This window comes from Triturus cristatus, chromosome 3_2 (genome assembly GCF_964204655.1).
Source record: "Triturus cristatus chromosome 3_2, aTriCri1.1, whole genome shotgun sequence".
Taxonomy (NCBI): Eukaryota; Metazoa; Chordata; class Amphibia; order Caudata; family Salamandridae; genus Triturus; species Triturus cristatus.
In genome coordinates, this window is record NC_140584.1 from 545,914,693 (window position 1) to 546,058,871 (window position 144,179).

The window sequence follows — 144,179 nt, forward strand, 5'->3', positions numbered from 1 at the left end:
TGAAGGTCAGACAAGTGACGAAATAGTGCAATAGTCACGTTCTTGCAAATATCCTCTGAATCAGCAGCAATCAATAAATCATCCACATATTGAATAAGGGTAGCACCTGGCGGCAAAGGAAAAGCATCAAGCTGGCACTTCAGAGCTTGGCTATAGATGGAGGGACTTTCACAATAGCCTTGGGGTGCGCGCTTGAACCGGAAGCTTCGGCCTCCTAAAGAGAAGCCAAAAATATCCCTACTCTCTTCAGCAATGGGGATGCTGAAGAAAGCATTTTTCAGATCAATAACAGAAAACGAAGCTGCTGAGGCAGGTATCATAGTTAACAGGGCAGTGATATCTGGAACAACAGGAAACTGCGGTACAACAATTTTATTAACCTCCCGGAGATCAATAACAAAGCGATAAACAGGAGGCTGAGAAGGATCAGTGCGTTTAAGAACCAGGAGAACAGGACTATTGCATACATTTCCTCTCGTCTCCTCAACCACACCCTTCTGAACCAAATCATAAATAATAGCAAAAAGCGTTCTTTCACCATCATTGGGAATTTTGTATTGAGGGATGCGTGGCAATTTAGCATTGGGCTTGAGGGTAACGACATAGGGTGGGATTTCAAGACAACCAACATCATTTGGACCCGTAGCCCAAAGTGTTGCAGGGAGAGAGAGCAATTCAGGTGGAAATTGATCTTTAGACAAATACATTGGAGAAGTCAGTTTCTGCCCCAAAACGAGATGTACACCAGAAGGAGAACAATATATCGTTGCATACAATCTTTTCAATAAATCCAACCCCACCAGATTTTCGCCGCAACCAGTCGTTAAAAGAAGCGGAGCTTCCAAATCATAAGAACCAATTGAAATAGGCAGAGGACAAGAGACCGGGCTATGAACTGGGGCGCCAGAAAATCCCACGGATACGTTTGTTAAGCCAGACAAAGGTGCCCCAGGGAGTTTGGAGTGAATAATAGAACTTCTCATCGCACCAGTATCTAAAAGAAATGGCTCTGAAACACCCATTGTAGTGACATTAACATAAGGCCCATTCTGATCTACTGGAATTGATACAACTCCCTCACTTTGTCTATGGCTGTCCTAGTTAGCATGAAGACCGTCATTCTCACCTTCAACATAGTAATCATCATTGTAATACTGTGTAGACTGAGTATTGTGCTGATCAAAGTAGTTCATAGAATGTGGAGGTGGAAGGGAATGCTGTGTCTGGGGCGACATACCTCGACCTCTACCCCTGGGCGCTAACTGGGAACCACCACGACCTCGTGGAGTAGATAGTCTTCCATTGCGCTGTAATAAAACTGGGCAGCCATTCTTAAAATGACCTTCCTCCCTACAATAGGCGCATTGGTTAGGACCTAACAAAGGCCGCGGAATATAGGGCTCAGGCTTTTGAAACACCCTCTGAAACTGGGGAGGCTGTTGAAACTGGCGCTGAGCAGAGCGAGGAGGATACGCTTGTTGCTTGAAGAACCTTCGTTTTTAATTCTTTAGTCTTATTCACTTGCTTGTCTTTTTCCTCTTTGTCCCTGTTTTCGTAATATTGAGCAGTAGCCAATATCTGAGCAGAAGAAGAAACAGCCCATGAACTTTCAGAGTCTTTTAATTTATGTGACAACTCGGGGAGCAAATTAAATACGAATTTATCTACAAATAATTGCTGTCCACCCTCCGTAGTCATATCCTGACCATTGTGATCAATAAACGTCTCCTCAAAACGAGTGAAGAAATCGGAAACACTCTCATCTTGCTTTGGTCTACATGCAGCTAATTTATCCCAATTAACTCGTAAGGCTGGCATCATTGTTTTCATTAAAGTAATAATCCTACCAGGGAGTTCTGTGATCAAAACATCAGGCTTAGCACCACCCACTTGTGCTCTATCCGAGGCAGTTCTAGCATCCCATGTACCACCCAATTCTTGAACGTGATCCTCTCTACAAATCCGAGCCCATAACGCTTGTGGGACTACATTTCCCATCAACATGTCAATATCGGCTAAATTCATAATACAGGCATCAGCAGTCTGGGACAATTCTTTATAGTAACCAGCAGGGTTTTTACGGGGATCCGGTAAAGATTGTTTGAGGGCCAAAACATCAGATCTCTTCCAGGGCACATGTACCCATATACGCTGGAAATGAGCGGCAATAGCTAGATTATTACCTGCTTGTGCAACATCTTCCCTCCATATCAGAGGAACCTCTCTCATTGGGAAATGTTTCAATGTCTGCCGAACAGCAGGATCAGAATCAAGAAAAGTTTGTGAAGAAAATAAGGACCTAAAAGTAACAAGTGTCCTTACGGCGTCCTCAACCTTGGAACCCCCAATGAGTCCTTTATCGAAATTAGCCTGAACATCCAACAGACCCTGGGGAGGTAAACCCAAATCCATATCCTCTCATCCTTTAGCGAGAGTGTCACACATAACATTAAATACATATCTCTGCGTGGGCGCATCCCACTGATGAAAGGTGATCATGATATCTTTCACACTATACTGGGGACCCTTCTCGATCCATTTGCGAGCGAGAGAGTCCAACACCACCCGTTCGTCGGAACCTGGAAGTTGACTACGAGACTGTCTTCGAGAAAAAGCCGGAGACATGTTCAGAGTCCCAAAGAAAGGGGACAAAAAACCAAAGACAGTATCTGTTATTCGTTTGCGCACAGTAGGAGAATTAGACATAAGGACAGGGGACAAGGTATTAGGCAATACAGGAGAGGAACTGGCAGTTATAAGGGGAGCCGAAGGCAAAGAAGATTGATGTTCAGGAGATGGAGACAAAGGAATCGGTGGCACGAAAGGTGGGAGTGGCAATACCGGAAGGGGCAAATGTGGAAGAACCGGAACAGGCGGGGGGACAACAGGCAACTGAACAGGTTGTAACAACGGGGTGCATTAGCACCTTGTACATAGGGTGGAGGCAATCTCAATAGGTGAGACATCAAAGGGTCTTCCTCCAGATCCTTACTTTTATCAGAAGGGGAATTAGGCAACACTGAATAGCATCTATCTATTGCCATACGATGCTGTCTCTCTGAAATTGCCATTGCATTATCAATCTCATTATCTTTAAACTGCTGGGCAGCCTGTATAATCATCATATTTTGTGCTTTCTTATCTCGTTTTGCCTGCTTAATTTCTTTCTGTTTGGCTTCCTTACGCCAGAGGCGGAAAGAGTCAAACATTGCCGGCCGGGCTTGTCTTTTGAACAATATCGCTTCCAAATTGTCTAATATGTCAGGCTCAAAACTACCATTTTGTGGCCACTGTAGAACGCCATCGTTCTTCGTATATCGGATCCATGCCTTATTAAAGGCAATGGGGCCGACACCATGTTTTGAATAAAGCTCATAGGTGGGAGTTCCAACCGGAGGAATCGGACAAGAGTCCTCCAGCCGGGAATCCCTATTACAACCAAGGCAACAGAACTTCCTAAACTTACTCAGACCAGGCATCATTATTTCAATGGACTGTTCACAAACATCAAGGGGTTAAATCAAATAATACAGTACAAATGTACTCACCCCTCGGCTTCGGCTTTTGCAATAGCCGAATCAAAGACCCAAATCAAAACAAAATAGTTGGAGCTACCCACCAATACTTAACTAAGTGTCTTCTTACGCCAACAGAGGCCCGTCTAATGTCTTGCAATACCAAACATCATCAAAGGGACCAAAGCAGGGCGGCAGTCAAGGCAGCAGTCGACAGCAGCCGTCAGAAAGTAGAAACCGCGCTGCAAAAGACCTTCGGACCACTTCGACATACAGGGGTCGCTTGACGTGGTTCGCGATTCCTCCAGAATTTTCTTGCGGGGCTCCTCACGATCCTCGGGCAGAACTGCTACCTCTGAAGCCAGCCCACGTTCGGGCGCCAATTTGAAGAACCGGGACCTTATGGGCCTGGCGGCGCAGGGTACGCCTTAATCTCCTGAGTTCACCTGCTTTGTCGAACATAGACACGAGACACTCCGTTAAGCGTAGAAGGTTTGGTTTATTAGCTGCAGCTAAGTACAGTTGTCCCAGAAGTACACTCGGTATGTTCTTAGGAGACTGCCACTTTACTTCGTGGCGCACAATCTTTTATAACACACATATTCACAAAGAACACTCCCAATGCATACAGGGTTAACCAATGAGAAGAATGTGAAAACAAGATATTAAGTAAATCAAATAAGCCTCTCTTCCAACTGTGTTTGTCACCCTTCCCCACAAGTTAATCAGTGGTAGTGTTTATAATTCGACTTGCAGGTGGCAGGACACATTTGTATGCCCCGGAGGACAGTTGTGAAATTAGAGAATAAGAGTAAAGAATAGCGAAGGCCAGAGGATAAGATAAAGTCAGGAAAGAATGGTGCGAACCAACAGATAGTCGAGACAGGGATCAGTCAAACCAGACGAGGATTAGTGGAGTTGGCCGGACCCTGACACCAGCTTTAAACAGAGGCAGGAGGTTATTTGACACGTTGCAGTAGGAAGAGGGAAAACAACACCTGGTTCACCGTGCTGCCTGAGTGAGGGCAACACAAAATGGCGGTGGGGCACAAAATGGTGGCTAAATACGAACGGGATCGGAAAACTGAATTACCTCAGGAGAAATATTGAGAAAGGTCTGTATCAAAAGGTGTGACCTCTGGTGTGTAAAGGGACTTGTAAAAGTGTACAAATTTATGAAGTATTTCAAAGTCTTTAATCTTCGATGTTTGGTTGTCATCTATTATGGAATCAATATGGAGTTTGTGTTGTTTAATCTTTACATAATTGGCTAAATGTTTGCCTATTTTATTTTGTCCACCATAGTATTTCGCTGATGATTTTAGTAGATATAGGGAGGCCTGTTCAGTAGTGGATTTGTTAAAGGCAATTTTTGCGTTAATAAGGTCCTTAAGGGATTCTTTCGATTTGGAGGTATGAAAAGAGTGTTCAAGTTGTTTAATTTTAGTAATTAATGCGTAATGTGAGATACGAGAGGCTTTACGCTTATTTGACACAAATCGTATAATGAAATCTCGGGCAGTGGCCTTAAATGTATCCCATACTGTGTGAAAGGAAATATCCTTTGTTAGATTAATGGAAAAAAATTCCTGAAAGAAAGATACAAAGGATGAAATAAAGCCAGGATCGAGAAGTAAGGAGTTGTTGAAGCACCATTTTTTTGGTGATGTAGATTGGTTCAGAATGTCCAATTGCATCAAAACAGGTGCATGATCTGAGATGAGAATAGGGCCTATGTCAGCAGAACGTAGGGATTTGGAAATGTTTTGTGAAATTAAAATATGATCTATTTGGGATTGTGTTTGATGTGGAGGGGAATAAAAGGAATATTCTCTAATGGATGGTTTGCATAGTCGCCAAGAGTCCAATAGATTCCTTTGGTGAATAGTTTGAGTGAAAGCTTTGTGTGACGCATTTACAGTAAAGGGAGATTATCAGGTACATGCTTCAACCATTTTTGCGAGCGGAAACTGTGCGATTCGCAAAAATCGGCCATTTGCGCCCTCAAAAAGGGCATTTGAGATGCATTCAATGCACTCGCAATTTGAGAATTTGCAATTATTTGTGATTTCTCAAATTGCGATTGCATTTAAGGAATCGCAATTTATGATTCATTAAAGGCAATGCAAGAACCACTTTAGAATAGCGATTTTGCTAATAGGGGGCGCAAATTACCATGAAGTTTCATGTTGGGCACACACATGCACTAGGGGCATGTGTGTGCCAACATGGGTGCACATCACTATTTCAGGGGTGCAACAGGGTGTCATTTTGACACCCTTGCACCCTTGAAATTGCATGCACAATTTGCGAGTACCTATCGCATGCAATCTCCCATTCATTCCTTAATTGCGAGTCGCAATTTGCGAGTCGCAATTAAGGAATTTGTAGGAATCGCTATTTTCTCCGCGATTCCTACATGCATAGGCATTTGCGCTTCCTTATTAGCAAATCCTTATTTTTCACTAATAAAGAATCCGAATGGCATGTTTGATGCATGTGCCTGTTAGAGTTTCTGTCCATAAACGGGTCCATCACTTGGTTACAGTCACCTGCGAGAATTGTGGGTATTTAGGCAATAACTGAGAAATACGAGACCAAAACAAATTGTTACCATAAGTGGGGGCATAAATGTTAAGCAGGGATAGGGGAGTCTTCCCCAACAAGAGATTAGTGAAAATCCATCTACCCCCTGTGTTTGATTCCTGAGAAACAAGGTTGACATTCAGTGCTTTATGGCAAAGAGTTACAACCCCATTTCTCTTTCCGTCTCCTGGTGAAAAAAAACTTCACCAACCCAATTATGTTTGAGTTTAAGTGATTCACTTTCGGTGAGATGGAATTCTTGTATGAACGCAATATTAGCATTTAGTTTGAAGAGGTGGGATAAGACTCTCTGTCGTTTGATGGGGGAATTTAATCCTCTGACATTCCATGTGACAATATTTAAAGACATGTATGAAATGGGAATAATAAAGAAAAACGTGGATCGGCAAAATACTGTAAATTGTGAACAATAATACTTATGAAAAATTCAACGGTAACAATACAAAACATTGGAGAAAACCATATATTAGGAATGAAAATATTAATAATTAAAACCAACTGAGAGAAGTGGGAAGGATATGACAGGAAAAGAAAGAGAAATAGAAAGAAATAGACATTGAGAAGTGATGTATAAGAAAAGGATTCAGGATACAATAGTACACAAGGAGAGGAAGTAAGAAAGAGTGTGAAGGAGGTGATGAGTACAATGAGAAATAATAGGGGCAAATGGGACATACCTACAAGAAGTTCAAAACAATGAAGGGGTGGGGGGGTGAGACCACATGGAATGATGACACGTCCAGACTCTATGAGGTAGGGCAAGGGAGACACCAGGATGTAGACAACATATAGGACAAACTCGTTGGATAAATTGAGACAACCCTGTGAAGAAAAGGGGAATGATTAGTAATGATGAACAAATTGCAATACAACGTACTTTAAGTCAGAAATATAAAATTAACAGCCTGAAATGAGAAAGTGAATGGAGACAGGCAAAACTAAATAATTCTTAAGAAAGTAACTCTATTAGCTGCAATAAAAGTGATGCAATACGATAAGAAACCACAAAATTGTGAATAACAAAAGCAAGATCATTTAGAACGTGTATTAGAAGTGTCCATCTGATCTGGGCAGTGAACATTGAGGAAACTTCTCAGCTTAATTGGATCATTATAAGTCGTCGTTTTATTGTTGCGTGTGACCTTGAACACGCAGGGGTGAAAAAGACCAAATCGAGCTCCAATAGAACATAGTTCCGGTCTCATGGTAAGAAATTCTCTGTGCCGATCCACCGTTGACTTAGCGTAGTCTTTTGAAAAGAAAAGTTGAGTACCTGAGAATGATATCCGTTTCATAATCTTGGCTGCTTGCAAGACTTTAAGGAGGTCTGTGTATTTGAGAAAGTAGAGTATGCATCCTCTTGGTTTTTTCGTGCGCGAAGTTGATAGATGCAGCGGGCCGAGACGATTAGGTCTTTGAATGTTGAGGATGGTGCCTTCAGGTAAGTTGAGGAGTGATGGTAGGAATTTTTGAAGGAAAGAAATAGGGTCAGGACCTTCTGATCCTTCGGCCAAACCGTAAATGCGGAGATTATTTTTCCTATTTCTATTCTCTAAATTTTCAACTTTCTTTTGGAGAGTTGTAACTTGAGTCTGAAGAGCCATTGTTGCGGTAGCAGAAGCATGTAGCGTCTCGACACTATGCTCAATTTTAGTGACCCTTTCTTCTAATTTTTCCCATCCGTCTGTAAGAATTTGGATTTTAGAGTTCGTTTCCTCTACAAATGGTCTCAAAGTGCGTATTTCTTCTAGAAGAAGATCGATGGACACTGAGGAAGACTGTTTCGGCGGTGAAGGAGGGTCTTTTTTCAACCACTTTGTTGTAACTTTATTGCCTGCTGATGAACCATTAGCAACAATTGGAGCTGCCATTTTAGGGGATGAGCTCAATGTTGGCTCCATTTGGGCAGAGTAGGAGCGAGATGTGATGCTTACCAAAAAATGCGCACTTTGAAGCTGCTTGTGAATAAAAAACTTTTTTCAACCTGCTCATAAAAAGAGGTAAGTTCAATGTCAATCGTAATGTTATTGTTAATAAAGATATAACAGGTCACCTCAATCAATAATATGTAGGCTGAGAAGTGGCGTCAAAATACTGAAGTGACATATCTTAGAGTAATAGTGGAGATTGCATGCATTTAGGGAATCACAAAACACACCAAAATATCAGTTAAAAGCCGTTTGAGTAGGCTAAATGGGAGCACCAAAGTCCTGAGAGAAGTAAAGAGCACTGAACTTGTGAAGAAACACATGAGGTGAGGCGTGGTGACATTTTGTTATTTCCTTAACTGAGGCAACGCGCAACCCAAAAAGTGCCTGAGGAATCAAAATAATTCAGAAAGCAATATTCCTTTCCTTAAGTGTCTTTGTAGCATGAAGCACTAAATGTTCAGCGGCTTTTGAGCGCAGTGCGCGAAGACAAATCTCTTCATGTTGCGCACTGCGTGAAGCACCAAAATGGCGGCTGCCAAAGCGGCCGAAACGAAGATGTCAAAAAAAGGGTTCAAAACGCCTATACATAGAATAATCTCATTGTGTCTGATGGAGGACAGGTTCCGATGACCATTTGTCCTGCAGGAGACAATTCACACCAGAAATTGCATAGAAAAGACCGTCCGTCTCCCTGCCGTCCTCAGCCGAGTCACGGAGGCGACGCCATCATCTTCGGGTGCTAGCCACGCCCCCTCTCCTTTTGAGTCCTAACACTTCTGTGTCACCATAGCTGGAGCCGTGGAACCTCCGGGCTCCCACTGTATTTCAAGCAATTCTTTTGCACAGTCCCTGTTCTGCTTCTTATGAGCTTACTCCCAGTTACAATGGTTGGAGGAATGAATCCCATGTTGTTCACTTGAATTGACCCTGAGCCAGGGGGGCAGATACCCAGGGGAAGACAGGGCCTCAGGTGAACAGAGACCGCAGACTGAGAACCTCCTACCCCAAAAAAAGTTTAAAGCCGTGGTACTCATAGGACGGCCCAGCATGCCTTTCCTTGGCGGCCCGCGGACCTTGCAGGTAATATACCCATGGCCCCCCAGCTTTTGTTTAGAGAGAGAAAGTGGAGAGAGAGAGAGTGTGGGGAGAGAATGGAGAGAAGGGGAGAGAGAGAGGGGAGAGAGATAGTGGAGAGAGAGAGTGAGAGAGAGTGGAGAGAGAGAGTGAGAGTGTGGAGAGAGAGAGTGTGGAGAGAGAGCAAGAGAGAGAGAGAGGGGAGAGAGAGAGTGGAAAGAGTGACTGACTGACAGAGAGAGAGACTGATAGAGACTGACTGACTGACAGAGGGACTGACTGACAGAGAGACTGACTGACTGACAGAGAAAGAGACTGAGAGAGAGACTGACTGAGAGAGACTAACTGGCTTATAGAGAGAGTGACTGGCTGAGAGAGAGACTGACAGAGAGAGAGAGAGACTGGCTGACAGAGAAAGAGAGAGAGACTGACTGACAGAGAGAGACTGACTGACTGACAGAGAGAGAGACTGACTGACACAGAGAGAGACTGACTGAGAGAGAGACTGACAGAGAGAGAGACTGAATGACCGAGAGAGACTGACTCAGAGGGAAACAGACTGACTGACAGAGGCTGACTGACAGAGAGACTGACTGACAGAGAGAGTGACTGACAGAGAGAGACTGAGAGAGAGACAGACTGACTGAGAGGGACTGACAGAGAGAGAGAGACTGACAGAGAGAGAAACTGACTGAGAGAGACTGACTCGCTGAGAGAGAGACTGACAGAGAGAGAGACTGACAGAGAGAGAGAGAGAGAGACTGACTGACAGAGATAGAAAGAGAGACTGACTGACAGAGAGAGAGAGACTGACTGACTGTCAGTCAGTCTCTCTCTGTCAGTCAGGCTCTAGAGAGAGATTGACTCAGAGAGAGAGAGAGAGAGAGTGACTGAGAGAGAGTGTGAGAGAGACTGACTGAAAAATCCTGACTGGCTCAGAGATACTGACTCGCTGCGAGAGAGACTGACTGAAAGAGAGAGAGACTGAGAGACAGAGACTAACAGAGAGACTGACTGACAGAAAGAGAGAGAGACTGACTGACAGAGAGGGACTGACTGACTGACACCCTGTGATGGAATTGGGGTCAAAGTGTGTATGAAGCTAAGCAATGCCTCTTAAGATTGCTATTGTCTGCTAAAAAAAATGTATTATTAAAATGTGTTTGAAATACAGCATTGTCTAATGTTTTGAAACGGGGTTGGTTTATTTTTAAACTCTAGCTCCGCCCCCTCAATGACCCCCGCCCTCCACTGACCCCACCCCTACCGTGCGGCCCTCGGTCACAAACCACACTGGAATTTTGGCCCCCACAGAAAGTTTGTGAGTACCCATGGTTTAAAGCATGCTGGGAGTCAAGAGTAGAGAAGTCTGTTTTGTCTCAGAAGTGGAGTCAACATCATAAAGAAAGGACTGCAGACTTTATAAGTGATGAAAGAATTAGTTGAGAGACGAGGCTCCCTAAAAATCCTTATAATTCACGGGTATTTTAATTTGTTGATAGAAGGGAACCAGTGCTATTGGATTAAACCTCCACCACTGACTGGGGGTGTGGTGGAAGAGAGTGTTTTTGATCATGTTGAACATTTCTTGTCAGAGGTGCCAGCGAGCAGAGGTCACGATGAGGTCGCGCCACCATCTATCTATATGGAAACTCACACCACTGTGATTTTCGTCCGGGCCTCCCTTCTGTTTTATGCGGCTGCCCACTTGCCCAACTCATTACACGCGCTGAATTGCGTCGCGGGTATTGGAGAGCCACTTCAAATCCTTTTCTGCTGCGGCCGGATTGTTCCGCGAGGTCACTCCACTTGATTATTTGCGTTCAAGTTTGATGCTTGTTCACAGGCGCCCGTAGCCTCCTCTTTCATTACCGCCCCCGTCTTTATGCCTCGTACTGCCTGCATCTAACAAAACACACGTTTGCCCCGCACTCAGCAGTACTTGGCAGCCATTTTGTGACTGTGACAAACAGAGACCCTTAATGGGCCACTCTGTATGCCATGGGGGAATCACGTAAAAATAAGTTGAATAAAAAGCACCGAAGCCAGCAGCGCTGCTTGAGCAGACAGACGCTAGACTCAAAGGATTAGCAGTGTGGCGAATATCAGATGTGTGTGATTACGCTTCTGCTTAACCTGGTGAAGTCATAATTATATTCCCTAAATATGAAGGGGAAAATAAGTGTGATCTATTGAAAAGAGGCGACACCACTGAGACAGTTTTGTTTTTGTTTTCTGACCCATTAAGTGACAATTATGGGCCTGGTGTTTGTTAACATCTTCGGTGCAGGGTGAACTTGCCAGAACTCTTTCCACGTTCGGTTTGAAGCGCGGATAATGGAAGATGCTCACTGTTCAGCTTTGTTTTAATGGGGGTTTCCAACAACATTTGCAGTTCAAAGAAATATATCACGGCACCAACAATTTATTCTATCCACCAACGAAAAAAGAGCTGGCTGTTTGTTAATTTGTAGCTTGCCGTGCCAGACGTTGTCTGCTGCGGTGTGTGCCAAATTTCTATCGGGAATTTTTGTGCTGCTAATTTCAGCAACAAAAATGACAGCAGAATAAAAATGTTTTATTCTCAATTTTCTATCAGAATGTTTCTCTACTAGCTCATGCTTTTTATTTCATATTTAGAATATGTCTGAGGGAGTTTTTGCTCCGGTTGACTAAATTCTACACGCATTGTCCCTTTGAGCCTTCTAAAATAAAGAATTTACAACGTAAAGTCCATTTATTTGTTGTGAATGAGTGCAATATTCTGATCAAAGACCAGAACTGAAAAATACTGCTGAGGTGCCGAGGCTGCCATTCAATCGAGCTTGTCTGTGAAATCTTTTCTCTATTTCAAAGCTTCCCAATGAATAATTATTGCGAACTCGAGCAGGGTCTCTTTTTCTGTGATTCCAAAAACCCATTAAATTATATTGTTCGGAGAAAACAATACTTGTGCTAATCGTGCTGTGTGCATGTGCATCTTAATTTCCCCAAGGGCCTGCATATGAATTTTTACTAACATGTTAATTTTGTGTGTTAATCAGTAGCTGGAGGACGAATGAATGGATTGTCTCTGTAAAACTGTTTGATATTGAAACAACTCCTTTTGACCCCCCTCAAATTGGCTTCATTCCCCTAAAGACAGTTAAAGTTAATTAAGCACTCAATAGGTTTATGGTGTTTAAATTAAAATATATTACTCCTCGTTGTATTGCCATCAAGCGAGAAAGGCATTCTCCTAGCTGGTCGACTGGCTAATGGGCTTATCAAAATTCATGCTGTAATAGGAAGGGTATGTTGTGGCCGACAAGAACAGTAGTGAACCGTATTGTCACTCAAAGCGCTGTGCGAACATAGGCATCGTAGCAGTTCCCCACTAGAGGGCAGAAGAAAGCCATGAATGACAACAACTAACCTTTAACAACAACAACAAAAAATACAACAAAGACCAAGGCAAACAAATTTACATTTTTAAAGGATCTTTCTGGACTTCACTTAGCGCTCTTTTTGTCTTTTTGGTTTGTAAGTATATAATCAACACTATAAAATATTTCTCTCGATTTTGAGGTTTTTGAAATCGCTAATGTTTGTACAAGAAATGCAGCCAAACTTGTAAAGCACACAGACACATTATTTAAATGTATGGCGGTGGTATAGCTAAGGTTACTTTATAATTTCCCTAGGAAATTCTAAAATCAGGTTTTTCGTGTCACCAAAATTCAGGACGTTTTGAGTACGCTCCTGCACATGGAAATGAAATGTTTACACGCCTATAGTAGGTTGTTTATTAATTAAAAAGGGGTAGTCTAACATTGGTATACTGGACGTTTGTTTCACACCGCGTGTAAACAAGGGGTTCTCCACAGAAAACATGAAAAGGGAAATAGCTCAAAAGTGTCTGCCTCAATTTTCAGCAAATGTAATACCCACCCAGAACTTCCTTGTACCATGGGTGTTCTTCAATATAAAAAACGGATGCTGCCGCTCTCCAAAAAAGAGTTTAAAGAAGGAATAGATTAAGCTATGTTTTTCTCATTCGCAGAACAAAGTAATTAATTCTCAGTGAGGATCTGGACAAGGATACATGCACAATAAGCAACAAGGCCGCACAAAGCAACACGTGGATCCCCGAAGTCCTTGCCCTAAGAGCACCTGCAGGAGTGTTGCATTGCTTTTTAGGGGCGTTCATTACATTTCCACTTGTGCATAAGGGAAAGGCAGTAGGCGGCCCCGGCTTTATGAAACAGCTGGGGGTGAACTAACTCAACGACCAATCCAAGTCCTCTCATTGTAACTTTTGAAACACACTTTGTTAATTACGCCGAAATTCAAAATCTCTACATTCAGTGAAAGAGATGCGCTTTGCTTTGTTTTATTAAATGTACATCTGTTGAAGTGAATTTACCCTCCGAATGTATATCCTTGCTAACAAACGTGCATTGGGAAAACAAAGGCAGATGTGGACATACAAATGCACAGAGATCTTCTTCGAAGTGAAACCAGCATAAAAGAAAGTATACAAAAAACTGATGGCATGCTTGAAGTAATCTCGGCCACTGGTGATTACTCTGGCTGCATCCCAGTCCATCGTTATTTCGCACACCAAGTCACCTCAGTTTGGGCCAGCTATATGGTAATCAGTCTCCAATCAGAACATTGCAGCCCGAACTGTCAAGCCAGGTCCTCCCTGAACTGGAACACAAGCAGTCCAGGACAGGTTTCACCCTAGTTATGGGCCCATCTATCCTGGGTTCCTTGTGGACTGTACTGTTCCGATTGGAGCAGGGTCAAGACCGATTTGCCTATGACTAGGTCCAAACTGAGGTGACAAGGTGTGCAATATAACAATGGATTGGAATGCGGTACGACCAGTGGCTGAGATTACTTCAAGCATTCCCTCCATCACTTTTATACTTTATTAGAGCATAAAAAAGGCAAATTCCTTAAAGAAAAATAACGTTACACATCTACATCTTAACCACTTTGAACGCTGAAAAGTTACCTATTTTGACTGTCAGATCTATGATGTACACTACCTGGCACTATTTAAAAAAATAAAATAAAGAATAACATAGCATCGTATCCTGAACCTTCCTCGAGCATTCTACAACACGGAATAAAAAGTTAAACCAGATTGGTCGCACACTGCTACACCTACCAGGCGTGTTCCCCCAATGAAAATGGTCCCTGAAGGTCAGCGTCGGCGGATACACCTATGCTCGAGTGTGAATGCAAATATGCGTGGCGTGTGTCATCCCTGGACACGTGTTTCGAGGTAGTTGCCTCTCGTCAGCAGGGAGTAGGAAAATGTGTGGGGTTGCTGTGTAAGCTGCTAAAATCGTATCAGGTCTAGTACCTCTCGTAGCGTGCAGGTGCGTAACCATGAGTCCGTCGACTCCACCGGCTCAAGGGAGCCTGAATATAAAGTTAAACCAGATTGGTCGCACACTGCTACACCTACCAGGCGTGTTCCCCCAATGAAAATGGTCCCTGAAGGTCAGCGTCGGCGGATACACCTATGCTCGAGTGTGAATGCAAGTATGCATGGCGTGTGCCATCCCTGGACACGTGTTTCGAGGTAGTTGCCTCTCGTCAGCAGGGAGTAGGAAAATGTGTGGGGTTGCTGTGTAAGCTGCTAAAATCGTATCAGGTCTAGTACCTCTCGTAGCGCGCAGGTGCGTAACCATGAGTCCGTCGACTCCACCGGCTCAAGGGAGCCTGAATATAAAGAAAATGGATTGGAATGCAGTACGACCAGTGGCTGAGATTACTTCAAGCATTCCCTCCATCACTTTTATACTTTATTAGAGCATAAAAAAGGCAAATTCCTTAAAGAAAAATAACGTTACACATCTACATCTTAACCACTTTGAACGCTGAAAAATTACCTATTTTGACTGTCAGATCTATGATGTACACTACCTGGCACTACTTAAAAAAATAAAATAAAGAATAACATAGCATCGTATCCTGAACCTTCCTCGAGCATTCTACAACACAGAATAAAAGACAATGGATAAGTCTGGGTGCTGACATTTTATAGTGTCATATTCTTTTTTTAAAGAGGTAACCTAACTGAAGTAAGTCAGTACTTTTGAAACTATCTGTCTGCACCCACTGTAATTGGAAATTCCACTGGTAAATTTGTATATAAATAAATACGGGGCAACATTTTCAGTGGGTGTTACTTTTGCAATAACCTGTAAATGGGTTTTGGAGCTTTTATTGAAAAAAATGAAGTGGTATTAGAACCTGCATTTCACAAGGAACCGTGAAATATGAGACATGACATTTTCTCCCACCATTTCTTTCTGTTCTGCAAACCATAAGTCAGGTTCCTGGAACCAAAGCTCTACGGGTGGCTGACCGCAAATTGGAGAAAGATGTTGCTGCTGCAATTACTGACCCCAAGACCAAAGCACCACATCATGGGAGAAAAAGGAGATATGGGGACAGAGTGATGAATGCATGGGTTAGTGACTAAACTGTGTGAATGTCTGTATCAGTCTGTCAGTTGGGGTGTAAGCGGCTGCATGAGTTGGTGAGTAGATACATGAGTGTCTATATGGGTTATTGATTGGTTGTCTATCTGTATGGGTGCCTGAGTGTCTGTGCGGTGTGTGACTCTGTGCATAGATGTGTGAGTGGGTGATTCACTGGGTGTATGGGTTCAAGAGTGCATCCGTGAAAGGCTGTATGGGTGAGTGAGTGTGTGTACGGGTATGTTGGTGAGTGAATGGATGTATCAGTGGTACATGTGTGAGTAACTACATATGTGAAAGGCAGTATATGTGAGTGTTGGAGTATTTAAATGATTATATGTGAGAGTGAGTGATTGTGAGAGTAGCTGTATGGATGAGTGTGTGCTTGTATCAGTGATTGTATAGGAGTAAGTATGTGTTAGTATCTGTATGAATAAGTGAGGTGGTTTGTGTATAACTGTATAGGTGAGTAAATTGGAGTGTGATTGATTCTTTGCATGACTGACTAGGTGTGTGAGTAACTCTATGGATGAGTGGTGGTGTGTGAGTGTTTGTATAGATGTATGAGTGCAAATGCTGTATTGATGAGTAACTGCATGTATGAGTGACTGTATGGGTGAATGAGTAGATGTGTGTGTAGATCTAGGAATCAGTGAGTGGGTATGTAGTAACTGGTATTGGTGTGTCTCTGGTTTCGAAAATGGTAGTCTGTATTTTAGAGAAGGTCTATGAAAGTTTATATTAGGGTATGTGGAGGTGCATCTGATTATCACGTGGATGATGTAATCAGTGATGTCATTTGAGATGTCATCAGTGATGTCACTGACCATGTCATGAATGATGTAATATGAGACATCATCAGCAGTGCATTGTGGAGGCGAGAGTTATAGTTAGCTCAACTAACTATAACGGCCGAATTTCTCTGGTTTTGAATGAGTGAAATGTCCAACTAACTATGACGTCCCTGAAACCTGTGGTTTTTTCAGTGAATGTCAAAGGTTTTTAAATGCTAATTTCTAACTATAACGTCCCTGAAACCTATGGTTTTTTCAGTGAATTTCAAAGGTTTTTTAAAGGCTAATTTCTAGCAATAACGTCTCTGAAACCTATGTTTTTTTCAGTAAATCTCTAAGGTTTTTTAAATGAAAATTTCTAACTATAACGTCCCTGAAACCTGTGGGTTTTTTCAGTGAATTTCTAAGGTTTTTTAAATGCTAATTTCTAACTATGCCTACAGAGGTAGGACATGTGCAGAAAGAGGAAGAAAGGCACAGAAAGAAGCAAGAGAAATACAGAAAGAGGCAACAGAAGTCCAGAAAGAGGAAGAAAGGTACAGAAAGAAGCAAGAGATATGCAGAAAGAACCAACGGAGGTGCAGAAAGAGACCTTGTTGCAAAGTCATCCTGTGCCCTGGGCACCCCCAACATTTTGCTGACTGGTACTGTTGGTAACTGACCCGACTGACCCTGGACTCTGCCTAACCAGGCACTGAGCCAGTGCTATGCTGAAAGACACTTAGAATACAGTGAAACCACCTACATATACTAGGGTACAATATGGGTTGGGGTACCCCTGTGTTGGCATGACCTCCCCTGTAAGTCCCTAGTACATAATAGGGCAGGGGGATTAAAATTACCTCTAAGTCCCTAGCATATAATAGGGCATGGCAGTTTAGAGACCAGCAGCCCTTTTCTGCACTTGCATGTGTGGCAAGAGAGGTGCAGAAAGAAGCAAGAGAGGTACAGAAAGAAGCAATAGAAGTACAGAAAGAAGCAACAAAGGTGCAGAATGAGGGAGAATGGGTGCAGAAAGAGGCAAGAGAAGTGCAGAAAGAAGCAAGAGAAGTTGAGAAAGAGGCAGCAGAGGTGCAAAAAGCGACAAGAAAAGTGTAGAAAGAGGCAAGAGAGTTGCAGAAACAGGCAAAAGAGGTGCACAAAGAGGGAACAGGGGTGCACACAGAGGCAAGAGAGGTGCAGAAAGAACCAACTGAGGTGCAGAAAGAGGCAATAGGGGTGCAGAAATGTGCAAGAGAGTAGCAAATAGAAGCAAGAGCAGTGTAAAAGAATCAACAGAGGTGCAGAAAGAGGCAAGAGGGGTGCAGAAAGAGGCAAGAGAAGTGCAGCAAAAAGCAAAAGAGATACAGAAAGAGGCAAGAGAGGTGCAGAAAGAGGCAAGAGAGGAGCAGAAAGAAGCAAAAGAGGGGCACACAGAGGCACGAGGGGTGCAGAAATTTGCAAGAGAGGTGCACAAAGAAGCAAGAGAAGTGCAGGAAAAAGCAACAGAGGTGCAGAAAGAGGCAAGAGGGGTGCAGAAAGAAGCAAGAAGTGCAAAAAAGAAGCAACAGAGGTGCAGAAGGAGGTAAGATAAGTGTAGAAAGAGGCAAGAGAGCTGCAGAAACAGGCAAAAGAGGTGCACAAAGAGGTAACAGGGGTGCACACAGAGGCAAGAGAGGTACATAAAGAACCAACTGAGGTGCAGAAAGAGGCAAGAGGGGTGCAGAAATGTGCAAGAGAGTAGCAAATAGAAGCAATAGCAGTGTAGAAAGAACCAACAGAGGGGCAGAAAGAGGCAAGAGGGGTGCAGAAAGAGGCAAGAGAAGTCCAGAAAAAAGCAAAATAGGTACAGAAAGAGGCAAGAGAGGTGCAGAAAGAAGCAAGAGAGCAGCAGAAAGAGGCAAGAGAGGTGCACACAGAGGCACGAGGGGTGCAGAAATTTGCAAGAGAGGTGCACAAAGAAGCAAGAGAAGTGCAGGACGAAGCAATAGAGGTGCAGAAAGTGGCAAGAGGGCTGCAGAAAGAAGGAAGAAGTGCAAAAAAGAAGCAACAGAGGTGCAAAAGGAGGCAAGAGAAATGAAGAAAGAGACACGAGAGTTGCAGAAACAGGCAAAAAAGGTGCAGAAAGAAGTAAGAGCAGTGCAGAAAGACCCAAAAGAGGTGCAGAAGGAGGCAAGAGGGGTGCCGAAAGAGGCAAGAGCAGTGAAGAAATTTGGAAAGCAGGTGCAGAAAGAAGCAAGAGCAATGCAGAAAGAACCAACAAAGGTGCAGAAAGAGGTAGCAGTGGTACACAAAGAGGCAAGAGGGGTACAGAAAGAGACAATAGGGGTGCAGAAAGAAGGAAGAGAAGTGCAGAAAGAAGCAACAGAGGTACAGAAAGAGGCAAGAGTGGTGCAGGAAGAGGGAAGAGAGGTGTAGATAGAGGCAAGAGAGTTGCACAAAGAGGGAAGAGGGTACAGAAACAGGAAAAAGGGGTGCAGAAAGAAGCAAGTGAGGTGCAGAAAGAAGCAAGAGAGGTGCAGAAAGAGGCAAGAGAGGTGCATAAACAGGCAGGAGAAGTGTTGAAAGAGGCAAGAAAGGTATAGAAGGAGGCAAGAGAACTGCAGAAAGAAGCAAGAGAGTTGCAGATAGAGGCGAGTGAAGAGTAGAAGGAGGCAAGAGAACTGCAAAAAGAGGAAAGAGAGTTGCAGAAACAGGCAAAAGGGGTGCAGAAAGAGGGAACAGGTGGGAAGACTTAGGCAAGAGAGGTGCAGAAAGAGGGAAGTGGGTTGCAGAAATAGGTAAGAGCGGTACAAAAAGAAGCAACAGAGGTGCAGAAAGAAGCAAGAGAAGTGCAGAAAGAGACAAGTGAAAGAGGCAAGAGAGGTGCAGAAAGAGGCAAGAGAGGTACAGAAACAAGCAGGAAAAGTGTAGAAAGAGGCAAGAGGATTGCTGAAAAAAGCAACAGAGGTGTAGAAAGAAGCAAGAGAAGTGCTGAAAGAGACAAGTGAGGTGCAGAAAGAGGCAAGAGAGGTGCAGAAAATGACATGAGAACTGCAGAAAGAGGCAAGAGGGATGCAAAAAAGGGAAGAAGGGTGCAGAAAGAAACAAAAAAGTGCAGAAAGAAGAAACAGAGGTGCAAAAAGAGGGAAGAGTGGTGCAGAAAGAGGCAACAGGGGTGCAGAAAGAGGGAAGAGGGGTGGACAAAGAGGCAAGGTGGTGTAGAAAGAAGCAAAAGAGCTGTAGAAAGAAACAAAGGAAGTGCAGAAAGAAGGAACAGAGTGTCAGGCATTAAACATCTGGTAAACACTGACTGCCTGTGCGGAAGAGAAAGCACCTGACGGAAAGAGACTACGTTTCTCGGCAGGCTGAGCGGGAGTCACGTCCCACGTGACCTAGACGCTCACCGGACCCGGATATAGGGGCAGTCAGGAGATGAGAAGCTACCGATTATCCTGTCGGATTTCTCGAAGGTTGCTGTCTCAAGCGACGGAGCATGGTGGGGTAAGAGTGCCTTGGGCACTTTCTGGATTTGTTTTCCCCGCTTGCTTTGTTTCTGTGATTCCGGGCTGGGTTCTCTGGCATAAAGCGCGCTGCTCCTCTGTTGGCTGAGACCGCTGCGTTCAGAGGAGCGTTGGGTTGCCTGATTTGGACAACCCCCCCCCGCACGTGTACTCCCGGTTGGTGAGACTAGCCACCTTTTAGGGTCTCATGCTGTGACTTTGTATTCTCTCTTGATAGCTGCTGCGGTAGCTCTGGATTACCTCTTGGAACCTTGTCAGTTGGTGTGGATTACTGAACAGGGTTGTCTCCACACCTATAGAGTCCAACTCAGTGACCAGAGTAACAACAGAAGGTTACTACAACTGAGGATTGGGATTTTATGCGATGCTTGCTTGTGAATATTGACAGATATTGAACATTAACATAGGGTTTTGTGCGTTCTTAACAAACCTATGTCGGCTCTGCACCGGCATTATACAAGGAAGTGATTGTACCAGTGCCTTCTTTAGTTTCACGTTTGGTTATTTGCCTTGTTTCTTTTCCTAGGAGAGAGACACAGAGGGGGAGCAGGACGACCCTGCTTTGCATACACGGCCATACCGCATGTACCCTAGGGTAGGTAGGGGGAGAAAGTTTACACTCTTGTGACTAATGTGCCTAAATGTCATGCTGCTATAAACTATCAGCTCCTTAATTGTTTATCTTCTTTCCGGTAATTCATTCTGAAAGCTTGCAACCGCCCTCTTCTCTCTTCTGGTATTGCTACATCCTTCTTTTGCTTTACAGGTAGATCATTACTTACAATACATATGTTGATGTAGTGGTATTTCCTTTGCCTGTGTGTTTTTACTAGAGCAGGCTAGTGACGGTGTTCTTTGTTGTGTCATCCACAGATCTCCCTCCTTGCTGTTCCTACCCTTTCCTTCCCTTGCTTGAATGTCTCACTAGTCCGCCAGTATTTTATATTCTGGACTTGGGACAGTCGAGAGGTGGACCCCTTTTGAGCATCAGTACAGTCCAGAGGAGTCTGGAAGGTGAAACCTGACACAGAGGTGCAGAGAGAGGCAAGAAAGGTGCATTAAGAGGGAAAAGGGGTGCAGAAAGAGGCACAAGGGGTGCAGAAAGAAGCAAGAGAAGTGCAGAAAGAAGCAACAGGTGCAGAATGAGGGAAGAGGGGTGCAGAAAGGGGCAAACGAGGTGCAGAAAGAAGCAACTGAGGTGCAGAAAGAGGGAAGAGGGATGGAGAAAGAGGCAAGAGGGCTGCAGAAAGAAGCAAAAAAGTTGGAGAAAGAAACAAAGAAGTGCAGAAAGAAGGAACAGAGGTGCAGAAAGAGCCAACAGGGGACCAGAAAGAGGGAAGAGGGGTACAGAAAGAGGCGTAAGGGTTGCAGAAAGAAGGGACAGAGGTGCAGAAAGAAGCAAGAGAAGTGCAGAAAGAAGCAACAGAGGTGCAGAAAGAGGGATGAGGGGTGGAAAAATAGGCAAGAGAAGTGCAGAAAGAAGCAACAGAGATGCAAAAAGGGGGAACAGGGGTTGAGAAAGTGGCAAGAGGGGTTCAGAAAGAGGCATGAGGGGTGCAGAAAGAAGCAAGATAAGTGCACAAAGAAGCAACAGAGGTGCAGAAAGAGGAAAGGGGGGTGTAGAAAGGGGCAAGAGAGGTGCAGAAAGAAGCAACAGAGGTGCAGGAAGAGGGAAGAGGGATGGAGAAAGAGGCAAGAGGGGTGCAGAAAGAAGCAAGAAAGTTGGAGACAGAAACAAAAGAAGTGGAGAAAGAAGGAACTGAGGTGCAGAAAGAGGCAAGAGGGAAGCAGAAAGAGGGAAGAGGTGAAGAAAGAAGCAAGAGAAGTGCAGAAAGAAGCAACAGAGGTGCAGAAAGAGGAATGAGGGTTGGAACAAAAGGCAAGAGAAGTGCAGAATGAAGCAACAGAGATGGGAAACAGGGGTGGAGAAAGTGGCCCATTTGCAGAGTGGTGGACAAAGGGGGCGTGGCCTGTGTCCATCTATCAGCAATCCCACTATTTGGGGCATACTGGAGGTACCAGGAGGGCTTCTTGGCCCCCAAAGTCCCTCAGGAGTAAAGTGGACTTCATCCCCAACCAGTACTGTGCCAGGAGGTGCGTTTGCAGAGTGGTGGAGAAAGGGGGGGAGGGAATGGTCTCCAAAGACCTCTTAGCAATCCCACTGTGTGGGACTTAGTGGAGGTAACAGGAGGGGTAGTTGGCCCCCAAGTCTGGTTGCTGCCCTTAACAAGGTTGTGAAAAATTCAGTCATATAAGTTGCAACCTGTTTGGGCTCTATTGTATTGTTTTGTTTAACATATTTATTTGCTTATTTCTTTTTTCTGTTATAGAATGTGTTCACTCCTTTTTGAAGTGCTAAAATCAAGCTTAATCATTTGTTATGTAGAACTTCTTATCTATGTCATGTCCGGGTCTTGTCCAATGATATCATTTTTTATGTTACATTTTTTGTATTATATGTGTCAAAATTTAGTTTGTGGTCTGTTGACATATTGTTTTATATGTTGCTCTTGTGAACCGATGTAAATTTCTAAACAATTGATTTCTTCATGAAAAAATGTACTCTTAAAATGAAAGAAAAGAAAAAAAGTATGTTTTTTGGTCACATCAAGTGTCGTGTGATCTAATGAAATAATGATCAATTAAAATCAGTACTGGCATGTGTGTTGTTGTGTGCTTGTAATATTGGCCTAGCCTTACTGATTATGGGACAAACCATCTCTAGCTAATTTGTGTATCATTTCAAGCAGGATTTGTTCATTTGCGCTAATTACTGTCCAGGGTGCTCAGTGCCACCTATTTTTGCCTGACACCAATTCCTCCCAGCTGGAGAAAACACCTACTGTCATCTAAAGCGATTGAACTAATCATATATTCAGAGCATGGGAAAACATGAGATCGTATTCAATGTCATTCAGGATTTAGGCTAAGACAGGTCAACATAGAGCAGTCTTTGTATGATGCTAAACTGCTTAGCCAAAAATGTTGTCATAGTATGGCCTTTTGGAGCTGTTGATGTGCTGCAGGAACCGTTCCTTTTTACTTCCTGAATTTCACTCTGTCTTAACCAGAACCTCATTGAAACTATTACATTTAGCATACTTAGCATTCCACTGGGGATGACTAAGCTCTAGATGGGGAACATAGAGGGAAAAGACAAATTACAAAAGGTGTCTGGCACGACTGTATATGCCCAATGCTGTTTCGTTTTTTGATCATTTTGTAATACTAAACCCCGAATTTAGTAAAAACTGTGTAACAGTGCTTGATAGAGCTATCATATCTGTCCTCCCACATCCACATGATGCAGTTATTTTATCAAACACTCAAAATGATTTACATTTCATTTCAATTCCTTTGATTTGTTTGCCAGGATAAGGAATCAACACTGACGGCTTTTGGGCTACGATAGACCTTTGATGTTTCTCATCTAACACACGGATTATTTATATGGTAAAAGATGTACCACGTAATTCCAACTACATATGGCACATCTGTAGATATGTTTTACTAGTAAGTGTAATTAGACACCTTTATTCTGCACACACACAGACTCCAAATCCAAAAATTACATAATCAATGACATCACTAGACACCTGTGATGCCATTGATTATGTGGTGTGTGGTATAATGTCATCTGCAACATCCTGTGCCAGGGAATGTGAAAAACACTGGGGTGAGGTAGTAACTACCTAGCACACCTTAAAACTTGGTTTGTAACAATAAATTTCCTTTCCTTCATTTGTCAGTGATTTTTTTGTGTTTTTATCTTACATTGATTCGAACTGATCATAGAAGATACATAACTTTACCTATTGTAAAATGTGTGTTTAGGAACAGTGATACCCTGGAAGTTGTCCCAAAACACCTAATAAATAAATATAGGCATATATCTCAATTTCTTCTAAATTTCTGTTGACACTCACTGTGAAAACCCCCAACTCGTGACCTTAAACATTCTATCGTTTCTCCTATCTGTGCATCCTATTTCCCTAGCAGCTGAAGTAGTAACACATTTCAGCAATCAGTCTCTAACCCACTGCTAACCAAATACTTTTTATAATGCACTTTGCCAATTTGGTATCAACATTCAATAAATGCATCCATGAAGTGGACGCTGAAAAAAATAGACTGTACAAAGGACGGTCTTGAGCTTGTCTTTAAATTCACTGTCCTAAGTGTTCACCCTCCACTGTCACCCACTGCCACCAAATTCCTGTTCGTGGAACTAATATGTCTCTCACTATATTCATTGGTCCCATTGTGCATTAAGATAGATCACGCTTTTAATTTCTCATTTGTTTATATTTGTGGCTAGTGATACAGCCTGCATTTTTATGAAGATTGTCAAGCATATTTTTGAAACATTTGTTTAGCCATAACCTCTGTCCCAGGCATATTCTGTAGAAAATAATCAGCGCGTATTAAAGGATTCAGAAAGACGGATATTAGTTCAAACATAAGCATCAGTGCTAAACAGAATTATGGGCAGAATGTTCCCCGTTGCCGGATGAATTTTGCACTCATTAAGCAGTTATCGAAGTTAAGACTCTCATAAGAGCTGGGTAATGACATGTGCAGGACACAAAACGGGATAATGGTTATTCGCAAAGGGATATATGTGTCATATTGAAGCCTCCTCATCTTTTTAATGATGTGGATTTGAGCACTATATTAACACTTGTGACAGCAGCCTTAAAGCGCATTCTTCGCCCTGTGGTATACCGTACCACGCTGTCTAAATACAGAACAGCCCATCCCTGCGAGACAAATGCACTGAACATGAGAATCGTGTCTTCTAATTAAAGGGACTATGAAACGTCCTTAAATTAGTTATCTGTACATTTGCTTATATATATTGAGACATATAATGTTGGGAGGCATTATGTGACTTTTCCCGCAGAGCCTATCTCATAGCCAGAATGTATGCTCACTTGGCTAGGTAAGACTTTGAAACATCACATCGACAAGTTTTGCCCTCTGGTGCCAAATATGCTTAACTTGATTCTATTCTCTAGAAATGTGAAAGTGAAATACCGACCCGCAGAACTGCCTGCATTCTTTTATTTCCACAAAAGAATTTAGACAAAATGTAAAAACACTCTTTCATGAGCCTTTGTGAAAGTTGAAAATTTACAAATGTCTTTACAGTCTTTGTATATCAATACTGCATGTATCCACAGTTTTACAAAGGTTTGTGTATGCAAAGTAAAAAGAAACACACAACGAGAAAGAAAATCTGTTTTTATGAATGCTTTAAGGCAACGAGGCTCCAGGCCCACAGACAGGAAGGCTACAGTATTTTGAAACGTGTTTTCGTGTGTTTTTTGCTCTGGAAAGCAGCAAAATGCTTAACATCAGTTTTGGGCACTTTAACTTTAAAATGCCTATTATCAGGAAAGTCAGAGATGCTATCGGAGCTGACTATAGCAAATGGGCAATTTCTTTCAATACATTTGAAAAAGATTGGCAAGATAAAAGTAACGCAGTAAAGCCAAAAAGTGTTGATAGCACATCTTACTGGGCCAGAGTTACACATCTATTTCAGCCCTGAAAACAGTTTTATGCTAAAAAATGGCTCCATTTATGTATGTGAGGTAACCTCGCACATACTTTTCCTACTGCATAATTAAACACCACGATTACGTACAGTTATGTAGTAGTAAGTATAACTATATATTCAGTATAAAACGCAAAGGTTAAGGTAACATTAAAGTTAGGTGAATTTCTCAGTGACAACAATAACGTTTTGTACAAAAAATACAAAGAAATTCAGCAGTGACAGTTAACAGCAGTATCTGCAACCTGTGCCTTGCCATGCACTGCTTATGACCTTTCATATGACATAAATCATGACATGTTTCTATGGCATCATTAATGACATCACTGATGACCTCTCAAATGACATCTTGAAGACATCACTGATGACATCAAAGATGACATCATCCAATGAGTGTTCAAGTTGGTTTTATAGTTTAAATAGTGGCGGGTAACTGCTATATTACTTTTCTAATTTTACAGTCTGTATCCAGCTAATCAGTATAAGTGTTTCAAAATGTGTGTGCTCCTGATGCATCATAGCTATGTAGAGGTATTGCAAATGTTATAAATGTTTGCATTCAGGAGTAACTCTGTGTGCAGGCGGCAGTTCACTTGTATTCATTATGTTTCACACAATTTTTTGGTGCTGCCGAAAAAGTTTCCAGCAGGACAGAGATTGTACGTACTAGATACTAACCTTTTTCAGCAGCCTTTCCTTATTCTAGAGAAATGTGTCTGTATGATAATTTACACTTAACATGGAATAGTGTGTGCAACAGGTACTAACCTATGTTCCCCTGCTTGTTTTGCTTCAGGAGGAGGGCTATCTTTAAAGTTTTCCTAACAGTACTAAGGATGCAGGTAATATGATCTTTAGCACCTTCGGATCTTGACTATTGTTAGCAAATTGTGTCTTTTTGACAATTGTTGCATAGAATGTACACTGTTCTTAGTAGAACTGGGTGCACTGGGTTCTGACTGTTTGTGCCGCAATGCCTGTTTCTCCATCTCTGTAATTTGGCACTCCCACTGCTGATAACGATTGGCTATGCAAATGCTTGTTATACTACATTTCCACAGCACTTCTAATTTTTTGCAGCAAACAGTAATGGCAGCAATTTCATTTCTAAAATTCCAACAGCCAGCCAATCAGAGCGCTCATTCTCTCAGGACTCACTGGGGCCTCGCGCTCCAGTGAGAGTGTGAAGGCTCACTGCAAATGTGTGCCTCTTGACCAGTGACAGGGCTCCATTTTTGATTTTCTGGTCTTGCTGGATGTCCGCTGGACTCTCGCAAACCCAACTGCCAAATTGTACAATTATTTTTTGCCCTTAATATTTCAAAAATTACTGAGCGATTTGTAAATCCATTCAGTAATTTTTTGAGATCGCAAATCACAAAAATCACAATCTGCAGACCAAGATCTAGCTTTCTGACAAATTGATGCATTTCCATTCAGCAGTTTTTGTTATAACCTGTCTTCAAGAAGTCCATGCAAAATGCATAGGGATTTTACGTTTTGGGACTAACCTTTTTACTCAGCCCAGCTTTGATGGATCACCCCAAAACTTTCCAGGAAGTAGCTGAGGTGGATGAACTTTTGTTTTGAAAAGGTTTGTGAAGATTGGTTAAATGGGGCCAAAGTTATTAGCAAACCAAAAAACTTTCTGGATATGGAAACACAGACCTAACTGTAACTACCTAGTGGTGACTGCCGCTAGGTAATATATATACCTACCACTAGGTAGATATAGTTAGGACCATGCTTCCATGGAAAAGTGATTTTTGACTTGGTTATATCTTTATCACCATTTGACAAATCTTCACAACATTTTCCCCAAAAAGTGTGCAGGTGATTCACATTGAAGGTTTCAGGGTGATCAGTCAAGTGGGGGCTGAGAAAAAGGGGGGATCAAAAAGTGTATTTCTCGTGTTAATTCCTATAGAGTTTTTAGACACACCTGCAGCCCGAACCACTGGACGAATTACACCGAAGTTGGCAGGAAGGTATATTTTGGTTCACAAATCATGCTTTAATTATCTGGTGTAAAATTGTTCAGTAGTTGTTGATAAATTTAAGGAAATCTAAAAAAAAATTTCTGCGATCGCGTCTAATTTGCGACAATGTCATGATTAATCCCGAATGCGGGCACTAACAGGAATCCCCTGATTGACTGGCCGCAACTTGAGTAAAGAGTTGCGGCCACCATTTTACCTCAACAGAACAGTCCCCGAGGCTCAAATCAAATTCAGAAACTGCCATTAGGATGCGCTCTGTCTCCATGGCTGGAATATAGGGGTGTTTGAAGAATCCCTTATGAGTACAATATACCCAAAAATATGTTTTATTCCTGTTGTTATATTCTCAAATTTACTGCAACCATTAGCATGGCCCCCATGCAACTTCGTGACAAATTCACAAATATATGTTACTACAAATTCTTGAATATCACCTAGCCACCCACTCTGAGACTGATGCTCCCACTAAGAGATGCACTAAGATACTCATAAACCCAATCAGTCACACTCAAGACACTTATACACCCAGTTACAGATCTACTCAGACACCCACACACTCACAGAGCCATTCTGAGACTCATGTGTCCACTCACAGACACAGTCAGAGGCTCAGACACCCATTCATAGACCCACACACCCACTCACAGACTCAGTCATTCACTCACTCACCCACTCACAGACCCACTCAGATGCTAATGCACCCAGTCAAAGACTCAAGTCAAGTCAAAATTATGTTTATTTAGATCATAGTCTTTAAACATGTGCAAATGGAAAATGACTGGTTTAAAATATTCTACAACATGCAACAAAATAATTACAGATTAAAATATTCTACAGCAAATTTATAAAATTCCGTATACTAAATACATGTCTCAAAGGAAGGTATCAATAAAACATCACTTTCTTTGGATGGTCCTTACCCTTTAAGAATTATTATCATATTAAAATCAACCTTTTCTCTTAGACAAACTATGTAATTCATTTATTCTAAAATTTCTAAAATTTTACTTATATGTTGTTAGAAATCTTTGTACTACCTTTATATAAATCCCTAGAGCAATTGCGATTCCGATAGAGGGCATTTCCGTGAGGAAATTGACCGCCTGTGCCCGTGTTCTTATATCATATTTTAAAAATACTGGGCGCAGACATAGTTTACGCTGTTCTAATATAGTTATGCAATCTAACAGGATGTGCACTATATCCCCTTTTGTGCCCAGCCTACACTTGCAGCACCCTTTATGAGCCAACATTTTCGATTTAGTTTCTTTGTTTAGCAGCCACGGATGAATCCCAATTCGCATCCTTAATATCTCTTGTCTATACCAGTGGTTTGGTAAGATGTCCAAGTAAGGAAAACAGTTTTCCTTAGACCAGGAGCTCATCATAAACTCTACTGATTTTTTCTTAGCCAGGTATTCCAAGTCAGTTCTTCTAGAAACTTCTTGCCCATTAAACTTCAGATCACTTTTTGTGCACTCTATTCGCAGCGATTCTCGGCATATGACCACCTTTATAAACTCACAGGCCTGCGCCATTTTCTTCCTACACATTTTTGCCCATTTTAGATTACTAAATTCAATCTCTTTTCTACACCATTGTGCTACTTTCTGGCCTTTTTCATTTTCCAAACGTTTCCAAAATCTAATTACGGCTATTTGTGATTGTACCCCCCAGGCAATTGTTCCTAGTTCAGTTCTTATTGCTTGGACCATTGATGATGGGGGCAGGGACAGAAGGTTTTTCAGGCATTTTCCTTCCTCCAGGTCCCAGACTCCTTTACCGCTCAAATAAAGGATTTCTGCGCCATAGAGTACTTGTGGAGGTATCATTGCACTGAAGGCCTTTAGTAACGGGCGGTGAGACATATCCCCGTAATCATGGTTAAACATTTTTAGACCAGAAATTGATGTTTGAGCTTTCGCTTTTTGGGCTTCTAGATGTGTATGCCAGTTTAGTGTCTTTTCAAACCACATCCCTAGGTAGCGATATTCATTAACAGATTCCAGTTTAAGATCACCTAAGAACCAATTAAACTTTATTACCTTTTTTCCAAAACATAATATTTTTGTCTTGTCCAAGTTTACTGTTAGAAATTTCCTTGCACAATATTCACTAAAAGATTTCAGCTTTCTTTGGAGGCCCATTTCAGTCTGGTCTACTATTACCAAGTCGTCCGCATATAAAAGGCAGGGCACCATTTTACCATCCATTCTTGGGCTAGCAATACCCTCAACTTCTAGGCAGGCAGGTAAATCAGACAGAAATATAGAGAATAACTGTGGGGCCAAAACGCAGCCCTGTTTCAGGCCATTTTCAATAGATATTTTTGGCGTTAATGACCCCTCAGTATCCTTGATTACTTGTGCCCAATTACCTCGGTGTAGTTCTTTTATTATAGCCAGCAGGTCTTTAGGTATATTTTTATTCATGAGAGTTTCCCAGAGGCAGGCTCGGTCTACTGAATCAAATGCTGCTCGAAAGTCAACGAAACAGCAACAAAGCTTACCGTTTTGTTCCGTCGACTTTCTCGCCATTGCCCATAGAGCAAAGCAATGATCTATCGTCGAATGCCCCTCTCTGAATCCTCCCTGTTCAATGGGTACGATTGAGAACTCGTCGACCCGAGCATTTAGTCTAATTAACACAATTTTTGAAAATACCTTTTCTCCTATATCTAGAAGGTTAATCAATCTATAGTTTTGTGGCATGTCCATGCTACTTTTTTTATGGATTGGCCTGATTTTATCTGAAACTTTAATATTATTGCTGGGAGATTGTCTGGCCCTGCGGCATGGGTTAGTTTCAGGTTCCTTATTATATTTTCTACTTTCTGTTCGGTAAAATCTGATTTGAAATCTTCCGATATTTCCTGCCAATGCTGGAGCTCTATGACTCCTAAAAGTTCTCGAGGACCATACAATTCCCTTAAATATTTCTCCCAGGCTGTCTCGCTAACGACACATTTCATTTCCCCTGCTGTGGGAGCGGATGCTGCTTTTACCAGTTTCCAAAATTGTCTTAGGTTTTTAGCTTCAATTGATTCTAGCAGATTTACCCAACATTTCTCTTTATACGACCTTTTTGCATCAGTAACCATCTTTTTAAACTCAGTTTTCAGCTTTTTAAGATAATTTTGCCTCTCTTGGCTGAACTTTTTTCTCTGGCTTCTTAATACTGTCCTTATCTCCTTTTTTTAAGTTTGACAGTCAGTGGAGAACCATTTCAGTCGGCTAACCGGGATTATTGTACCCTTTCGTTTATCCTTTTTTAGTTTTATCCATAGTCACTGTACTACTTGGACTATCTTCTCCTCGTACCATTTCAAGTTTTTACTCCCTAAGTCTCCCAGTTCTACCTTAAGTTGAAAGGACTTTAATTTTTCCTGATACTCCCCTGTCAGTCTTGTCGTCACACGCTTGGGGTAGTCAACTTCTTATGGGATCACTTTTTCTCTGGGTTCCCTCCTTCCCTCGTATACCGTCAACTGCAATGGATTGTGGTCGCTACTTTCATTTTGGTGTAACTTAAATTCCCGAACCAGTGGGAAATTCCAGGCTAGCATAAAAACATAATCAATTGGGCAATTTTGTAAACCTATTTTAAAGGTCTTTTTTGCCGGGCAGTCTGTTTTAAATCTGCCATTTAGGCAAAAGAGATCCTTCCTCCCTAGATAGTTTACCAATTCCATATCCTGTTTCGAGGGATCACATGCTGGGAAACAGGCATAGTCGATTCCATATGCATCCAACAGTTCTCTGTGCCAAAGATCAGCCTTTTTTGGGTGCAACTTATGGCTAAAATCCCCCATGATTAACAACACATCTGAAGCACGGTTTTCTAATAAAGAGTCTATATCCTCTTTAAAATTCCCCATCTCAATTACATATTCTGCCGCATTATCCCACTGCATGTATACATTTATAACAGTTAAATTTTCATATTTCTTTCCCAGGGTCAAGAGGTCTAATCTGCATGCCAATAGCCATTTACATTTTACTTTTAGCAATTTTACATTTCTTATTGCTTTTGTTGATATAAGAGTCATAATTCCCCCTGATGGGCGACCAAATCTTTTTTTCTTGGCCGGTCGGTTTAGTTGAAGGTAGCCCTCAAAGTTAGGGGTTTCATCGCATACCCAAGTCTCTGGTAGACAGGCAATTTCATGCTCTTGTTTTATCTCATTGCCTAAGCCATTTATATTCCATAATAAGAGACTTAGGATATGCGGCCTCCCCTCATCCTATTCTACCTCACTTAGACCACCATCTTCAGCCATTCCCTCCATAGACCTCTCGGAAGGTTCTCCAGGTTGCTTCTTTGACTCCAATTACCCCATGAGTCTTCCTTTACTGTGTTATTTACCACTATGTTCAGGCGGCTACCCTCTTCTTCATTATCTCTCAGTAGCCTCACCTGTCTCCTCCCAAGGCCTGCATGGCACTTTAGGAAACTACTTCCTGATTGTGCATTTCTCTTTAGTTCCCTCTCTGGGATTAACCTTATTCCCTCATGGAGTATCTCACTCGCTGCTTTCTCAATGGCCATTTTTACCAGATCAGAGTAAAGTAATACTCTTGTTATTTCCTTGCCATTTGTATTTTCTATGAAACCCACCTGTCTCAGATCTTCTGAGCCAATCCCACTCAGGCTTGAGCATTTAGAGAAGAAAGTCAGGATTTGCACCCTATTTAATGGGTTCATTTTCCTCAGTTTCTTTCCCCTTTGTCCTGATAGCACCGGTTCCAGGTACACCCATTTGTTATTACCCACCTCTAATCCTTTCTTGGGGGTTTCTGGGTTTAACTGTCTACCATTTGCCCACCCTGGGTGCCCCATTTTTAAACCACTTCTACTAGAACTTGGGGATGTGGAGCTTCATCTGGGTTAACACATACCTCTGATAGTTTCGGGTTTGTCCCCCTAGGGATGAATTTACTCTCTGATTTGCAAATTTGGTTTTTAATAATCCCTCATTTAAACCCTTACTACTCTGGCTCTTCCTTTGAACGCTTGGGGCATTTCTTTTGTTCTCTGCTATCGGAGATCTAATGGGTACAAAAGTCAGGGCAGAGGTATTTAGGCTTTGCTCTTCCACTACCTCCCTTTCTTTCCTTTTTCCCTTTAATGCTGTTTTGGGGGCATGCTTCTTGCGTGCCCTACCTTTAGTGAGAACCCTTACATATTCACATCTCCTTTTTATCAACATTGGGCATTTGGATATATATACGTTATCTGGTCCTTCTGCCATCTCACTCACTATACTTTGTTCTGTGGGCTGGGGAGTGACTACTGATCTTAACATGTGAGGCATTTGTCCTTTGATTCCTACCAGCTCCTCTTCGATCTTTTTTAGGGACAGCTTTTGTGATTTTAAGACTCCATTATTCATCATTGTTACTTCTAGAATTCCCTGAAGGGTTTTCTGTAACATCAAAAGTAAGTCCATCATGGAGGATGAGGGTGACGCTGACAGGACCGAGTCCTGGAGACTGTTTCTCTCAGGGATAGCTTGGCTTTCTGTACATGGAGAGTCCTGCTGGGTTGCTTTTTTTAGCCAGTTTAAATTTTGCAGTACTTTATTTGATTGATTGATTGATTGATTGATAGGCTTTATTTCGATACATAAAATATCTTAAAAGCAATTCAACCGTTAAGAAAAACAGCAGAAAAAACACTTTTCCAACAAGACAATAAAAACAATACTTAATAGATACAATTAGTACAGTTAAGATCAGAATTAAATTGATACAGAAAGCCTTTTTGCACGAATCAACCAGGACCACTTTAAAAATTTAGACACAGCACAAACCACCAAAGTGGATGTGTCGGACAGTAAAATACGCAGGGCGACTGTGTGATTGCGAGTTCCCAACTGTCTACAAAGTGGTCTGAGCCAATACCTCCTGGGAGAGCAATAGTCAAGGCATTCAAAAAGAATATGTGCCACAGTCTCGACCCGCGTGGAGGAGAGGGCACAAAAGGGGGAGGGCCGGGGGGACAATTTCCACCGGGATATCAAATGACCTACAGGTAGGATCCCTACTCTGAATTTAAAATATAAGGCCCTATCAAAAGGAATAGAAATCATATTGAGATATGGTTCGTAAGGTACCACGTCTTTAATCCTCAAAAAGGCTACAGTTGACTTACATTGGCGTGGATCAACAGTAAGTTTAAACGAAACCCAATCCCAATACAATTTCTTTAGAGTGGCTTTGGGAGGGGCAGATCGAGTAACCCAAGCTTCACCTAGGCCAACTCCCCCAAAAGATGTTTAACGTCCCTAAACCATTTAATCTTACACCAGCCCCCCCATAGACATCACCTCGGACAGTCCCTCCGCATAGGAGGCTAGTTCAGGGACCCTCCACAAGCGGGCCCACAAGAGCAAGGGACGTAGTCGAGCTTGGTCCGCAATTGATCTACATCCTAAGTCCAACAAAACTGGAACTGTGGGTGTACTCGAAGGGAGAGCCATCAGATCTTTCAAAAATGTGCTCTCTGATTTTGCAAGCACGTCAAGATTGCCTATGCCCCACAACTCTGCCCCATATAAAGCAGCACTAACCCCTCTAGCTTTATAAATCTCCACAACTGGGGCAATAAATTGTTTTGTGGAAGTACGATGTTCCCTGAGCAAAGCACCACCCACCCTTTTGTGGTTAAGGAGCATCTTGTTGATGTGCGGAGTCCAACACATAGAGTCACTAAGGCGGATTCCCAGGTAATCAAACTCTGATACCCTCTCCAGGTAAGCAGAGTTCAACACGGGAGGGCGCCCCAGTTTCCCAGGTGGATTCATGATCAAATATTTGGTCTTATCGACATTGATCACCAATCCCCTAAGGGAACAAAACTCCTGGCAGCGTTTGAGAAGTTTTTGGAGGCCCTGGGGGGACTTTGCAATAAGGAGGGTATCTTCTGCAAAAAGCAGTGTAGGGATCCGAGTGCCCGCCAGGGACGGTGCATCAGCAGGTTCTTGTAGCAAATACTCAACCACCCCATTCACATACAGAGAGAATAGGGTGGGAGCTAACACACATCCCTGGCGGACACCCCTACTTACTGGAATTTTATCTGTTTTCTCCCCATTCTTACCCCACCGCACCTGTGCATAATTGTCTGTATGTAGTTTTATCAGAAGTGATAGGATATAGGACGGCACCCCCAAACCCTGCAAGACCCTCCACAGTTCCTCCCTAGGTACCAGGTCAAAGGCAGTCTTGAGGTCAATAAAGGCCAAATAGAGACTGCCCTTGTCCAGCACCACCACCTTCCAATACAAGAGGGCCAGTCTGAAGATTTGCTCGATAGTCCCGGTTCCAGAGCGTAAACCAGCCTGGAAATCAGATAAAATCTTATTGTCATCTACCCATTGGAGGATTCTCCCCAGAATCACCTTCCCTACCACCTTTTGGGATGAATCAATAAGGCTTATGGGCCTGTAGTTGGCGGGGTTGTCCCGGCATCCCTTCTTGAATATCGGGACAACCTCCGCCCCTTTCCAAGATTCCGGTACAGATGCTCCCCCCATAATTGCATTCAATAGGGTGGAAACCAACTTCCCCCATTGCTTAGGATTAGCATGTAACAAATCACCGGGTAACCCATCAGGCCCAGCAGCTTTTAGGGGGACCAGGGACTTGATTATGAGCTCCACTTCTCTGTCGGTAAAGGGATACGCCTCAGTGTCCACTGCTTCAACCATCAGGGTAAAGGAGTCATTAAGAACCCCCTTGACAGGGGTATAAAGGGACAGGAAGTGGCTAAACCAATTCTGGGCTGGGATATTACATGTCAGCAAAGTGTCAACAGGCCTATCCCTAGATCTTACCAAACTCCAAAATCCCCTTGCATTCCTTTCCAGGCTTGCAGCCAGGAGGTCTGCCCAGAACTTCTCCTCCCCCTCTCTTTTTGCTGCTTTTAAAGTCTGGGAGTAATCTTTCCTTGCAAGCCTGATAGCTACCTGGGATTTAGATTTAACAGCCCCTACCAGCGCTTTTTTCTTGACTCTGCATTTGTTTGTAAACCAACCCTGCGATTTCGGCAGCAACTTCCTGTTGTTAACACGGGAGGCCATGCTAGGGAGAATAAATAGGTTACTCAATGCCCTAGTTAAGTCGCAGAAAATCTGCGTAGTCTCCTCGGGCAATCGGGTCAGCGACTCCGACTTGCACAGTGTTGCAGCCAGGAGTGCCCCTATATCCGCCACTTTCTCTTCGGACATAATAAGCTTTGCCCACTTCAGCCGTCTACCACAATTAGATGGGAGAACTTCGTGGGAAATAGGTGCTGTATAGGATGATAATCCCCCCTTAGCAGTTAACTACTGGGAAAAAAGGGTGAGTGAGAGGAGATTATGGTCACTCTCAATGGTAGGTATGATCTCCATATCCTTCAGAGTGCTCCATAGACTAGCGACAAGAAGAATGTAATCAATTCTGGACGTATGATTTGGCCTATTATAAGTATGGGCACCCACTAGGTCAGACTTGGACCTCCCATTGACAGCCCTAAGATCAAATTCCATGTTAAGTGAGTTGATCTGTACCGCCACTTGGGTCCACCTCTTGATGGGAGGCAGCGCAAGGGCAGGAATACCCCTCCTGGAGCCCTCCTCACCACTTCCCAATATATCGTCCAGGCCCAGGGGCTCAAACGTGCAATTCAGATCTCGTGCCACCAAGATGCGAGATTTATTCGGGCGCTGCCTAAGCAGACCTTCTAGTAAGGATATTGTGGCCGATAGTATACCACCCTTCGTGCCTCTGGCATAGACGTTAAAAATGTCCAAGAAGAGGCCACCCCGTGCACCCTTTATAGTAATGTTGAGGAGGTCGGGAGAATTGGTAGGATGCTGAACCACCTGACAGTCAAGAGCAATATCAACCTATATGAGGAGACCTCCCGAAGGGCGTCCCTTCCCTGAAACTGAGGGGACAGCAGGGACAAAGTAAGTCGAATAACCTACCTTGTGACCGGGTTCCCTACACCATGTTTCCTGGAAAATGCAAATGGAGTAGCCCTCCACAAGCTCATTCCAGTCCGGGAGTCCCAGCTTCCTTGAAAGACCCGCGACGTTCCAGCAAAGAATCTTGATATCTGGATCCGCCACAACCGAATCTCTACAGATAAAATCCTGTGGTAAATTGGTGGCTTCATCCAACTGAGAGGGAGAAGAGACAATTCTTTTATTCGGCACATTGGGCGCAGGAGCAGCACCTGGGCAATGATCCTTACAGACCACCCCATGGCACGTGTCGGTTCAATGTCCCGATGGCCCCCCATAATACCCGGGCCAAAATGCCAGTTGAAATAAATGAGGGATAGCAGGATTCACGGGATGAATAGGATCATTGCTCCAACCCCCACCAAAATGTACACCATTGTGATTTACTGCGGTCCTAGGGTAAAAATAGGTTAAGTCTACTACACTAATGTTTGCCCCCCCAATTGCGTACTCTGGATTGCAAATAGTTTGGGCAACCCTAGTATCTTTAAAGTTAACCACCACACAATCTCCTTCTAGGTGCTTACAACCATAACCTACCCACCCTAACCTTCTTACTCCTAGGATCAACCCATCTAAACCTCTAGGAAGAGGTCTATTAGACTGTAACCAGTGCATGGTTTTATTTTTTAAAGCCTGATAGGATTCATATTGATCTTCTCTCAAAATGGGTACGTTGGTGAGTATGGCAACATACGGGTGGCACTCGGGGGGCAAATTTACCGGTGGAAAAGTAGGAGACGCTTTTGGGAGAGATTCCTCTGAATGGGTTTCTCTGGGGGGGTTAGTTCAAATTCTGGACGAGTAAGCTTGGTCAGGACCAGTGCCCTTAGCAATCCCATTCGAGGTTTCCTTATAGTTAGAAGGTCCCTTCCTACCCGGTAGCTCAGCCCGGATAGGCTTCTGTACCGGGACAATAAGAGGCTTCGGCACACTCGATTGTGCTAGGCCAATTGACTAATATCACCTAAAATATCCGTAACCTGAGTAGGAGGTTCATTAACCACAGCCGACAAATTTACAGTGTTTGCTGTGTTAGGGCCGGTAGATATGTCCTGTGTGGGTGGAGCAAGCATCCGGGTGCCACTATCCCCACCCTGTCCACCCTCCTTGTTTTTAGAAAACAGTTTGATAAGGGTTTTCAGAGAGAAAAAATTATCCAAAGTTGCCTGTTCAAATCTATCCAGCCTCTCTCCCAACACTTTTACTCTTTCCACAATCGGGGACAATAAAGTTTTCATCAGATCTTCAAGTTGTGAAATTGTCACAGAGTCGTTAGATGAAACGAAATGGCAGTCTGATGTTGGATCAACACATGCGTCCTCAGTCCTAGGACCTAAATGACCCCCCCCTTTCCCAACCCAATATTTTTCGTAGCCAACCCCTCACCCGCTTTAGTTCCTGTTCCCCTTACACCATGTTTCCTTAGTCTCTTATGGAGTTTAGGGAAGCTGTCTTTACATGGGCTGGCAATCCTTTTCCTTTTAGTATCAGTTATATTCGTAGAAACCGTTAGAGGTACCACAGGCGGCTGAGGAATATTATCTTGGGTAGTTGGAATAGTTGTGCAAGTTGGTACAACAGGGAGTTCACTGGAGCATGAGTCAGCACTACTGCTATCGATAGGAGGGGGAATGGATATGGCTGCCAAGCTCTCCAACCTATCAATGCTGGCCCTCAAAGATACAACCCGTAACGGCTCCGGTGGAGGAGATGTCATTACAAGGGGATCTGAACTATATACGGGCGAGGTAACAAGTGCCAGGGAACCCAATGAGGACCGTTTCGACAGAGGAAGTTCTAGGGAGAGACACCGCTCTGTCATTACAATCTCCTTCTCTATGACAGCAGCCACCCGTGTGATGAACTGATCCATAGTGCCTATAATACAACTGGCTCCACCCTCACCTCCTCTCCTGAGGCTCTTCCCTGAGCGGGTGGACATTAACACAGGCTATAACAGTGACCAAATGATAATAATAGTAGAACACCCCTATATGTCTCAACGTACCAATGATAATATCAGGGGGGTGGCCCAACCCGGCCCTGGACAGCCCCGGACTGCCACAGACTGCCCGCCCTTTGCCCGGGCTTCGCTCCGTGCTTCGACCCGCGCGCGTCCCGTGTGCGCGGTCGTAAGCGTAGTTAAGTACGTATAAGCTGGGGGCGTGGCTTGCAGGGAGAGCGGGCCAGGTGTGAACTATTAGCCAGGCAGGGACTCCTGGGAGATGGAGTCCCTGCAGTAACGCTCGCAGCCCTGCTGCTGCCACAGACCTCCCCAGCCGGCGCTGAAACCACAGGCACTCTACCGCTCCTCCCGTGAAGCGGGACCCGCGAAGCGGGTCCGGCGAACAGCGATGGCAAGCACAGCAGCTAAGTCCAGGTACAACGCTCCCTAAGCTGAGGGTCCACTTGCCCAGGAATTGGACAGAAGCACACAAAGTCCCACCAGCACCGGGAAAGAAGGATGATTTTAAATGCAGCTGGTATGCTGGGGGCGTGGCTTGCAGGGAGAGCGGGCCAGGTGTCAACTATTGGCCAGGCAGGGACTCCTGGGAGATGGAGTCCCTGCAGTAACGCTCGCAGCCCTGCTGCTGCCACAGACCTCCCCAGCCGGCGCTGAAACCACAGGCACTCTACCGCTCCTTCCGTGAAGCGGGACCCGCGAAGCGGGTCCGGTGAACAGCGATGGCAAGCACAGCAGCTAACTCCAGGTACAACGCTCCCTAAGATGAGGGTCCACTTGCCCAGGAATTAGACAGAAGCACACACAGTCCCACCAGCACCGGGAAAGAAGGATGATTTTAAATGCAGCTGGTGTGCTGGGGGCGTGGCTTGCAGGGAGAGCGGGCCAGGTGTCAACTATTGGCCAGGCAGGGACTCCTGGGAGATGGAGTCCCTGCAGTAACGCTCGCAGCCCTGCTGCTGCCACAGACCTCCCCAGCCGGCGCTGAAACCTCAGGCACTCTACCGCTCCTTCCGTGAAGCGGGACCCACGAAGCGGGTCCGGCGAACAGCGATGGCAAGCACAGCAGCTAAGTCCAGGTACAACGCTCCCTAAGATGAGGGTCCACTTGCCCAGGAATTAGACAGAAGCACACACAGTCCCACCAGCACCGGGAAAGAAGGATGATTTTAAATGCAGCTGGTGTGCTGTGGGCGTGGCTTGCAGGGAGAGCGGGCCAGGTGTCAACTATTGGCCAGGCAGGGACTCCTGGGAGATGGAGTCCCTGCAGTAACGCTCGCAGACCTGCTGCTGCCACAGACCTCCCCAGCCGGCGCTGAAACCACAGGCACTCTACCGCTCCTTCCGCGAAGCGGGTCCGGCGAACAGCGATGGCAAGCACAGCAGCTAAGTCCAGGTACAACGCTCCCTAAGATGAGGGTCCACTTGCCCAGGAATTAGACAGAAGCACACACAGTCCCACCAGCACCGGGAAAGAAGGATGATTTTAAATGCAGCTGGTGTGCTGGGGGCGTGGCTTGCAGGGAGAGCGGGCCAGGTGTCAACTATTGGCCAGGCAGGGACTCCTGGGAGATGGAGTCCCTGCAGTAACGCTCGCAGCCCTGCTGCTGCCACAGACCTCCCCAGCCGGCGCTGAAACCACAGGCACTCTACCGCTCCTTCCGTGAAGCGGGACCCGCGAAGCGGGTCCGGCGAACAGCGATGGCAAGCACAGCAGCTAAGTCCAGGTACAACGCTCCCTAAGATGAGGGTCCACTTGCCCAGGAATTAGACAGAAGCACACACAGTCCCACCAGCACCGGGAAAGAAGGATGATTTTAAATGCAGCTGGTGTGCTGGGGGCGTGGGTTGCAGGGAGAGCAGGCCAGGTGTCAACTATTGGCCAGGCAGGGACTCCTGGGAGATGGAGTCCCTGCAGTAACGCTCGCAGCCCTGATGCTGCCACAGACCTCCCCAGCCGGCGCTGAAACCACAGGCACTCTACCGCTCCTTCCGTGAAGCGGGACCCGCGAAGCGGGTCCGGCGAACAGCGATGGCAAGCACAGCAGCTAAGTCCAGATACAACGCTCCCTAAGATGAGGGTCCACTTGCCCAGGAATTAGACAGAAGCACACACAGTCCTTGGTGGTATGAGGCCCCACAGACGAAACTTAACCCCTGACTTTCTTTCCCCAATTGCCCTGCATTCTCCGACGTTTGCAAAGAAAAAAGTTTTGGGGATGATGAAAGACGTGGTGCTGCTATTTGTAAGTTTTGGCTCAATATGGAATGGTTTATTGACAGGGGAGTCTCCATTTCTTCTTCTAGGGAGACTCCCATTCCTTTCTCTGTCCGGTGCTCCTCCTCAGTTTCCAGGTTTATTGCGTTCTCAGTCCGGTGCTCCTTCTCCATTTCCAAGTTTGTTATAGGTTGCTCTGTGATTTTATAGTGTTTCCCTACAAAGTCCTTTATGGATTTAGTGACTGCAGTGCTACATTTCAGGTTGGGTATTGAGGTGCTACCATTTTGGGCTTGCAGATCTTGTTTGGTAGCTCTTTTATTTTTCCTCTTCTTTCGTAACCCCTTACTATTATCCTCGAGGGAGGCCTGGCTTTCCTGGTTCTCTTCCAGTGTCCTTGACCCCTCCCGTAACTCACTCCTCAGGGCATTCTTTGAAAGCTTCCTTGTGTAGTTTTTCCTTCCTTTTCGGGGCCATCGCCCTTTTAATTTCAAAGCTACTTGGCTCAGATATTGCTTTGGGGCATAATTCTGCCTTTGCCCCCTGCAATTTTCCCCTGTATACTGCCAATTCACAGTTTTAAAGATGCTTAGATAGATCAGCGATGTCCCGAAAGCTCCGAACCGCCCGCACCAGGTGTTAGGGATAATCTGATACAGAGGATTTGTCACCTCACCTCTGTTGACGGAGGATGACGGAGGGCCAAGTGGGGAGCCGAGCAAGTCCTGGCTCACCGTCTGCGGCTTTGGCAGTGTTTCGGCGTTTTGCCGCGTTCACGCTCACCTGCCGGGGAAAAACTAGCGCCTGCACGGTGGTTCAGTGGCTTGTAAGTGGTTTAGGAGGGGTGGACTGATTGATTGAATACAGCCTCTAGGGGGGGCCAGGAAAGCACGGGACCGGCCGGGCATAGGGCAGAAGGCCGACCTATGCCACGATCTTGATGGTTGCTGCCTTCTCTTGGGGCCAACCGCTAGTAACCCTCTCCCCCCTCTCCCCTGCACCTGCCCCTGCATTGAGGAGACATGCGGGCGTATGGCCCCCATCGCTTTGACTGCTCCCGCTGGGCACAAGGGCCCCCCAAGGGGCTAGGGGGCCAAGGAGGCTTACTGCCGCTACATTGACTGGTGCAGGAGCCGGGTGCAGGCTGGTCCCCAGCTCACCGGTTCGCTGCTGGTATGCGGCTGTGGTGAGGGCGGCTGCTTACGGTGGCAGCTGCTGCGGGTGCCGCAACTTCGGCTCAGATGGGGCTCCGCAGGTTCCGGCAGATTAGCGGTTAGCGGCTAGCAGTGGCGGTTAGCAGCACACTGCCGTTACAGCTCTGCTCCTGCTCCCGCTCCTTGCTGCTTCAAAGCGTGCTGCAAGACATGGACTGGACTCCTCCAATGCCAATCATTCAAGAGAGTTACTTTTCACTACCAAACAGGCTGATGTGGGGGTCTCGTGCTCCAGTCGAAGACTCACTCAGAGACTCACACCTCCGCTCATAGACCTACTCTGACTCTCATGCATCCACTCAGAGACTCACTCAGAGACTTCAATTCCTACTCACATACCCAATCAGAGACTCAATGATCCACTCACATACCCGCTCAAAACATATACACCCACTCAGAGAACCACTGAGAGACTCATGCACCCACTGACAAACCCACTCACACACTTAGGCACAGACCCACTCTAAGACTGATGCTCCCACTCACAGATGCACTCAGACATTTATGAATCCACTCACAGACCCACTGAGACACTTATACAGCCAGATACAGATCCACTTAGACACTCATACACTAACTCACAGACCCACTCTGAGACTCATGCACTGACTCATAGACCCAGCCAGAGACTCAGACACCCACTGAAAGACCCCCTCATACACTGACCTTTCCACTCACAGACCCAGTTATACACTCACACACCCACTCAGATACTAATGCACCCAGTCAAAGACTCACTCAGAGATTCACACATCCACTCACAGACCCACTCTGGCCCTCATGCACCCACTCATAGACTCACTCAGAGACTCCTACTCATACTCACAGACCCAATCAGAGACTCAAATATCCACTCACAGACCCACTCAACACTCATAAACTCACTCAGAGGACCAAGAAGACACTCATCCACCCACTCACAAACCTACCCAGGGATTCAAACAGCCAGTCAAATACCCATTCAGAGACTGATATATCCACTTACAGATCCACTCAGAAACTCATGCACTCGCTCAGATACCCACTCATATTCTCATGCACTCACTCAGAGACCCATACAGACACGTACACACTCACTCACAGACCCATGATATTCTGATGCAATCACTCACAGACCCATTCAGACACTCTTACACCCACTCAGCGACCCCCTGAGAGACTAATGTGTCCACTCACAGACCCTCTCAGAGACTTAGACACCCACTCACAGACCTACTCAGACACTGATGCACCCACTCACAGGCCCAGAGACTCACGCACCCAGTCACACACTCACTCAGAGACAGATGTGTTCACTCACAGACCCACTCAGAAACTCACACACCCACTCACAGACCCACTCAAAAACTCATTTACCAAATTACAAACCCAGTCAGACACTTACGTACCCACTCATAGGCCCTGTCATCCACCCACTCAGAGATCCACTGTCACAGTCATGCACCCAGTCACAGAATTCACGCAAACACTCACACACTGTCACAGATACATTCAGATACTCATACATATTTTTATAAAGTTATTTAGATATTAATGTATCTAGTGTGATGGTTAGAATCAATCATATAATTATACATTGTGAATGTGCTGGTGGCTATTGAATGCTTAGTACACCGGAAGGAGTAGGGAGTAATAAAATGTATTTATATTGTGTGATGGCACGTGTTGTATGTGCAAATACTGCTCTCACTCCCACAAATGTGTGACATGCTTCATCATTGGGCTGCTTACAAAACACCCTGGCGTAGCCACGCATAAGGTGGACCAATAGGGTGGGGGAAGACAATACAACACAAAAAAAACAAAATAATTTTACAGTGACTGGGAATGACGGTAGTAAGAGTGCAGTGTAGTGTGAGTTAAAACTAGCTTGGAAGTGTCGCTGTGCCTAAGACTTTATTCCTAGGCCATCCGGCCAGGATTAAAAACGTGAAGGATGAAGGTGATTGGGAGATACTATGTGCTCCTAGCACACCTCCTTTACTGCCAGGTGGTCAACATGTTTCGTCCATAAGTGTATTCCCCACGTGTAGGGTCACGCCGGCCTTCCTCAGGACTATACCTGTCCCGGTGCGCTCGTGCTCTCACACCCAATTGAGATAAGAGGGTAACTTAAAACCAGTTCCTTCCGTGTCGAGGAATTTCCTCTAGCAAGTCGTGGTAATACTAAAAAGGGAGGAAAAGAGGATACCAGTAGAATGGGAGACGGAAGAGAGGAAACAACCAGTTAGTATTCACCTCCAAGTATTTGCAAATTTGTGTTAAAAGTTTTGTATATACATCAGTACATCCCGGGGTGTCATTCATACCACATGGAAGAACTATAGTGTCTGCCACTCCTATTATCATGTGTGCAAAAAGAGGAGGTCAAAAATACCTGAAAGGTAAGTGTTTATGTCTACAATTAAAAATATCTGTAGCATATGCAAACATCAGGCTATCGACAAAACAATCAACTCCACTGCCCAGAAGGGTTCCAGTGTGTGTCTACTCACCTAGTTTACCCCTATTTTGAATTAGAACTGGCTGCAGGCAAGGGGAGACCCCCTCTAGTCGCACTCTTTTTGGGGGAAAGATAAAACATTAAATAACGTGAGAGATTGTTATGTTAATACTTTGAACAAGAGTCCACAGCGCTCAACCATTGCTTTTTTCGAGTACGTCCTAGCTTAATGTGAGAGTATGACTGGAGGCATTCAAGGTTGCTGTAATGGTATTGATAACATGTTGTATCAGATAGTTTAACTTTCCACTGGGACAAAATAGATAAATGGAGCTTAGGCTCTCTAAACACAGACTTTCATAACCCATCTTTTTAGAGAGATGGTTTTTAAATTGTGTGTTTGAAAACACCACTTTTAGAAAGTAGGCCTTTTCTTGTTTAACCATCTTGTGTGCCACTGCTGTTTGTGTATTGACTTTCTGGGGTTGGAGTGACAGGAGCTGGGGATGTGCATTCACTGTAGACAGACGCAAGGGGGGTTGAGGTGTGTCCTGCCTTTCCTGGGTGACTCATAGGTGCGCTGAATAGACATTGGATGCATTTAAAGTGATGGGAGGAGTTTCACCTGCTCCTGAATAGGCTGTGTCTCCTTTGCACAATGCTGTCTCCACCTCTTGTGGTCATGCTGCACCAGAAAGGACAGAATTGGTTTGGACTTGGCTCAGAGACACTTACCACAAAGAGAACAAAGAGAAAATGGGGTATAAGTATTGGACCGTAAACCCCAGAGAATTAGATCACTTCTGGACTCAAGAGGAACCTCTGCCATGGAGAAGGGCTGGCGAGCTGTAAGGAGCAGTACTGCCCATTTGCTGTGTGTGCTTTGCAGGGCTGGCCTGCAGTTTCTGCTTTTGCAAGTAGAGGACAAATACTGGAACTATGCTGTGAACCTGCTTGAAGAATAATCTCTAAGGGCTTGAGTGTGCTTTACTCCTGTTCTGAAGTCTAAGGACCATGAAGACTTCACCTGCAACCCCTTGACCACCACCTAGACTCCTCTGTTGACTCCTGCATTCAAAAGGGTGCCAATTCCAGTTCATGTGCCCTGAGAGTTGTGTGGTTGGTGTTGCAAAGCAAGAAGAACAACTCTGACGCTATCAGCGATGCCAACAGTAATGCCGTGACATGCACGATGCACCGCCGTGCCTGCATGGTATGCCCCTCCGATGTCCAGTATATCCTGAGATATTGTAAGTGCGCAGGGAAGCCATGAAGAGTACATAGGCTGGGTACATGTGAACACAAGTTTCCTAGCTCCATGATGGCTTCACTGATTTCTAAGATGTTTGGTACCAAACATCTTGTCTTAATAAAATCCGCATTGATGCCAGTGGTAGATTTAATAATACATTCACACAGGTGAAGGTTTTAGAGGATCCCCATAAACCTACCAAGCATTGGTGTGGTCTTGACTTGTTTTAGCCAGCCTGCCACTACCAGACATGTTTCTGACCTCATGGGAGGAGAGCAAGCACTCTCAGCAGACAATGACAAAGCCTGCTCTGGGTGGAGGTACTTCACACTTCCTCCAGGACAGGGTGGACTTCCTGGTCCGGAAGCTTCAAAGGCAATACTGCCTTTGAAATCCCATCCAGAAACCACCAGATAGTGGGGGAGGCCAAGCCCCCTTTCCTGCTCCACAGTTGGTGGGAGGAAAGGTGGGAAAATTAGTTAGATTAGGAGGAGGGTCCCCACTGAATCTACACCACCCCTAGGGTGGGCAGGCAAGGTGAACCGCTCTCCTGAAATTCCACCATCTTGGGATGGTGGAAAAACAACTTATCAGGCCTGGGCTAGTGCCTCTTCCCACAAGAAGTTGTGACTAGAGGGTGTAAACACCCTTAAGGTAGGTAGCTCATTGGCTACTACCTGTCTCCCCTTGTAACGCCTCTATATTCAGTATTTACGTGGCACCCCAATACTTGAACATCATATTTGTTTGGAAAAGGGAAGACTAGGAGAAAAGAAGACCCACTGCACAAGAACTGAAGCCCTGTTGCAGAAGAAAAAGTTGCCAAACCCTGCCTGCTGCTCCCAGACCTCGACAATCACTGCTGCTGTGTCATCCTGAGTAGGGGTGGGCGGAATTTGCGGAATTAACCTTCGCAAATTATCGCGAGAATGTTTAAAATTATCGCAAACAAGCAGAAATATCGCAAAGATGCGGAAGTTTTTTTACCGGCATGTTCGCGAGATTTTCTGCATGGTTGCGGGTCGCCAACTTACCCATGTGGTTGCTTGCGGGCGCGGCCATCTTGTTTTGAGTTGTTCTCGCGGTGCATGATCGCGAGAAGAAAGACGTGATCGCGCGACGCATGACGTCACTGCGGGCGCGAACTGTCGCGAGACAGCGCAAATGGCTAAAAACAATACAACATCTCATGGAGAACGCGACCGGATCAAGAAAACTTGTCGGCGAACGCAGGGATTCAGGTAAGGCGATCGCGCGCGCGCGAGAATGTATCATTTTACAGCGCGAGCAAGAAACAAATTATCGCCAAGCTGCGGAAACCGGAATTTTTGACATTTTCGCGCTCTCCGCGGAACGCAAAAATGTCAAATTATCGCAATTTCCGCGAACGGAACGAAATTTTTGCCCAGGCCTAATCCTGAGACCTGAAAGGACTCCAAAAACCTTGAAAGTACTTACCTTAGAACTGTGTTCCTGGTCTAAAGGATTCTATAAAAATGTATATTACTTTTATAAATTGGTCTCGGATTTAATCTTGAGTGTGTTTCATTTATTGCCTCTGTGGAGTACAACACATGCTTAGCACTACCCTCGACAAGGATGCCAGGTTTAACAGTTTCTAAATGAGATCTCTTCCCTGGTGGCAGAGATCACCATAAACAGCTGGAAAGTTGCTAATAGTAACTGTGAGAAATTGGGTTACTGGTTGAGGGGTGGTGAAACCCTACTCAATCAGCACCCACAATTCTTGTCAGGGTAAGATGTAAGCAAACCCCAAATTAACCTGTGCTCAACCCTCAGGTAGCATGTCACAAAGTAGTCAGGCTCAAATTAGAGGCAGTATGTTAATATACTTATACAAACAGTAATGAAGCAAAAACACAGCACAAGAAAATCCCACACTAATTTAGAAATCTAGAGTAAAATGTAATAAATTATTTGATACCAAAACAACAAAAATCCAATTAGTAGAACCAGAGATACGCAGTTTCAAAGATTTCAGGTAAATATAGCACCTAAAAGAACAAAGCGCCACTTGCGGTTATCTGGTCATGCGAGAGCAGGTGAAAGTCACATGTCCAGACCAACGACAATGGAGATTGGGCCAGATACAGGGACCAGATTAATCCCACTAAAAGGCTTACTTTCAAAAGTCCAGTGTGAAGAGTTCCATTCGTGGTGAAGGGGGCTGCGAGGAACAAGGAGAGTGTCATGGATGGTCATTACTGAAGCCCTAACAGCAGACCGGGTGTTGTGGGTGATTGATTGTCGCTGTAGTGCGTAGATCCTGTTGTGTGTTGCAGACGGCCATTGCTGGAGTTCGCACTGGCGGTTACTGCAGGCTGTAGATGCTATGGGGTGAAGTGCAGATCTCATGTTGCCGGGCATCACTGGTTGGTGCTGTAGTGTAATGAGTTGGGTACACCAGAGCTTTGTGGTGGTGGTGGGCAGTGTGGGTGGCAAAACTTGATGTGAACAGGCCCGTTCGCAGTCACAAAGAGCCCAAAGCTTCAGGATTTCTCCTTTCTTTGAAGGGGGAGCTCATCTGATGCTATACCAAAGGTTCACAACCTGAAGGGCATTTCTTGAGGTCAGGAATGCACTCTAACAGAGGCCAACAGGGCTCAGGCAGGTCCCGTGGCACGTCCAGGCAACAGGTCAGCTGGGCAGATGCAGGGAGGCCTATGTAGCCTGTTATGCCCCTGAAGCTCAGAACAGGAGGTCAGTCAGCTGACGCTTGGAGTCACTTTAACCTGGGTTGAAGGATATAGATCCAGTCTTCCTTCTCAGCAAGTAGGCAGAAGGGCAGCACAACAGTCCTTGTTGTGTAGTATCCATAGGTTTAAGAGGTGTATGAAGAGTTAGGTCTGAAGGTTCAATATTTATGCTTGGTGCCAGCTTTGAAGTAGGAGAAGGTTATGGAGATTTGCTCCCCAGAGGTGTTTGGAATTTCCTGCCTCCCTGCCCTGGCTCCAACGTGTCTGGGGGCACAGAAGACTAGCGTCAAACCCTGTTAGAGTGAGCTCAGGCAGAGACTTTGTGGTCTACAAGTGTGGTAGGTGGCGGCTCCCCCCATCAAGTCAGTGATAGCCCATTCTGCCAACACCTATTCCCCCTTTGTCTCAACGTCTGGGAGCAATACACAAAGACCAACTGCCAGCTATAACTATAAATATGACCCAGGATACAGGCTGCACCACCAATTGGTTCGGACAAGAAAATGCCAGCTTTCTAAAAGGCCTTGCTGTAGTGTAGTTTTTTACTACCAGGGCATGTAAAAGCTAAATGTACATGTCCAACCTTTTAGATACACTACACCCTGCCCTATGTGCTGTTTAGCGCCTCCTCTGGGGTAACTTAGATGTATTAAAAAGGAAGGTTTAGGTCTGGCAAAAGGTTTATTTCACCAGATCAAAATGGCAGTTCAAAGATGCACACACAGACTATAACAGCAGGCCTGAGACATGTTTAAAAGGGCTACTTAAGTGAATGGCACAATTATTGCTGGAGACCCACTGGTAGCATTTCCTTTACAGGGCCTGCGCACAGGTAATGCCACTTTACTAGGGTCTTACAAAAATTAATTGTGGCAATTGGGTGTAAATCAATTTTACCATGTTTAAAGTAGAGAACACAAGCACTTTAGCACTGTTTAGCATGGTAAAGTGTGCAGGGCACTAAAAGCCACGTAAAACTGACTTAGAAAATGGGAGGGTGGAGGCAAAAAGTTTGGGGGTGACCCTGCAGAGACGGCCTAGTGCAACAGTAACTTCACAATTGTATATTTGGTTGTAGGTAGATGTCTCCAACACCGTTGAGGTTGGCAGAGACTCATATGTCTAAAGCTAGGCAGAGCTCTCCAAAAGGAAATGCTGAATTCCATTGAAGAGGGGACCTTCATTTAGTAAATGGTGGAGAAATAGACATGCAAAAGATCTCCACATTTATTTTTACTTATGTCAATAAGGCACTCAGTCCTGAAACATTTCAGAGTACATTTCCAGGATGATGTCTTTCCATGAAGAAAAAGAGGCACATCAGGAAATAATTCTGGAAGGTATGATAAAAATGAAGCCTTGTATATCCTTGCAGTATTATAAGGGAAGACTGGAATTAAAAGCATTGTAGACTCACAATCGGAATCTTGTCATATTGAAAACATCTGCTTTAGGGCCAATAGCCATTAAATAAGGAGAGGAATCAGATGTGGCTGCTGTGTGAGCACTCTCTATACCCACCACCATGCAATGCATCTACATTAATCTCACGCACACTCTCCCTTTTCAACCTTAACTCCCACCTCCCATACACTACTTTCAACATTGAACAGATTTCCACACATACAATATTCTTTTACCTTAAGTACAGTATCAAGAACCTGATTGCAGGAGTGGGACTTAACTCCTTAACTTCTGGGCCACCCTCTTCTCATAGCCCCTCCCCCTGCAGGGATGAGCCTTTTGTTGGCTTTTTGGGGCAGTTGGCACTTAGGTCTCCATATCTTTTTTCTACAAAAGGTATCCATGTCGAATTTGCATATTTTCTTTTAACATATTGAGGATTGTAGAGGTATCCGGGGTTTGTAGATTCCTCTAGAGGGCACTGGAAAAATAGCTCAATATAGTTACATTTTGAGTTTTTTGGGGGAAAACCAGAAAAAAGGTGCTCCGGATAAAAGCATCTGTTGTTTTTCTATAAATGGCATCAACAAATTGTTTGCTATCACCATCTTCCTAGCTTTCAGTACCATGCAGAGCTGGAAAAAAATTACCACAGATTTGGCCCTTTTTAAAAGAGGTACTCCATTTGTCCTATTTTTTGTAACCTTAACCTATTTACAGTTTATGGTGGAAACCAGTGTGAAACCCATGGCCGATCCAGGCAAACTATAAATAGAAAGTAAACAAAATTCCAAACTCAGCAAGGGCTCGTATGTGTAGATATCTCAAGGTTCTCCCAAAGAAACTAACTGTTGAAATAAAGAAATATTGAAAATGAGTGGAAAAAAATGGCCATTTGTGACAACGTTTTCAATTGTAAGTTTTTGTCACAATGGCTGATTTACAAAAGCAATATACCATTATGTCTGGTAGCCCCTTCTGGTTGCAGGGATATATAGCGTTAGTAGGTTCCTCAAGAACCCAAGGTACCCAGAGCCAACAACTGAGTTGCACTGTACAATGGTTTTTCATTGTGTACCGTGTATAGACCAATTCATTTGATGAAGTAAGTAGAATGAAAAATGGGTATCAAAGAAACCTATGTATTTCTGAAATGTGCACAAGATTTGGAGTTTAGGATCAGTGCTCATTTATATATTTCTAAATTGGTACGCATATTTGCCTAAGATTAAGAAGGTATTTTTCAAAATGTCTTACACACTGGATTACATTAAAAGGCACAAATGCAGTGAAATCCAAATGGTAATAACAGTGTTTCTACCATTTTATGCTCCCACACGTCTTCTGATAAAAATGTTACCTCACTTGTGTGGGTAGCTCTGTGACAGGAAATGGGCCAAAACATGGACGCATCACATTTTTCCACTGAAAACAGTCCCTTTTTTCAATTGGGGTAACTGTGGATTTTGGGCCCCAGCTCAGACAGCACCTAGGAAAACCTAGGAAACTAGCACGTTTTGAAAACTAGACACCTGGGGGAATCCAAAATGAGGTGATTTGTGTGGCTCTCACTAGGTTTTTTTCACCAGGAATCCATTGCAAACCTTGATTAAGAAACACAGTTTCTTCACATTTCTGTGATGGAAAATTCTGGAATCTGCAAGGTGCCGCAAACCTAATTCCAACCAGCATTCCCCCAAGTTCTTGATAAAAATGGTAACTTGTGTGGGTAAGCTTAGTCCTCGCAACAGGAAAGAGCCTAAAACGCAACATGGATACATCACATTTTTCCACTTAAAACTGACCCTTTTTTAAAAGTGGTTGGTGTGGATATTGGGCCCTAACTCAGCCATCACCTAGAGAAACATAGCAAACTTGCACATTTTTGAAAACTAGACATCTGGGGAAATCCAGGGTGGGGTGACTTATCTGGATCTCCCTAGTAATTTTAAACAAAAAGTCCTTGCAAACGTCAAATCTTGGTTAAAAAATAACACACACATTTTTCTCACATTTCTGTGACGTAAAGTTCTGGAATCTGCAGGAAGCCACACATTTCTTACCACCTTGAATTCCCAATTGTCCTCCAATAAGAACGGTACACCACTTGCGTGGGTGGGCTAAGAGACCACAACACAAAACGCCCTAAAGCTCTGCATTGACAGATAAGCAATAAGGGTAGCTGTGTTATTTAGGACCGGGCTATAGCACCACTCATGCGAACCTTCGAGCTGCAGACATTTTTGAGAACTGGAGAACCAGGGGATTTCAGGGTGGTGTGCCTTGCATAGATCCCATGAGGTTTTCTTATGCACCATGCTTTGCAAAACTCAATCTTTGCCTGAAATCACACATTTTCCTTAAATTTTTGTGATGGAAACTTCCGGAATCTGCAAGAATCCACAAATGTCCTACCACCAAGCGTTACCCCACATGTGCTGATAAAAATGCTGCACCACTTGTTTGGAAGGGCCTAGTGCTAGCGACAGGAACAAATCAAACCAGGGTCAATGGGAGTCCTTGCGAGGAGACTCCTATTGACCTTGGTTTGATCCGTTCTTGTCGCAGGCTGCCCAAAGTTAAAATTAAATAAAGGAATCCCGCTGGTGCAGAGCTCCAGAGGGGCCTTAATTTACCTTCCCAGTGTTAGCCAATGGCCGACACACACACTGAGGAGGTAGTGGGGGTGTCAGCCATTGGCCGACAACCATACCCAGGGAGTTAAGGCTGTATAGGATGGTGGAGTGAAAACTAACTGAGGGTAGTAGTACCTTCCCTCCCACTCTTGCCATCACTGGTGGAATTATGGGAAGGAGATGTGAAAGAGAGGCTGAATCAGTATGCAGATGAGAGTGTTTCATGACAGATATAATATAGAGGTGATTTTGTAAATGATTTATCATGGTATTTAATATATTAGTATACTTAACACTGGAGAGTTTGAACAGGGCTAGTATTAAAAGAAACAGGCATGTGCCAGTGAATTTATGGAATGTCCCATAAACCTGAAACTCTTTAGCACTGTGGGTCCAGGGCGAGCCAGTGGTTACAAGGAATCTATTATCGAACCATTTGTGAGTCTAACCGGCTCTTGGTGAAACAGAACCTAAAACAATTGAAAAAGTATTCACAAACATGTGAAACCTATCTAAAAGACTCTTTCTATCTTCTAAAGTGTCCAGCTAAAATGGGAAATGCCATCGTTGTGTTTACTAGTGCTTCTTCAATAGAATGATTAAATATTCAGAAGATAACAAAACATATATTTTTCACTTACATATCTTGCTTGATAAGCTGCTAGCCAGACGGCTCGGTAATTAACAAACTGGCCACTGGCACCTGCTGTGATCTGCAGGTCATGAGCTCTAACACCGACAAGCCCAATTGAGCCTTCCTTTCTTCTGAGATCGGTGAATGGAGCACCATGAATTAATATCAATGATTTTATGTTTTGACAATGGTGGATGGCTACACTCTCCAGAACAAACATATTACCCCCAGGTCCCTCCGTCCTCGACACCGTCATGGACAAGTGAGATCTACTATCTCACTGACAGAAAAAAGAACGAAGGAATGCTGGACCTACCCTCCCCCTCCCACTGGGAGTACTTAAGGAGTACCGTCCCAGCATTCCTCCTGTTCTTTTTTCTGTCATCCTGACAGTGTGAGGACGCGGCAGGAGCGTGGGCGCTCCTGCCTTCTTTCTGGATGTGGCGTTGTGGCTGCTGGGTCTTACCTGGATGCCGGCGGCCCTTCGCTGTTTGCCTCTCCCTCCCTGCTGGGCTTGGGGGGAGTGGCGCGGGCCTCTTCATTTCCGGACCTCGCGGCGGTGTAATACCGCGTTGGTTCTCTCCTGGCCCGATGGCCGCCTCTCCCGGCCTGCTGGGCTTGCTGGGGGGCGCGGCCGCGCTGCTCCTCTGATTGGATGGCGCTGATTCCCCGGCCGGATGTGGTCATGCCTGACTTCCGGTTTTTGAGCGTGGGGACGGAAGTCAGGCGCCTCGTGTTTGCCGGCTTTGGGGAAACTCGTTTAAAAACGAGCGTTTGGGGTGAGTACCGCATAGCGGTTGTTATCTCTGGTAATATTGCTGTTGTTGGTGTGTTTTTGTGATGGGAAAACATTCCAGGAAACGTCGTCACCGGGAGAGGTCGTCCTCTTCCTCTAGTGCTTCCAGGTCTCCCTCTCCTGCCAGATCCAGGCGCCGTGATACTGGTGCTGATGCGCATATTAAGCGCTTGATCAGGGAGACTTTGTCTGAGATGGGTGATGCTGGATCCCGTCGCAGGTGTCCTGCTCCTGTTTCTTCGGACTCTAGTGGCGATGAGTCTGCGGGTTTGGGAGAGGAGGAGTTAAAAGGCAAATATGTGGACAAGGAGACTATGTCCGCAATTGTGCAGCATGTTAAAGAGAACATGCGGTTCCCTGACGGAGACGCGCCTAGTACCTCTAGGGGCCCTTTGTTGCGACAATTTCAGAGTGCTGCCACTGTCGATGTCCCTGTCCATCCCTTCATCCGAGATGTTTTGAAGCGCGAGTGGGCTGATTCGGATCGCATCCTGATTCCGCGCTTCATGACTAAACTCTATCCTCTGCAGGATATGGCTACTGAACTACCTGATTCGATTCCTATTGACTCGTTTGTGGCTAGTTTGGTGGGGCGTACTTCCCTTGCTGAGGATGCTGTACTGAAGGATCCGGTTGACAAGAAGGCGGATGTGGCGCTCCGTAAAGTGTATTCTGGTTCCCACCTGGCCTTACGAGCAGGCATCTACGGGACTTATGTGTCGCAGTCACTGTTGTCTGACCTGAAGTCCCTCTATCAGTCTATGGATAATTCCATGGACTGTTCTGGTTTGCTGGAGCAGATTGAGCGTCAGGTGGAACTCCTATCTGATGTCTCCTTTGACGTTGTGCGGGCTTCGGCTCTTTCCGGGGGAGCTTGTGTGGCTGCACGGCGCAGTCTTGTCCTTAAGGACTGGAAGACTGACTCTGCGCAGAAAGCATGCGCTTTGAGGTTGCCCTTTCAGGGTACTATGTTGTTTGGGGGGGAGTTGGAGGCGAAGTTACACAAATTGTTTAAGGAAAAGAAGCATTCCTCTTCCTTTAAAATCTCTACTACTGCTCCTGTCCCTTCTAAACCCAAATCTTTCTTTCGCCCTGCTTCTCGTAGACAGTTTGTGAGAGGCCAGGGTAGGTTTGCTTCTGGCCGTGGTCGGGACCGTAAGGCTAAATCCCCTCCACCTGCCAAGCCACGTTCCTGACTCTTTGGCGGTGGTTCCCGGGTTGTTGGTTGGAGGGCGGCTGCGCTTCTTCCTGGCTGCCTGGGTTCAGTCTTGTTCCGACGTCTGGGTGTTGGACATCATTCGCCAGGGTTATGTTCTGGAGTTTACGACTCCGCCTCCGGACTCGGGTGTTCGGCCGACTCCTTGGCCTTCGAGTCGCGTAAAGCGGTCTCATCTTTCTCTCGGGCTTCTGGACCTTCTTCGAAAAGGTGCCATTCAGGAGGTTCCCCCGCTGGAGATGGGGTTGGGTTTCTATTCCCTGGTCTTTCTGGTTCCAAAGAACACGGGGGGTTTCCGCTTAATTTTGGATCTGCGGGTTATGAACAAATGGGTGGCCAGAATTCCTTTCCGCATGGAGACTTTACAAAGGATAATTCCGTTGGTTCTGCCGGGGCACTTCATGTGTACCCTCGACCTTCAGGATGCGTACTACCATGTACCGATCCATCCTCGGTCCCGCAGGTTTCTGAGGTTTTGTGTTCAGGGACGTCATTTCCAGTTCATGGTCTTGCCGTTCGGTCTCCGGTCGGCGCCACGGGTGTTTACGAAGGTGGTGGCGCCTTTGGTCGCATGGCTTCATCTCCAAGGGGTGATGGTATACCCCTATTTAGACGACTGGTTGATCCATGCTCCATCTCGGGTCCTGTTGCTGGAGGCCAGGGAGGTGGTGTGCTCGGCGTTGCGGGCCCATGGTTTCCTGATCAACTTGCCCAAGTGTCAACTGACTCCGTCTCAGGACATGGTTTTTATTGGGGCCCGATTCCGTTCGGATCTGAACCGTGTGTTCCTCCCCGAACCTCGGGTGACGACGTTGGTGTCCCTTGCTCATCGTTTCTGGTTGGGGGGAGCCTTTCCGGTGCGCCTTTGGTTGCGTCTTATGGGTCTGATGGCGGCGACTGTTTTTACAGTAGCTTGGGCACGGTTTCATCTGCGCCCCCTTTGGGTGTACCTTCTGTCTCTTTGGGATCCCCGGTCCCTCGCTTTGGAGATTCTCATTCCTGTGTCTCCAGTGGTCCTCCCGGTTCTTCTTTGGTGGTCTGTGAGGGTTCATCTGTCTTTAGGTCTGCCCCTGCAGTCTTCTCCTTCTCTGGTCTTGACTTCGGATGCCAGCGCCTTGGGTTGGGGGGCGACCTTGGGGTCTCGCTCCCTTCAAGGTTGTTGGTCCCTCCTGGAGAGCCGCCGGTCATCCAACTGGAGAGAGCTCACGGCGGTGTCCCGGGCTGTGATGGGTTTCCGCGCTCTGTTGCTTGATCGGAACGTGTTGGTGCGGTCCGACAATATGGTGACGGTGGCCTATCTGAATCATCAAGGGGGGATTCGTTCGGCGTCTTTGAATGCGGTGGTGGTGCCCCTATTTTGTTGGGCGGAGGGCCATCTGCTGTCTCTGACGGCGGTTCATCTTCGGGGAGTGGACAACTTTGTGGCGGATGCCCTGAGTCGGTGCTTTCCGGATTCTCTGGAGTTGTCTCTCACCCCGGTTGCGTTTCGGCTTGTGTGCGGGAAGTTTGGGCGTCCCTTTCTGGACCTCTTTGCCTCCCGGCACAATGCTCAGCTCCCTCGTTTTTGCTCCCGGTTTCTGCAGGAGGGTTGCTGGGGGGTGGACGCTCTGTCTCTCCCGTGGCCGTCGCGTCTCCTCTATGCCTTCCCCCCCCTGGCGCTGGTTCCCAGGTTTCTGGCCCGGTTGTGTCAGGAGGATCGGGAGGTGGTGGCGGTGCTACCGTTTTGGCCTCGGAGGTCTTGGTTTCCGACGGTGCGGCTTTTGGCGGTGCAGGGTCCTTGGTTTCTTCCCCTGTCTCCGTCTCCTCTGCGGTCTTCCCCGTGCATGTCTCTTCTCCGGTTGCGGTTGTCGGTGTGGAGGTTGAAAGGCAGGGTTGGCGACGGCGCGGTTTTCCGGAACATTTAGCAATGGCTCTTCAGCGTTCCCGACGACCTTCTACCCTTAAGGCTTATGATCGTCATTGGGGTAATTTTAATCGCTGGTGTTCTGCGTTGGGTGTCTCCCCTTTGTTCTGTTCCGTGCCGGTTGTCCTTCAATTTTTGTGGGAAGGTTTCGAGAAGGGTTTGGCTGTTTCTACGCTGCGTGCCCAGTGGGCCGCTGTTCGGGCTTTTCGTTCCCCGTGGGGGAATCTTTCGGATGTTGAAGAATTGGTTTCTCGTCTTCTTCGCAGTTTTACTGTTTCCCGGCCTGTGCCTCGCCCTTCCTTTCCCCTGTGGGACTTGCCTTTGGTCCTGCGGGTTTTGGTCGGTCCTCCTTTTGAGCCCTTGGAGACGGTGGATTTAAAGTTTCTCACCCTCAAGGTGGTTTTCCTGGTGGCTGTCACCTCTGCTCGACGTCTTGGGGAGTTGGGGGCCTTGATGGCTCGTGCTCCCTTTCTGTCTTTCACGGAGGGTGGGGTTGTCCTCCGCCTGGATTCTTCCTTTGTGCCGAAGGTTTCTTCGCAATTTCACAGGTGCCAGGAGTTGGTGTTGCCCTCCCTGGGCTCTGTCTTGGATTCTCCCGGTGGTCCCCGGTGGTCTTTGTTGGATGTGTGCAGGGCTCTGCGCATTTATCTTGACCGAACTGCGGAATTTCGCAAGTCGGACTCCCTTTTTGTCTCCTTTGGTGCGGCTTCTCTGGGGTGTAAGGCTTCTTCTGTGTCCATCGGCCGTTGGCTGAAGCAAGCCATTTCCTTGGCCTACTCTCTGTCTGGTTCTCCTCCTCCTTTGGGGGTTCAGGGTCGTTCTACGAGAGGGGTGGCTGCTTCTTGGGCGGAGGTTCGGGGTGTTCCTCTCTCTGAGATTTGCAGGGCTGCCACGTGGGCCTCTTCTAATACCTTCATCAGGCATTATCGTCTCCTCAATCTTTTGGGGGATGATGGAGGTTTTGCATTGGGGGTGTTGAGCTCTGTTCGCTCCTAAATGTTTTTTTCTGCTTATTTCCAATAAATCTCTGGGTTTGTTTGCTATCCTGGTGGTTTGTTGTGTTTTCTGGTATGAATGCCGGTGTTTGCTTTGGTATTTCTCACTTGTCCATGACGGTGTCGAGGACGGAGGGACCTGGGGGTAATGTCCTATTACTTACCGGTAATCTTCATTACTCCGGGTCCCGTAGTCCTCGACACCGTCATGACTTCCCTCCCTCCCTCCCTGTCTGCCTGTCTTCATTGGTGCTTGGTATTTCAGGAGGAATGCTGGGACGGTACTCCTTAAGTACTCCCAGTGGGAGGGGGAGGGTAGGTCCAGCATTCCTTCGTTCTTTTTTCTGTCAGTGAGATAGTAGATCTCACTTGTCCATGACGGTGTCGAGGACTACGGGACCCGGAGTAATGAAGATTACCGGTAAGTAATAGGACATTATCCCTTGGTGGGTCTGATTTCAAGCAAGGGCCCCCAGAATATTAACAAGAGAAAGAGCGTGACCTTATTTTGTTGAATGATCCCATGACCTAATTGCTTAAAAACAAACAGCAGGCACTTGCTGTAGGTGGTTGCAGGTTAAACATTCCATAAGTATCTTCTAAATCCGTCTGCCTCTGCAGCTTGGAGGTTGCTAATTGCTGAAACATCACAGCCATTTACGCTACCTGGCTTTCCCCTGGGATCCACACTCACAACAGGATAATTCCTACCCTTATATAAATGTCACAGACGGCACTTGGTGTAATTTGCTGATATGATATCAAAAATAGCATTAAGGTAATTGCATTTTCCTCTGGTGATATTTCATAGGCAATAATACATTTTGAAATTGCACTTTTTCTTAACCTGGTCATTTTTTTTACAGAGCTGCAATGAGGCAGACTTGCTCAATGGGTTTTTAAATATGTATTCAATTTATAAATGTGTTCATTAAGTCAGCCCTCTGCCCTAGGTTAAAGAATGTAGGCTGGTAAATTACCCTGGTCCCTCAATCATGTTCTCTTGTAGCGCAGCCACACTATTAGTGAGAAACGATAAAGTCCCCTTTTAGTCAATAAATGTTTGCCTTTTTTCTTTTGACCTGCCCTTTTAGTCAAAGAATGTAAAAAAGGATGTCAAAGAATGTCATCCGTCAAAAACGTTATTACGGCAGCAATTATATGATTCGTGTAATTGGTGCAGTCTCTGGCTACAGCAAATGAAACTGAACTGCCAACGCCTCTCAAGTAATTCGAAAATATAACCGCGGAAGTGTCAGGAGGTTAATAAAATTCACGATGCAAATAGGAAAGAATGTTTAACCCCTATTGCAGTATTTTTCAGCCATTACAATATTTTTCAGTCTTGGTTGCGAAAAAAAGAGCAGGGATAGATTTCAAGAAATATTGGGTTTGATCTGATGTAGGAAATGTATTTTGTGGTTAGTTACAGGGGTTGTGACTGCAAACTACCATTTCAAGAGCTGGAAACACAAATACGACTGCAGTGGAAAGGGCGTCTCCCGCCTGGTCGCAAAGGTATATATCAATGATTTATGACTGCAATTGTGTTCGCAAAACTGTCCCATTAATGGAGACATCCTGCATAAAATGCTATTCGACAAAGCAAGTGCAAGGATGCACCTTGCAGGTCACCAACACTGCATTCTCAGCCTATCACAGATGCTAACAGGTTGCTAACTGCCTAACTGATATACATGGGGCTGGTCGTTATGTTATGACTTTGCAAGTTGTGATGTGACCTATTTGCACATAAGTTTCATCCTCGTTTGCAAACCAGATAATGTTAAAATTGCACATACTGGTATGTGTTAGAAACGGGGTCTTTGCACCCTGTCCAAGTAGGGACCCTCACTCTAGTCAGGGTAAGGTTTTTTTTTTTCTTTTTGTCCTCATTCGCCAATACCCATAACGTACTGACCGTCTGTACATTCAATAGGCTAGGATGACGTGGGCTCTTCCCTCGGATTCTCTCGATGCCATCAGCCCGAAGCCCAGAGGGGTGTGTATTCAGACCAAAGAGCACTTCCCATCAATTGATTTGGGGAGGCTAGGTATCACTCCAGATTGTTCAAAAGACCTTGTGGTCCCTCTCAATGCTCATAAACCATGGGCATATCCAGTTTGGTCCTGGGAGTGTTCAGTTGGCATAATCATAGGACCATAAACAAACAAAAAAAATCATCTCCACCGCAACAGCAAGTCCCAGTATGTGATCTTTTTCCTGCTACATACTCTGGTCATGTCCATTTTAGATGTTTCATATAAGTCAACCAGTTCGAGTAAGTGGGGGGGGGGCAGAATCTACCCAATGTTTACAAATTTGTCTTCTTGCCAGTAGAATTGAATAGAATAGAAGGAGTCTGGCTGGACCTAGTATCTAGGTATTTAAGCCAAAAATTATTAGTTTTAGGTCGATTGTAATTGCCACTCCCAGTATACTCTCCAATGGTTTTTCCACTTCTTCCCAGAATGTCTTGATGGAGGGGCAGTCTCTAAACATATGAAGGTCCGAGGCCTCAACCAATTCGCATTTTTTACAACTGACTTGTGTGCTTTTACTAATTCTTGATAATCTAGGAGAGGATAGGTATGCACGATGAGCCGTGAATAAGTGGTTCCTCCTTAACCATGCTGGTTTAACTATGTTGAAGAGAATTTTAAAAGATTCCTGCCATAAATGATCACACTGATCGTTAGGCAGCGATCCACCCCACGGCTCATCAGCCAACTCAAATTCTCCATCGACCTCCTGTTCTATGGCCCAATACCAGTAGGAAATTTCCTTTTTACCTGCTGGCCTTTCCACAAGCTGTTGCTCCAAACTAGTTCCTCCGTCTATGTATTTTTCTTTTTTGAGCTGGGATTGTACCCAACTATGTAACTGGATGTATTTGAATCTTGAAAGGTCACTACCCACTATCTTTTCTAGATCTTCCCATAGGATAAGTGTTGCATTGCTCACTAAATCTCCCCATACTTTAATTTCAGCATCTCTAAGTGTAATAGTCAGCCTATCACGAAGGCATTCTGGGGAGCCTTGAGAATCCCAGAGTGATGCCAGTTTGGAGAAGTAACTAAGACCTGTCGCCTTCCTTAATGATACCCATATCCTGGCAAACCCCTGCAAGACCTTAAGTTTGATTTTCTTAAAGAAGTTTTGATCGCCAAATTTGTACATAAACCCTTCCGCTGGCAGCCCCAACTCCTTTCAGCATGGCCAGAAACATAGCTCCACTCCCTTTGTCACTTGGCGTTTTCAATAACATACAAGAGTGAGTGAGCTGGAATGCCCAAGCATAGAATTATAAATCAGGTAACTCCAACCCCCCTTTTTCCCTCCTTCGTCTTAGTTTCTTCCATGCGATTCTGGTAGACTTATATGCCCAGATAAAGAAATTAATTTCTCGTTGGAATTTTCCTATAGTGTCTTTATCGAAATGGAGAGGGATTGTGTTGAAATGGAAAGTGGCCTTGGGCAGTATAGACATTTTGACTAAGTTGACTCTCCCCAGAATGGATAAGGGGAGATGTGCCAATGACTTCATTTGTTTGTGACAATCGTGATAGATTGGTACCTGCCAGTTTATTAATATCCTGGGTAATTGTGACCCCAAGGTAACGCATACTGCAGCTTGTCTGATATCCCCATATCTGAAGGATTCAATATCACGGTTGTCCCTTAATTTCTTTGCAAATGGTTCGATATACATGTCGAACAGCAGGGGGGAGAGAGGGCAACCCTGTTGAGTTCCTCTAGTTATACTGAATGGCTTTGTGAGATAACCATTCACCAGGAGCTTAGCCAATGGGGATTTATAGATCGACTGTATAGCCCGGCAGAATGTTGCGCCCAGGTTGAATTTCTCCATGACTTCCGATAAGTGAATCCAGTTTACCCTATCGAAAGCCATGGTGGCATCTAGAGTCAGGGCTACAAGGGGTAGCGAACATGCAGATGCGGTGTCTATTGCACCCACCAGTTCATAAGTGAGGTCTGCTAACTGTCGCCCTTTCACAAACCCCTTTTGGTTGAGGTGAAGGATATCTCCAGCCACCTCCCCCAATCTAGTAGCCAAAATAGTTGTATAGATTTTATAGTCAGCATTCAAAAGCGATATGGGCAGATAAGACCCAATTCTAGAGGAGTTTTTACCCGGTTTCAAAATAAGGACTACAGTAGCATCATTCCATGTTACCGGTGGGCTAATACCATCCATAAAGATTTTGTTAAATAGGAGAGTTATTGTTGGTATTAAGCTCTCTCCAAGTGAACAACATAATTCTATTGGAAGCCCATCCGGGCCAGCCGCCTTACCCCTTTTCCCACTTGCCAATGCTTTCCTCACTTCCTCCTGTGTAATGGGCTGCCCCAAATCCAGTTGTTGTTTGGAGCTGATAGGTATTAGAGCGATATTCTCCAACCAAGATTTTGCCTTGGATTTATCGTCTGTGGAGGTCTCTTTATAGATCTCCTGGAAATAATCCAGCAAGGCCTCTCCTATACCTGCATCGGAATAGATGGGGGTTTCTCCATTACCCACTGAGATCTCCTTAATATGGTTCCGGAGCTGGACTGCCTTGATTTTCCAAGCAAGTAATTTTCCAGCTCCTTCCCCATACTCAAAATGGGCCATCTTGCTCACTTCCCACCTACGCATAAGCTGGCCCTGGAGAACCGACTCCATTTCTTGCTTCAGTTCCCTATTGATTTCCCGATCTTCCTTCTGACCGATTCCCTCTTGGGCATTTAGTTTTGTTTCCACCTTCCTCATTTCTTCCTCCAAACCCCTGATTGCTTCTCTATATTTCTTACATCTATAGCTTGCCCTGTTAGTTACTATACCTCTCAGAAAAGCCTTGAGAGTATCCCAAACTGTCGCAATGTCTGCAGTTCCCAAGTTGGTCTCTAAAAAATGGTTTGTTTCCCGAGTGAGGAAACTCAACTCATTTTCGTCTAGTAGGAGAGTATAGTCAAAAGACCACGCTCTAGCCTGTTGGGTACCTAGGCTCTGTAGCCTCAGTAGAATACTGAAGTGGTCTGACATATGCGATGGCAGGTATGTTATATCTTTTACTTTCTCTCTAAGAGTATGGCTATTCAGTATGTAGTCTATTTGTGACTTGTGTTTATACTTAAGATTCCTAAACGATACCCCCATCTGTTGCCCTGACCTTTCTCTCCAGATATCGCTAAGGCCCAATTGCGACATTATTGTCAGCAGGGATGTCCTTGATCTCGTAGGGGTGATTGCTCTGCTATTGGGGGATTTATCCAATTTAGGATCCAAAAAGATATTGAAATCTCCTGCCCATATCACCGGCTCGGGGAAGTCCAATAAGTGCGAGAAATTAGTTTGGAGGTTAGAGGGATCGTCACGGTTCGGGCCATAATAGCCGACTAATGTAAAAAGAACCTCTCTAACAGTGAATTTCAATATTAACCATCTTCCCCCTCGGTCACCCTTATATTGTAAAATCTGTGCTTTGGCTGCTTTTTTAAAAAGGATCCACCCCTGCTAATATTTGCTGTCTGATCACTACATACGTAGGAGTCCACCCACTTCTGTGATTTTAATATATCTCTCGTCTCTGCCTCAAGAAGATGTGTCTCCTGGATAACAAGGACTTGGGCGGGGGAATCTCTCGGATATTGTAAAATTCTTCTTCTACGCGACCCCACCCTCAAGCCATTTACGTTCCAGGACAGTATCTGCAGAGAATTCATTTAGGGAAGTACTCCACCCTCCAGGCCCTACTTGAGGTGAAGCAGCAGTTACACCTTGATTTTAACCCATCAGTCAATCCTAACCTAACTAAAACTCTCTGGTCAACATAACCTATGATAAATACGACGAATGAGGTATTTTTTATTAATTATCCCCGTGTACTCCCATAGCCCCACCCTTCACCCCCCCCACCCTACACCCCCCTTGGAGAACCCAACCCCTATTTACCTGGACTGGTTGTTGTCCAGATATGGCATCTGTAGCCTCCTTCTCCTCTACCTGTTTACCCCCAATATGTTAACCACCCAAAAAAAAAAGAAAGAAAAAAGTAAGGATTATACCTTATATCGTGCCCCTAGATGTGTTATATGCATAAACCCTTTTCCCCCTTTTTCCCCTTTTAATAAGACTTTTTTTCCCTCTTTCTTATTTTCCCCATTTCCTCGTTGTGTATGTAAACTGTATTTATATATATATATAGATGTGATCAAGACCCGAGTGGAGGTCGAAACGCGTAATCGCGGTCTGGCTGGGCGAATTAATAAAGCACTTTGATTGGCACTATTCCCTTGGGTCCGCTCTTCGTCACTTTGTCTGAGCGAGGCAGCAGCAAGCGGCGCTTTACATTCATATATATATATATATATATATATATAAATATAAATAAATATATAGACATATATATATATATTTATTTTTTTAATCTCTCCCTTCTCTCCCTTCCTTCTCTTCCTCTTCCTCCTTCTTTTTTTCTCTTTTTTTTCCCTTTTACAAACCGTAGGTAGTAACCGGAGGTAGTGACCATCACCTCGACCTTCAAAACATAACTTAGTAATTAGTTTGCTTACGGGGGCCCTTTGACGATGCTATCCAGTAATTCGTCTGCCTCCTGAATGGACCTGATGTTATGCATTTTATTATTATGCATTACCTTCAAAAAGGCAGGGAATTTAAGTTGCACCGTAGCGCCGATCTTCTTAAAATTGTCCATTCTTCTCCCAAGCTCCCACTGTCTTTCTAATGTGTCTCTTGAGAGGTCTGAACGAACTTCAAAGGTGAAATCCTTGCCTTTTACTGTTTTCATTTTTAATGCCAGGTTCAAAAATTGTTCTTTCGCGGCATAAGTTAGAAAGTTAATGAGAATTTTCCTCGGCTTAGTCCTATTTGGATTTAACCGGAAAGGGTCCCTGTGGATTCTCTGTATATCTTTTGTCAAGGAATCTGCTGAATTATCAAGTGTGAGGGCTTCCTTTAACAGGTTTACCATGAAGTTTCTTAAGTCGGAGCCCTCTTTCCCTTCTGGGATATTCAAAATGCGGAGGTTATTTCTACGGGAATTATTCTCCAACGTTTCCATTCTTTCGCGCAGCACGGTCTTGCCCTTTTGTAGCTCTTGGATTTTTGCCTCTGCCGTCCATAGGTTGAACTTTAACTCCTCGACTGAATGCTCAAGGGATTCTGTTCTAATGTTTAGGAGATCCACTTTCCTTTCTAATATCTCACATGAGCTCCTGATCTCCCCTTGATTGGCAGCTGATATGGCAAAACCTTGCTTAATATCTTCCTTTAAAGATGCAAATAGGGCTTCAATTGAGAATGGAAATGAAGAAGCTCCGTCCAAATTCTGACCAACAGTAGCAGTATTGGCAGCATCAGTTTCAACAATGGGGGCAGCAACAGTTTTGGTAGTTGTGTCCGAGTCGGTGATGGGGACAGTAGCCGTCATGGGTAGCTCAGAGACCACCCCTAATAAACCTGTAGATTGCATCTCAACCTGTTCTACCCCCTGTTTTGTGATGAGTAAGACCTCTGGTTGCACCCTAAAAAAAGACCTTAATGAGGGGGTGACCTTCACTATATTGGATACAGTCTTACTCTTCCCTCTTTTTATAAACCTGCCTTTAACTTGGTAATTCTGAAAGGCTGAGTTATCGCAGGACAGGTTGGTAATCTTAGATATGCCAGGGATAGTTGTAATGGTTTTAACTCCCTCCCCCGCTGACTGGTCACCCCTCACTTCTCCCTTTTCCTTGGATTGTCCTTTTTCCCTTCCAAACACACTTTTGCCAACTGTCTTATCTTGCCTCTCTTTTGATTTAGCGGTGATGTTACCTTGTTTTCCTGGAAACCTCCCACCATCTTTGTCGTCTTTGACGTCCTGGCTATGTAAGGGAGATTGAGAGCGCTGATCTGTCTGGGCGTCAAGCTTTCCAAATGAAGGGGCTTCCTCCAAACAGTGGGAAGCGTTGATAGTAACTGTGTGGGAGACTGTGGGGGAGGCTGGGGCTATCGAAATATTCCCAACACACTCTGTTTTCTCCGCTTCTACTCTCGCCGCTCCAAAAAAACACCCAATGCTGGCGCAGCCGCTGTTCACCCGGAGGAGGCCGCGGGCTGCCGCTCTACGGCCGCTCCTCAACTCCAGAGCGGCAGCGCACCAATGTGAGAGGCAGGGCAGGCGGGGTATGCCAAGGCTCCAGGTCATCCGTCTCCACTATGGGTGCCAGAATTGGTGACTTTTCCTCCGTACGCAAAAAACAGGAAGAACGGGGGATCGAAGAGTTATATAGGTGAGTGGTATTCTGGCTAAAGCCGTGCGGTAGAAGGAGAGAGGTACAGACGCGCGCGTCTGCTCAGCCGGCAGGCGCCATGTTCTCCGGCGTTGATCTCCTAGGGTAAGGGGATTGTGCAGCTAAGAAAACCCTGCTTACCCCTTGGTAGCTTAGCACGAGCACTCAGGCTCATTTCAGAGGCAATGTGTAAAGTATTTGTACATAAACACACAGTAGCACAGTGAAAACAATACAAAAGGACACCACACCAGCTTTGAAAAATAGCCCAAAATTATCTGAAGAAAACATGACCCAAAGGACAAAAATCCAACATACACAAGTCAAGATTTCATTTTTAATAAGATTACTGTAAAAATATAACTCTTAGAAAACAATAGTTCCAACCGGGGCTATCTCGACGTTGTAACAGGTACTAATCACTAACCATTGAGTTGGGTAACAGTAAACATCTGTTATTCAGTGCCAAGATACCCTTGTGGGAACAAGCGCTTTACAAGTGCATGTGCTATGTCATGTTAATCCAACAGTTTGGCGCCGCCCGCAAGGAGCACAGGCCGGCTATGAAGTCACACAGACTCCCAGTAACAGTACCTTGAAAACTATGAAAACATAGACATTGCACGGCTTCTGGGAGATGAGGCATCGCTGGTCGGCATCAGATCCTTACTGCTGTGCAGGGGAGGTGTTGCAGCATTGGCCACGAGGCGTTGGTTCTTTATGACGATGAGTTCGGAGGTCACCCACGTAGGTTATCGACTCCACATGATGCGGTTGAGGCCCTGGCATCGACAGGAGCCATGGCTGCGGTGTAAGTCGGGGCGGTGCATTGTGCTCTTTACGAGCGGTGCCCTCAGCTCCAGTGCAGGCAGCAGCCCGGTGTTGGTGAAAACTGCTGTCATCGGGTAGGCCATGCTGCGGTGCAAGTCGGGTGGTGCATTGTGCACATCATGAGTGGTGCCTGGTGCAGGCAGCAGTCTCGATGACGGAGTCGGAGTCGATAAGTTGCTGTTGTCAGCAAAACCAGGGCTACAGTGTAAGTCGGGGCAGGGCATCATGCTCTTCACGAGTGGTGCCCTTGGCTCCGGTGAAGGCAGTGGCATAGCGTCAATGTTGATTTTCTTGAGTTGCAGCACCAGCCACATAATTCCAAGGGCCCAGGAACTGGAGTTGACACCACTTGGCAATCAGAACTCACAGCAGAGAAGTTGCAGGTGCTGTTAGCAAGAGGCTGGTGAAGGCTTTGAAAGCCCTGAGGCTTCTTAACAGGAGGCAAGCATGCGCAAGCTCTTGGAGAACCTTGAAAGCAGAATTCAGAAAGCAAAGTTCTGTCCTTTCATTCCCAGGACAGAAGCAGCAGCAGGCCAGAACAGCAAAGCACCCAGCAAAGTGGAGGTATCTCTCGACAGAAATTCATCTCTTCTTCCTGGCAGAATGTACTCAGTCCAAAAGTGTTCTGAATTTGGGGTGTCAGAGGTCGAATACTTGTACCCCTTTCTGCCTTTGAAGTAGGCAAACTTTAAATGAAAGTCTTTGTAGTGCACAAGACCCTGCCTTTCCCTGACCTGGCTCCTGACAAACTACATAGGGGGGAGACAGCTTTGAGTGAGGACAGGCACAGCCCCATTCAGGTGTCAATGACAACTCCTCCCACCACTCTAGCTCAGGAAGGCCCATCAGCCTGGTGAATGCCCATCAGGAAACGCAAGGTACACCTCAGCTCCATTTGTGTGACTGTCTGGAGTGAATGCACAAGACCCCAACTGTCAGCCCACCCAGATGTAGATTCTGCATACAGGCAGAGGCACAGAATGGATAAGCAAGAAAATGTACACTTTCTAAAAGTGGCATTTTCAAACAAGCAATTTAAACTTCCCCAAAATATGTATTTTTAAATTGTGAGTTCAGAGACCCCAAACTCCAAATCTCTAGCTGCTCCCAATGGGAAATTACACTTAAAGGATATTTCAAAGCAATCCCTCTGTTAACCTATGGGAAAGATAGGCCTTGCAATAGTGAAAAATGAAATTAGCAGTATTTCACATTTAGGACATTTAAAACATACTAGTACATGTCCTACCTTTTAAATACATTGCCCATGGGGCTACCTTGGACCTACCTAAGGGGTGACTTACATGTAGTAAAAGCAAAGGCTTGGACCTGGCAAGTGGGTGTACTTGCCAGGTCGAAATGGCAGTTTAAAGTTGCTCACACAGACACTGTAGTGGCAAGTTTGAGACATGTTTGCAGTGCTACTCGTGTGAGGCACAACCAGTGCTACAAGCCCAGTAGTAGCATGTGATTTACAAGACCTGGGCATACCTATGCACTTTACTAGGGACTTATTAGTAAGTCAAATATACCAATAATGGAAAAACCATTTACCAATACAATATAGACAGAGAGCATATGCACTTTAGCACTGGTTAGCAGTGGTAAAAAGCTCAGAGCCCTAAAGCCAACAACAGCAGGTCAGAAAAAATTAGGAGGAAGAAGGCAAAAGGTTTGGGGATGCCCCTGCAAAAAGAGCCAGGTCCAACAGCACAATAATGAGTATTAGTACATGAGGCCCATTGTTTAAACACAGTCTCCAAACCTATATCTGAATCCACCATCGCCTGTATGTTTTATTTAGTTAGCCAGGTTCTCCCATCATCCCCCACTCATCTAGTTATAGTGAGTCCCAATGTTATCAGTTGTTGGACTTCGAAGAAAGCCTGGCACAAAAGAAGGAGAGAGAAGGAGGCATTCTTTACTGGGGTTTTAGGTCATCCTTCCATTGAACATTTGTTTCCACAAAACATATAACTGATGGAGCAAGGACTCATAGAAAACAGACCTGCTCAGAAGCAATCCGCTTCTTTAACTTACTAACAACTTCCTAAAAGCGTTTTGTGTAAAACTAATGCGCACCACACAAATACGCGGGTTAGTGAAGCTTGCTCATGTGTTTACTAATATGAATAACATGAACGAAGGATTAAAACCACTTTAAACGGGAAATCTTTACTGCGCATGCGCCAACTGCATCTACACAGTATGACGAGCTAATGCTTGGAGGGAAATTCTTGCGCATGAGCAGAGGATACTAAAATGGAGTCTTGAAGACTCGCGTGCATGGTACCTGCTTAGCTGGAACAAAAACGAGCTATTTTACTAATGCTAATGCGGGGAAAGTATTAATAGATAAAGGGGAATAGAGTAGAGATGGGTGGTATACAGTGAAACCATTTATTTTGTGAAAGTAACATTTATCTTTTGACTTTATCACTAGTGCGTATTTGGGCCTCTCTTGCATAACCGGACTGAATAAAGTGACATGATGCCTGCACATGCTCACTGAGTGAAGCCATAAAGGCCATGACTAAGAGGTTGAATGGAAGCCAAATTGGAGCGCTACAAGCCTGGGAACGGATGGTGCAGAGTTCAGCAAAGAGATGTTATATTCATCATAGTGTCATTAATGTTTCAAAATGGATACATGTAGTGGATGGGAATAAAACTTTGAATAAAAATGAAGGGGATGGGTTTGCGAACAATGGTTTAACTGAATTAAATGACATGCAAGCATAGTGTGATGATCTTCCCCCTTTGCCGGACCAATTAGATTTCGTATTTTTACGATATTGAAACTTTAGTGGGTGGAACATGAAGAACGAAAGGTATAATTGAGATAGCTTTAGTTAGTTAGTGAGTCCAGATGCTGTGAGCATGGAGCGGAAGATGCTGATGCTGGGAGAGATGCTGTGAGATGCTGATGAAGAAGCCGAATGCAGAACCTTTTATCCTTATTTAATTGGGTTAGATAGGAAGATCGTGGAAGAATCTCGAGGAGGAAGAGAGTGTCAGAGAGGAGTGCTGCGCAATAGTCGGTATTCTAGAGAGTTCAACTATCTTCTCCTGAATCCTGTCCTGAAGTCCTTGTCGCCTGACCTTTCCCAGGAGACCCTTACCAGCCCTTTGGCCAGGGAGTTGGTCTTCACACTATTCATGGTAATTATAATTTCACATTATTTGCAGATGTCCTTTTCTCTCTGTCCTCTCCCTTTCTGAGCACTGATCATTGTATGAGTCCGTAGTATGTATTTGATGATTAATCAATTGAGTTTTCTCTCCTATGAATGATGGTGTTTGTACTGTATTTTTGAAGTGGTCCACATGCATTTAATTTAGATAAAGGTTTTAAAACTTCCCGAGTCTGTGGTTATATACTTAAATGAATAAGATTGAGTTAGTGTTAATTTTCACCATCAACTAGTGCAACTAATGGTCCATCGAGGAAAGAACTTTTTGATCAGTGAAATGTTAGTTAGCAGTCAGAAATAACTAATCTTAAAATTGTGGAAAATCATAAACTTTGACTCCAGCGGTTTACTCAACTTCGTGTGTGTGTTTATGGGCCCAGGTGAGTATATGGTAGTGGAGTATATGTTGTTGGTATGCCGCTGGATCAGTTTTCTGGTGGCAGAGTTATGGTTTTATTGACTAGTTTGGTGATAAATATTGATTATTGATTACTGTTTTGTTTAACAAAGGAGTTTGAGTTTTGTTTTATGTTGTCTGGAATTCCCGGGAAAATGAATAGCCAGTGGTGACAGAAGCAATACTGCAGTGAGGTTACTCGTCTGTTGGAATAATACTTAAAAGCTACGTAGGGCTGGCAGTATTAAACTAGAGACTATTTCGTATAAAAGTTTTTTTGTTTTTTTATGTCAAAAACCTTTATTGTGATATTGCATGGTACAGCAGTATAATAAACTCACCATATCAGATAATGGATCAATACACATATATAAAACATCTTCCCGCCCCAGAACACGTTTTGCTTAACTCCTCCCCCGCAACAGGTACTATACAGGCTCAGGAATCTCATTGTAAAGTCCAACATGTTTCAGTACAGACTATCATCAGATGTAGCAGTCCACCATTTATCACCACTTTTACTGTGGCAAGGCAATATCAAATACCCCATCATCCCCGGCGTATGAATACCCCATGTTCAGCATTCCAAATCATGCTCAGTTTCCACGGACAGAGATAGAAGGACACGCTCAGCTTACTAGCCCACAGCCTCCGCCTTGACACTGTAGAGGTCTTCCTCTCATGCACCCCTCCTTCAAAGCTCAAAAATCCAGGAGCGGCCTCCAGCTCGGACCCTGCCTCTTAAGCAACTTCCCCTTCACCCTCCTTGCTCCTCGCTGCCTGTGTTAGCAGATACGAGGTTAAAGGCCCCCAGATGTCTCTCGGACGTGACTTTGTGGGTAGAAGCTCTGCATAGCCGTGCATTTGTTCTTGCCAAGTGATCATCGAAGTAACCCAATCTTTAAACGTGGGGGCGCGGCCTCTCCCCCATCGACATGTTACTTGCCGTTTTGCCAGTAGGAGTCCTATTTCAAGAATTTTTTTATACTTTGTATTGACAGTATGAATCAGTCCCAGGAGTGCCAGTAGTGGGCAGGGCTGCACCCGGACCCCTATCATATCCGAGAGACCTCCGAACGTCTGTGCCCAGTACTCAGCCACTGAAGGACAGCTCCACGCCAGCTGCAGAAAATCCGCCCCTTCTAGTTCACAGCGCACACAGAGATCATTATCCCTGAGCCGGAGTCTGTACAGCTTAGCTGGAGAATAATATAACCGGTGTAAAAATTTTAAATGAATAAGACGGAGCCTGCTGTTACCAGTAATCGCCTCCGTCTGCGTACAGCTAATTTCCCACTGGTCATCCGTCAAGGAGGTAGTCAAATCTTTATCCCATTCACCTCTAGCCCGAACAGGGCTGGCAGGAATTGATTTTTGCGTGTGTTTATATAAGAGAGAGATAGCGTGCTGGAGAGGTTCTGCCTGCAAGAAGGCATGTAGAGGAGCCAATGTGATTGGTTCAGCAGGAAAGTCAGGGGTCACTGCCTTAAGACTTTGACGGAGACTGGTGTATAAAAATGTGTCCATAACTGTCAGCTTGTGCTCACCAAAAAATTGTTCCTTTGTGCGAAACTGCCCCGCTATATACAGGTCCCCCCAGGTGAAATATCGGAGGCTATCAAGCATCTTACGACAAATTTCCTCACTTGTGACACGCAACAAGGGACTTTGCGCCAACACCATTTTGGGCGAGTATAACATAGGGGTTCTCAGCTTGCGGGCTGTCCGGTGCCAGGCTTGTATAGTACAATCCACAGTGGATGGATCTCGCGCTCGTTCCTTCACTGCAGTGAAAAGGTACCCTGACGGAGGCGTAGGGGCCATATAACCATCTTCAACCGCCAAATGAGGCATGAAGGGCGGTGGATGGAACCAATATGCGGCAAAGTGGGCTTGTGCACAGTTGTAATAGCATTCAAAATCTGAGACCTCAAAACCCCCCTGGTGATATGGCAGCATAAGCGTGGTTAAGTTAAGGCGTGCTTGCTTCCCGCCCCATATAAGCCTCGTGAGTTGAGATTTAAGTGTACTAAAAAAAAAAATCCCTGGATAATAGGGGATATTAACAAACAGATATAAAAGTTTCGGCAGCAGCACCATCTTAATCAAGGATATCCTTCCTGCCATGGACAAGGGAAGACGCAGACACTTGGTGACATTATCAGTAATCTTATCCATGGCCGTTCCGTAATTTATTCTCATTAAAGCTTCTTTGTCTCTAGTAATGCGTATACCCAGATATTTCAATTCATCTCACTCCCATATCAGAGGGTAATCCAACGGATACGGTAGGGTATTGTCCGTTAAGGAGAACACAGCAGATTTTGACCAATTTATCTGCACACCAGATATAACGCCAAATTTTGTTCTCTCATGCAGAATGGGATTTAGGTTGACATGGGGTTTCTTCACGTAGAGCGTCATATCATCTGCATATAGTGAAAAAAGCAATTGCTGAGAGGGGTATATCAGTGCTTTGTCATTATGGTGCTGCCGAAGTTTCACTGCTAAGGGTTCGATGGCAAGAGCAAACAAAATAGGTGACAAGGGGCACCCCTGGCGCGTGCCCCTGGAAATAGCAAAAGGGGGGAATTTAGCCCCATTTAAGAGCACTGATGCCACTGGTCGACTATACAGCAACCTGATCCAGTTTAATAAAGTGTAAGGCATCCCCATACGTTCCAATACACCGAGTAGGTAATCCCACTCCAGGGAATCAAATGCCTTGGTGGTGTCGAGAAAACCTGCCACTGCCGAGCAGTTAGGGTCTATATCCTGTAACACTGCAGCAAGTGTCCTAAGGTTATGCGACATGGCCCGGTTGGGGACAAATCCCGCCTGGTCTGGGAGGACCAGCCGCTGCATCAGCAAACCTAGCCTAGTCGACAACACTTTAGCAAGTATTTTAGAGTCACAATTTAGTAAAGATAAGGGGCGATATGAGTCGCAATAGAGAGGGGACTTCCCTGGCTTCAATAACGAGGTTATTAAGGCCTCGCACATAGTTCCGGGCAAACTACCTTCCTCTAATGCTGCATTGAATACCTCCTTTTATAAAATTGTATAGGCGGCCCATCAGATCCCGGAGCCCGTCCCGACTTCATCCGCATAATAGCCTCTGTTATTTCATCTAACTCCAACTCCAGGTCCAAGAATTTTTGCTGATTTTTCCCCGGCCAGGCTAGAGCGGTATCCTCGAGATAGTCAGGCAAATTAAGAGGGGCACCCCATTGAGAGGAATATAGAGTTCTATTAAAGTCGCGAAATGTGGTCAATTGATCAGAGAGATTTCTATGTATCTGACCTAGCTCATCTTGTATCTCCGTTATGTAATTGGAGAACCTAGGGGGCCTGACCGCTGCCGCCAATGCCCTCCCAGGTGTATCTCCCTCCCCTTATCTCCTGGCCAGGTGCGGCTTCCTTTGGAATTTACTTTCCTTGTCAGCTATCTCGCCATACTCCGTCAGCTTGCTACGCATGGCAGCCCCAAGTGCGTGCTCAGCAGTACTACCACTAGCTTCCTGTTCCAATGTTTTAAGCTCTTCTTCCAATTTAGAAAGATCCCTGCGCAGCGCTTTAAGTATACCACCCTCTTTGGACAAACACCATCCCCGGACCGTCACTTTAAACGCCTCCCAGACTGTTGCTATACTAGAAGCCGATTTGATATTGCGCTAAAAAAAATCTCATATATCGTGTTCAAGTTCCGCTTTAAACACTGCATCCTGTAAGTGTGAGGGGTTAAGACGCCAGCTATTATATGGGGAGTGTCGCAAGGCAACATGGAGTGTCACCACCACTGGGGAGGGGTCCGAATACGTTCGGGCCAGGGGTGCCGCATCTCGTAGCCAGTGCTTCATCCCAACCGATATAAACATGTAATCCAATCGAGCCCAGGATGAGTGAACCGCTGAGTAGTGTGTACCCTCCTTCAATGTAGGGTGCATGTGCCTCCAAGAGTCAAGTAAGCGATTATCAGCTACTATATCACACAGTGTTCTGTGAGTGATTGTGGAGTGTGCCGGCATGGCTCGGGATCTGTCCAGCTGTGGCTGTAACGCCGTATTAAAGTCCCCCCCCAGATAACATAGGTGGCACCTATCTCTTGAAGTCTACTCCATAACCTAAGTAAGGTGTGTGGGTCATCGGTGTTAAGGCCATAATAATTAGCGAACGTGACATCATAAGAGTAGAGTGTCCCCCAAATGAGGCAAAAGCGGCCGCCGACATCAGTCTCCATCCCACTAGGCACAAATGGCACCCCCCTTTTGAATAGTATAGCCACTCCGCGAGAATAACTGGAGTAGCATGCGAAGCATCGGTGTGCCGCCCATCGCGAGGCAAACAATGGTAACCCGCCTGGGCCAAGGTGTGTCTCCTGTAACATTGCTACGGCAATATTATGTCTATCTAAATATCCGAGGACCTGCCTTTTCTTCCTAGAGTTATTTAAGCCTCGAACATTCCACAAAGCGATTGTCAATCTACTAAACTCCCGTGTGGTGTCTGCCAGTGTGTACATTACAAGAAGCGATACCGAACTCTGCATCAAGAATTACTGTTGATAGTGTAACCTGGTAACCTGCAACTGAATGCGCCCCTCCCACCTCCCACACCGGCGACCCCAACATGCCGGGCACATAATCCCTCCCCACCCAAACAACCGTCAATATTCCACAGGAACTGTCCCTCACCATCATAGATTTGGGGAATGCCCACATTGTGAAACGCCAGGGGCCCACGACCCGCCCTCTCCCTCAGTACTTTCACCCACACACCACTCCACTCGAAAGTGGGCAGTAGCCGCGAGACAGAAGGGAGATGCCAAGCAGGACATCATGTCGAACATAACAAGTAAATTATACATCACCAGTTGTAGGTCAGTCAGTAACTGAATAGTGTCCAGAAGAGTCACAGGAGAACCCAACGTTCAGCACAGGCCTTAGAAAGGGTCCGATAATGGAGATTGTGATCTAGAATGCCGCTGTGTCCTCGGATCTCCGGACGCTAACGCTGATGCCTCTTAAGATAGTCCTCAACCTGATGCGGGTTCTGGAAGAAGTGCTGCGTACCCTGATGTGTGATCCGCAACCGTGTCGGATATAGCATAGCATAAGAAATGGTTTGTGCTTGAAGCTTTTTCTTGACCGCAGAAAACGTGCACCTGGCATCTTGCACTGATTGTGTGAAGTCAGGGTAGAACGCCAGTATGGTATTCTCATACTGAACCTGTTTCTTTTCACGTGCCATCCTCAGATCCGCATCCCTGTTGCGATAATTCAAGAAACGAGCTATCACCGGCCGCGGCGATGCCCCCGGAGGAGGGCGTGTTCCCAGTGACCTGTGCGCCCTTTCCACAGTAAGATGCGCTGAAAAGGATTCTCTACCAAACAGATCCACAACCAGTCGCCAGGCCAAGGATGCGGACATTATTTCTTCGGGAACGAGCCTCCAAATCTTCATTTTTATCAGCTATAATTTTGAGCAGCTTATCCATTTGCCATAATTGCTCTCGGCTAGAAGCAGCACCATCTTCAAGGTCCGAAACCCTGGCCTCGGCTTCCTTTATCCTTAGCTCATGCTGATCGAGTTAGGGAACCACGGCTTCCGTGCGCATATTCATCGTGTCGATCTTGGTACCTATGGATGTGAGACTTTGCTTCATGCCCAGCAGGAGGGCCTTCCAGTCCTCTTCAGGTGCTTCCGAGGCATCCGAATCAGCATGCTCCTGCGAGGTTGATCTGGGCGCCTTGCGAGTTTCGAATGGAAGCTTGGTTTGTTTGGTATCCGTGTGCCCCATCCTGCAACGCTCGTATCAAAGCAGTAGCACAAACAAGAGTCCAAGAGATGAGATCAGCGACAGCAATCCCCGCAACCTGGACTGGTAATTATCTCCCGTATCGTAGGGCGAACAACACCCTCATATGCGTGGCCAAGAGCGAGACTCACATCAGCCAGCGATGACAATCCCAGTCAGTCTAGCGCTCTGACACCGTTGATATCGCCAGCATATCACCTCCGTAGGACGTAGGCGCAGGATTGTTACTGTGCACGGGGCCACAACCACAGGATCGAAGTACCAGCAATCAAGCTGCTCCCCAGAAGGGATCAATGCTCCACAGGGGCCCCCGGGGAGTATGGCACGCTTAATCTTCCCACCACCTCCAGTTAAGAGTGACTACCCCCCTCCAACCAGGCTGTACACTCTGACACTCAGCTTTCTCAAAATGGCCGCCAGGGACAGTCCCCGCTGTGATCTCTGCGGCTGGTAATTGTGACTAGCTGAGCAGAAACCTCAGACCCAGCGCGCGGCCGATCAAGCATCTAGAGTCCTGCTCCGCCATTGAGGAATGTCAATTGGACCCCCGGGGAGAGCATCTCTGTCACACGCCTCTGGATACCTGGTAGATGAAATGGCCACTCACACCGGTGTGCGCGAAATCGTTTCAGGGCCAGCACGGACCTCGCACCATAGAGGCCGGGTCCGGACAGCGATCTGATGAGTTGCCGCCAAGGTCTCGCCCGGTGCCTCACGTATTGCCGCTCTCTGCAGCACCCTTAAATCCAGGCACACTGCGCTCCGTCCACTTCGCCGCGGCGCGTCTCCCGGCCTCCCGCGCCCGAGCCGCTTCACCGTTCATGGCTCCGGGGGGAAGCTCCGATGCGCACGCAGCACCCACCTCCGGTGTTCTTTTGGGGCAGCAGGCGAAACAGCCAGGACCAGTCACCGGAGCGCTGCCACGCCTGGGCACCACCTCCACCGTCACGGCCTCGGAGTTTCCTAGCTAGAGAGCCCACATTCGAGCTCCAGACTGCAGTGCAGAGGGTCGCCCAAAGTAACAGCGGCAGCGGCACTGGGAGTCCTTCTGAGTTATCAGTTGAGTCTGGTACCGTTAGATGCAGCAACCCTTCAGTTATTTGGTGGTGACTGCGGATGGTCACTTCACCATCTCAGGATGAGGATGAAATATAATTTCCTGCTCGGTAAGGCGAGAGCCTCACAGGAGTGCGGCCATTGCGGTTGTGCGCCACCTAGCGCCCCCTCGTATAAAAGTAGAGTGTGAATGATAGCAGAGGTTTCGCTGGTATAACTTCCCAGTAGCAGTAACACTGGAGGAGTAACAAGTTCTTCCGAGCTTGAATGAAGGGTAAACAGAGGTTTTTACTTGCAGTAGAAAAGGAGCAATTCTGAGATTCCAGAATAAATTGAAAATCTATCCTTTGTTTAGTGGAACAGGCAGAGTAGCGAATGTTTTTATGTTGTTACTAACAGATGTATTTTAAGGAAAGTGAAGAAATAAGTTTTCGCATTATCTTGTGAAGGGAGGGTCAGTCGGCGGAGTTGTGCTGACGTCACAGAGAGCCGTGCTGGGATTGGCTGAAACCGCGTGCGTGAGACAGTAGCCGATTGTAAAGGAGGGGTCAGTAGTAAGGAGCAATACTGACGTCACAAAAGGCCGCGCTGGCATTGGTCAGACCATGAGCGCGAGCCTGAGTCCGATTGGTTGATTGATAGAAGCCGCGTTAGGATTGGTCGGAAAAGATTTGTATGCTGGATTCTGATTTGACTGCTGGTGTGAGTGGCACCAATAGAAGATATCAAGGGTTTTCAGAATATTCTTTCATATATTGTTCATCCATAATGTATGGGGAAAAGAGAAAAATGTCGTTAATAAAGAAAATTAAGAATTTCTTTAAGAAAGACAAGCCTGTGTTGACTAGAGAGGGAATTCCTATTCCACCACCAAAAACGCCTGCTTCCTTTATGATGATGGAAAGAGGTTATCATACTTGTGTATGGTTGGAGAATTGGATGGAATATACAAAGGTGATGGAGTTTTGGCTTTTCCCGAACATGGTACGTTTAATGGGAGAATTCTTCAGAATTTAAGAATGAGACTGAATGATTTGGAACCTAGACCTAGGTTAACTTAGTATGAGGCTTTGGAAGAATGGGAGACTGAGTCATATGAACAAGAGAAATGCAGAGGTGGTAGAGATACAGAGGATTTTTTCCCAGACATTTGCATGAGTCACGTGAAGGGCAGATGAAGCAATGGAGAAGAGCTATGGTTTCTGAAGGTTTATACCCAGTGTTAATGGCTGAGGAACAGTCAGGAACCAAGTGTAAGGAGAAAACAAAACATATGAATGTGTCAGGATATGGTGAATCAGATGACGAATTGTTGGAGGAAATTTTAACAAAAATTCCTCCACCATATCAAAATTCCTCAAATTTTACATGATACATCAGTTAATAGGGTGCTTCAAGAGAATGAGAGAGACGCCTTGAATAGAACTAGGGAAGAAGTAGTGCAGAAAATAAGTCATTTGAATTTAAATGCTGAAGCTTTGACAGTACCAGTGACTATAGGACCTGTTATCCCACTATATGGAGATAAAATGAGTTGAGCAAAACCTCAAGCTGGAACAACTCCTTTGAGTAACCCCAGAAAAGAGGTAATAATATCTGATGATCAGGCCAGTGAGTGCAATTCAGTCATTTCATTAATGGACCTTCCAATTAGGGAACCTTTAACTGAAACTCCGAAAAGAGTTACACCAGGAAGTTCGAAAGAAAGAGGGTCTATGGTGCCGTTCAGAAATTGAAGCTCAACAGCGTTCACTCCAGAAGATTTAGAAAGATGAGCACAGGGAATAGAAAAATGAAGCCCAACACCAAAGATCTTAGATATTTACAGATTAAAAGTGGAGTTGGAAGAGATGATAGCTGGAATTGTGGGTATAGAAAGGTTGAACCTGTACAATGATGAAGAGTTTTTGTTTATATGTAGGAGTATAACCAGAAATGCAAATTGTTTCATGAGAGATTGACAGAGGTTGCTTCTGAGATTGGAGTAGATATAAGGAGATAAAAATTATTACAGAAACCATATTGATTGGCGTTTACTGACAAGGATTTGGAGAATATGAATGTGTCTGGTAAAAAGCTACAGATAAAAGAGTTAATGAACATTTTGCAGAAGTGGGGAGACATTGACAAGTGGAGAACAAGATGGACAAGGAAAAAGGAGGAAGCACAAGCAAATGAAGCATCATTTGTATTCCTACTAAAAGTATCAGAAAAAGCAGAGAGATTGTGTCCCATGAGAGAGGTTCCTGGTGGTGGATATGTTCATGTTCCATGGAGCAGACAGGATATTTTGTCATTTACAAATGATTTCCCTAGGTTAAGAGAGAAACACGTTGAATGGTACAAAAAGGTTGAAAGATTTGTGAAATTTTTGAAGATTTTGTTGAAGGATCTAGATGGTTTGTTTGATATTGTGGTACCTGCTGACTTATGGACAGAATGTAAGATTACAGTTAATTGGCCAAATGAGGAATATCCAAGGGATTCCAAAACAGAAGCACCCTCAGAGGAGGTGATGAAGAAACATCACCAAGTAATTACTTTTCTGAAAGGGAAAATCACTCCTAAAGAAACAGATTTGGTAAAGATAGATAGAACTCAAGAGCCAAATGAATCTGTACATGCATATTATGAGCAGTTACTGCAGAAGTTTATGCAGTATAGTGGTTTGAGAACATTGGTGATAAGGATATGGGGCATTTTGTGTATCGGTTTGTCTGAAACCGGAGATTAGTCAGATGATTCAGCAGCACATGTTATGCTGGCAAAGCAAACCGATAGATGAAATTTTAAAATATGATATTGAGGCAAGGCGTAGAAAGCTAAAAGAGAAAATGATGTGGGCACAAGTGAAATTGGCAGAACAGCAGGAAAATAAATTAAATACCCAAACTGATAATCAGGTGAAAGAGCAGAATCAAAATGATCAAGCGCTGAATGGTGGTAAAGTAAGAGGAGAACTGAATAGAGAGGAAGCAAAGAAGAAGTTTCCTTGTCATGCGTGCGGAAAGCTTGGACATTGGAAGAACGAGTGTAAGAATATTCAGAATAATAATGGGCCAAGCCAAAATTTCAATCCACAGATGCAGAATGAGGTGATTATGAATCAGCCTCTGCAGGTAGTTTCTCCACTGTATCAGGTGCCAGCAGCTCCTATGACAAACTTTGTAAACCCTCAAAAATACAGCGCGGATGACGAATTTCACGAAGGAAGTGGTAAGAAACATTCTGTGGTTAAACAATATCTTTTACAGAATGATAATGACAAGATGGACTATGTGCAATGACGGTGCCTGAGGGGGGAGGAAGAGTAGTGCGTGCTTGGCACATCCTTGCCGGTAGATCAGTCAGGTCCATTTATTGATGGGAAAGTGGAAGGTAGTGACATCACTTTTATGTTGGATATTGGTGCTATCTGGTCTACTGTGAGAAAAGCAGACATCCCAAACCTACCCATCTCGGGAGAATTTATCCAAGTTGTAGGAGTGTCGAATCAACAGATTAGAATCCCAATCACAAAACCGATGAAGGTGCATATTGGAAATTTTAAAGACATGCATCAGTTTGTAGTTTGCGAATCCAGTCCAGTAAATCTGTTAGGAAGAGATCTATTGTGCAAGATGAACTGCACAATCTACTGTACACCAGATGTTGTTGCTTTCCAAACCCCTGATGAAGACGTAGTATACAAAATTATGCTTGCTAAGCAAGGTACCGAAGTAGATGAGATGTTTTCATTGATGACTGCAAATGATTTGCCCCAAGAGTTAAAAACCACAGTAAATCCAGAAGTGTGGCATTTTTCAGGAAAAGATACAGGGCTGATGTCAAATGACTTATATGGCCCTGGTATTTTGAAAACGCCGCTTGTATCCCGCGACTGTTTTTCCTCTCGAAACGGACCCATGGACCCTTTTGACCCTGCTACCCTGAAAACGCCGTTTGAATCCTGCGATTGTTTGCCTCTCTAAGCGGGCTCGCGGAACAGCTATCTGGGCCCAGATCCCAGAAGGACTTCTCTTTGGATGTGTTCACCTTTTTCCCAAACTGAAAATAGGACAGAGTAATGGGATAAGTGGGGATAGCGTTTAATCCATTTCATGCCAATATCTGCCTGACTGAACCTCTCCTAGAATCTTTAGCTCCTTTTTCAATTCCTACGCAGGTCCCATTTTGTGGGGGTTTGTTTTTCTTACGCCCTGAAGAAGGTGGTACTTCTGAGTTGGAGTTGTCTCGCCGAAACACGCGTCGGCGTTGTCTAGTTAGGCCCTCTCCATTCCCATTGATTATGTACTCTAGATAAGTGTTTCGACATTTATCCTGATTAACCATCAGAATACCGTGGGATTACCGATGCTACTGCTTTGAGTTGGGCCCACGAGAGTCTTTTGGTCGTTTGTTGGATGAATTATGTAATGCTGTATGAATGTGAGCTGTTTGAATCTGAGTGTATGTAGTTCTGATCAAAAAACATTCCTTCATCTTCCTCCCCTGTTTGGGAACCTGTTTTTGTATTCCTCTTTGTGGTATATTCCTTTGTGTATAAAATTCTGATACTTATTGTGTTTGTTTAACATCTTCATTTATTTATATTATGTTATAAAGTACTTTGTGTATCGTTTATTGTGATCATTTTTGTATAAAAAATCAACAAATTCTATTTATGTATTACAAAAAGTGATATTAACAAATGAAATAAAAAAAGATTTGTATTATTCAGTTTGGTGTTCCTAAGTGTTTGTTTGCCATATTACCTCAATCTGATTTGGGTGTCATTCTCTGTCTATTTTATGTATGATACACTGTACATCACTAAATTGTAAGGGTAGAGTTTACTCTGTTGTTGCTTGGTTTCATTGTTCCCCTTTGTCTCTACCCATATTACGCTATTAGGGGTTGCCCTTTGTTCTTTGGCTGATGTCAAATGTAGACCCAGTGAAGGTGACGGTGAAAGAAGGTGCAGTTTATCCAAACACCCAACAGTGCAAGATGAGTCCAGAGGTAAAAGCAGGAGTTGCTCCAGAAATTGACCGAATGATTCAACAAGGCATTTTAAAAGAAATAATGGGTAGTCCTTGTAATTTGCCAATAATGGGACTTAAAAAGCCTAGCGGAAAATACAGGATAGTACAGGATTTGAGGAAGATTAACAAAATTGTAGTGCCTTGTTGTCCAGTAGTACCAAATCCAGCAGTGATCCTTTATCAGATACCGTGGAATGCAGGCTGGTTTACAGTAATTGATTTATGTCAAGCCTTTTTCTCTCTTCCTTTGCACCCAGACAGCCAATATTTATTCGCTTTTAGGTTCGAGGACCGTGTCTTGGCATGGTGCCGAGTTCCTCAAGGGTGTACAGAAAGTCCCTCAATTTTTAATCAAATCTTGAAAAAGTGTCTATAACATTGGTCATGCCCAGAAATTGAGTCCTGGTTCAGTACATTGATGACCTACCGGTGGCATCAAAATCACAAGAAGATTGTGTTACTGACACAATTGCATTACTGAACCATTTGGTCAAAGGAGGACACAAGGTGTCTCCAGAAGAATTTCAGTTTTGTCAGCAAGAAGTTGCCACAAAATAGAAAGAGGAGTTAGAAACGTTACCCCAGATAGAATAAAGATAATCAAGCAAATGCAACTACCTCAGACACAAAGGGAAATGAGAATGTTTCTCGGAGTAGCAGGGTACTGTAGGCAGTGGATAATCGGGTTTTCCCTGCTGGCAAAACCATTGATTCAGTTAACTCGGAAAAGAGCAAAAGATCTGATTGTCTGGAATGATGAGTGCGTGGAAGCGTTTGTAAAATTCCGAAATTGTCTGTGTGAGACCCCTGCCCCAGGCATGCCTGACCATACGAAAGAATTTGCACTGTTCTGTTGTGCGAGAAAGAGTTGTGCACTTTCAGTTTTGACTCAAAGGCATGGATTAAGCTGATGTCCAGTAGCATATTTCTCTGCCACTCTGGATCCTGTGGCTTCAGCTTTACCTGGCTGCTTAACAGCAGTAGCTGCTACTTGTAGGAGTCTGGAGCAAAGTGAATCGATTGTGATGGGACATCCAGTCAAAGTTTACGTCCCACATTAAGTTGAGATTCTTTTAACAAGAAGTCGAACACACCTTACCCCTAGTCGGATGACTAAGTATGAAAGAGTGATCTGGGAGCAGAAAATGTGACAGTAATAAGATGTACGATAATGAATCCTGCCACATTATTGCCAGACCCATGTTGTGAAGAAGTGAAAGATTAAGTGGATCATAATTGTCTGGATGTAACTGAAATGTGTACCAAGCCCCGTCCTGATATAAAGGAAGTGCCCCTGAAAGAGCCAGATCATGAGCTATTTGTAGATGGGTCATGCTTGAGAACAGAGGGAAGAGGACTCAGTGCAGCTGACACTGTATGTAAGATATCAGAGGTCATTGAAGCATCCTGTTTACTGGGAGTCAAGTCTGCACAAGTAGCCAAATTGGTGGCCTTAACAAAGGCATGCAATATTGGGAAAAATTGGAGAATAACCATATTTACGGATAGTCATTATGGTTTTGGGGTTGTGCACGACTTCGGCCAGCTCTGGATGCAGAGGGGATTTCTGACTTCTTCAGGATCTCCTATAAGAAATGGTAAAAATGTAAAAGAATTGCTGGAAGCACTACAATTGCCAAAAGAAATAGCAGTGGTCAAGTGTGCTGCTCACCAGCCAGGAAATGACTATGTGGCGGCAGGTAACAGATATGCTGACCAAATTGGTCAATATTGTGCAAGAAATAAAATCGCAGTTAATAGAAAAAATTAAACAAGTGAAATCAGCTGCACCTTATTTTTTTCTCAGCATTAGAAACATGGGATGAGGTTAGACAGGGCAGGATGAAGTTGAGGCAAATGAAAAGGAAATTACATTAAATCAGGTTGTGAAAGAAGACATATGGGTGTACACCAATGGCAGACCAGTCATGCCAGATTGCTTACTCTCTCAAATGGCAAGAATGTATCATGGGGACACACATGCTGGTAGGGACGCAATGATTAGACTATTCAGACAGAATTGGTACAATCCAAAGTTCATGGTAGTCGCAGAGAGTCTTTGCCAAAGATGCTTGATCTGTCAGCAGTTAAATCCAGGCAGGAAGATAGTGGTCAGTTGGGGAAGAATTGGAAAGGCAGAGGAACCATTCACGAGACTGCAGCTTGAATTCATGAATTCATAGAGTTGCCTCCAAGCAACAGAATGAAGTACGTCCTTGTCATAGTGTGTTTGTTCTCACGATGGGTGGAGGCATACCCCATTAAGAGGAATGACAGTTTAACAGTTGCTAAATTGCTGCTAAGAGAGTTTATTCCTCGCTTCGGTTTCCCAGTCACTTTGGAATCAGATAGAGGACCTAATTTTAATAATGAAATAATTTGATTCATCTGTAAAGCATTCAATATTGAACAAAAACTGCACTGTGCATACTGTCCAGAGGCTTCTGGAGTGGTTGAGCAACTAAATGGCACAATCAAGTCAAGGTTAGGAAAAATGTGTGCATCAACATCACTGAAATGGCCAGATGCATTGCTTCTTGTGTTGATGGGACTCCGAAGTATTCCTGACAGAAAAACAGGATTGAGTCCACATGAAATTCTCATGGGAAGGGCAATGAGACAAGCATTTATTCCTGGACATAAATTGATGAATATAACTGATGATCTGGTATTGGACTATTGCAAAGGATAGGCTGACCTACTGCGTTCTGACTCTCACCAGGTTGGCGAAGACGCAGTTGCCAGGCAGCCAACGCAAACGCATGATTTGAATCCAGGAGACTGGGTGGTAGTGAAGAAACACGGCAGAAAGTCGCGCATAGGACCCAGGTGAGATAAACCACGTTGTCATACTGATCACTACCACAGCAGTGAAGTGTGCAGGTTTACCCAATTGGATTCATGCTAGCCATATCAATAGAGTTCCAGGCCCTACTGAAGAAGAACAACAACTGAGAGAAGCAGTTGAAACAGCGGAAGGTTGGGAAGTCAAAGAATCTAGAGTAATAGACGAGGAACAACCGAGCACCAGTCAGGAGGGTTGGATACCAGTGATTGACAACCTGAAGTTGTTATTCAAACAAGAAGAAGAACCAGATTAGAGAGACAGGAAATTAGTGAGGACCAGATAGGTGTAGAAGAACACGCTCAGGAAGAAGTGAACAAAGCTACTTGAGACCCTGAGCAGGACCAGACAGGGAAAGACGAAAATACTCAGGCAAAGGAGAACAGAACTACTCAAAGACCTGAGCAGGGACAGACAGGAAAAGAAGAACACATTCAGGCAACAGAAGAGCAAATTGTAGTAAGACCTGAACAGGACCAGTTAGGAGAAGACAAACAAGTTTGGGCAGAAGAAGATCAACTTGAAATAAGACCTGAATAAGATCAGATAGAGGAAGAAGAACAGGTTCAGGCAGACGAAATAACAAATATAATACCTGAACATTAACAGGTAGAGAATGATTCACAATAACAGATTATGCCTAGGCATACTGAAAATAAAAGAACTCTAGAAAAAGACAAAGAGGGTGAAAGTGCAGTTCAGGTTAAAAGGGTCAGAAAAGGTGATAACTGGCCGAGTGAAGTGAAAAGATTGAGATACTATCTGAGAAAAACAAATGAAAGACGAGAGCAAGTGAATGAGGTTACTAGTCAAACTTAGTCTAAACAGTCAACTGTGAGAAATACACAGAGAAGCCCAAGACTGAGAATTGTGAACAATAAATACAAGGCCCCTGGGTGGACCTATGTAATATTAGAAGAATTTAAGAATTTAGATTTAAGTGAGGAATTAGAAGAAGTAGAGGCTGCACAGATTGACTAAAGAAAATTGAGACCACCTTAAAAACAAGAGCTTGAATTCCCAAGTGAAGAAAGAAAGAGGAGAAAATATCTTCTCCAATTAAAATGGCGAAAAATGAAGTCACTGAGCAACCGAAACGAAGTTTAACACAAAGATGTTGGAGAGCTTGCATATGTAGTATTTTATTAGTGATCTCAGTATGTTTATTTCTAACAGTGGCAGTGCCTTTATTGATGGTAACAAATAAGAAAAATGATACACTTATTAATGAGAAGACAGCTACAATGAAAGGAGCTAGAGTTGAATTAGAAGCAGCAGATGAGACAGATTTCCATCACACAGTAATAGATAATGACACGTCCTTAAATGTCTTTGCAAAATTATTATTTCAATTATGTAGATACAATGGAGATTAGCGATTGTTATGTCTGTATGAAGTTATCAGTGTCAGAAGGAATTACATATCACCATTTACCTTTAACATATGGTATATCAAGTAGTGTTCTAGCAAGCATGGTTTATGCAACAGGAAAACTTCAGTATTATTACTCAAACTTAGATGAAGTATTTTCAGAGCTTCCTATTCAAAATAACATGAATCCAGTACTTAGTAGCAAAGATGCACAGTTTATGGGTGAATTTTGCTTAACAATGAAATCAATAGATATAGTCAAAGCACACAAGAATAATTTAACATGTATATTACGTGAAGAAGAGAAAGTGTTTTTGAATTTAGTAGAGGGAAGGAGACAGGATTTCCAAAAGAAAGCTGCAGAACAGAAACCCTATGTACCACTATGGGCTGAGAAAGAGGGAATGTATGCAACTGGCAAAACTCATGCTGCGATGTCCCTGGACTTTGTGAAGAAAGGGAAAACCTGCCTCCATAGGTTAAAGACAGATTATAATAACGTATTTATTGGTTCCAGTGAATGTGACCATTACTTCCTAATTTTGGGAGGTTGGGGACTAAAAGGGGAAATAAATTGGTATTTACTGGGGCTTACTATGTGTGTGGGAATAATGCTTATTATAAGTTGCCTGCACGGTGGTATGGAAGCTGCTACTTTGGGATAGTATTTCCGAAAATGTATCATGTAAAAATAATCACTGGAAGCAGTGAAAACATTAACGGACTAACACGGATAAAGTGAGATAGTTTTTCTGAAATAGTAGGTGATATATTTGGTGCAATGATACCTTCAGTGGGAGTCTTTCTGAATTCACATAGAATTTGTAAATTGTCGACAGTAGTTGATCGTCTTTCGACTGATACTGCTGGGGGTTTCTCGATGATAAATACAGAAATGGTTGCAATTAGGTCTATGGTTTTACAAAATCGATTTGCGCTTGATATTTTATTATCAAAAGAGGGCGGAGTCTGTGGAATGCTATAAGTTCAACATTGTTGCACTTACATTCCTGACAAAAGTAAGGAAATTAGAGGGTATATTAAGAATATTACAAAACTTCATGAACATTTTAAACCACTGAAGGTTGACAGTGTATGGGAGAGACTAACAAAGTATTTCTTCAATGGGGACTTGGTTTTCTGACTTAGGGAAAAGTGTTTTAGGTATAATAATTTTTCCAATAGTTGGTATAATAATAATAGTTTTAGAAATAATGATTTGGTGAAAATGTTACAGATGCAAAGGAGGAAGATATGAAGTGAATGGGAAAGGAAAGAAAAAAAAGAGGGAATACGAGGAAATACAAATGGAGGAAATGAAAGGAAGGATATACAAAAAGATGAAAGATTTAGGAAACAAAGATGAAATTAAGAAAGAGAAGGAGGAGACTGAGAATGAGAAAAGCTGAACTTTGGCATCTGAGAAGGGATGGGTCATTTTTTGATGGTTCAAAATGCAATCAGAGAGGGGATTGATGGAGCAAGGACTTGTAGAAAAGAGACTTGCTCGGAAGCAATCCGCTCTCCGTTACTAAAAGCGTTTAATCTAAAACTAATGCGCACCACACAAATACGTGGGTTAGTGAAGCTTGCTTTTGTGTTTACTGATATGAATACCATGAACGAAGGACTAAAACCGCTTTACATGGGAAATCTTTACTACGCATGCATCAACTACATCTACGCAGTATGACAAGATAATGCTTGGAGGGAAATTCTTGCGCATGAGCAGAAGATACTAAAATGGAGTCTTGAACACTTGCGTGCATTGCACCTGCTTAGCTGAAACAAAAACGAGCTATTTTATTAATAAGTAAAGGGGAATAGAGTAGAGATGGGTGGTATACAGTGAAACCATTTATTTTGTAAAAGTAACATCTGTCTTTTGACTTTATCACTGGTGCATATTTGGGCCTCTCTTGCATAACCGGACTGAATAAAGTGACGCCATGTCTGCGCATGCTCACTGAGTGAAGCCATGATGGCCATGACTATGAGGTTGAACGGAAGCCAAATTGGAGCGCTACAAGCCTGGGAACGGATGGTGCAGAGTTCAGCAAAGAGATGTTCTATTCATCATAGTGTCATTTATGTTTCAAAATGGATACATGTAGTGGATAGGAATACAATTTTGAATAAAAATTAAGGGGATGGGTTTGCAAACAATGGTCTAACTGAATTAAATTACATGTAAGCATGTTGTGATGATCTCCCCCCCTTGCCGGACCAATTAGATTTCGTATTTTTACGATATTGAAACTTTAGTGGGTGGAAGATGAAGAACGAAAGGTATAATTGAGATAGCGAGTGAGTCCAGATGCTGTGAGCGTGGAGTGGAAGATGCTGATGCTGGGAGAGATGCTGTGAGATGCTGATGAAGAAGCCGAATGCATACCCTTCTATCCTATTTTAATTGGGTTAGATAAGATCGCGGAAGAATGTCGAGGAGGAAGAGGGGTGCAGCGCAATCGTCGTTATTCTAGAGAGGTCAACTATCCTGTCCTGAAGTCTTTGTCGCCTGACCTTTCCGGGGGACTCTTACCAGCCCTTTGGCCCGGGGGTTGGTCTTCACACCATTCTTGGTAATTATAATTTCATGTTATTTGCAGATGTCCTTTTCTCTCTGTCCTCTCCCTTTCTGAGCATTGATCATTGTATGAGTCCGTAGTATGTATTTGATGATTAATCAATTGAGTTTTCTCTCCTATGAATGATGATGATTGTACTGTATTTTTGAAGTGGTTCACATGCGTTTAATTTAGATAAAGGTTTTGCAACTTCTCGAGTCTGTGGTTATTTACTTAAATGAATAAGATTGAGTTAGTGTTCATTTTCACCATCAACTAGCTCAACTAATCGTCCATCGACCAGAGGAAAGAACTTTTAGATCAGTGAATGGTTAGTTAGGAGTAAGAAATAACTAATCTTAAAATTGTGGAAAATCATGAACTTTGACTCCAGCGGTTTCACTCAACTTTGTGTGTGTGTTTATGGGCCCAGGTGAGCTTCTGGTGGTGGAGTATCTGTTGTTGGTACACCGCTGGGTCATAACCATTATCTCTAGAATCATGCAGGTAAAGGAGTTTTTGTTAATTGTTGGAAGATGACTTTGTGTATTGTGTGTAGTATTAAGAGATTGCAAACCATCACTCAAACAAGATGACAAGCTTCCTGATTGCTCCTCTTTGAGGATGCATTTCCATGATGGACCTTATTGAGGCTCTTTTTTTGTCTTGCCTAGATGCATTCTTTCAGTGATTCTGTCCCTTTTATAAATGTACAGGGACATTTTTGGTAAAAGGTATGTTGGTGTGGGTATTGAATTTAATGTTTTTTCCACTCCCACAAGATTAGGCTTATTGGGACCCTACTTATCTCAATCAATCAATCAATCAATCAGGAAATTGTAAGTGTGCTACTCACCCATGAGGATCTCAAGGCACTGAAGGGGCGAGGGGTCTGCAGATCTGTTTAGCCGAAGAGCCAGGTTTCGAGGGTCTTCCTGAAAGTGTTCAGGGAGGGGGCATGTCTGATGTCTGCCGGTAGCTCGTTCCAGGTCTTGGCTGCAATGTGAGAGAAGGATCTTCTGCCTGATCAGGCTCTATTAATGCTCGGGGTTTCGGCCAGTGTGAGGTTGGAAGATCGGAGGTTTCTTTTGGGTAGGTGGAAGTTGATTCTGTCGTTGAGGTATTTGGGTCTGTTGTTGTGTAGGCATTTGTAGGCGTGAGTGAGGATTTTGAAAGTGACTCTTTTCTCCACGGGGACCCAGTGGAGACTTCATAGGTATTGGCTGATGTGTTTGTGTCGGGGGATGCGGAGGACGAGTCTGGCAGCGGTGTTCTGTATTGTCTTGAGTTTGCGGAGTAGGGACTTGTTGATGCCGGCATAGCGTGCGTTTCCATAGTCCAGTCTGCCGGTGATGAGTGCATGGGTGACTGTCTTCCTTGACTAAGGGGGGATCCGTTGGATTTAAAATCCAACACCTTCCCTACTGTCCTCACAGACTGAAGTTAGAATATTAAATCGTACTATTCCAACTTCCAGCACCCCCTCCGCAAGTCGTTACCACGACTTGCGGGGTAATGGTATTGCGTTGTTACAACACACTGTAATAACATGCGGGGTGAGGGAATGCGGGAAAAGGAGTGCTATTCTGTAGAACACATTGATGAAGCTTACCACAGTAGGTAAGTGAGGGTCCATCATCATATTTTGAGGTACATGAATGCGAAGTATTTCCACAGCAGGGTTGGCTGTTTCTTCCAGGACCGTTGTACTTCTTTTATGTTTATTTATGATTACTGAGAGTCTACAACAGCCCTCTAACTCCTCTCACTCCCTCTTTAGTGTGTTATCTCCCTGCATTGTACCTGTTCTGTATGTGTGAGGGAACCGTCAGATGTCCCCTCTGCTTCCACAAACTGTTTTACTTATTCTGTGTGTTAGAGAATGTTGGGCTGCTGCTGCTGATGTAGTACCTCTATTGTTATACAAAGCTCAGTTTCGAAATTTCCACTATACAAAAGACAAAATGATTTGCATTGCCAATTCTTGTTTTAATATTTGATGTGCTTGAGAGAGTGAACCCTAACAAAATATATGTGCAAAGGTTTTTTTTTTTATTTTGGGTAAAAAATATTTTTTAAACGGACTAGATGACTTTGTATAAATGCAGAGCATAGCAAGAAAGTGGCTTGATGTCACACACAATATATTTGGCCAATTCTGGCATTATAGCTACTAGCATATTGTATGGTGAGAATTTGAGCGCATAATGGCAGAGTTCAAAGCAAAATTATAAACCCAAAAATTCATGCTGCTGATTGAAAAGCTTGGAATAGCAGATTGTGTATGTACAGGGCCACTAGAATTATGCAGCAGTGGAAGGTTGACAAACCTATGCAGCTGGGAAAGGCAAATTATGCATCATAATATAGCACAATCTGCAGCAGTATTATTTCTTTATTTTGACATTTTAGCAAGTATCAAAAGTGCCTGCGCAAAGTTGCACTATATTAGAACCAACTTAAAGCCTAAATACAGCATTCAGCAACTAAAAGGTGGCTAATTAAACATTGCAAAGGATCTACCACTGATCGAAATTACGAGTGGCGCTTTTAAATAACTTTTTATCCAATTAAACTGGATCAAAATGTATTTTTTGTGAAAATTTCAAATTATGCAGCAGATGGGGCATTATGTGGCAAGTAAGGAAACTCCATAACTGTGCAGAAAGTGCAGCAGCTGCAGAAACTCATAAATCCGGTGAACCAGATAATATGTCATCCTGCCAATTGTCAGACTTCTGAAATTAAATCAAATTCAGTTACCGACTTTCTGTCTTTTTTCTTGTAGGCAATCATGGTCAAGCGAGCCCAGAGGGTGAGTGAACAGAGAAGGCCTTTAGATGCCAGCATCTCCCTGCTATTGGGTTAACATTACTCCTTGGATAATCAAATTAACGTGTTAAAAAGATATTTACCAGCACAGTGCAGGCAGCAGCAGCTAAAGGGTCTAAAGAGACACTGAGAAAAGAAAAGAAAAGTCCTAATTTGGGCGGTGTCTGTGTTTTAATGCCGCCAGCGGCCTGGTGGGTGCCTCAGTGGCCTCCCTGGAGGCAGATGGGTGTCCATTACCTCCCTTTTATCAAAGGGCAGAGGTGTCACTTCCTTTCTCTCGCTGGGCCGGCCCATTAATGTATGCATATTGAGAGGGGAGGGCGCCTGAGCAAAAGTGGCATCACTTGTTTTTAGGTGTGTTTCACCAGTGTGAACTAATCCGTGCATTTTTTTTGTGTAAGTAAAGTTAAGAAAATATGCCTCTGTCAGAGCCCCTCCCCCCCTTCTTTTTATAAAACTTCACTGAAGCAGTGTTTTTTGCAGAAAGGCGAGATGCAAACGTGGGCCACTTTTTTTTAGCGTTCCTGGGGCGATTTTTAATCCCAATCCAACCCTGCCTGAGGCATGGGGAATAACAGTGAAAAGGGTTTAACGTTTCTGATCCCTCTAGCTACTCCTCCTTAGCGGCCACATTTCCACAGCTTTGAGCAGCCAGTCTCCAGGGGAAAATGAATGTGCCTGCCACTTTCCAACTATTTACGTAATCCAATGAGGCGAGTAGATCCAATTACGGGTCCCATCAGAGATTAAAAATTACTCATTATGAGGCAAAACTACTGATTATGAAGCTCTGAGATGGCACTTTCTATGAACACCTGGATTTTACAATTGAGCAGGGAGGAATGTAATTCTTCTGTAATGTTTACAATTACTACGCAATTAGTAATTTAAATATTGGTTCGTTGCACCCAGGTTCCTTAAATGAGACATTGTTGAGCGTGCGTGCACTGCGACACTCCCAGTCTCCCATAGACTGCTCAGTCGAAAGCAGAAAGTGTCCGGATAGACAGCTGGGATAGTCTTTGTGTATGTGCAGTCTTCATACGTAACATATCACCATCCAAGCATGTCATTAGCATGTACAACGGTATATCATTAGCTGTAACTATATATTCCAAACAGAATCAAGCGAATATTTAGTATCTACCACTTACCTACAAACATGCAAGGCTGAGCAGCGTTATTTCTCTGCACTAGGTTGTTTTGCTGTGTGTTAAGCAAACTAAAGCTCCCCTCCTCCCCCTTTGCTGACACCAAAACAGGTTATGGGAAGAATCCTTAGTTGTTCTTCACAGTTCAGTTAGTTTCTGTTCAAACAAATTAGTGTATGTTATAGATGAACTGATGTATATTCCTGGGCAAATGTTTTGCTAAATCTAAGCAACAGCTACTTATTTTTCCATTTCGGTTCCACGTAAATGCAATTATTTTTCGCTTTCACGTTCATGGGAATTTTTACACTTTACTACATTTTTTATTATGAAACAGAACATATGTCAAATTTTATAGTCAAACTACATTTTATAGCTAGCAAAAAGCGGCGTATTTGCAACATCGAAAAGTAAAATTTTGGAGCATTACAGTCATCGCACCTGGTTAGCGTATGTAATAGAAAACCCAGCAAATCTGAAAAGACAGAAGTGAGTCTCTAATTTTTGTGCCCCTTTAAACATAATTGTGTTCCATTTAAGTGTTAATAGCATCATGACCCATACACCAACACCACAGTATAGAATGATCTACTGACTGGATAAGACAGCTTTATCTAGTGTATCTTCAAGGTTGAAGGTATTCACAGATGAGCAAAGCTACACATGTGACAGTATTTAAGTGGCAATACAAATAAGTCGGGCTCGCATAGGCTGTTATCAGCCAGACCCATAGGTGATAGGGGCGTGGCTACGCCTGTGAAGATGGCGGACGCTAGTTACTAGAGCCCTGCCATTCATCCCCTGTCATTCGTGAAATTATCCTTAACGGAGTACACCAAAAGACACGGAAATAGCCCTGCGGTTGCGCAAGACAACAGGCATCGACGAAGAAACCTTTAGGGCGACCCAGCTCCGCGGGAAACAAGACTAACTGACCTGCGGAGGGTAGGATCGGGCCTGGAGGACGAAGGGCGTGGTCGGGCAAAGCTACGGAGGACCAGGGCTCCGAGTCGGACCAGGAGGGCCTAGGCCAGGTGCCACGCGGCGATAGTGATAACATCCCCTCTGGCCGCACGTTCGGTCCTGACGGAATGCAGAGGTGAGGGTGGCCTAGCGGATGTGACAGGGAGGTGGCGCTGCTCTGAATTTACCCCCGAGAGAGGACTAGCGGGTGTGGCGTCTTGCCTCAGTTGCACTGGCGAGACTCTGAAAGACCAGGGAGGTCTGGGATTCGATCGCACCTGTGTGCTGGTCGAACACTGCCATGAACTTGGAGCAGAAGGGGCCTATCAAGCGAGGAAAGGCACATAATATAAGAACAATAAGAAAGGGGAAAGGGCGCCATTTGCAGGTACGCCCTGTCCAAGGACGGTGAGGCCTACCCTGGCCAAGGCGGCTCGAGGCTTGAGCAGAGTGGGGAATAGTTACCGTGCCCCTGAAGGCCCTCTGACTAGAGAGACGCAGGGAAGACTGCCGCTGAAGCCGAGAGCGGTCGACTGAAGAGGAGCAGAAGTGGCAGACAGAAACAGAAGAAATGGGTCCCGGGCGCATCGAGTGAGGCCAAGGCCTGTACTATACAGATAGGAGCGACACTATACGATTCACACACTCAGTAATAAGAGACCACCCAGGCAGCGACCTGCGCTAGGAGTGAAGGAAAGGAAGAACAGCACCAATAATGCAGTGGTGAGTAGCTCCACGCCTAAGCAAGGCAGAATGACAATGTTAATCAGTGTGCAGTCCCAGCAAAGATGAACGACTGACACTGCCCAGTGAAGAAGAGCGGGCACAGTCTCCTCATGGCTCACACGTACAACCAGCACTAAAGCCACACCGAGAGCAATAGTAACATCTGGAAAGCGCAGGACTCCAGTGCTGCACCAGCTGACCCCACATGTCGGACATGGGCTACCTTTGCTCTGGCGCGGAGGGCTTGGCTAGCCAGGTATTACCGCCTTGGTCCCAACCAGATAAATCATTAGGCGAGGCGCCCACAGACTCAATATCTAGCAAATTGGATGCAGTATTGGCAGCAGTGGAGAAACTGGGGTCCACAATGAAGCAAACGCGAACCTTATTCGAAAATGAGATCTACAAAGCGACCCTGGAGGTAACTCTCCTGCACCCGGATCATCGAAAACACACAGAAAGAACTCGCACACTGGAGGTGTCCATGGTGGAGATATCCCCCAAGACGCAGGAAGCCGATAAACAATTGAAAGAACTATTGTACAGGGTGAGGCTGCTTGAGCGCAGAGCGTAAGACTCTGAAGGCCGCTCTAGACGAAACAATGTGGGTATCATAGGTAATGGATAGGTGGACTGCTCCCAACAGGTACATTATCCCAACACTTCACTATAGAAAGGGCACACAGGGGGCAGGCCTGACCTCCCCCACCAGGGACGGGCCCCAGATCATTACTGTTCGGAGTTCTGAATTACAAAGATAGAGACTCACTATTGCAAGAAGCTAGGAAGCTGCAAAAAATTCAAGTCACAAAGAGCACAGTGATGTTATTCCCAGAATACATCAGGGGAAAAGCAGGGGCATTCTTTCCTGGAGGTAACACGGCAGCTTCGCAAATTCAACATTAAGTACTCTCTGCTGTTCCCTGTAGCAAAAGACAAGACCTACTTTTTTGACACTCCTTCTGCTGCCTGTGAATGGATAGATGCCACAACCCCACTAGTGTTGTGATGTCCTTTGCGATCTCAGCGATGTGGTCCCTCCTCAAGACCTTATAATTCCTCTCATCCGACAAGAGGCGGTGGCACTCGTTCAGGTATGTTGTTTTGTCCAGAATGACAATTGCTCCCCCTTTATCGGCTAGCTAGATAATGATGGAATCATTTCTTTCAATTGTCTGTGTGCTTCCTTTTCCATGTTGCTCATGTTGACAAAAGAGCGTGTGTTCCGTCTTTGTAAGTTCTCAATGTCTTAGATGACTGCTTGTTCAAAGGTAGCAACCTCCAGTGGTAAAGCAGCAATCTGGGGTGTGAAGGTAGAATTTGGGCGCAGTGGCGTGTCCCGTGAGGTGTTGTTTCATTCTTCAGCGCCCTCAAAAAAGATCTTTAATCTGATACTTCTGAAAAAGCCACGAATTCTTGGCAGATCTGAAAGTGATCCAGCATATTGGTCGGTACAAAACCCAGACCCTTGATGAGAAGGTTTTCTTGTGAGTCGGTCAAGGTCGATGAGGAGAGGTTTACCACAAGTGAGGGTCCCTGCTCATTCCTGGTGCCAGGCTCTGGGCCATACTCCTGGTTACCCGCTGATCCAATTCTTGGTTTCGGTTGTCCCAGGTCACCCTCGGCTGGCCCTTCTGTTTGCTCCTGCCTCTCCCTCTGCCCCTGCCTAAAAAAGGAATCTGAGGCTGTTGGAATTGGGGTTGTGGGAATTGTGGATTCTGGATCCCTTGGTGTGGGGGAAAACCCATTCCTGGTCAGTGGTAACACTGATTGTGGTATCCTTGGAAGGGGCCAGGGAAGAAATGTCTCGGTCCTCTCTGGTATCCTCTGCCCCTCCTTTTCCTACGCTGTGGGTATTCATAGTCACTACCCTCACTGCTGCTGCTAAGGATATCCTGGTCTCTTTTTCCTTGCTGGGTACCTTTCTTCATCTCCGTCAGTTTCTGTTGGATATATTCCTCATACGTGTAAGGATAGACATTTTCTTTTGAAAATCTCTTTAGGTCTTTTTGCAGCTGCTGAATTGTATTATACCATATGCTGAACCATGCATCTGCCATAGAACTATGTTGCCAACCTGTTGGATCTGTAGAGCCTTAACGATGTATATCAGACACCACACATTAAGAAGTGATCTACACTTTGTCCAAAATACCCTGTGTTTGCTCTTAAATACTATAGTAAAAATGAAAATAAAGTAATTAAAAAAAAATAAATAAGCCAGACCTATAGGTGTTGCCTTTGCTGGTTTGTATTATTGATAGTGTATGTGCGTATACACACACACACACACACACACACACACACACACACACGCACACCCACACACACGCACGCACACAGACACACACACGCACAAAGACACACACACACACAGTGATGGTGGTTGTAATGGTGGTGTAAAAATGGAAGTGGTGGTAGCAGCGGTGGTGGTAATGATAATGCGGATGATGGCTGTTGTGGCAAAGGTGGTAATAGTGTTGGTAATGATTGTGGTAGTATTGATAATAATTGTAGTGGTGGTAGTAATGGTCGTGTTTGTAATGGGGTTAATGGAAGTTATGATGGTAAAGGTCATATCTACACAACGCATGTATGATATAAATTGATTGAATGTATAATGATTGATTCCTTTTTAGACTCACTGGGCACTACTGCCCATGTAGTTATTGGCGGGGATTTTAATTGTAAGTTCGAACCTGTTTTGGGGTTGGAAACTATATTCGACGAACAAGATGTTGCCAACGGAATTATGCCTTTAGAGTCTATGGGGTCAGTCAAAAATACTGTAGCTGCTACCCAGATTCTACAGTTGACTGTGTCTCATGATCTGAGGGCATGCAATGGTCGTTTTAGATCTGACAGACCTCCGGCCCCAACTTTTTCGAAAGGCAATTGTAGATCACACATAGATTTTGTTTTGGTCTCATTGTGCTTATGGTATTTAATTATTGATTATTGGGACCATCTCCCACTTCAATTATGGCTAGATCCCCAGCCCTTTTCATCTAGACTAGCTGGAGAAGCATTATTAAATACTATTGATGAGGAGCCGCAGATAGCGAATAATAGGCGTGCTCTAAGATGGCCATTTATTCTGGGGAAAGAAAAATCACTACAAGACATTTATACCACATTTTCTGACACTGTTGAAGCCTCGCAGAAGCCCACAGTGGGCTCTAAGGAAGTCCTAGATCTCCATACCAATTTGGTAGATGCGCTATCTCCCTTTTTAAGTAAATTATACATTAAGGGTGCAAACTTAAAAGGGAACCATCATGAACAAACGAACCCATGGTATAATAAAGAGTGTCGGATAGCAAAGTCCAGGTTGATACAGGCAGTAAAATCTAAAAATCAACTGGACATAAAAAATGGTAGACAGGTATACAATAAAACCATGGTTAAAGCAAAAAAAGACTGGGATGGTAGATTCTGGGAGGATCTCCTAAGTGCGGCCAAGTCAAGAGACCAGAGTACATTCTGGAATCTAATTGCAAAGGGAAACAAAAAAGGCAGATCACCAAAGGATATCTACTTAGATGAGAAAACTTGGTGTGATCACTTTTCTAAGCTCTATTCTAACGATAAGGAGGGATTAATCTCAGGGGATTCAGAGTTTACCCCAGAACAGAGTACTGTTCCCTTACGATTTAGTCTAGATGAAACTATTCAGGCATTACAGGCTGTTAAAATGGGTAAAGCTCCTGGTCTTGATAAGATTCCCGGTGATCTTCTAAAGCACGATGAAGAAGTGTGGGGGCCGTACATAAACTTTCTATGTAATTCAATAGTGGCAGGAACTCCAATCCCCGAATCTTGGAAAGGGGCGGAAATCATAACTATTTTAAAAAAAGGTGATCGCTATGATCCGAGCAATTATCGCCCAATAAGTTTAATTGATATTTTACAAAAAAAATTTGCCAGACATATTTTAAATAGACTTTTAGATTGGATCGAGGATATGAAGGTTTTAACTAAATTCCAAGCAGGATTCAGATCTAAAACGAGTACGGTTGATCAGGTGTTTAGGTTTATGTGCATCTGTTGGAAATACATAAATATAAGGAAGGGTAGCCTGTATGTAGCATTTGTTGATTTGAGAGCCGCCTTCGACCTTGTCCCTCGCAATTTGTTGTGGAACACACTTAAGAATATGGCGGTTCCGGGCGAGCTTCTCAAGGAACTTATTAAACTACACACAGGGAATTTTGCAAAAATTAGATGGGGAAAGGGTGGAGAAATCTCAAGGCCCATATCTGTGGAACGTGGTGTGCGACAAGGGTGTGTGTTAGCACCCACACTCTTCTCGCTGTATGTTAATGATATTCCCAGCTATTTAAGTAATAGTGACCACGACTCCCCAATCGGCGGCCCTCTATGGAGCCGAGCTCTGGGGATGCAGCTGTAAAAACAATTTTGATAAGGTTGAAAACCATTTTATACGTAGGCTGCTTAAAATTCCGACCAGAACCCCCTTAGTACCTGTGTTCCTTGATATTAATTTAAAGAGGACTGATTATCAAGCCATACTAAGACCCTTGTTGTATTGGGTTAGGTTATGGACAACCTCGGAGTTGGGTGACTACAAGAGTGGGTTGATTAAAATACTCCAGCTTGATGGATATATGAAAATACCGTGGTTAAAACACATCTTTAAGTGGTACGAGAAGCTAGGGCTCTCGCACCTATGGGACGCTCCTCAAAATATGACTTGTTCCTCTAAAAAACTAGTAAAGGACTCATTTTGGTCTTATGTCAATTTTGACGTACTATATAGCTCTTCGATTGGCCCAATGACCCAGAAATTTCTGAACATAAAAGATATCCCTTCCTTTGAGCAATTTATGGATGAGATAGGCCCACCTTTAGCAAAAACACTGTACTTGCAATTTAGATATGGGATCTTACAGACCTCCACAACTACATGTAGGTGGGGGGCAAAAAACGGTACTGACTTATGCACTCTCTGCGCTCTGGGGGCAAAAGAAGACGATGTCCATCTACTCTTCTTCTGCCCGGCCTATAAAAAAATCGAGAGACCGTTGGATCAAACCTCTATGTAAAAATATGGGGGTTAGATCCTATAAAGAGGCAGAGCGCATAATTAAGTCTAATACCTCGCAACTTGTGGTATTTGGTACAAGTAGATTTTTGTTCAATGTGTACCTTATTAGGAAACGGTCTGGTTATAAATTGTAAATGTTAGACTGCATACTGCTGTCTAGCCTTATCCTGTATAGAAATTCAGTAGCACTGATACTCATAATTTTAAAATATTTTAGTGTCTGGATTTTAGCTAATTTTATAATTGTATTTATGATCTTAAATGCGATAAAGCTCTGTATATGTTATATTCTAATGATTTACTCGCCCCGCTATACGGAACTCAACCAACTGCTGGATTATGGTTATGTATATAAAAATGTGATTGTTATTTATTTCCTGTATTTTGCTTTTAAGGCTATATTGCCGAAATAAAGTTTAAACGAACGAACGAACGATTGAGTGTACTCTGTAGATGTAAATCAGTGCTCAATTTGAGCCGGTGGATTCCGGAGCTCTGCACTGCACTTAATTGTCAGCACCTGTACCTATAACAGTCTGCCACTTGGTGACACTGTTTTTTTAATTAAGAGATGAGCACAACAACTGTTGTTTGTCAATTCAATACATATGAAGAATGACTAATACCTGGTGCCAAATCCGTTCTTATAACTTTGGGGTCCTGAAATTGTCAGAATTGTCACACTTGTAGGAGTGTGACTTATTAGTTATGCTGTTACTGTAATTGACAGCGGTAACAGGCAGTGCAAGTGGCCTGCTGATTAGAGCACTGGCACTTATTCATTTTTTACAAATTAAACACTGAAAATAATCTCTCCTGGATTGCATTGCAAGCACTCCATAGGAGGCAGAATGATATCCCAAACAGCCAAAACATTCAATGAGAGAGAAATACTCACCCACTTTAGGTATAGCCTAAAGAATTGGTCGTGAAAGGTCCTCCAAGCAATTATAACAGTCTGTATCCAGACCTAAAAAGTTAGATTATTCCAACCAAATTCTAATAAAGTGTGAAATTACTCAGATAATTACCAGAGAATCCTTACAAAATGTTGGACATTGGAAATGGATCCTTGTTGTTCTTTAATGTGTTCTAAGGTAATATCTGTGGAGGCCTGCCATTATAACAGATAAATACCTGGGAATTCATGCAGTGCAAAAGCCAGAGTACTCAATATCAGAATTACATTAATGGCCTTTGCTACAATTAACAAGACTTTTTAGCGTTTCTGAAAATCATAGTTTGCGATTTTGAAACGGCTAGGAGTTAACAGAAATTCTCCTTTCTGATGGGAAAATGGCAAAAAACTTTCCACCTAATGCATGGCAATGTGCACTCATAATCGGTGATTAGTTTGAATTTGAGTGAAAAATTTTTTGAACAAGAAATACCCAACCTCAAAACCTGAGCGGTGCCGGAGGGGACAGGGTGCCTAAAAGTGCTTTGGAAAAAAATCTATAATTCTCAGCAAGCATGCGGAAATCAGTTGCAAATGAAAAAAGTCACTTTATATCCACTGAAGGCAGTGGCGTACTGAATTTGCTGCCCGTGGCGGGTGAATCTATAGCGCGGCGGGGGGAGCGGGGGGTTTGCTGGCGATTCCTGAGGCCGCCGCAGGAAAGAACAGGGGGGCCGCAGGCCACCGCCCCCAAAACTCGTGCCGCCTGGGGCCGAACGCACCCCCTTGCTACACCACTGACTGAAAAGGTTGTGAGGTAGTACACAATGACGTTTGCAGAAAAAGGGACTTGCTTACGTATGAGGGAATGAAGAAGGATTTCTGTTGCAGATTAAAGCCATAAAGGAAGAATGAAATATAAAGCAGTGGGAAGGAGCAATACAGGAAAGGTGGAGAAAAAGGAGGAAAAGACACAACATCACGGTGCGGCAGTGTGGCAGGGTGGGTGAGGTCAAAGGCAGAGGTACAGGAAAGATGGATACCAGAGGGCTTTACAAAAGAAACAGATTGTAACTTAACTCCTGTGTTGCTGTTTGGAGAGGCTGTTTCCTCCCATGAGGAAAGTGTTAATTTATATAGGTCTGCAACACGATACACCAGCTTTCAATTAACGAGTCTTGTACGGCTATAAATGCTGGGATTCTGGAGGGTTACTCACCTCCGGTCACAGGCTCAATTCGGGCCCGGAGTACCGACGGAGAGGTGAGTGCCCCAGAGTGAATATCTGCAATTTTGTCTGTTTAGCACGTAACGTGTTCTTAGAACACAGATGCTACGGACGGAGTTTTCTTTTGGCTCCTCCATTGCCTTTAACGAAGCGTGCTGATCAAATGATTAGATAAGACCTCTTTGTGATCGCGCTCTGCACATAGAAGCACAGAGGTAGAGATTTTGTGCAAGTGGTTGGTGGGACATAGTCTACTGTTCCTCCAAGTGATATAGGTGGTCATTATACACCATTATTTCTTGGTTTTCCTTGTTTTTCTGTACTTTTCATTCATATAGAGTTTAGCTTAGATATGGAGGCACTTTGCAACACTTGTGCTTCCACTCTTGTAGTTACAGTTGTCTCCCCGTTGTTAACACTACTAAACACATAAGGTCTGCCACATGAACAATTTTTTCTTAAGGCCTTTGTGATTTTGGATTTAATATTGGTATTTGCGTCATCTTTTCAGAGCGGTGCCCCATCCTGAGCTGTTGCCAGGTTGAGGTGAATTGGTTACCCAGCAGACTGCGGGTAAGCCATTTTTTCCATTTCTTAGTGGTACCTGTAGTATCTGGACCCTTGACATTTGAATGATAGGATTCAAATATAATGTTGTGTGTTTTCCTTTATAGGTAATGGTTTTTAGAAGAACAGATGACTGATTTAAGATCCTGTTCAAGTATCCTTTTTGTTAATATCACACTAACACTTCTATGCAGCAGCATCACCAATGGTCCTGATGAAAGCTTTGCCCACGAAGGGGCTGTAGGCTGAAACATGTCGACCACTATTTTCCATCTCACCAAAGCAGTTTAAATCTATACTGCTGGTGCACTGTTATTTTTAATCCTAGTAGGGCGTGTACTAGAATAAAGTTTGCGTTTCACACACTCTAACTAGTTTTAATCACACTTCCAGCACATTTAGCTAATTTTTTGTTGCGCTGCGTCCCTCCTCACATATATCATTTACTCATCATTTGTGGATTTAGTAAATTCCATTTAGGCGTACAAATAAAAACATCCCTGAGCTCCTACCTCGTAGAGAGGAGGTTGTAGCCCCCTGAGGAACTAGGTTTTCCTCACGGAGGAGATTCCCATTTGATGAAGCATGTCACCTATGGTGAGTGAGGGAATTCGTCCTGTAAAGGGATATGCCCACAGCTTTATACTGTGAGGTCTAGTCATTTGGTTCAGATCTGAGAGGTTGATACCCACTTTTATATTTAAGTTCCGTTAAAGTTTGTTCATTGACCCCAAGATTTCATACTGTTTTGTGATTACTGTTATGGGGAATAAATCTTGTTGTGGTCATTAAAAATTCCCTTAGACCCCCTGTTTCGAACTGTATTGTAGATTAGTTGAACAAGAAACAGCCAACCTCAAAACCTGAGCGGTGCCGGAGGGGACAGGGTGCCTAAAAGTGCTTTGGAAAAAAATCTATAATTCTCAGCAAGCATGCGGAAATCAGTTGCAAATGAAAAAAGTCACTTTATATCCACTGAAGGCAGTGGCGTACTGAATTTGCTGCCCGTGGCGGGTGAATCTATGAGCGCGGGGGGGGGAAGCGGGGGGTTTGCTGGCGATTCCTGAGGCCGCCGCAGGTAAGAACAGGGGGGCCGCAGGCCACCGCCCCCATAACTCGTGCCGCCTGGGGCGGAACGCACCCCCCTTGCTACACCACTGACTGAAAAGGTTGTGAGGTAGTGCACAATGACGTTTGCAGAAAAAGGGACTTGCTTACGTATGAGGGAATGAAGAAGGATTTCTGTTGCAGATTAAAGCCATAAAGGAAGAATGAAATATAAAGCAGTGGGAAGGAGCAATACAGGAAAGGTGGAGAAAAAGGAAGAAAAGACACAACATCACGGTGCGGCAGTGTGGCAGGGTGGGTGAGGTCAAAGGCAGAGGTACAGGAAAGATAGATACCAGAGGGTTTTACAAAAGAAACAGACTGTAACTTAGATTGTAACTTAACTCCTGTGTTGCTGTTTGGAGAGGCTGTTTCCTCCCATGAGGGAAGTGTTAATTTATATAGTAAAATTGAACCTGAAAGCAGATGAGTATAGATTGTTAGAAGGGTATGGGAACTGGCCATTTTTAAATTTTTTATTTTGAAATAGTTTTTACCATACTGAAACCAAAATGACAGGTTTGGGCTTGAGCCTCAGACTTTCAAGTACTAATTTAGCAAGGTGAGGTGAAAAGCTGGATTCAGGTCACAGGGTGCATATTTCCTACACAAATTCAAATTCTAAAACAAAGTATCTACATTGTAAATCTTCAACCTCTATGATTGCAACATTACTGCCTCACCTTATGTGACATTTTTATAATACTTCTATTTAATTTAAAATGTTGCTCAGTGAGAAGTTGATTTCAGATAACAGGCATGAGTGAGGAGCAACGAAGAAGAGATGGAAAAGAGAAAAGGATTCAACATTCTAGAGAAATCAACAAAATAAGCGAGTTCCGCTACATACATAGTAATTAGTGGAAAGAGTCTCTTTACTGCATATGTTTTTTTTTCCTACGCCCCTCTCCTGCCTTCATTTGTCTCATCTTCGCCATTTATGTTTGTCCCTCCATATACAAATGATCTGGTTCATTCCAATGCTCAGTGTCAAATCAAGATAATTCAGTCCAAGTCAGATAATATGTATTTGGCAATTACTTCCCAAAAACACGATATCATATTACTAATTCATCCTAATGAGTAAATAAAACTTACTGTATATAATTATATTACTAATTGATCCAAATGAATAAAAGCTCGGTAAGTTTATTCATGCATAGTTAATTAAAACCATTACATTTACATAAAATTATACCAATTATTATTGTGATATTGCAACAGACAAACAGATCAAAAGGATAAAAGATAAGAAATCAATACAGAATCTTGTTTCGCTTTGTATTGGGGAACTTCACAGAATAACAGTGTAATACTATCAAATAAGTACTACTATTCTCCATATACAAAACAAGACCAGGGCCAACCTCTCATGAAACCCTTTTTTCTAGTATTTATAAAGTGTGTACGTGCAGTGCAGAAAGTTGCCATAAAGTACATCTAGTTTGATAATTAAAATATTGCATGCACATAAAATCAAATTCTAACATGTTATCCAGATAATACGAGATAGCCACTCAACAATTATGGTTAAAACATTCGACCTCTCAAGCAATATTTTTCTAGTGCGTTAAAAGTGCGTACATGCAGTGCGAAACTTTGCCATAAAGTACGTCTAGTTCAATAATTAAAACCATTGCATGCACATAAAACCAAACTCTAACATACTACCCAGGTGATACGAGATAGCCAATCAAGCATTATGGTTTAAAAATATTCGATCGGTCAGTGCACAATATCATAATCAGCTAAAGTGCTATATCCAGTAAGGTGAAAAAGACCAAGGTCTACTTCATAGGAAACCCTTTTTTACTAATTATAATAAAGTACATACGTCCTGTGCAAGACTCCTGCCGTAAAGTACATCTGTTTTACTATACACGTACTAAAATAAATGCCATCCTCTTAGTTTAAAAAGGGCTTCAATTGTTGAGGGGCGTACAATGTCGATGTATACTACATTATAACATTTATAAAACATGGACCAAACCACCAATGTACTAATCTCCAATAGAGAGACAGATTAAAAGTCAGATACTGGATTTTGCCAACTCCTTGGCTACTATGTTCAGAAATTTTAATGTTTTACATGGCAATTGCACAGGAACGCCCCTCGGTAATGTCATAACATGACCTAGTTTGCAAAGTTCCAAATTAAAGTCGTAGGAGTCTTCGGCTCTGTGCTAGCAAGTCTGGGCAAACACACAGTGAGTGGAGTAAAGATGAATTTGTTTGGCCACTGAGCTGACATTCTGGAGTTGTCCAGTGCTGTTTCCAGGTGGACGTGTGGTCCTTTGATACAAACACGTCAAGTCGTAATAGCAAGAGGTCATGTTGCTTGTGCCATGAAAAATGTGCAGATAAATACGTCTGGGAACCCCAAGCTTCGCATGAAGGAAAGAACGCCCAGGCATGTTGTGGCTGCAGCATTGCCCATGACAAAGGATGATAATTTGGCAGCTCTATTTGTAATGCGTTTAAAAGTGGTGTAATCCAGGGAGGTGTGCAAAGCATCTTCTAGTTGCAGTTTAGCGATTGAGTTTTGTAATACTAAGTACACAGAGTTCTTTATGAGAACCTGCCTTTCTATTTCCACCCAACCCTGATGTGCAAGCGAATTTGATTCAGCTGCCCTAGTCCACCAGCAAAATTCTACTAGGGCGCCATGCCTAAATGGACTCTGGTGGAATAATCCGAATTCCAGTCTAATTAGGGCTCGCCACACATACCGTGAAATTGCAAAGAGTTTAAAAAAAAGGCTCGGTTGTAGATTGTTTAGGGTTACAACGTCTTTCCCTTTGAGCAATTCAGAGCCATAAGATAGAGAAGGCAGGAATTTGGCTCCCACATCTTGAAGTAGATGACACGATGAGGTGCTTAGTGTCCTACGTTTCAAGGTTGTAAGAGCAAACAATAGGTTGTTAGCAATCAGTCGTCTTGATTGTAAATAGAAATTGTACGTTAAACGGGAGTCTAGATGGACACCGAGGTACTTATAGATGTTGACTTGTTCTAGTACATTATCATCGGCCCAAGTAAATTCAGGCTGTCTGTTGCTACCTCTACCTTTGAAGCAAAGAACCTTTGTTTTACTGTAATTCAGACTTAGTAACAAATTGTCGCTGTACCCCAATAACTTACTTATCAACCGCTGCAGCCCAATTGGGTTCTTGCGGAGGAGGACAATATCATCAGGGTATTCTATGCTTATTTGTACCGTGCCCAACCTGGGAGGAACCCCCTGCACTAGGGCCAGGTGACTATCGAGGTCAGCCATGTATATATTAAATAGACACAGTGCTAGTACGCACCCTTGTTCTAAGCCCATGTTCGTGTAGATTTTATTTGTAACTCTTCGGCCGTCCCCTACCTTAAGTTGTACCCATGTGTTGGAATATAATATAATTATTGCTTTCAACGGTGTCGGCGATACACCCCATTTGTCCATTTTTTTCCACAGCTGGGCCCTTGGAACTCTAAGGCAGCTTTGAGGTCGATGAAACAGGAGTACAATTTACTGGATTTGACAATCACTTGCTCAGCCAGGAGAGTTACCACTAACAGGTTTGTTAAAGTACTCATTCCCACCCTGAAGCCAGTTTGAATTATCTGGATTAAGTTTGAAGTATAGGCCAAATCCTCTAAATCACTCAGCAAGTTCGCAGCATAGATATTTGCTTCTACATCTGTCAAGGCAATTAGTCTGTAGTTTGCTGAATTTGAGCACTTTCCTGATTTGTAAATAGGCTGGAAGATACTGTCATACCATGACTCCGAAATTTTGCTTGATACCATGACATATTTAAAAAGCTGTGTTAGAAGAAAGGACTAGAGACTGACATCTTTTTAATTAAAGTGCTGTGGAGGCCGATGGACCCGTGTGCCAGCTCTGACTGGAGCCTTTTTAACGGTTTGGCTACCTGATCTTTGCTAATTAGCTGAAAGTCCGTCTCTTGCTGGGGCAGAGTTTGTTGCTTCTCCTGGCTAATTAAGCCAGGTTCTGCAAGTGATGACAAGGAATTGGAGCCATGTTCTTCTAAGCCAGACTCTTTAGGCGATAACAAGGAAGTGGAGTCATATTCTTCTGCATTGTATACTTTACCGATATGTGTTGACCATGCTGCCTCTGTATCGTCAGCATTGCAATGCAGATTTCTCCATTACCCAATTTGTTTTATTTTAGCCCTGGAAGATTTGGAATTTGTTTGCTTACTTGCATACAATAGTTTTGTCCAAAGGCCAAATATTGTAGTTGTATTTCGCTGCCCACACCGCTTCTTTTTATAGTTGGACTTAATTCTGGTTATATTGAACAGTTGAACCTGGGTTGATTGTCCAGCATGGAGAGCGGCCCTCCAGAGTCTCTATTGAATTTGTTGTTCATGGTACATAATTGTGATGTGGACCATTCCTCCCCCCTGTAGACTAATCTTTGATGGTTTATATGGAAGTTTGTGATGAAGATGTTGTTATATTCTGACTTCATGGTTATGCATGCTCTGCCTGTAGAATCCTACAGTAATGACATAGTTTGGAATGTTGTCAGTCAAATGAGTCACAGTTGACTGGGCTGAGCTGCCTGCTGGCTGCTCCTGGTGGGGTCTTACTCTGATCTCTATCTCATCTTCTTATGGACTCCCTGTGATCTTGTAACTATCAATAAAACCTCTCTGAATCATCTCAACCAGCGTGGACTTGATCACTACAATTTTTGGCGACGAGGATGGGCGACGATCTTATAAAGAACCCTCATCTATCATCTCTTCAAACCTCAAGATAATTCAAGTACAGACTCTACAGCTTCTCAAGCTAAGCATCTACTTTCAACTGGCATCCTTGACCCCACCAGTGACCTCCCATCGGTCGCCCACAGCAATCTGCCAGTTGTTCTGTGCTGTGCCTTCAGTGAGGGTAAGCCTACTTACTAAAGCCTACGCTTTGTGCTGTGCCTTCAGCCAGGGTAAGCCTACCAATGTCTGCCTGCCAACGTCTGCGTCTTATTCTGTGCCTTCAGTGAGGGGAAACCTGACACTCTTCAAGTCTTCAAGCTTGCCACCACCTGTATTCTGTGCTGTGCCCTCAAGAGAGGGTAAGCCTCTGCTGTCTGCTGTGCCCTCAAGGGGGTAAGCCCAAAGCTTTTGTCAAGTGCTGTGTCCTCAAGTGAGGGTAAGACTGTGCTGTGCCCTCAAGATAGGGTAAGCCTGACACTTTTCTACGTCTTGTTCCTGTGCTGTGCCTTCAGAGGAGCAAAGCACGTTGTTATTTAAGACTGTCAACACGGAGTTCATGTGTTTTTGGATGTGTGACATTTGGTTGGCAAGCAACTGTGAATGGCTTTAGGTGAAAACCGGCATCTTCGTGAGTTTCCTTCCTACACTGCGATCGTTAGTACAGCCTTCCCCTCTCTGCTGCCTTCCCACACCGGGATCGTGAGTTTTGTGCATTTTAACCGGCTTGGGAGTTTAAAGAGTTGAAGCATCGCTCTAATTTACATGGGAAGTTATCTTCTGCGCAGACATTTTTTAGTTTAGTTTTTGTGTTTTTCAACTATTCTAGTTGTCCTTTTGTTTGCGACTTCTGGGGTGAGTTTATTTTATTTATTACTATGTCCCCAGTTGCATCTTTAAAAATTTGGCAAGTCAACCGTCATTATGGCAATTCACAGTTGGTACGCGCGAGCCATGCTTTGCATGCGCCTACCTGTCCGTTCTGTTCCTCACGCACTCTGAGTTCGGATCCTTTATCCTGCGGTCTGTCGTTTGGTGCGCGCTAGTGCCGGGAGCCACCCGGTATAGCGTGAAAAAGCGTCCCGCCATTTTGTGGCTGGAACCAGAAGCTCTGTGCACTCCATGCAATTCATATGGGCCCACGAGACTTGATGCTTTAACACAATTGCCAACCACGTTTTTTTTAAGTCTTCAATAAAGTTTTTTAATGACAAGGATGCTGCGATATATGAATACTCCTCCTGCCGCATATGTTTTAATGGATGCAGGAAAAAGCAAGTATGGTTGGCATCTAAGTCATTGTGGCTCTTGTTACTCATTTTTCACAACTGATTTATTTGTTTCTCTTCCAAGATTATATGTTTGCATGAGGTGTAGGACAGTACTGGGTTTCGAAACCCAACGTAAGTGCAACAATTGGCATTTTCAACACGTGGTGTTGATTTAAAGTTCTCTCTGGTTCAAGGACGGGACACAGATATTATTTACATTTAATAGTGCTCAATTATTCTTAGGAACGCCTGTCGCGGTGATAGGCACACCCTTTACTTTATAATATGAGTGTGGGGGATGTTGTAATGATTTAACACAAAATGTTTTATTCCTCTAGTGAATGTATTTCGCGCAAAAATGTTTTAGTTCATAGATTAGTGTGATAATTTTCTACAATGTCTTGTGTTTGCTGTACGCCAACATTGCTTTATCGCTATGTACAAGTTCTTGTTTTTTGTTGGCATGGGAGTGGGTGCAAGTCCCATTTACTCTGTTATAGGGGGTTAGAGTCCCACCTATTTATAGGGGGTTAGAGTCTCACCTATGTATTTAGTAATGGGTGCCAGTCCTTTTTACTAAGTTTAAAGGGAGTTTTAGTCCCATTGTGTATGTTTGTGTTGCAAGCATGCTGCGCAAGTCAGTGGGTTTTAGTCCCATGTGACGTATTATGCACATTTTCTTGACCTCTCCGGAGGTGTGTTGTGGGGTCTTTCCCTGTTATAAGGTGCATATCATTGTTTACCTCTAGTCGAGGTGCGTCCGTAGGTGGACATCATATCATTTGTTTATTGCCTTCACTGTAGTGCACGGGTTACCTTTCTTAAGGTGTTTAGTGTTGGCAATTGTTTTGTTTTCAATAGTGCACATATACCTCCACACGAGGTTGCCCATGCAGATGCAAATATTTTTACCCTTGGTGGGTGTGTGGTTTAAGTCGCCACAGTGCATGGGTTACGTTAATCTGGGCGTTTTGTTTGCACGCTGTAGCCCAGTTGTGGTGCAATTTGTTGACATTCAAATGTTTTACTTGTACATGCTCAGTGGGACCATTTTCTCTCACAAAGTCACAGGTACGTTGGCGGCAATGTTATCTCTTGACTTACGCAAGCCTGAAGTATTTTCAAATTGTAATATTATCTAGCACACAACATGTTTGCCTCTACAGGAGGTGTTTCAAATGGGGCACATTCCATTTAGTGCACAACAAATGACCTCCACTAGAGGTGAGTAGTATGGGTCACAGTCCCATCACTGCAGTGTACGACATTTGACCTTTAGATGAGGTGTGTCGTTCTTCTCAACAGTGCACAACATTTATTGTCTTTACCCGTTGTTGGGTATTAGAGTTTAGTCTCTTCACAACCGTGCACAAATATTTTAATGTGGTGTGTTTATTGGGTTTTATCTCATTAGTTTAGTGCACAGTGTGCACCTGTTCATCACCCGTTTTTTTATTTCCTTCACAGAGCATTTGGGCTTAATACATTTATCCTACATAGGGTGTGTTTGACCCCTTTTGGTGCACAACATTGTTCTACCTCTCTCCAGGGAGCTATGCATGGGTGTAATTAAATATATGGGTTCTCACCCATACCATAGGGGTATTAACGCTAGGTTTTGTTCTGATTTTATTTCCTATTTTTTTTTACATTCAAGGCGACTATGCATAGGTCAATGTCCCTTTGCAACTCATGTGTTTTACTGTCACTAGAGATATGTTTTGGGTGTACAGTTTACAGTCCAATTTGCTCCACGCAGAGTGTACGTTACGGGCGTCAGTCCCATCTGTTTATGTGTGCATGAATCAATCAATCTGACATACTGTCTGGCGAAGAAGTATGTTTGCTCATGTGTGTACAAGTCAACTAGTTTTCATCATATGCAGAGGTTTTTTCCTTATTTCAAGCATTCTTGGCATTTGTTGTTGATTGTCTGCTTGATATTGTGTTCATTGTCGAGTGAAGTGCTCGTCTAGACTTAGAAGCCTGATGGATATTGTGTATTCAACCGAGTATTGTGCGTTCAATTGTTACAAGGGAAATACATTTTCTATTACGTTTTAAGTATTTGATTTTCAGCGAGGCTACCACGCACATTATCTCGCACTCAGCCATACAGAGCTTCTCTTGCCTCCGTGGTGTTTGGGCACAACGTCTAGGTTTCTATCCTGGGTGTTTCGTCATCGGAGCATGTGCAGCCTAACAGTCTTTCACACAAGGTTCATCCACTATGCACAATCGCTTGACCTCTCCGGAGGTGTGTTAGTTAGGTTTTTGCCTTTCATCCTGTACGTAACATATGACCTCCAGTCGAGGTGCGTCCTAACTTGGACATTACATTACATGATGTATACATTCACTACAATGCATGTTCTTGTTTTACTTAAGGTGATGTTTTTTAAGCTGATTGACAGTTTGTATTGGTTTATAAGTTAGGAAAAGTCACACGTACATGTCTTATTTAGTAAATAGGTGATTGAAAGACAGCAACCGAGTATTCTGTCTATTCAGTATTATCTTAACATTTATATTAAGAAGTGTATTGTGTGGGGTGGTATAGTGTTTATATCATCTCCGCAAAGTCCTCATGCATTTTTGTAATATTTTTTTTTATAGTGAACTATGTTTTCCACTGTTTCTGCTCAAATGTTTATATGCGCCATATAGATACTGGGGTACGTTAGGCATGTTAATGTCTTGTCCCTTATGCTAGGGTGCCTTGTGTTCTCTAAAGCTCGGGTGAGTAGTCGCTCACCTCCGTGGGATCATTGGTCTGTCTTCATCATTTTTGTCCATGGACTTTAGGTATACACCAAGTTGGTAAACACTGTCAAGTGTCCATTTCACTATCCTGTTTGCACTTTCTATGTAAAGGTTCTCCATCAAGAGTTTTTTTTTGCATGCTTTTTGCTTCTCTACTCTAGCTCTGTATTGTGTTTCAGTTGTACAATGATTTTCTTGGTTTTACATTGTGAGTTCAAGGACCTGAAGTTCTCACTTTTGGAGTCCATTGGTCATAAGTATTTTCACATTACAGTCTGTTTTCACCTTTTGGGTCTTAGTCCCTTTAGCACATTTGTGCATTATTTTGGTATATTATTGTTAACGTTTTTCACATGCTGTTCAAAGATTCTTTGGTCATGATCCATTTACTGTCTTGACATTGACGAAGTTGTTTTTTTGTTATTGTAACTTGTTCCTTTGTTCTTCCTTTTCTTTGTAAAAGGGAGGATGGGTTGTGCCTATTTTCTTCGCTTCATTCTTCTCTTTACTTTGATATGTTCTATTCTCGCTCGCTCTCCCCTTTCCTTTTCTTTCCATTTATTTCTTCTGTTTTTCCTTTTTCTGGTTTCTTCTTCCTGTTTCTGTCATGCTTGTTCTTTCGTTTATTTGGGAGAAAAGGGGGTATGTTATATTCTGACTTCATGGTTATGCATGCTCTGCCTGTAGAATCCTACAGTAATGACATAGTTTGGAATGTTGTCAGTCAAATGAGTCACAGTTGACTGGGCTGAGCTGCCTGCTGGCTGCTCCTGGTGGGGTCTTACTCTGATCTCTATCTCATCTTCTTATGGACTCCCTGTGATCTTGTAACTATCAATAAAACCTCTCTGAATCATCTCAACCAGCGTGGACTTGATCACTACAAATGTCAACAAATTTTTCCTATTTTGGAATGGACGACATTACTGCAGCGGGGCTCGCCATTTTCTGTGAGGGGTGATTCGGAGTAAAAATCCTAATATTCTCTAATGACGAGTCTTTCCATATAAGGCACTTCAAATTGTATGTCTGGGCAGCTGTTGACAGGCATTGCACTTCTGATGCCCAGGGGGAAGTTAGTTCCAAATTAAATGTTTGAGCAAAGTGATCACTGTCCGATCTTACTTGTATGGGCAATAAATAAATAGAATTCACTGTATCTAAAATTCATATTAAAGGGCAAAGGCTACCACAGACCATTGAAATTTATTTGTCATTTTTATCTCATAAAATCCAATTTTTAAAGTGCTTCTCCAATGAAAAGGTTAATAAACCACATACCTAAATTACATTTCCTGCAGTGAGTCTATGAATTACATATGATATTTTCTGTGCAAAATTGGAACTCTCCAACCGCTATACTTTTCCATAACAATGAGGCCTCCAGTAAGGATCTTGTTGGTGGTCTCATATTATGGACTCATTGGAAATCTCTGTTGTCCATGAATCTCTAGGTTGAATAAAAGTCAAATAACACCCACTATAGGAATCGGGGAGGAAAACAGGGAAAGTGGTGAGAAAGAATCACAGGACTTGAATCGCCTTCAAGATTAAATGATTTAGCCACAGTACTGTATGGAGGATTTCAGGAACCGTGGAACCAACCATAAGAAATATGTTAACATGCAACTCACTAAAAATCATAGTCATGCATTCAGAATGGGTAGATGAAATCAGGTTTACCAGTCTTAATGGTGGACGGGGAGGCGATGAGCTGTTGACAGATCAGGATACTAGTCGGTAACCCCAGAATGTCAGAATGATTGATGAGTCATCATTCAGAAAAAAAACACGAGGAAAGTAACTGTAGATGCCAACAGAATCACACATGGTAGGGAGAACTAATTTAAACATGAGAGAACCAAAAGGAGACAAAACAAGTAAGGTGAGGAGAGTGCAAAGGTAGAGTGGCATTTGCCCGAACATATCACGACACGCTGGACTTAAACACCTACTCTAATTCGGTTGATTCAGAAATGCACTAGTGGAACTCAGAACTGAGTATTCATGTGAATTACCAACTGCAGTCTAGTGCTTGTAGGTGTTCAGCCTCCACAGACCCATTCTCCACTGTTTCCATGCTCTTTCAGTCATATGAGCGATCACGTATTTCTTATGTGCCAGATTCCTGACACCGCCTTACAGTAATTTATTTAATTAGCCAAAAAATGTGGTTTTATCTAACAACTTCTTTGTACTCTGTGCTTAACTCGTGGCATTGGCCAGGCATCACAAATAGTAAAGAATCAAACAATCAAGTTCCTCACTATTTCTAATTTTAGTTTGCTGACACAGACGGTCTTCTAAGGAACATGGGGACAACCAACAATTGTTACACACTTGCTTTTATTGGCCGTGAGAATTTCCACCCATGGTTAAATTCAAAAGATTGTAAATAATGATATAGGTCCTGGCTTAAGAATTGTGTCATCCTTGTAAAGCATGTTTATACGTAGATGTGGCGTGAGGTCATTATTAAAAATATTAAACCGCTTTTGGGCAAATACGCAGCCGTGGCTTACATCTGGTTCAGCTATAAAATAATTGTTTCCCCATAGTTAGCATACTGGACATAGGCAGTGCTTCAGTATTAAAATAGCAAAATACTACATTTTAGATTACAGAATGCTAACATTTAATAGCCTCAAATAGGTCTTCCAAGACCTCACAATGGAGCAGATTCCCTTAACAGCTTCTGTACACTTTGTAGAAAGCTGCCCTGGAGTACAAGAAAGCCTGACAATATCTATTTCTTTAAGGCCCTGTTACAATGTGGAGCAATTGTAGAATCTTTCTTCATTGTTTGTAACACCCCAGGAACCCTATCATGCAACATTTAATGCAGATATTTAGGTCCAGGGATCATGTGGACTTTCACCACTCTAGGCAGCAGAGTATAGTGCTTTGCCCAATTTTTAGAATCAATGGCATTTTGCAGTTTATCTAAGCTTATAACTGGAAATTCTCTTTGTTTTGCAACAATAAACTTCTTAAAGTGACTCTGGATTTGAACAAGTGTGGCACCCTGAACACACTTTGTACCCTTAGAAAAAGGCATAATCTGTTCTATCCCTAGTCTGTACTCTTTGTCGTATCACGTATTGGATTTTGTATCCGTGGACTTTCCAATAGTTTTAGTTTTAACAATACACATTTTGAATTATCTAGGACAACTTTTAAATAATAAGGATTAATCTCTTCAGAGACCAGATCTTACAATTTATTGGGAAGATATTTATATTTTGGCACACAGACTACTCTGCTAAAAATGAGGTGTACACCAAACAAACAGTTCGCCCACTCAAGAGAAAAGGAACAACCATGGTTGCAATGGCAGAGCTCCACTAGTTGAAAGCATTGACCTTCTGCTTGTCGGATATTGGGCCATTGGTCAAAGTACCTTAGACCCTATTAAAGGGCAGATTCCAACATTCATTTTTTCCCTTTCAGAACCACTAGGGAACGACTGGTGGCCACAAACATGAACAACGAATAATGATTCTCTTGTGTTTGGAAATAAATGCAAGCACATGAAAGTCATTAAAATTTGTGTTTTAAATAACAAACTCCTGCTTTGGGAGTTTGTTTTTGAAAAACAAAAATCTTTGCTGGGAAGGTACTTTGAACATGGCACTACAGAGCAAAGCTTATGTGCCTTTAGCGGAGAAACTGTGATGCAGTTGTGCTGAAGATATGGAGATATTGGTCTGCCTGGTAGTGATCGCTAAATATGGCCAGGGCAATAGAGAACATCCCTCAGATGACCCGGTGGAATGAAGTACAGCCTGCCATACTTTAAATAAGGCCCTACCTATCCTGAAAATCTATAGCCTCACATGTATTTTCTCCACATATGAAAAACTTCATTGACTTTTTTATGTACTTGTGTATCCTGACCCACATCACTTCTCCTATAGACCTACAGACTTCTAGACTTCTCTTTTGGACTTACCACAGTGTGAGAGGCTAAACCCCAGATTCTTTACCTAATACATCACCTGCAACTATAATCCCCAATGTTTAATGCCCATGAACACATAGATGGCATTTTGCTTGTCCACCTTTGAATGTGAGCCTGGTTGGCAACTCATCAGGGAATGTGTGCCACAAATTCATTTTTCATTAGCAGATCAAACAACCTCTACATACATTTATGCAACTCGCAATTTTAGTAGAAAAGGGTTCTATGATACCCACGCTTGACCTTATATTTCATGTAAACAGGAAATTGCATTGTCTGAAAGCAAATTGAAGTTATCCAAAAGAACTTCAATGTGTCTGTGGCCAAATTTGTCCCTGCTGCTGTCTCAGATAATATATGACCAACTTCCCTCATGGTCTATGACTCCTTATTAATCCAGGGGGGTCTCTTAGAAATGCTACATACTAAATAAATTGGGCCTTGGGCAACTAAAGTACTTATAATGTGGGTATTAATATTCCCACCTGTTTCGTTATGTGCATTCTCACAACAGATAACAACTTTCCATGCCTGTAAGCATCTAAGCTTCTCCCTTTCCTGCATTTTACTACAGGAGGACATAATGTTCAGTAGGCCTTTAAATGAAGGGCACTGTGGATGTATTTATCTAAATACCCAAAACCCTTTTAAACACTTCTCACATTTTAGTTTTATTTTGGCTGTTGGGTTTGTTTGCTAGAAACTTCAATGCAGGATGCCTTTTATGAATAACCATACCAAATTATTTAGAACATTGTGGATTGAAGATTTTTAAATTTCATGACAACATTAAATATCACTTTTCCCGTAACAAATGATATTAAGATCCATATTATCTTAGAAAATGGATGCAAGCATTGATTTCTACATATCAATGGAATTGAGCATTTCCAAGTGAGTATCTGTGTAGATTTCTATAAGAGAAAGTATAGGGATCTCAAATAAGCATCCAGTGCTGAGTGCATATATAAGGTCATGATCAGCCTTTCCCAGCTAACATATAGGAAATGAATGTGTCCTTCATCCTAAAAACGTAATCAACTTTTTGGGCATACAAAACATATGGTCATGATTTTACAATGGTATCCAGATGAAAGGAAGCAGTCTTTGTTTGGAAAAACTGCTAGTGTCCTTTGTCCTTTTTCAAGATTGTCAGTACCTGATGGCATATATTGACCTCCAATTGTCGTTTTTTGATACAACTGACATATAATGTAGGTTGAATATTCAGATTAATGAATAGTAGTAATTTGCTTTCCACATCATACAATGTATCTTTCGGTCTAGTTTAATGTGTTTTTTTGTTAGTAGTTACTTATGAATATCAATCCATATATGAGCAGTGTGTTACATAAGTTGTAGCTTTAGTGCTTTTAATATTATTGGTAACATGCTCTTAAGGGTTCTATCACTTCCCACATTAAGGGGTAGAGTTACTAAGGACTTGTGTTGTCCTTGCATTACACATGTTGTTGCAAGGAAATGCAAATCCTTTTCTGAGATTTACTAATCCATGCAAATCCACTTTATGATCAAAGGCCATCCATTAACTACAGTAGATGCATCAGGATCTTCAAAAACAGCGCACTGAAAATGTAATGGCATCTTAGAGTAGTTGTCATCTTCAGAGGTTGCAAAAGAAAAGGTTAGTTTTGACCAGCGAGAGAATTCGGCTATTGTAGAGACTAGTAGAGGGTGGATGTGGTCAGCTAGCACATTCTGAAGGGCACTGTAGATCAAAATTCCAGGCACGTAGGCATTTTGGGGACTCACTTAAAAGGTCCATACACAATGAAGTATCAAGTGTTCATTTCAACATGGGAAGGACTTTGCCTTTGTTGCAGTTAATCTTGTAGCCTAGATGTCAGAGTAGGATACCTAGAATAGAATGGCAGAAATAAATATCTTTTGGTTCGTGAAAGTTAGCAAAATATTTTCTGCATAGAACAGAATCTTCACAACAAACAAATGATGGACGGAATGCTGACAATGCAGACATTCTCCCCCAGTCAAGAGATCTGGGTTAAATCCATCGTTCTTTTGCCCACTGCGCCACCCCAGTTTAGACATGGCCATATGCAAATCAGTCTTGACCCTGTGCCTCATGGGAACAGTCCAGCCCGAACTGCCAAGCCATGTCTTCCCTGGACCGGAATCAAGCATCCTAGGACCGGTTTCTGGCTATCAGCCGTCATCAGCCAGGATAGCTTGACTCCAGTGGCGCAGTGAGCATGGGTCCCACGTCTGGGAATACCCATCCCACTTGGGGCGAAAAGCGTTACAACAAACAAAAGATGGACGGAATGCTGACGATGCAGACATTCTCCCCCAGTCAAGAGATCTGGGTTAAATCCATCGTTCTTTTGCCCACTGCGCCACCCCAGTTTAGACATGGCCATATGCAAATCAGTCTTGACCCTGTGCCTCATGGGAACAGTCCAGCCCGAACTGCCAAGCCATGTCTTCCCTGGACCGGAATCAAGCATCCTAGGACCGGTTTCTGGCTATCAGCCGTCATCAGCCAGGATAGCTTGACTCCAGTGGCGCAGTGAGCATGGGTCCCATGTCTGGGAATACCCATCCCACTTGGGGCGAAAAGCGTTACAACAAACAAATGATGGACGGAATGCTGACAATGCAGACATTCTCCCCCAGTCAAGAGATCTGGGTTAAATCCATCGTTCTTTTGCCCACTGCGCCACCCCAGTTTAGACATGGCCATATGCAAATCAGTCTTGACCCTGTGCCTCATGGGAACAGTCCAGCCCGAACTGCCAAGCCATGTCTTCCCTGGACCGGAATCAAGCATCCTAGGACCGGTTTCTGGCTATCAGCCGTCATCAGCCAGGATAGCTTGACTCCAGTGGCGCAGTGAGCATGGGTCCCACGTCTGGGAATACCCATCCCACTTGGGGCGAAAAGCGTTACAACAAACAAATGATGGACGGAATGCTGACAATGCAGACATTCTCCCCCAGTCAAGAGATCTGGGTTAAATCCATCGTTCTTTTGCCCACTGCGCCACCCCAGTTTAGACATGGCCATATGCAAATCAGTCTTGACCCTGTGCCTCATGGGAACAGTCCAGCCCGAACTGCCAAGCCATGTCTTCCCTGGACTGGAATCAAGCATCCTAGGACCGGTTTCTGGCTATCAGCCGTCATCAGCCAGGATAGCTTGACTCCAGTGGCGCAGTGAGCATGGGTCCCACGTCTGGGAATACCCATCCCACTTGGGGCGAAAAGCGTTACAACAAACAAATGATGGACGGAATGCTGACAATGCAGACATTCTCCCCCAGTCAAGAGATCTGGGTTAAATCCATCGTTCTTTTGCCCACTGCGCCACCCCAGTTTAGACATGGCCATATGCAAATCAGTCTTGACCCTGTGCCTCATGGGAACAGTCCAGCCCGAACTGCCAAGCCATGTCTTCCCTGGACCGGAATCAAGCATCCTAGGACCGGTTTCTGGCTATCAGAATCTTCTACTCACCTGCTGATGCCCGGATGCCTGATATTTCATGAGAATATTGGATGGCCTCTGCAAGAGGCTGAAGCTCAAGCACATGTGTAAACAAGAGAGGTCACAGTGGACATGCTTGATGTATTCCTATGCAGATCTGGATGTTTTTTTAATAGGAACCCTCCACAATTGACATACGCGCAGGCCGAGTAATACAGCCATCTTAGTTAACTCTTGTCTTTCTAATAGGAAGCCCCATCCAATGTGATTCAACACCTTTTTGACATCTAAAATAACCATGAATGTACTGTCTTCAGCATTTTCAACTTGTCATAGCAAGTGATGTAGCATTCTTAAATTGTTCCAGGAGGAAATGCCTAGCACAGATTCCATTTGTGCTAAGTGTATGAGTGTGACAATCACTTTATGTATTAATCTCACAAGGAGGGACAAGGGCTTAGCAGGTCCAGCATGCAGGCCCCATGGGATTGTGGTAAAACAAGAAAGTACGCTGTTCCTATAGGGGAGAGGATGGCTGCTAATACAGGACCTACCTATGGCCAGCCTTCCCACTGTTGAGTCCTGACTTCAGGAGACGAGACTTCTTCTTTTTTTTCAAACCATCCCACTTCTACTCACTACAAATAGGCCCCCTCCACAACATCTTTAAGCTTCATGACAGCAAACCGAGAAGACCTCTGGCAATGAGCTCCCCTGCAGGGCCCATTGGGCTTTGCAGCACCAGCCCAATGAAGAGCTGCCCTATGATGACGCATGACACCCCTCTGAAGGTGTGTGAGGGCCCTTGCTCCTTATTGGAGCTATCCCTGTACAATCACACATTGTCTTATCTAGCACCTGTTTCGTAACTGACAACATTCCTGGCCTGTCACACTCTTTCTCCTCTCCCCTATAGGAACAGCATACTTTCTTGTTTTACCATTATCACTTTATGTAGACTTTCTCTATTTGTTCTTATTCTTAAGTTAGTACTTATTAATTGAAATAAGGTAACCCAATCCTAGCCTATGGGAGGGCTAGGACGTGCAGCAGGGAAAAACGACTTGGGAGGTTTTTACTGCCAGGACATGTAAAATAGCAAAACAGAGGGCAGGAAAACAAGCAGGAAAAGGCAAAACAGAGGGCAGAAAAACAAGTAGAAAAGCCAAAACAGAGCAAGAAATGAGCAGAGGAGGCACACAGAGAGGGCTGTAGGTAGACAGGCAGCAGAGGGTCGTGGACTGTGGGCAAGGTAGAACGGAGAACTGTCACAGGAGGAGCTGACACAAGGACCTGCTCAATGGGGTTGTGCTGCAGCCTCCATTAAGTAGGTCCAGGCAGTACAGAGGGCATAAAAACGAGCAGAAAAGGCAACACAGAACAAGAAACTAGCAGTGGAGGCACAAACAGAGGTAGACAGGCAGCAGAGGGTAGCAGACTGTGGGCAAGATGGACAGGAGAACTGTTGCAGGGAGAGCTGGCATGAAGGCCTGCTCAATAGGGTCACGCTGTTGCGTCCATTAAGTAGGTTCTTGGGTGAGAGCGGGATGCTGGGTGGCACGAGCAGGGAAACGGCAGGAGGAGGGCAATGGCAGGAAGAAACAAGAAGAAAAAGGCAAACAGATGGCAGAAAAATGAGCAGAAAAGGCGAAACAGAGCAGAAAAGCGCAAAACAGAGTGTAGAAAAATTAGCAATAAAAGGCAAAACAGAGGGCACAAAACAAGCAGAAAAGGTAAAATAGAGGGCAGGAAAAAAGCAGAAAAAGAGGGCAGAAAAACTATCCGAAATAGGCAAAATAGAGGACAAAAAAGCAAGCAGAAAAGGCAAAGCAGAGCAAGAAACAAGCAGTGGCGGCAACAGAGGGCAGCAGGTAGATAGGCAGCAGAGGGTAGTGGTCTGCGGGCAAGCTGGACAGGGGAACAATGAAACACCAAATGGCAGGAAGGTAGGACCCAGAAGCTGGTTCTTACTTGGATAAAAAAATCACCAAAGATGGCTGTTGTAACATGCATCTGTAAGAAACTAGACTGTGTACGTAAGATACTTGGGGTCCGATTCACAAAACCAAACTTAGACATTTGTGTAAGTTTACTCTTTTTCGGTATTGTCAAAACTGCAACTTAATGGTAACTTTACAACTGCTTCAGCAGTCAGGCAGAGAACACCGCAATAAAAAGGTAGGTGCATTCTTCAAACTTGAAAAATATTGGTAAACCCTACATTTGTTTGAAAATATATTTGAGTCTGAGCCTGGATGAAGGTGATACATGTCAGGTTGTGATCTATTCATGTGTCATTCATGTTCACTTTCTTGAGATTCATAAATCTTGAATTCCTACCTTAATTGTAGAATGATCAGACAATTGTAAGGCCCACATTACAAGTTATTTTCTTACTGGATGTGGTAAATTTGCACCCGGTATTGAAATTAAACCTCAAGTCAGACTGAAGATGCTATTATGAGTTAGGTCTGTGTCCTGCAGTAGCAGATTTTCCCAACCAGGCAAAACTGCATGCAGTTTAATTGTACTCTGAATAGCCAGGTGTGGTAAAATCCCCTGTGGCTTTACCACCATGTGCAAAGTATCCAGAGAATGCAAAAGAAAGATTCCAAGGAAATGCATAATTTTGTGAAGCTAATACATGACTTTGTGTCATAGGACATCAGTGATTGGTCATTTGGAAGCCTAAGAAACACCTCCTGTATCAGAGTGGAGTAAATAACTGGCAATGACTTTCTCTGCTTTTCAAGGGTTAACATTTGCTTTTTGAATTCACAGCCATCCTCTTACCAGGAGACATTTTGGATGCAAATGTTTGTTTGACTCTCACACCATGGCTTCAAAAAGATTAAAGGTGCACACATTTGGAGAGAGGGCACTCCCAATTTTGGTTGAATACGGTGGTACGAAGAGCATGGGAATTCTCCTGCTGAAAACAAAATTAAAAGTGAGGTTAAGACTGTGGAAGAATTTTACTAAAAAAGTGAATGTTGTTTCCACCAAGCTAAGGTCAGTGGATAATTGTAGATGAGGTTTAATGACCTCAAAAAAAAAAAGAGGCCTCCTTTCAAAACACCGAAAACTGTATATGGAAGAGAACCTCAGGCACCCTTTTTAAGAGACATAACAACATCTAGTCTGCCACCACTGAAACCTGGCTGGCATTCTAAAGCACCATATTGAGTCATACAAGTTGCTAATCAGGCTCACAGGTTAGTTGCAGTTGAAATTAAGATAAATTATATTTGTACTCATGGTACTGAGGTTGGCATACGTCCCAGCATCTCATATATTACATGATCTGAATATAAGCAGCTTGTCTAAGCTTGAAAGAGGAGCCACACAGCTTAGGATGCCTCTTGCTGAAAACAGTACCAAAAGTGAGACCAAGACTGTGGCAGAATATTACTAATAAAGTGAATGTTGCTTCCACCAAGCCAAGGCCAGTGGATAATTGTACGAAGAGGATTAATGACCTTAAAATAAGAATAAGAATCACCGGCATCTGCACCTGGACTTTGCTGCCTGTCCCTGGTCTGAACGCACGGAGCACTTTATCCCAGGCCCCTGGAGGTGGTCTGACGCTACAAAACCCTGAACGAAGTCCCGCAGCGCGGGAGACCAACTGCACCGGCATCTGCACCTGGACTTTGCTGCCTGTCCCTTGCCTGAATGCACGGAGCACTTTATCCCAGGCCCCTGGAGGTGGTCTGATGTTACAAAACCCTGAACGCGGTTCCACAGCGTGAGACGCAAGCGGGCTCGGCCCAGGCGTAGACCTAGACCGACCGAGGCTGGGCTGGGCCACCCTATTGACATCTACCCAGTGGGCCTTACTACCGGAGGGTGAGTCCTGATTATAACTTGCCATTAGCCCATTGGGCTTCCACCCTGCCATAAACAAACTCCAAAAGCATCGGGAAAATTTGTGTAACCACCACATCACTATCTTGAATCCTATCTGACTCGTATGTGATTTGTGACTTACAATTTACCCCCTATCTCGTGCGATTGAAGAGGAGCTATTTTTGTTCTGTATTATATTTCATACACTGTTGTAAGCACACTAATTGCCACTAAATAACTCGAGGCCTCAGGTTATACTGAAGCAGGGGTGTACGGAGAGCAGGCTGGGCTGAGGGGGTGGAAGGAAAAATGGGAAAAAGAAAAGCTGAACTCACATCCAGGGCGGGAGGGGGGGTCACAGAACTCACTAATGAGATACTTATCTGGGGCCATAGGATCAATTGAGAAACAAATACAAACAGTTGAAGTAACGCTAAACCAGGGTACTAGGACAGGTGAGGAACCCTTGGGGGCTGCTACCTCTGATGATACGGTCTGCTGCCCTTCTCAAGTGGGACATATTCCCACCAAAACGACGACAAACGGGAAGGTGCAGGATGTGTCCGATCACATAAATATATCTGACCTGGAAGACGAGATTCAACCTCCACCAAAGCGTCCAAGAAACCCAGATCTAACAGCAATGGCCCATGACCTAGACAAATCTCCAACTATCCCCAAGATTGCAGGCAAAAAAAGGAAGAAAAGTAACAACAGATCAAAACCTGCCAAGGGAGGTCCAGGGACCCAAGCCCCAACTTCTTGTAGAAATAATCATAAGGAGGACTATAGAAACATTCACCTCAGACTGGTAACCTTTCAAAAAATAGTTACAGAAACCCTGGAAAAATTGTTGATAAGGGTATCAGCTATTGAGGTTTTATTAAGAAACAGCCATGGTACATGTTCCAGCAATCCCCGACTAACATTGTACATCCCCCAGCAGGAGCGATAAAGATTGTACCGCCCGCACTGCTCGATAACACCCAAGGTCCACCTAAACCGTTGGTCGGTAATAAATGTGATACCACCTGAATCCATATAGGTGAATCATCTTGTACTGAAACCAGACCAATTCAGAACGCAACTCCCCTTAGAGCTGTGCGCATAGACAAGGAAGGGCCCAGACTGAACCTGCCCCCGGAGGCCACCACCTACACTATCATTTTAGCAAATGTTCCACATTCATCTTCCCAGGGAGTAGAAATTTGGGAAGCATTGCGTAATAAGGCCCTCTGTTGGCTAGGTACTAAAACCGGCCTAACAGAGGCCCTGTTCAGAGAATTCAAGATGGCCAGAAGAGTAGGTTGGGTGGAAAAAAGGGACAAAACACTTCCCGGCGTTTGTGTCTGTCCTTAATTTTAGAACTCCTAAACTGATTTGTGAGATTCTCTCCAGACTTGGCAACGACTACGTGACCAATAGAGAAATAAATGTTCTGCCCCTCGGCTATTTTTATCCTCCCGTAAACCAAATACAACATCATTCATCATGGAGAGTCCCCATTCACACTTCATCACACTATTTTAGCATACCGACCCAGAACAGGTTTGATATACTCCCATCCTTAGAGAATGTTGATTGACTCATTCCCACGGATACCCCAGCAGATCCAAATTTAATGAACATAAAACAGCATACTGCATATAAATCGATATTTACTGATCTTGATGATCCGCATTATACCAAGTCCAATATCATTAATGTCAACCAAACGCTCTCCGTAAGTCTAAACCAAATGTCTTAATCAGTAGACCAGCCTCACTCTATGGTTGCCAGTGTCACTACAAAGTCTGGCAATATTGAGAAGAGTAACGAGCGTAATGATAAGATAATCCAATATACTTCTTCTCTAAACTTACCAAATTCTTTTAACCTACTTGATGTTGAACCACAATTAATTGACACCAATACCCAGGGTAAGAGTAGGGCATGCTCCAGTAAAATACTATTCTGGAATGTGGCAGGCCTAATCACTAAACTTAACAATCCTGCCTGGCTAGAATTCTTAGAAACCGATGACATGCTGTGTGTCCAAGAGACCTGGGTGGATACTGCACAGCACATCAATGGGTATAAATCATTTTTTACTCCAGCCATACCCACTAACCATGGGAGGAAAAAGGGCAGATTATCCACCCATATTTCCTATAGGGTGAAGGTCCAAAAATTAGTTTTCACAGTGTCAAATATCTATTATCAAGTAGTAACACTGCACACTGATAAGACCCACTGCACCGCAATAGTCAATTTTTATAATAACTTCCCAGTAGTGCAAACAGAGGCTTTTTTGAGACATTTAGAGAAGGATTTAGGTAAAATGTGGGAGGAATCAAATAGGGATATTTGTGTAATCTCGGGAGGGGACTTTAATATTGGCCTGTGCCATCATGCCGATGGAGGCATTTGTGGATTAACACTTGATGACGATAATGACACCAGCAACTTTTCGCATACTCCACTCGGGGGATAAATTAAACCATATAAAATACACAGAGGACATGGGTTTTGCTAATGAACTGTGTTTACCATCTATACCTTTTAGTAGCACTTTTAACGGTCGTGGGACGTGTTCTATTATAAACTGCGTACTGGTTTCTAATAGATATGCCAGTAGAATATCTAATCTTGTAACCCACACCGTTTGCCTAAAGTGATCATTACCCCAACAGCGTTACCTTCGACATGCCAACTGAAGTGCTAACCAAAAGTCACCAGGTTATTTACCCCATGCAGGACATTGCAGTTAATAGACCTAATGGCTATACCATTAAATGGAAACGTGTGTACCCACTAAAGCTAACCAAGTCGCTCTTAAGCAACTGCATGCATGAAGTTGCAGTTTGTCTGGACAAGTCTGCCACAGACCGTGACATTTTAAATTCTTTTCAAAACATATCCCAGGTTATAAAGAAGGAACTATTAATAGAATATAGAAAACCCCGAACTAATAAAACAGGATGGTTTGATACCAAATGTAGTAAAGCCCACACAGCGTTAAAAATTGCCCTACATAAGCCTGTAAGAGACCTGGATGAAATAAAAAAGGCTAGAGCTGTATATCGAACCTCTCTCAGAGTCCGCAAGGAAGCAATAAAAACAGATATGTGGGAGGCCCTCCATAAAGCTTCAGAATTAAAAGATGCAAAGGGTTTTTGGAGGGCAGTAAATGCCCCTTTCCTGGCTCCTAAAAATAACCCCAATATTGGAGTACACCAATGGGTGTCCCATTTTTCCAAGCTCTATAGTGATAACCCTGACAAAGATCAATGCCCGGACTTTAATGCAAGTCCCGTAAGCTATTTGCCTATCGACATTGACTTCACCGTGGACGAGGTGATATCGGCCATCAACTCGAGCACTGGAGGTAAAGCCCTGGCCCAGATTGTATACCCGTAGATCTATACAAATACAACCCACTGTTGTGGGGTCCATTACTAACCTCTGTTTTAAAAGCATGCTGCAAACAGGGATTCATACCCACCTGGGCAGACTCCATACTCGTCCCCATCTTTAAAAAAGGGGATCGAATGACCTGGCCTGCTAGAGACCAATTTCACTCCTGGATTCCTTTGTGAAAGTGGCAGGGCGAGTCATTTTAAACAGACTGCAGATGTGGGCAGAAGAAAAGGGAGTAATCTCGGAATTACAGTATGGGTTCCGTCAAGGTTTAGGTACGGTGGAGCAAGGCCTTAACTTAAGCATGATATTTGGAAAATACATTGAAGCTAAATGCGGGAACCTTTTCTATGCTTTGTCGACTTGAGCTCAGCTTTTGACTGTGTGATTCACCAGAAACTTTGGAGCATCCATGAGTCCATGGGGGAAGAGTTGGCGCTTATTAATTTTCTATGCCAGTTATATCAAGGAGCCCAGGCAAGTCCGCTACAACAGCGCAGGAGAGCGGAGCCCAAACTTCCCTGTTAAGATGGGGGTTAGGCAGGGATGTGTGCTAGCCCCCTTCCTTTTCACCTTGTACATAAATGGCTTAATGTGTTACATTATCCAGGGAATGTCGGGATCTACCCCGCATTGGTACACGACCCATAGCAGCATTACTATATGCGGATGATGCTGTCCTTTTATCCCACACGCAAATTGGTCTGCAAAAAAGTGTCACAAGTTTTGTAACATTCTTGTCTAGCTTAGATCTCAATGTCAATATAATAAAAACTTATATTATGAAATGTAGCAAGCATAGTGTCAAGTGTCGGGATACCTTTATTGACAACAAGACACTAGAATTTGTTAACTATTTTGCATACATTGGTATTGTTTTCAATAAAGGGGGGGGTCATGGGCAAATGACAGAGCAAGAAAATTGCAATTTGTCAAAGCCATAGGAGCTCTGACAAATTTTGCTAGGAAAGCATCCCATCGCCGAATTGCTCACAATTTACAAAGCTAGATGTATTTCAACTGCTGTGTATGGAGCTGGAATATGGGGATATGTAAATGTTGATTCACTGCAGACAATTGAGAACACATTTTTTAGATATCTTTTAGCAACCACAAACAGTACGGCTACGTATATTGTCCATGCCGAGTTGAGAATGTCATATCTGTCCGACCTAATTAAAATGCAGCCGGTACTTTTGTGGCATAAGATTTGGTCAAGTGTGGACACAGGTCCTAATAGGGACGTGATTGAAGATTGCCTGAGCCTACAGCGGGTTTCAAGTATCCCATGGCTTAATTATGTTAAACACTTCGTGGCCAACCTGGGACATCCTGAATACTTCTCTAACCCGGTTAGCATCTCTACCATTCAAAGGCAAGAACTAAAGACCACCTGCATGAGCCTTCTAGAGAATCTGAGATTCTCTCTTAATAATGACAAACTGACTGTTAGAGAGAACCAATTGCTCTTGATACAACCAGGGATACAACCATACCTTTTAAATACAAAGGGAAGTTACGACAGGATGTTATTGACACGCTTTCACAATATGGTTACATTTCCAAACATGAACGATTGATCACGCCCCTTAGACCCTTGCCCATGTGACGATATATCTTCATAGACCACGATTCACATTGTTTTTCTGCAATTGTTTTACATTGTTAAGGAAAAGATGGATTTTGCCGATTTTAAAAGAGTTAGGTCTGAGACAATGCCTTTGCAACGTTTAGGAAATGAAACTTCGAATGACTGTATAGCTAAATATATGAAAGGGGTTGTTAGATCTAGAAAAACAATGTAATATCTCATCCCCTCATTGCGATCAACCGGCTGTCATTTCTAACCCATGCACACGTTGGACGATGAAGTATGAAGCTGAAGTCTTCTTAATAACATTTTTTAATGGCTTTTTAAATCATTTTGTTGAATCGATGCATGTTCTTCTTGTGCTATGCTTTTATGATTTAATACTTGAATTGAATAAAGCAAATTTTGATTTGAAGTGACATGACAAAATCTAGTCTGCCACTATTAAAATCTGGCTGAGATTCTAAACCACTATATTTAAGATATACAAGTTGCTAGTCAGGCCCATAGTTAGTTGCAATTGAAATCAAGGTAAATTAGATTGTACTCATAGTACTGAGGTTGGAAAACATCTCATATAATAAAACATCTATAGAATAAGCAGCTTGTCTAAGGTATCAAATTAACCTAGATGTGGATATTACTATTGGCTATTTGTTTTCACGCATTCAACGAAAAGGACGGGTCCTAAATAAATTTACTACATCCAAAAAGTACTCCTAGTACGAGAACTGTTCAGTTTTTTAGAAAACGATTAAATTTTTTTTAGAAGAACCTTCAACCACCAACTTAGTTGGTGGCATGCTTTATCATCGGGTTCCACCAAGGGTGCCAGATGCATCCTAGGTGTGCTTTGACATCTGATTACAGCGGAGCGGGTGTTGTTTTTGCAGGATAGTGAAAAGTGTTGATCTGATTTGTTTTCACGACCATTAATACAAGTGTATGGACAGATGAAGCAGCAGAGGCCCTCATCTCTAATGTATATAAAAAAGGAATAAATACAGTGCGTCTATAGTCATGGGTTCTAGGCGCAACCCGTATATATGATACATTTGCGAACGGCATGCTGAGAAGTCACAGGGACATTCTGTTCTTTATTGTTCCTCTGTCCCATCAATGGAACTTACTAACTTGGTGTAACATGCAGTTTAGAATATAAAGTAAAGTATTGTATTAAACGTATGTTTGGTTGTAGCACGATATTACTATGATTACTAAACATATTTTTAATTGTAGGACATTTGAACATTACAATATCTGAGGGGACTATAGGACAAGGTAACACCATACCGTTGGTTAATTTAAAACTGAGTTCTGGTCAGAGACTATGGGCCATATGTACGTAGCCTAATACCGGTCGGTAACGGACGATTTTCGGTAATTATACCGTTACCGACCGGTATTTAGGCTTTTGACATGTAGGGGGCTCATTTCTGTATTCGGTAATTTACCGAATCGGTAAAATTACCGAATCGGTAATTTTACCGATTCGGTAAATACCGAATACAGAAATGAGATGTAGGGGGAGTGTGTGGTGGGTGTGGGGAGTCGTTATTTACCACCAACTGAAAGTTGGTGGTAAATGACGAATGACTCAGTTAATGCATTTTTTAGCCCTTAGATGTGTGCAATGTGGCAGACACACATGCCCTCAGGGCATGTATGTGTGCCACATGTGCACACATGCAGAAATCAGGGGTGCAATAGGGTGTCAATGTGGCACCCTGCCACCCTTGATTAAGCTTCCCCCATTACCGATTCGGTATTTACCGATTCGGTAATGGTAACTGGCTTCCCATTGATTCCTATGGGCCTCCTGGCCCATAGGAATCAATGAGATACAGGTTGCCATTACCGAATCGGTAAATACCGACTCTAAAATACCGACACTTACCGATTCGGTATTTTTTTACCTACATTACATTTATCGATTCATAAATACCGAATCGGTAACATTCGGTATTTATGAAGTGGTAAATGTAATTTACCTACATAAGGCCCTATATGTGGTATAAAGATAGAATATCGACGGGAAAATATCGACTAGCATTAATATCGTGGTAAGAATATCGACTGTGAAAAATATCGTAATAGAAAATATCTTTGTAAAAAATATCGTTTCTTGAGAATGACAAAAATATCGTCAAGAAAAAATATCGATGAACAGAACATCGTTGATCAAAATGTCGTTTTATATAATATCGACAGAAAAATATAAGTTGTTATAAAATTTATAAAAAAATATGTATTATGTTTTTAAAAAACTTACAAAACTCCTACTAGTAATAATATGTGTTAAAAAATATTTTCTACCAAAGAATTGTTAAAATTTTAGTAGCGGGTTATTGGTATTATAGGGGATAAGGGTGGGTAGTAATTTAAAATTTGTTTTTTACAAAATTTCTAAAATATAAAAATATTAGAAAATAATTAGGAAATCGAAATTTCAATTAGAAATTTCGATTTGTTCACGAAATTAAATTTGTAATTAAATTTTAAAATTCCCCCAAAAATTTTTAGGAGCGGGTTATTGGTATTATAGGGGATAAGGGTGGGTAGTAATTTAAAATTTGTTTTTTACAAAATTTCTAAAATATAAAAATATTAGAAAATAATTAAGAAATCGAAATTTTAATTAGAAATTTCGAATTGTTCACCAAATTAAATTTGTAATTAAATTTTAAACTTCCCCAAAAAATTTTTAGGAGCGGGTTTTTGGTATTATAGGGGATTAGGGTGGGTAGTAATTTAAAAATGTTGTGTTTTAAAAGTGTATAAAATATTAATAAATTCGAAATTTATCATGAAATCAAAATTTAACTTCGAAATTTTAAATTTTACATGAAATTTATTTTTTAATATTAATAAAAAATATTAAATTAATATTGAAGAAGCGTTATTTTGGTATTATAGGGTAATAGGGTATAAAAAATTATTTAGATAGAAAAATGTATATTGTTTACTAACCTGCACATTTCCTGACTTATGTTGGATTGGAGTTAGAATAGTAATTTGTTATGGTTTACTATCCAGCACTTTCCCTGACTTATGTTGGATTGGAATTAGAATAGTAATTTATTATGGTTTACTATCCAGCACTTTCCCTGAGTTATGTTATGTTTGGAGTTAGAATAGTAATTTATTATGGTTTACTATCCAGCATTTTCCCTGACTTATGTTGGATTGGAGTTAGAATAGTTATTTATTACGGTTTACTATCCAGCAGTCTCCATGACTTATGTTATGTTTGGAGTTAGAATAGGAATTTATTATGGTTTACTATCCAGCACTTTCCCTGACTTATGTTGGATTAGAGTTTGAATAGTAATTTATTATGGTTTACTATCCAGCACTTTCCCTGAGTTATGTTATGTTTGGAGTTAGAATAGTAATTTATTATGGTTTACTATCCAGCACTCTCCCTGACTTATGTTATGTTTGGAGTTAGAATAGTAATTTATTATGGTTTACTATCCAGCACTCTCCCTGACTTATGTTATGTTTGGAGTTAGAATAGTAATTTTTTATGGTTTACTATCCAGCACTTTCCCTGACTTATGTTGGATTGGAGTTAGGACTGTAATTTATTATGGTTTACTATCCAGCACTCTCCCTGACTTATGTTATGTTTGGAGTTAGAATAGTAATTTATTATGGTTTACTATCCAGCACTTTCTCTGACTTATGTTGGATTGGAGTTTGAATAGTAATTTATTATGGTTTACTATCCAGCACTTTCCCTGAGTTATGTTATGTTTGGAGTTAGAATAGTAATTTATTATGGTTTACAATCCAGCACTTTCCCTGATTTATGTTGGATTGGAGTTAGATTAGTACATTATTATGGTTTACAATCCAGCACTTTCCTTGACTTATGTTTTGTTTGGAGTTAGAATAGTTAATTATAATGGTTTACTATCCACCATTTACCCTGACTTACGTAGGATTGGAGTTAGAATAGTTAATTATTATGGTTTATTATCCAGCATTATCTATTTACTATTTTTAATAAGAATAATATATGTCATGTTGTAATATTCATTTCAACAATATAAATTAAAAACATTTTTATAACATTTTTACATACATATGACAAGTTTCTAAATTAAGAAATAAACATTTTTAGATCTTTTTTTTTTCATAGTTTAATTTGTTACTGCAAAGATTTTGAACATTTTATAAAACATTTAACATAATTTTTGTTAACAAATTATATTGCAGTTTTGTACATAAATACAGTTTCAATTATGCATACATTAGTATATTAAATTTTAATATTTTTTATAAAAATTTAATATATTACATATTTTTTATGACATTGATTTTATCACGATATGTACATAACATAAATTTACATTTTTTAACATCGGAGAAAAATATTTAACAATGAAAAACATTTTTTAATATACAATAAACAATTAATACATAATTCTATTGAACATATTAATGTATATTTTACAATATTCATTTGTTTTTTAAGAATAAAAAGTAAATTATTACTAAACATGGTAAATGTATATTTAAAGGATGGATTTAGCTATTAGGTCTAAGTATGCTAGACCTTCTATACTTGGGTACAGTCTAGTTTTTTGCTGGAGATATTCGTACATATTTAATGTTTGTTTACTTAGTTTAGGGCCAATTTTAGAAAGGGATTGCTCTATTCTGAGTTCTTGGTAGCTTTGTTCTTTTTTAATGCTTTGGATTAGTTTGTGAAGTGTTGGTTGACTTCTTCCTAAAGTGGCTTGAAAGGCATTATGCCATCCTTCAACTGCGTTGTTAGTTTTAGCTTTCTGTGCTATTGTACTAGTATACACATTCCACCATGGAATCTTAAACTTAGGTTGTCTACGGTGGCCTGAACGATGTAATCTTCCAACCCAGGTATCTTCAAAATAGTCCAAGAAGGGAGTTAGTATTTTCTCATTGGTGCGGTAGAAAGGGCTGTCAATTAATAAATTGTAGTAGTTAGCTACTTCTGTTGTTGGTACATATGCCAATGCAATCAACTTTTTTATTTGATAAGCAAAGTGACTGTTTGTAGAATATTCAATGCTTAAGGTAGATTTTTGTAAGTGCCTCCATATACTTTGGTTGTAGTGATAATAACAACCTTGTATTGAGGTATGGGGATATATCTTAAGGATAGCTTGAATCATGGCTATTTCAAAGTCAATTATAATTCTTTGAGGATAGTAATTATCTGTTAATTCTTTGATCTTTGTTAAAAGTTCAACGTAGGTAGTATTTGTTTTGTTTGGCAGCAGAGTATAAATTAGAGGGATATTTGTATCTTGGTATTTCCCATGGATGGTGTAAAGTTGATAGAAAGGTTTGGGACAAACTTTAAAAGTCCCGTCCATCATCCATGTTTCACATGATTTAAGTTTTTGCAAATTACTATTAGTAGCAAAAAGTAAAAATCGTTTGTCATGACTCTGGTTGTCATACATTAGGAATTTATCCTCATTATGTGTAATGGTATATTCAGGATATATTTTTATATCCTTAAAACTTTCTGGCGTTGGTGGAGTTGGATCTGAAGCACGTTTAGTTTTTGAAATTAATCTTTTTAAGTTGGGAATAGAAGGTAGCTGTCCTGTCACATGTTCTGGCACTTTGCTTAAAACATTTTTCAAAATACTAGTGCTTGTTTCTTGTGATCCTTTACTAGCATCTTTCAATGTTTCCAGTGCTTCTCTAACTTCCACTTCTGTTACATTTGGTGGGTGGTTATGCTCACGTACATTTACCACATTGTTATCAACAGTTGTTGCTCTACCATAGCATGCACTTGAGCAATATTTGCTACATTTCCAATGGGTCTTATTCGCTTTTACTCTTTCTTGGGTGTAGGTGTAACCCATGTAGTTCAGCATTAGTTTCCCTTTTTGCGAAGTAATGAAAGTAGCTCCAGTTGCCATGTCTAAGGTAGATCTGTGGAAAATATATATATGTATTTTTAAGAACATTGAAGACTATTTACAGAGATGTGTATAAGAGCAGGAAAAAGCGTGAACATATACTTACTATGTGGCTTCACTGGTAATTCTTTTATTCTTATTTCTCTTTCTGAATTTTCTTCTTTTTAAGTTCTGTAGTAGTGTTAAAGAATAATTGAAAGACATGATTTAGTGTTATAGGTGTTTGATTTTACTTTCAGAATTGTTATACATACAGTGACTATACTTACTTGATGTAGTAGAAGATGTTGGTAGTGTAGTTGTAGATAGGTAAATAATTTTGGAGAGTCTGTGGAAAAAATAATCATTGTGTTACTTATAGTATTTGGATGATAGTAGTTGTTAACATATGAAGTAAATAGTACATTTACTTAGCAAGTTTAAATAATTTTTATCAGCTATCTAAGTAGACATGGATAAGGTAGTTTATAAATGTTTTTACATCTAATTTTTTGGTCGTTGTTGATAAGTTCAACATGTTTTGTTTTCACTCTAAAGAAGAACAGTTTTTAAATTAGGGAGTTTATCTACTTTTTGCTAAGTTCGAATGAAAAAAGCAATGGGATTTTACTTACTTGAAGTGTAGTATGACGTTTTGTAGTTGTAGTCGTAGGTTTGTATTCTCTTCTCTCAGCAAGGTAACCGTTTTTCTCCAAGTTTGTGCCAAAAATGGTAAATTACGTTAAGTGTATAATTGTTTTTATATTAGTGAGTTAATTAATGGTAGCTTTTGATTGGTTCAATTAGTGAAATTTCAAAATCATTGGTCGAGAACGTAATTTCGAATTAGAAAACCGTTATTTTCGTAAGAGTTTGTTGCATCACTATTTGTTTGTTAAAGTACATTGTAAAAAGTTTTATATGTGCTTTTTTGTTTTATATGTAAATAGTTTATATGTAGAAAATAATGAAATGTGTTTCACATTTAGGCCATCGGAGTGTATGATAGTATCAGTAAATGTAATTTTATTTAACATATATTATATATTTTTATATCAATAAGTATTAGGAAAACTAAATAATTATATGTGTGAATAGTTTTGTAAAGTAAAATAGTAAAAACAAGTGAGTAAAATAAAAGAATCGTGCATATCGAGTTGGTAATAAAAAGACAATATTTTTTGTATATTTCTATAAGCAGATAGGTCGTCGATGTTAGTGTAGTCGATATAAATGTCTAAGGTAATGATATTTAAAATAAAGTCGATAATGTAGTAGTCGATATTTATGTTGTAGATATTAGTGTGAACGATATTAGGGTTGTCGATAAAAAAAAATCGATATTTGTGTGAATTCTTGTTTAAGTATAGGATGACGATATTAATGTAAGCGATATTTTAGTGACAATATTTATTTCTGACGATATTTATGTTAACGATATTCCATCATGGAACCACTATATGTATCGCTATTATACATTTTGAGATTATTGGGTGAATTGGTAGTAGGGTTCCACAAATGATTCTTGTGTTCTGTAGACTACTGGGGAAAAGAAATTGAAAGACCCGACAGAAGTATTGTAGGAAAACCTACCTTTACCAATATAGTGTGGTAGGTTTATAAACTATGGATCATAATTATGATTCTGACTGGACAAAGAAGTAAAGAATACTTTAAGTGCCTACAACCCCCCAACCTCTCCAACAACTAAGGCTGATGACCAAAGGGTTGATGTAATGCAATAACCTCTATATTACTAAGCTCTTTAATTAACGTGAAATATATTTAGGCAAAACTATACATATTTTAATAACAAGTCACATAACCTTGTTGAATAGAATACTTATAACATGGAGGTTCTTGAAACCTAAGGAAAAAGGAAATGTAACAAACTTGGCCTATTGCTTCGTAATATTATTACTATAATATAAATCTATTTTTAATGTGTAAGATGTTTTTTGGTTATATTTTTAATTAGATTTTGTATGGATATTTTAATTGTAGCCCTGAGAAAAATCTTCATGCAACGAAAAGTGTTGGCTGTAGGCAACAAGCAATTGTGTGACATCAAGGAATTTGCATATGAAATCAATAAAAAAAGAAACAACTTCTATTTGTGTGCATTGCCTATAAGTGAAACGGACATTGATTATGGACTTGTATAACGCTTGTATAGAGAGTGCTGAGCACATTCTGCCTCATTCATCAAATAAGCTGAGGATGGTGTCCATGTCAAGGTGATAGTTTGTATGAATATATTCCCTGGACATATTTAAAGGATTGAGACACCTACATATCCCTGTACCACTTATTGGTGATTAAGGATAGTTACTATCAATACCAAATGAAATGAATGCTCTGTTTTGGAACAGAAACCTATAGGGTTGATGCCAATAAAACGAAAGCATCTTCTGACCCTACTATAGCCGCACTATTATTGTGTACAAATACCCCACGATTCCCCCTTTAAGAGTCAGAGTACATGTGTCCTACATTAACTCTCCATTGTGAAGCAATTTTCCCTATATTTGTCGGCTTTGAGTCTACCTGTGCATTTTGACTGACAAGACATTTCTTCATTTACACAAACTACACCCAAGATAGGTCGGGAAGGTTTTTTGCAAACAGGTGACAGAACCAAAGTAGTTCTACTCTTAAACGTTTTATTGGCACCTACCCTGTAGGTTTCGGTTCTGGGACAGAGCATTGCTATAATTTGAAAAAGAAGATTAGGCTACGTGGAATGCCATGAACTAACCAAAAACTCCACCACACTATGGGGAGTTCGGCAAGCGGCGGAGTGGATTACGTCACGCCGTTCGCGATGTGTTACACCAGGTGTTTGTCCCGCACTGTAAAATCAGCACGAATGGCACCACATGCAGAAAAAGAAGGCGCTTCTTCTATCCGCAGCTTGAGTAGATATTCTACTTGAGAGGCAGCTTCTTTAACGTGAACAGAAGGTTACTCAACACGAGTGGTAGCGATCAAACGCGAACACCTGCGTTGAGAAATCTTGCTGGGAGGTGGTCTGAAGTAAGCCTCCCTCGCTTGGGCTTGCCAACGTAATGTTGGCGAGCGAGGAAAAAAATAGTTTTTGGAACTCCACTCTCTACGCGAAGTGGTAAAAACTCTGCAAACTCCATGAGCGGAGCAGAATTACACAGCCAGGCCTATAGAAGACCTCGATTAATGGATTATTATGGCCACTACAGTAATGGCAACTAGCCCTATAGATTGATGAGTGGGGCAGAGATATGTGGTGTGGATCTAAAGAATGTCATGCTGAGAGTGTTTCAATAGACAGGAGAACATTGTTTCTGATAATTCCTTTAGTGGGGGGTGAGATGTTTTACCAGGGGCATGGGAAACCAAAAAGGATTTTGCTCCACTAGTATGGATGAATGCTTGTTCATTCTCCTTAGTTGAGATCTGTAGGCCGACTTTAGAGGCATCACTCCATGCAAACTAAGTGGTGGGTGAAACGTCAACATTATAACTGGGATTGTCCAATGTTTAATAAACTTTATAAATGAGTCAGAATACTGAACAGTATGTATACAGAAATGTTGGGACATCCCGTTTGTATATTTGTGTCATTTTTGTTATTTTAAATAACAACATCAATGAGAACTACACCACCTGCATCACTGAGAAACTAGATGTATTATGAAACACCTGTTTGGTGTTGCATTGACAACACAGGAAGATGCAGGAGAGGCCACCCCCCTGGTTCTGACTCTTGAGGTGCCTTCTTCTTGCCCCTGCTAAGACGTTATTGTGTATTGATGCTTAACCCCTTCAGTGCCACGCCCTTTCCCCCTCCTGTGCCGGGCGTTGCACTAGTGGGTGGGGTTCATGACGAGATAGTCTCGTCATGGGCACAGCGCAACCGTGCTCCATGACGAGACTATCTCGTCATGGGCACTGAAGAGGTTAAATTGTTTGGATGTGGCATTTTGTTGAGCTTTTTTAATTCTATTTAATTTGAGAGTTTTACCATTAATTTGGATACGATGACTTGTTTTTAGTCTGTTATGTCCAATTCATGATTTTTATTCTTGATTATATAAAGTGGAATTAACTAACTGTGGATCTAATAAAGTGAGTTGTTATGCTTGTTATATCACAAAGGGACGTTGTTTCTTAAAGAAAACTGTTTTTAATCTAGGTGCCCCTCAATAGAGCATATATTTCTGTGCCTACAATTATTTCAATTAAGAACAATTAAGATAGTGTGTTTTAACCGGAGTGTCATGTGGCCGTTTTGTGTCAAAATGGGCAAAAGGAAGTTAGCAGAGAATTCTCTGTGGGTACCTATCCAGAAGAAGCCTGCTAAATAAACTGCAGAGAATTGTCCTCTGAGGGATATAGAAGTCCTAATTGAGGAGGTCACTCAAATCTTAAACCGTGAAAAAGCCCATATTAACAAGCCCCCTAGTAAAAAAAACGAAAATAGCTAACTGTTTGAAAAAAACAGGTCCCAAAATACCAACCAGGTTGCTGATTTCGATGGAGGACCCTTGGTTCTAGTATTGAATATAGAAAGCTAGCAAACAATAATAACTCACCATCCCCTACTACGCCTTGCTTTCACTTAGAACCCAATGTGATCTGTGTTAATCACTTTACTCCCTTAATTAATGTACCTTTCATACATATCACAAATCCTATTGTGAGCAAAGGTGGAGAAGGAGAAGTGGTCCATCTAAATGTGCCCAATAATGACCTATTTGTCATGATAATAGATCTAAAAGCTGAAATAACTGTGTTAAATAATGTCAAGGTATTAACTGAAATGATCCCTTAGATTCATAGTAATCCTTTAGGGGAAATCTTGCACAAATTAATATGCGAATCCTGGATCATTTAAATCCAATAAAACTCTTAGGGGAAATGAGCCAGCTGATTTAGCATATACTACTTGCCCTGCCCCTAGTATTACTCAAGAAACCAGTCAAATTAATCTCAGTTGGAAAACTAATGACACCTATAAAACTGCTCCCCAACAGAAGGGATATTCCAATATGCCATCTCCACCACTGGCTCCTAATAAAGGAAAGCTCCCCTAAATTTAGGTCCCAGTCAAGAAGCCTTGCCCGATATTCAACATTCCCTTCATTTAAGTAATACAATGAATTTGGGTCATAATATACTAGGACATAAGGCTCCATTTGTGGGGATTGTATGTATGACAAAGGTTCTGAAACTTGCATCTACCATAGAAGAGAACGAGGATTCACTGGTAATAACACAATTCACTCGATAAGAGAGGTCTGCCACTGCTACAGTGTGAACTGATATTTTGAAAGCCAATCAACATTCTAATGTTTCATAGGATTGGATTGATGTTAAAGACTGATATACTAGTCAATGGGCCAGTGTACCTGGATTCCCACTCCACACCATTGTCAGGCTCGAAATCCAGTTCAAACTTAGTCCACATTGTAGAAGACATTCAAACCTTGGGTGCCCAACTCTAAAAGGTTAAATCAAGGGATCCCTAATACAATATAACCTGGTTGATGTGGACTGGCTGGAAATAGTAGATGTCACTCAGAATATAGATAGATCAACAAATTTGGATTTTACCTCCACACGGTATCAGGAATATGAGAGGGAAGACAATACTATAAAACATTCACCTACATCTCCAACTGACTATAACGCAGATCCACCAATGCCTTTAGTTTATAGCCCATATGGTATGGTATCCTTGATAAGTTGGAATATTTCTGACATAAAAACTAAGTTGGCTGATATTGACTGGGGGGAGTTCATACATGGGTTTGATCCCTGTCTGCTACAAGACATGTGGGACCGAGATAGGCCCCATAAAACAGGCTTTAAAAATCATCTTATTTCCATTCTAAGTTTCCCTGCAGGTCGGGAATCTGGTGATTTGTGTGTTTTTGTCAAAATTAATCTTAGTTGTTCAACTAAGCAGATTCAAACTCATTCACTTGTTATAATTGACCATAAAGGCTTCATCAGGTCAAGATTTGAAATTTCTTATATTTCTTTAAAATAAAATATAAAGCAGAAGCATTAACAACTCTGCAGAATCGCAAACACTTCAATATTTCTTTGTTTTTTTAGATTCAACAGAGTAAGGATTTAAATATTAATAGTAGGATGATTTTAATACAACTTTCGAACCATCATTGTTACTCAGTGATCTGGCTAGGGAAGTGGATTCCAACTGGGGTGTTCCCGAATTAACAGCTACTCTGAGAAAACATCTTACCTGGTGTGCTCTACCATTAGTAGACGTTATACTTTCCAATGGTATTCATGCATCCTCATCAGACAAACAGTAGCTCTACGTTTAAAAGGGAAAGGTATAGGAGAAACATTGATTATATTTTATTAGACTTGCAGTCGTGGGATATACTGACAGATATTTTCGTGTTTCCAAGGTATGAAAGTGATCATGATCCCCTGCCTTTTATTTGAATAGCTCCATTACCGGGGATCTATTAGATCCAGTAAAAAAGAGGGAAGATGTTATATTTATTACCAATAACTGGAGGAAGGTATAGTGGGAAAACGTAATAGAGCGTCCATCAACCTTGGCGTCACGATATATATAGTACAGATCACCTCGCAGGAGTGGGTTGACTCCCTTTCAGGCTTCTTTGTGAACAAAATTAATATCATTCATAGACTCTTTCCCCAACCAACAGGAACACCACCCCATAGAGAAACCATGACAATCCCCCCTCACTCCAACCTTCTTAGACAATTCCGCTTAGTCACGGAGGATGAAGTTTTAACAACCCTCACAAGGATTAAATCTGGCTCCCCCACAGATTCAGCCTCCGCCCAGATTATATCCAAAATCGGACCAGCCCTTCTGCCCAGACTGACCAAACTATTTAATCATGCACTATTTCTGTCCACCGTGCCATCAATCTGGAAAGAGGCCATAGTCAGACCCATCTAAAAAAGCCCAATGCTGACCTAAAACAGCACAACAATTACCGGCCAATCTCTCTCCTGCCTCTCTTTGGAAAAGTTCTGGAATCACTGGTAAACAATCAACTATCCAAACACCTAGAAAGCAACAACCTGTTGGACTCCTCTCAATCTGGGTTCCGGGCCTTTCACAGCACCAAAACGGCACTATTGGAGATAGTCGATAACATCAGGCTCTCCCTTGACGCCAGACAATCTGCCATCTTGGTCCTACTTGACCTGTCGGCGGCTTTCGACACCATCTCCCATAGCATCCTCTTGGACCGCCTGTGGGAGCTTGGTGTCGAGGGGCCAGCGCCGAGCTGGCTCAGGAGTTACCTGACAGAACGTACATCTAAAGTCCAAATAGGAGCCTTCACCTCCAGCTGCCAGTCCATTGACAAGGGTGTTCCCCAGGGATCCAGTCTAAGCCCCACACTTTTTAATTTGTATCTATCTCCTTTAGCCAAGATAATTAAAGCCCACAGCTTTGATAAGGTGTCGTATGCGGACGACACTCAACTGCTAATTACCCTTGGACCTGATCGTAACAACACAAAACTCAGATTTAAGCAATGTATAGCAGACAGCAATGATTGGATGACAAACAATAATCTCCAACGTAATGCTGGTAAAATGGAAATTATACTCTTTGGAAATTCACAAAAGTTGTGGACCAATGACTGGTGGCCGTCCACCCTAGGCCCCTGCCCTTCACCTAAGACGGCAGCCCGCAATCTTGGAGAGATAATAGACAAAAAGCTCTCTATGTCTGATCACATCAATCATGTGGTTCGCACATGCTATGGGCTAATGGGTAGCCTTAGAAAAATCTTGAAGTGGATCCCATTGTCCACACGCATGCCTTTAGTGCAGGAATTAATCATAAGCTGCCTGGACTATGGCAATGCCCTGCTAGCATCCATAAATGAAGCACACTTTACAAAGCTCCAGGTTTTGCAGAACACAGCTGATAGGCTGGTCCTCAACCTCCCCCCACACTCACCCTCGGCAACCAGTTTGAAGACCCTTCACTGGCTCCCCATCAGAAAGCGGATCACCTCTAAACTATGCTGTCTGGAACACAAAACTCTTAACAGAAAAGGGCCTCAATATCTAGCAATGAAACAAATAAAATATCAACCAATACAAACCCTTTGATCTGCCAGGAAACAACTTCTAACCACACCAAAAATCCGCACCGTCAAGAATGGCGGCATCATTTGATCCAGGACATACTGTGACTGCACAGGTTCCAAGTGCACAAGCAGACAACCCTGCTTTATTAAATAAAGCTCTATTTTACTGCTTGTGTAAACAGATGATTTTTTCATCTGATACATGCAGGTCTGCCCAGGACAAGGTTGTCCAAGATCACAAGTGCCCCCCTAGGCAGTAGTTTATTTTTTTTTTAAAGCTAAGGTACGGGGTCAGTCCATAATCCCAGATATCTTTCATATAATTCTTTAGCTTTACTCTCAGGGGAGGGGGATTAGGTTACTCTGCCTTATAAACGACAGCACTTTTCATGGTATATGTATTATTGACCATACTAACAGTATTTTTATTATGCATTTTATTTCTAATTGTGGCATATATACTGCATTTCAGAGCACGATAGTTTTATAAATATTCTAAACTTCCTACGCGTCTCTTGTTTATCTTATTGTGGACAAGTACGAGTGAGAGAGCAAAATGGCGTGTCCTGTTACCACGATCCCTGAAAAGGGTCGAGAGTGTTGTGTTCTGAGGGTGCCAATTCACTTGTTTCTCTGGTATGGTGAGGAGGGCAAGTGAGGCACTATAGCTAGTCAGACTTGAGCTCATGGATACTGAGGTAGTATGATGACTCAGTGCCTACATGCTGATGTTCCATTCTCCCAAGCATAGTTCTTATCCAGACCAGATCCCTGTAACAGTGAAGGACCTAATTCCCCAGGCATAACCATTCCTATCCTAGCCCCATGCAAAAATATTGGAGGTCAACAATAATAGTAGGAATATAAAGTGGGAAGCTGTGTGTTCCTCCCTTTATGTGTTGGTGAGCATGTACACTGATGTTGCTTCCCACATGGCGGTGATGTCTAATAGTTGGGGAATAATGACCAGATTGCAGCTGGGCATGTTGAATTTTCTGGCCTTAACAATTTCTTTCTAAAGAATTTTAGGAAGTTCCCTGAGAAGGTCAACCAGGTTGGGTGGTTCTCTGGTTCCTTTCAACATGGGCTCCTCCACAAACAAGGTCAACTTTGTGCCAGCCATGTATGCTGTTTGATGAGACTGAGGAGCATCTGCTTTTCTTTTGTCCAAACTATTCTAAGTGGATTGTGCCTCTGTCTCGTCTTTTTTGGATGTCACACCATACTAATTCTCTTTTGCAAAAGCGATTCTACTAGTGTGATAGTGACTGCTGTATCTAATTTAATTTTGCTGCATGGTCTATTAAACATAAAATGGATGCACAGTTAGCAAAGACCACCTCTGCTTAAGGGCTTT